Source organism: Lytechinus variegatus, chromosome 4, assembly GCF_018143015.1.
Source record: "Lytechinus variegatus isolate NC3 chromosome 4, Lvar_3.0, whole genome shotgun sequence".
NCBI lineage: Eukaryota > Metazoa > Echinodermata > Echinoidea > Temnopleuroida > Toxopneustidae > Lytechinus > Lytechinus variegatus.
Window position 1 is genome coordinate 47,061,283 of NC_054743.1, and position 131,083 is coordinate 47,192,365.

General features: G+C 37.3%; 4 protein-coding genes across 8 annotated transcripts; 3 read left to right on the forward strand and 1 right to left on the reverse strand.

The window, feature by feature from the left end:
- Positions 1–3,800: 3,800 nt before the first annotated feature.
- Positions 3,801–67,019, forward strand: LOC121414190 (activating signal cointegrator 1 complex subunit 3-like). Its single transcript, XM_041607266.1, has 41 exons — positions 3,801–3,951; positions 5,457–5,564; positions 6,529–7,118; positions 8,089–8,200; positions 8,874–9,078; positions 9,668–9,821; positions 10,476–10,601; positions 11,624–11,824; positions 12,862–13,002; positions 15,825–15,989; positions 29,875–30,123; positions 31,792–31,926; positions 32,339–32,530; positions 33,172–33,396; positions 34,308–34,427; positions 35,245–35,496; positions 35,798–35,974; positions 39,055–39,280; positions 40,207–40,460; positions 42,034–42,202; positions 42,383–42,474; positions 43,943–44,071; positions 44,586–44,671; positions 47,251–47,417; positions 48,306–48,451; positions 49,616–49,736; positions 50,571–50,713; positions 51,106–51,243; positions 51,782–51,902; positions 52,464–52,596; positions 53,182–53,307; positions 54,914–55,025; positions 57,287–57,421; positions 57,887–57,942; positions 58,840–59,008; positions 59,407–59,558; positions 61,832–61,943; positions 63,175–63,286; positions 63,966–64,057; positions 64,794–64,956; positions 65,920–67,019. The coding sequence occupies exons 1-41, from the start codon at positions 3,816–3,818 to the stop codon at positions 66,108–66,110; spliced, it is 6,633 nt and encodes a 2,210-aa protein (XP_041463200.1). The 5' UTR covers positions 3,801–3,815; the 3' UTR covers positions 66,111–67,019.
- On the forward strand, positions 16,981–25,374 carry LOC121414191. Its single transcript, XM_041607267.1, has 10 exons — positions 16,981–17,680; positions 20,102–20,269; positions 20,704–20,791; positions 21,067–21,331; positions 21,556–22,132; positions 22,427–22,613; positions 23,109–23,366; positions 23,757–23,928; positions 24,492–24,640; positions 25,019–25,374. Exons 1-10 carry the CDS (start codon positions 17,348–17,350, stop codon positions 25,171–25,173), a joined length of 2,352 nt encoding a protein of 783 aa, XP_041463201.1. The 5' UTR covers positions 16,981–17,347; the 3' UTR covers positions 25,174–25,374.
- Positions 67,020–71,282: 4,263 nt separating the features above from the next.
- Positions 71,283–78,913, reverse strand: LOC121414192 (kinetochore protein mis18-like). The gene is made up of 5 exons (XM_041607268.1): positions 78,674–78,913; positions 74,910–74,976; positions 74,311–74,433; positions 73,020–73,122; positions 71,283–71,805 (listed from the first exon to the last, which is right to left on the reverse strand). The coding sequence occupies exons 1-5, from the start codon at positions 78,822–78,824 to the stop codon at positions 71,461–71,463; spliced, it is 789 nt and encodes a 262-aa protein (XP_041463202.1). The 5' UTR covers positions 78,825–78,913; the 3' UTR covers positions 71,283–71,460.
- Positions 78,914–79,226: 313 nt separating this feature from the next.
- LOC121414193 (SET domain-containing protein 4-like) lies at positions 79,227–117,998 on the forward strand. 5 transcript variants are annotated; one of them, XM_041607269.1, is made up of 9 exons: positions 79,227–79,315; positions 87,423–87,527; positions 91,004–91,041; positions 91,641–91,729; positions 92,691–93,126; positions 94,115–94,289; positions 95,388–95,589; positions 96,973–97,093; positions 117,459–117,998. In XM_041607269.1, exons 1-9 carry the CDS (start codon positions 79,267–79,269, stop codon positions 117,579–117,581), a joined length of 1,338 nt encoding a protein of 445 aa, XP_041463203.1. In that variant the 5' UTR covers positions 79,227–79,266; the 3' UTR covers positions 117,582–117,998. The 5 variants fall into 5 exon arrangements, with proteins under 5 accessions (XP_041463203.1, XP_041463204.1, XP_041463207.1 ...); XM_041607270.1 differs by having other exon boundaries at positions 87,426–87,527; XM_041607273.1 differs by lacking the exon at positions 117,459–117,998 and having other exon boundaries at positions 95,388–95,634; positions 96,973–97,059.
- The last annotated feature ends 13,085 nt before the right edge of the window (positions 117,999–131,083 follow it).

Below are 131,083 nucleotides of genomic sequence, written 5' to 3' on the forward strand. Positions count from 1 at the left end.
TGCGCATGCGCTTTAAACCCCATTTTCAATGAGCCTCCCAGACAGAGGCGATGCCACTCGCAGCAAAACCCGCGCGAAAACCGTGCCACCAAAACCAGCGCTCGCGATGCCCCGTATTCGCACATAGCTACATAATGCATCGTACAACTTACATTAATTTTGTGAAAAAGTCACTGAAAACTGTGTTTTAAAAGGGAAAGGTTGAACTTCATGCTGAGCTTGAGCGGTTAAATGACGTCACTCACGTGCACGTCGACTATGATTTAGGAGAACCGCAAAATGGATGTGGCAAGGTTCTCGATTCTGATAGTGGACGTGTGTGAGGACCTGATGCATATGGAACGCTAACAAATGACGTCATCTCGTACCAGTTGACTATGTCGACGTGCATTTCTAAAAGTGCTCAGTGTCTCCGAGGTCAAGGACCGAGTCTGACTGAGAGACTTTTGTTTTGATTTGACTATTGACAAGTCTTGAAAAGGGGGAGGCAGCGTAGCTCAGTCGGTTAGACTTAGAGCGCATGTTTCGGATAAGATCGTAGATTTCAACGTTAGGCCGGGGTTCGAGTCCCGCTCATGCTGAAACGCGTCTAACAAAAATCTGATGCTATTCAGTGCAGATGTGAACATGGTGAATGCAGTTGCTGTTGGAAAACACTCCGTCCATCGGAAAGGGCGCAAATGTTGGTCCCGTGTATAGGAGAGTCACAACCTACTTAAAACCAATACACTGTTCATCAAAGAGTAGGGTGTTCGCCTGGTGTATTGCACCTGCCGGTCCACGCAAAATTCACGTCGAGTCAATCTTGATGTTATTAATAATCACTACAATGATTGTGGGCATTAATGGAAAGACAAGACAAAGAAAAGAATTTTGGTATCCAATTTTAGGGAGTTGGATGCGACTGTACCTTGGTGTGTAATCATGATGTGAAAGCATACAAACGATCCGTTGGTTGCTGAGTACAGTCTGCTCCACTCATGGTTTCAAATCGTCTCGTGTGTGAAGGATTCATATGCACCTGGTGCACGCGAATCTTTCACACCCTTTTTACTAAAATAACTATGACTTTACATCGTAGCTAAGCATTATATTTATTCTATGACACTTACCGAACCATATGGATCGTTTGTTGAATTCTGTTTGCTGTTGTTTTTAATAAAATAAGAGCATTTTTCGTGATCTTCACGTAGATGCCTCTTGATCAGCGTTGATATCAACTTTTGCCTAAAGAGGGCGCGCGATATTATTTCAAAGCCGGCAGGCACTTAAGAACCAAGTTTGAAAGGATACTCGTAAAATTATCACTCTCGCCGATGAATATTCATTAGATCGTGGTCGTGCGTGTTCAATACACACTGAGTGCATGCATGCAGAGAGTTTGTATTGAACACGCACGACCACGATCTAATGAATATTCATCGCGAGAGTGACGTAATTTTACGAGTGTCCTTTCAAACTTGGTTCTTAAGTGCCTACCGTACCTACCTTTGTTTACGGTGTTGCAAGCTAGGCAAGCTAGCTGCATTCTAGGCGATCAGCATTATTTTCTTGCTCGTTCAATCCACTTTCATCATCATCTTGTCAAAAGATGGCGTACTTTACCAATAAGTATATACATGAGATGCAACCTGTTGATTTTTGGTACAATTTCCTATTATGCGCTGACGACTTGAATTGAGAATGTTCGATACGAAAAATTGCTTTTCGATTGTTGTTTGCGTACTTTCCACCGCAGTATTAAGGACGGATCGAAGGGAGTATCCTGGTTGAGACTTGGAGGTAAGCGATAAAAACACTTTTATTAATAATTTCCAATTCATTAAAAAAAAAACTTAAATGATTAAAACAAAATTCCAAAGTGGAGAAATATTGAAATGTTTGGCGTTTTTCATTTCCTCACATTCGTGTGATGAATGAAAACGTCAAAGTCCACTAGTTATGAAACCACATGCGTTGTGCGAGGTTAGTATTACTAACCTCGCATGTTGTGTGAGTGAGTCTGCTCTAGCTTCCATGCATCCACATCATCAAGGTACGGTTGCAGGGATTACCCAGCAATCAATAAAATTTGTCCTCAAACACTTTCTTTCCTTCCTCTTTTTCTTTCTTTCCTTTTTATTTTCTTTTTAAAAAATTTTTTTTTCTTGTCTTAATACACCCATGCTTTCCTTCATTCCTTTTTTTATTCTTTCTTAGTTTAGCGTTTATCTATAGATCTTTGTTTCGTCTGATCCTTTTTTTCTTCTTTTTTTACTTTTGTCTTTCCTGCTTTTTTCCCTTTTCTACACTCTTGATAATTTTCACTATTTCTTTCCTTCATTTTTTCTTTATTATTTTCTTCCTTTTTCTTCTTTCCTTTCTTCCCCTCTATTTTATCCCCTACTTGTCTTATTTTCATTATTTTTTTTCTTTCCTGCATTCATTCATTCATTAATCTATCCATCCATGCATCCACCCATGCATCCATCCATTCATCCAAGCATCTATCCAACCATCCATCCATCTATCCATTCATCCATCCATTCATCCATCCATTCATCCAGCTATTTATTCATTCATTCTTCCATTCATCCATCCATTCATTTGTTCATGCCTTCTTTCATTCATTCAATCAATTCATTTATTCATTATATTTAGTGCATTCCCCAAGTCTTTTCCCTAGCTGTGACAAAAAGATGATTGGTGAAACAAACAAAGGTTTATGATTACTAAGCCTCCTTCTATGGCACTCTGATCAAAAGCAATGGAAATTGCAAAAATGTTCAATAATTTCTTATTGAGTTCATTCATTCATTCAATAAAGATTCATTTGCCCATACGGCCTTTTACTTGCATCCAAGATAAAAACATACGTTTTTCATTCATTCGTTCATTCATTCATTCAGGATTCTTTTATTTCTTTCCTTTATTTTTCTTCTTTGTTCCTTTCCTTCTTTTTTCTTTTCTTTGAATTCTTTCCTTTTTATAATCCCCTCCTAGTCAGGACGTATTATGGTATCACGCTCGGTGTCTGTCCCTCTGTCTGTTAACTTTTCCTTGTAAACGCGATAACTTCAGTTTAACTTAACCTAGGCTCATATAATTTTGTGTGTATGATACAAGCATGGTAGCCCAGGAAGCCTCTTGATTTTGAGGTCAAAAGGTCAAAGGTCAAGGTCACACTGACATGTTTTCATCTTACCCTTCTGCAGTCCTTGTAAACACGATAACTTCAGTTTTAACTTTATAACCGGGAGGTCATATGGTTTGATGTGTATGATACTAGACATAACAAAGATCAGCAATTCTATTGATGTTCAGGCCAGAAGGTCAATGGTGAAGTCGCCACCTTCCACTTTTCTTGCTCGACCAATACCCCAATTTTCTGCGTTACAGGTTGGCGTATTATGTGTTCGCCTTTGCGACTTTCTTGTTTTTATAACTTGTTACTGCTAAAAAATGGTTTCCAAAGTTAGAGTTGATAATCTGTAGGCCTTCAAATTAGAACAGCTCCCCAGCTCTCTGGCTTATGCAACTTTTCTGGAAAGTTTACACTGCATCTTTATGCAGGAATCCAGCTATGAAGATGCTATGCGCCTTGTCACGGCAGCGTTCCTGCATGATTCCCACATTGTATTGTCTATTGTTAATCACAAGGGTTGGTGATAAAGAAGGCCACCTGTAGGATTCCTGCTGAAAGACGCAGCTTCGATTCTTGACAAGATGCCGCATACGAAATGGGCAATGTTTCTTATATTGCACTTACAGGTACCGGTATTTGACAAAGCATGATGCCATAGACACTCAACCCCCAGCCAAGGTTTCCTGACACGATGAAGTCGCTACCCAGACTGACGAAAGCTGTGAGAGTGTTTGCTTCTGTGACCGCTGGTGATGAAACTCCAGATGGAGGGGAGATCAGTCTTGCACAGAAACGCATTTATCAATCACGGCGGAAAACAAAGCAAGGTATGAGCTGTGATTTTTTTTTAGAAATACACATACATAGAAAGAAATGTATTTAATACAGTTTATGTCAACGAGGATCTCTAAGGCGGCTGAAAAGCCGAATTGCATTACCATTTACAGAAATTTACATAAAAATAGATTCAACATCCAATCAAAAAGCTCAATTTGCACAAATTCTACATCATAAGAAACATCAGAACATGCATATGAATGTTGTTCATCACGTTTTTGACGCATGTATTGAATCATGGTATGCATCCCCATCGTGATAAACCAAAATTGAAAATACCTGCAGCCAAATAACTTTAAGATAAATGAAAGTTACAGTAAACACTGATTTCACGCGAAAGTGTGTGGAACCAAGCTTAATTGTCAAGCTATATCATCAAGGATCTACATTTGGTACAGTTACATAAACAGAACTTTGTGAAATCTTGACATCTACACTGAAAAATGTTCACACTGAAGATCACTAACACAGATAAGCGCACGTGGGACAGTGTATTATTATTGCTTTGACCCGAATCCTGTGCTTATTTGCTAATTTCTCAGCAATTACACAATTTCTTCCAGAATCCTTTGGCACATATTTTTTATTTATACTTACAGACACTTTGGTGGTCATTTCATTGGATTCTGTACGAACTCATTTTGAAATCGTTACCACAACTGGAATTCATCTTTAAAAACGATGATTTCTGATTAACCAAAAAGTAGCATGGAAAGGAGGGAAGAAAAGAAAAGGAAAAAAAAGTAGGTGGTGAAAATAAACGAATACCTTTTGGACAGATTTAAGATAGTTTGAGTCATGTTTCATAAATGTAGCTCAATCCTAGTTTTGTAAGGACCTGAATTTCTATTTATAGTTTTAAGTAAACATCAGTTGTAAAGTAAAGTGCATTATTATTGTGTGATGTTGTTGAGAATTGCTTTTAATTTTTATCATCTTTTTTTTACTTCATCAATACCAGACCGAGGCCAATAACCTAAAGGTGAGCGATAATCGCTAAAAACGAAATGGCCTATCAAGACCAATGTTGCATGCGCATTTTGCTTAGTAGATTAACTAGGAACCAATCAGAATCATTCTTTCATATACATGCCATCCTACCAATTGTCCAGATTTTCAACTTTCAAAATAGACGAAAATCTTGACGTCCAGATTTCTGAAATTTCGTGTAAAAAAAAAAATTGTGGGGGAAAAATGATCAAAATGCACAAGCCCACTTTCACTACAATACAGTATGTGTCAAAAGATCTGGCAACCATCATTACAGAAAGTTTGGAAATTGTGTTTCCTTGGCACCTATAAAGTTGCTAAAATCTAGGATCTTTAGGGGGCAAGCGGGTTCTGCACTTTGATCCCACCAGTGGCCCAGGCAGCTCCCTGCATCGCTTGCCATTGGTTGTCCAGATTTTGCATTCCAAATGTTGGCAGGCTTGATTTGATTTTTGATTTATTTAAATTAAATCTTCTTTAAAATTTTGTATGATTATGTTTACAGGTTTGACTTGGATAGAGTTTGGTGAAGCGATTATAAGTCATACCTCGGCAAGCAGAAGTGAGGTCACAGGAACATTGCGAAATATCATCCATCTTGCAAGGAGTGTTGGTAATATGATTTAAAAAAAAATTAATTCATGTTCAAGCAAAAAAGTACTCTTATTAGTATGGGGGGGGGAGAACAAATTGCCCCAAGTTCCCTTGTAATTTTCCCCCTTATGTTGTATTAGATACAGAATGAATTATCAGAAAAAAAATAACTTCAAGTGTTTGTTGTAAATTGAGAAGTTGCTCAGTAATTTGGTAAAATTGCATGCACCATGTCATTCAACCTCAAATTCTTCATTCTGCGAAATCATTATTCTGTTCTCAAACTTACCAGATTTCAGTGATTTTCCATTCTCTCAAAATGATGTAACCTCTTTCCACCATCCAAATGAAATTTGCCTCTAAATTGTTTATTTGTGAATGGATAATTCATAGTCGTATTGAAACATGATGGCAGGCTGAGGTGTTCTCAATACTGAGTATTTCTTGCCTTAATAGCTGTGACTCTGAAATTATCAACTTAAACTCAGTATTAATACAGTTTTCTCAAAAGCATGGAGCAATATTTCTAAACCTTACACAAACATGAATTGACAGTTGAGGATTGTGATCCTTCACAGCCACTAGTTTTCTTTTATAGCAAAATTTTACTAGAAAATAAATCTCTCTGAAATGTTTATTGATTTTTGTGCAAACTTCACCATAAAAGTATAACCAGTTGTGTGTCCAGACAATCAATTTTAGAAAGTCATTTGGAAAAATTTACAAGCGAAGTTTCATCAATTTTTAGTACAAAATGTTAGGAAATATTATAGAGAATATAATAGAAGATGATTATAAAAACTATTGAATTCATATTTTTAGTGTAATCGAAAGACAAAAAAGAAGGCTTCAAAAATATATCAAGTGTCCGGATACCCGACCCCCCATCTTATCGAGCAACAAATTTTCCCTCAGAAGCTTAGCGGCAATTTGTTATAAATCTTGTGTCTTTTTATTCTTTATCCCTGATTTTTCTTTGCCAGCTGGAGCTGATGCGAGTCCTGAGGAAGTGTCGGCGACGGCAGTGTGCTTCTGTGAAGTTCTCCATGAGTCAGAGTCGCTAGGCCAGCTGGAAATTCAGGCAGTGCGCTCCAAAATAGGACCATGCCAGCGAGATATCTTGGTGAAGATCCAACGTGAGGTCCAAACCCTGGTTTCCCATGTACCAGGAGATGTTCTCAGCTCTCTGTTCAACCCCGTCTCGTCTGACACGGACGAAAAGGCCAAGGAGTTTGGTCACAGCTATGCGTTCTCGTTTGACGAGAGAGCCATAGACACAGATAACTTCTTGAGCACCGAACCCGAGACCAGTCCCGCATCCCCTGCCCTGAACCTCCAGTTCAACCTGAACAATGCTGCCGTGTCCCGTGCGGCAAGTGAACCCACTCCCAAGGATGGGGGTGCGACCAAAGCTACGCAGCCTAATGCCCAGATGGAGTGGCTTGAGAAGGAGGTAAAGAAGTCTGTAGGAAGCGGAGGTCATAACGCCATGGGTCTGACTGTGGATGCGTTGTGTAGCAAGCTCCTTGTGGAATTGACCTCTGGGAAATCTAACGATGAACTCCAGACAGATGTGAGTGCAAACAGCATTTGCTCCCAATCACAAATAAAGTTACCATAATTCTCTTTGGAAGAATCTTTATTGCATTCTCAACCAATTTAATTCAAATTGTATCAGGCTTAGTAATACAAATAATCCACTCTATTATTTTTTTATTTATGTGTATTTCCTTGTTTTTTTAAGGCCTTCATATTTCCTTTTTTTTCTGATTGCATTTGATTATGTGCAGTATAATTCTACTTATTTCAGTTGTCAAATTAGACATAGTAGCATCTTTGTGAATTATAGCTGACAACACATTTGCATAATTCATATATCAAATCATATTTTTAAAAAGCAATTCACACTCCATCATGCAAGTACAGATTTCTGCGTACCATTGGAACCATATGTACGGCAATCATATTTCTTTTTCAGAGATGCATGGGATTCCTAAAAATGAAAAATGCTTCAGCTAGAGCTTATGTGACAAATATCTTGGCGGGCATTCGAACTGGCGTATCACATATACAAGTGCGATGGTGAAAACCCATTTCAGAGAAAATCAACTTTTAAGTTTACTATAATTTTCACACTTAGTTCTCCAGCCTTACAACATATTTATTGCTAGAAAAATGCATGATTGGAAAGACCAAGACAATTGCTTGACGTTGGTATCCTTATTTTTACACAAAACAGCTCCATGCTTGTGATTTTGGTTTGAGTGGTTTAGATTTCCCCTGTACAAAAATGCCATGGGATACAACAACCCTGACCGCGATCTCAATGTGCATGGTCAGTCAAAATGTTGTATTGCTTTTCATGTGAAAAGCCAATACAGTGCAGATGGCCGATACGCCGGTTTGGCTGACTGGGCGCATTGAAATCGCGGTCAGTCAAAACGTATCTCTCTGCTACAGTACACGTTTCCAATGGGAATTACACATTTTCATAAAAATTTATATGGCAACCCTGTGAAAATGTCTTTTTTCTTCCCTTTCAGTTGTTCGACCTGTTGGGGTTTGATTGTTTTGAGCTGATTCAGCAACTTCTTGCCAAACGGACAGACATCGTAGCAGCAGCCACGCAGGCTAGCATGGCCAGGATAGCTGCAGGTACGGGTTGTATTTATATCATTGCAGAACCAAAGAACCATTCTAAGCAATGAATGAATGAAGAATGTATGCATGAAAAGACATTCATGTTTTTATCTTGGATGCGAATAAAAGGCTATGTAAGCCAATGAATGAATGAATGAATGATACAAAAGAAAATAATGATGAATGAATAGATGAATGAATGAACTCAATAAGAAATTAAACATTTTTTCAATTTCTACTGCTTTTGAATAGAGTGCCGTAGAAGGGGGCTTAGTAATCATAAACCTTTGTTTGTTTCACCAATCATCTTTCTGTTACAAGGACAATACTTGGGGAATGCTCTAATAAAATGGATGAATTAGTGAATTGATTGAATTAATGAAAGAATGAATAAATAATTGAATGGAGTAATGATTGATTGATTGAATGAAAGAATGTATGAATGAATGAATGAATGGATGGATGGATGGATGAATAATTGAATGAATGAATGAAAGAAAGAAAAAAAATGAATGATTGGATAGATAGATAGATGAATGGATGGATGAATGAACCAATGAATGAATGAATAAATGAATGAAAGAAAGAATGAATGAATGACAGAATGAATAAAAAGATCAATTGAAGAGTGGATAAAGGAATGCATTGGATAATAAATGAAAGAGACACCCTTCTGCTTTTTGCACAGAGAGTCGCAAAGAGAGGCTTAGCAATCAGAAACCTTCATACGCCACACAGGTCACCGTCCAGTCAGAGAGGGAGAAAGAACTGGAGAAGGCTCTCAGAAAAGAAGAGAAGAAACTTCTTAAGAAAGAGGCCAAAGCTTCTGCAGGAGGGGAAGAAGGAGCAGGGAACGAGCAAATCTTGGATCCCCAGTACCTGAAGGCTCAGAGGTTCTTCATTTCTTTCTTAAAATGTTAACACCTGTTGATAACCGATTTCTGTATTTCCCATACACCTTGTACAGGGAACATCCTGCAATTAAGCTCGGTTACTGCATATAGTCTATTTAACTTGATACGTGTACTTGATTTTATTACTGTTTAAGGACACACACATTCTTGTAATAAATCAGTTGGAATAAGGAAAGATGAATTAGTGGGGATTTACTGAAACTACATGTAAACATAGGCTTTATTATTAGATTGATTATTAGAGGAGTTGTAGCTCATTAGATAAAGTCCCTGGACATGAACCACAAGGTTTAGGGTTCAAACTCCACCAAGTTCCTCTTATCCTTTGGAAAGGTGGTCATCAACATTTTTGTTTCCACCTAGTTGTATCAAATATATACCCAGTAGGAATGAATTCATAAGAGGCTCAAGCACCTGATAGAGGTAGTAGTAATAGTAAAAGTATGCAGCATTACAAATAAAAACATTGTATTAAGTGCTATATAAATGTTGCCTATTATTATTGTTTATTGTTATTATTTATCATCATAATAATCATTATCATCATCAAAATTGATTTCATTTTTAGAGAGAAAGCCTTGAAGAATGCCAAACGTACACCCCTCTTCACCTCCACGTTGGGCTTAGAACGGACGACCGGAGCTCCCAAAGAAATCTTCCCGAACGTCTACGACTCTCTTGCTACGGCTCAGATGTCCTCTTCGTTCATTGCAGGAGCTAAGGTAATAAAAAAATATTCACCATTCAGTGGTGCTTCATAATCCTGTTTCTAAATGTGCAGTTCATGTGTCTTTACAAAGAATTCAGTATGACGTGCTGGAACGTGAGCTTAAGGTAGCTTAGTAGGACAAATTTCCCTATTCACCATACTTGCATCTACAGGGTCTTACCAACTTTACTACATGCAGCAGGAGATTCCAAAGGCTTTCCAGATGGAATTGAATGACACACCTATGAAATTAGATGATATTTTCCTCATGGTATATCATCTATCCTGATATTTTAGCAAAGTAAGATTTTGAAATGACTCTGACAATGAATCTGCCTGGAAATTATATATTACTCATACTTCTTTTTTTACCCCAATCCAATTCACCAGTTAGAGGGAATCACTAGCTGTTTGTATGATTGAATAAAACATATTATGGAATAGTTTACCGATTCACCTTCTATCATTTTCTTCTGTTGAATTGTTTAAAAGACTTTGGAAAACATACTTATTTTTGTTTTAGTGTAATTGTAATATTGGAGAGCAATTTGTATTAAGCACATAGAGCAATTTTATTATTATTATTTATTGTTTTCTCATGGAATTCCTTATTGGCTGCAACTTCATTCCTACATGCAATTGCATTAATGCTTTATTGCTCTAACAGATGATGTTGCCGATCGGCTTCCAGAAGTCCGCCACCAAGCTCTATGAGGAAGTGATCATACCCCCAGCAGACCGAGCCCCTGTCAGTGTGGGCAAGAATCTTGTACCAATATCCCAACTTGATGAAGTAAGTTGATGATGACGAGGATGATGATTGAGTATGATTATGATGATTATGATGATTGCAAATTTTGTCTCAAAAGATGTGCATGACTTGAGAGTAAGAAGTTAGTGAGCAGCACAGTCAAAATATTTTGTGCAGTGCGATGGTAGCATAAATGTTAAAGGGGGGGGGGGGGGTGTTGATTCAATCCTCAACAGCCCCCCCCCTGCATTTAGGGATAATATTGATATGGTGGGTACAATTCAAAGGATGAGGACGTTGAATCACATTCACTCCGATTGAGCATTATAAGCAGTCATTGCATATCCAAGGGCACAAGGTGCTAGGATTATTTTGAATATGTGATTTGTAATTCTATCTAAACACAGATTGGGGGGGGGTAGCATTTATAGGCCACTGCACACCATACGACCTGGCTACCACGCTGTCTGCGACTCATGCATGTGCTTTTTGCCATAACAAATGAGAAAATGCGCTTACTACTGCGTATGTGCGTTGTTTATCACTTACGCGTTGTACAACTCTGCTGTCTGATTGGCTGGAAGTTGGATCGAGCTTGCGATCCAGTCATAAGGATTCGACATGTCAAATCCTTCCGATTTTCCTTGCGACTTGTCTTTGACTGGTCTGCAACTATCAAGCTGACAAGATCTGTGACGTCACATCTCCCCCACTCAGTCGCAGACCAGTCGGGTCGTAAGGTGTGCGGTGGCCTTAAGGGACTGACTGAAAAGCTTGAATCACATTAATATTTCCGATTATTCTTTTAATCGTATTTGCTAATTTCTTCAATTGTAGATTGAGCGGGCAGCATTCAAGCTGAGGAAGAGCTTGAATCATATTAATATTTCCTGAATAATTGTATCCACTATTTTTGTTTTCAATTATAGATTGGGTTGGTAGTATTCAAGGGGATGAAGAGCTTAAATGGTATTCAATCTGTCATCTTTGAGATGGCGTACAACACTATGGAATGATATATCTGGAATACCTGTAATTGTATTTGCTTATTTCTTCCACTATAGATTGGGCGAGTGGCATTCAAAGGGATGAAGAGCTTGAATCGTATCCAGTCGGTCGTCTTTGAGACGGCGTACAACACCAACGAGAACCTGTTGATCTGTGCCCCTACGGGAGCGGGAAAGACTAACATTGCCATGCTGACCATCCTCCAAGAGGTCAGGAAACACATTCAACAAGGGGTCATCAAAAAAGATGAATTCAAGGTAAATCATTCATCTCGATATGAGATCATCCCATTATGGTGAGCCAAATAGATGACTTAAAGGTACATGTAAATTATTCATGATAGGTTCATGGTTAAATGATATAAAGATGAATGCAAGGTTATTGATTCCTCTAAATTAAAAATAATCATATATGTTCATTCCAGAAATAAATGATCATTTTCATTTTCACAAATTTCTTTATTTTTGGAAACATAAATTCTTACAAAATAAATCTGACATTTTTACAGAGGAAGATGTAAGTCCCTTGAAAAAACGTTTGTTGCGGAATATGCTCATACACATATATCCAGTACAAAAAATAACGGACAATAAATGAATGGAAAATAATGAATAAAAGATGAATATAAGGTTAAAAATTCTTAAAGAAAAGTGATCGCATAGTAATGATGGTACGAAAATTTATTAACTTAAAATAATGGATGTCAGCTTTGTGGTGTTAGAGCGGACACTTAGGCCAGAACAATGTGATTTTAGTGTATTTTGCTGCTTGGAGAATTTCTGTGCTGGTCAGTAAATTCGATGATGATAGTAAAGCCAATCTTTTTTCTTCTATTTTAAGGTCAATATTTTAACCCTAAAAGGGACAGGGGGGTTATGATGGCCCCCCCTCGACGCTTCGTGCAATATCCCGAAATGCAAAAACGATAGCGCCGCCAAATTTGATGACTTTTTTCTTATAAGTCTTGCGCAACATTTGAGACCAAATTCGCGACATCCATTCTTATTCAATATGATTATGTTTTGGTCCGTGATATTCTCAAGCATATTTGCCTACAATGAAAATCCGTCTTCCGCAAATGAATTTATGTGCAATGATGTATATTTCTGACTAATTGTCAAAATGTCTCTGTTATATTTATGTTAACATGTGTAATGCAGAAGAAAAATAAATCAAAACTAATCAAATATTACAAAAAAAATCATGGTTTATATTGCATAGTGTACATGTACATAAATGTACTAAACTCTGTAATTTGACTCTGATAAATTGTTATTCTTCTTTTATCCGTTAGATTGTTTATGTAGCTCCCATGAAGGCCCTGGCGGCTGAGATGGTGAGGAACTTTGGCACACGCCTGGCCCCGCTCGGTCTGTCTGTGAAAGAGCTCACTGGAGACATGCAGCTCACCAAGAATGAAATCATGAAAACACAGGTAATGTTGACAGAAGCAATCAGGAAGCAGTTCATTATTATTATTATTTTATTTGGCATTCAAAAGACAAAGAATACAAACAGATCAAAGACAAGATCAATCAAACTTGTACATGATAGAGAAAAAAAGACCTGGATGAGAGTTGGAGAGGCTGCCTGGGTATGGAAAAGGCTAACTTAATAGCCATAACCCACAGGTCTTCCTCCCCAAACCTCCCAACCCCATCCAGGTCATAACAGTAATGGTGAAAATAAAAATAAGATATTTAGAATTGGCAAAATACAATGGTCATTCATGTGACTTTGTCACCTCAAGTCAACCCCCACAATGCCTCCCCAATCACATCATTATGTATCTACAAGCATGAGAATGATAAGCATCAAACATTAAAGCAATCGTAAATTTAAATTGTAAATAATATTGCATCTACCATAAATAATGGGATATAGGACAATAAGAATTGATAAAACCATATAAGAGAGATCAAATGACATGATGTTGAGGATGAAATAGGCCGGATTAAATTTAGTGTATAAATTATGAATAAACTTGCTCTTTAGTTGAAATTGGTCAATGAGGAAAATAATAAATTAAACATTATAGAAAGAAATATTATAAATCAGACATCTAATTATTCAAAAAAACACACAAAGAATTTCACGACGAAGGAGGTTCAGAACTTTTGAGATGTTTCCAGATACAATTTCATCTTTGATATGTGAGGGCATACTTTCCCATATAATTGGAAATCTATGTATTGCAGTTTGATGCAAACGTTCGGTTCTGGCTTTCATGTGGTGGAATAGGATTGTGTGTTCACTCTGGCGTGATCGGACAGTTATATTGTCATTGACTGCCTCACATAATACAATGTTATACAGGTTTTTGATTACAAATGACATCATTAAATACTTCCTTCTGGATTCGAGAGTAAACCAAGAAAGGGTCTGTAAGCGCTGTGTGTAAGACATTTCCTGTTGCCTTTGTTTCAAGATTACTCGCGTTGCCCTTCGCTGAACTCTTTCCAGGGCTTCAATATGTTTCCTAGTGAAAACGTACCATGACGGGACCCCGTATTCTAAGATTGGCAACACAAGTGATTTGTAGAGACAGAATAATGCCTGTTGTGACACGCCATTACCTAATCTCGATATAAGACCTAGCATTCTATTTGCCCTTTTAATAACATTATCAACCTGGTCATCCCAGGTCACACTAGAATTAAGGGTGACCCCGAGGTACTTGACAGAATGTACTTGTTCTATCATTGTTTCGTCAATTGTGTACTCTGTTTGCCCGACATTTTTCTTACGAGGTGCAATCCTGAGAACTTTAGTTTTTGCAGCATTAAGTTGCATTTTGTTTGATTCACACCAGTTAATTACACATGAAATGTCAGATTGGAGTAATTGTTTATCGGACTCATTTCGTATTATTCGGTATAAGAGCGTGTCGTCCGCAAAGAGCACACATTGAGATTTTACTACATGAGTAATATCATTAACGAACAGATTGAATAATCTTGGCCCTAATACACTTCCCTGTGGTATTCCTGAAGTAACTTTTGACCAGCGTGATCGTGAGCCCCGGAACTGAACGGTTTGCTCTCTCCCACAAACAAAAGATTTAATCCATTTCCACGTATCGCCCTGGATATTGTAGTTTTTTGATAATTTATTTAGTAGAAGACCATGCGGCATTCGGTCAAACGCCTTGCTAAAATCAAAGAAAATGGCATCGATTAAAGGGGTGGGCAGTACATCCAGGGACGTTAGAGCAGAAACAAACCAATAGCCATAAAGGGATGGTCTGGGCTGAAAATATTTATATCTAAATAAATAGTGTAAAATTCACAGAGCAAAATGCTGAAAATTTCATCAAAATCGGATAAAAGATTATGAAGTTATTAAATTTTTAGTTTATCAATACTTTGTGAAAGCAGTTATATGCACATCGTCATGAATATTCATTAGGTTGGCTGGTGATGTTACAACCCCACTTTCCCTTTTCTTATGTTATTACATGAATTCATAAATGTTTCCTTTTTTCATACTTGTGTAAATGATGTGTCTCCATTATGATGACATAAGTTGCGGCAATAAATAACTAATGAACTTAATCAGTTGTCAATTCAATTGTTTTATTTCTTGGTAGAAAATTTTTGAATAACCTAATTTCATAATACAAAATACAAAAGAACAAGTGGGGATATGACATCATCAGCCCACCTAATGAATATTCATAAAGACATGTTTCAAGGCAATAATGCAAATCTTTAAAATTCAATAACTCTGTTATGTGTTATCCGATTTTGATGAAATTTTCATCATTTTGCTCTGTGAATTTTACTCTATTTATTGGTATAAACATTATTTCCAGGCTGGACCATCCCTTAAATAGAACTACCTCAAGTTTAAACTACTCATATATGACCAGCATAATACAACATTCTTAGCTGTGTAGTTTTGTAATGCATGTATAGGCCTACTTGAATGATAACACTAATTCACCACTCAATACATTCATACTACACTTATAATGTTAACCAAGTAGCAAAGCAAGTACTTCCTTCCCAAAATCATTTTGGTTTTCTCTTTATCTGGGTTATACATTTTTTTAAACTTAAATCTGCATTTACTGTAATAATTTATTCATACTATTGTAGAAAGGGTTACATCTTTTTGTATTTTGATTGATTTTTTGGAAAATAAATGAAATGAAAATAAATGAAACAATGAAATGGAATGAATGAAATGAATGAATGAAAATAATTTAAATAACTGAAATGAAATGAAATAAAGTAATGAAATATCTTTGTGTAGATGTTGGTGACAACTCCAGAGAAGTGGGACGTGGTCACGCGAAAGAGCACCGGCGATGTGGCCCTCACACAGCTGGTCAAGCTCCTCATCATCGACGAGGTCCATCTTCTCCACGATGACCGAGGGGCGGTCATTGAAAGCCTTGTTGCCCGCACCTTAAGACAGGTTAGTGTCCCGGGCGCCTGTGTCATATAGAGTTCCATCTAATTGTAACTTTGCCCATGTGGCATCTACCTCGGTAACAGGGCTCAGCAACCAATCACATCAAGGTTTGATGGTAGCTACATTCTTGTCAAAAGTTACCATACAAGTATGTAATTTTATTTCTTTGTGAAACAAGCCCCTGGCTTGGCAACCTATTCGCAGAATCAATAAGTAATTGGATACTGAGAACATGTTTTCTTGAGTCGCTAAATGAAGAGAGAGAAACCCATTGTGGCTAGAAAATACTGATGAACCAGTGGATACTGATATTTTCATTTTTTTTTTGGGGGGGGAGGTTAAAAACCTATTCTGAGTTTCCATTGACAAATCATGGGGGAATCAAGGCTAATCTCATAACAGAGAAGGGATTCAAGTCTTTCACTCGGCTGCATGCCTGGGGTTGTTATGTAGTAGATGCCGGCAAGTCTGGGAGCTCCATAGGAGAGCAATAGTTAGTAGACGAACCAACCAGGGGGCAGTTTCATAAAGCTGTTCGTAAGATAAGAGCGACTTTAAGAACGACTGTTGAACCTTTCTTACGCGCTTAACCATCGCCAAAGTATATACCATTTACCACAAGAAAGGATCACCAGTCGTTCTTAAAGTCGCTCTTAACTTACGAACAGCTTTATGAAACACCCACCAGAAGTAAACCGCGTGTTTTCACGTTGAAACATGTCACTTCACAGAGGTTATTTATTTTAGCAATTAACACCGGGAAGAGACCTGCTAGGATTGTATGAATTGGGATTGTTGGAAACTGGAACTGCTATGATCCTAAGTGAATAACCATCACGAGTTCGATCGAATTCGTGCTGTCCGAACTTTTATCGCATTAGTCCGACGGGTGCTCATGATGGACAGATTATATTATGCAAGTCAAATGGCCTTTTGCGAATTTCGTATTGATTCAATTTCCCTCATGATTTGTCAGTGGCTGGGACCTTTAAAGGTTCTGAGTCATGCAACTATACTTTGCTCTTATTAGTTTTCAATTGTTTTTCTAAGAATTTTAACAATATTAATTTGATTTATTTATCTCGGATTAATAAGATATTACTGGTTTTAGAAGTTAATTTCTTAGTTTCTCACGCTCATAAGCCCCGCCTCCAGAAAAAGATCGAAAACTCTTGAGCTCGCGAGTCACGTGACCATACGTCATCAAGGGAATCCGGCAGCTAAGCAAACGCAATTGATCGCCCACGTAAAAAGTTTTCGTCTATTGTGTTTACGTATTGTAGCGCTGTATTGTTGAGAAAGTTTACCGAGTTCTTTTTGGAAAAGTTTTGTACATTTGTGATATTTGCGATAATATCAAGATGCCGGCGAGATGCATCGTCGGAGGCTGCAGCAACACTACGAAGGATGGTGCCAGCTTACATTTGTTTCCCAAAGATGCAAATTTACGCAGAATATGGGTCTCGAAAGTGAAGTTGACCCGAGCAAATTGGAGCGGCCCCAGTGACTGGAGCGTGGTGTGCAGTAGCCACTTCGAAGATGCAGATTTTGATGACGGGTTGCATGCTGCTTTTGGCATGAAGAGGACCCGGCGGCTGAAGCCTGACGCTGTGCCTAAAATAAGGAGCGGGACATCGATGCAAGTAAAGAGGAGTGGATCTCGGACAGCGGCGGACAAACGAAAGAAAATGAGGGTGAGCATAATACATTTTGTTATCTTTGCTATTGTTGTGGTCAGTCAGTTAAACATTCAAGTTCAACGACGAAAAGTGTGAGGATCACGTCAATTTCCTTATTTTATTTCTTTTTATTTTGAAGAAGGTGTTTATCACTTTATGATGGTGGGCCCCAACCCAAGACAGTCTGCGAATTAAACAATTTGAGTTAAGAGTTAACATGAATTTCCTTTTATTTTACAAAATCTTTCAGTTAATAATGTTCCTTATATTATTATTAGTATTTTAGTAATGGTAAATGGTAATACTAAATTTCTCATTAAAAAAGGAAAGATAATTATAGGATTTTTTTGAAAAAGCTTCGGGCTGTCATTTTCAGATTGAAAAAAAAATGATAGGGCCTACCCCATGTCTGCGCACTCGATCTTTTCACACGATTCGAGGATTTTGATGAGGCTACATTTTTATGCTGTCACATGTAATGCCCTACATTCATTATTTTTCCACCATTTTGAGTCATATTTTTTTTTCAATACCTGTCAATGTATTGCATGTGTAGAGCTTGTGCCCGTTGCGTATCTTCTTTTACTAGAATTGCGTAGTTATGCATGTGCGCAGACTTGGGGGAACAAACCATAGGATATGCCTTCAAAATAAAAAACAATGAAAAAGGAAATTAAAGTGATCCTCAAACTTTCCTCAAGAGTCCAGGCTCCATATTCATGACATTGGCAACAGGTCTACAAAGTCTACAAATGTTTAAAAGTTTTCTTGTTTGTGCCATTGTGGTTCATTTTTTAAGTAAGGAAATATACAAACCTTTTTTTTGGGTATGATGGCTCTAGTGGTAAAGCTCCCGCCGTATGAACGGGGGTCTTGGGTTCGATCCCCGACCGAGTCGTAAAAAGTGGGACCTCCTGCCTTACTAAAATACTAGTTTCTAGGCACTCTACATTTAGATTTGGAGAAGGATAATAATTACAATTACATTCAGGTATTAATTATTATGTTATGCTGGGCCTGGTGGTAGACCAGTTTCCTAACTGAAGTGGCTACCCTGGTAATTAAAACAGAGTATTTTTACCTTATTTTTAAAAAGCCAAAAAAAAAAAAAATTATGTTCTAGATCCAGATTCCAGGCCTATTGTCATATTTTATATTAATTCAATTCAGTGTTTGTTTTACACAAAGTCATGAGAAGGGTAAACAAATCTGCATGAAAGGAACCTTCTCAATAACATGGTATTATATGTTTTATGTTTTTATGTTTGTACAAAGTTGTTCATGCAATAATTTACAGAGTTAAAATATTCACAATTATGATTGTATAAATAGTTTATGCCATGGAGCTATAACATGTAGATCTATAAAATTTTAGATGAAAAAAAAATTGATAGAAAAATAATCTTTTAATAGTGTACAGAAATAATGAAAATGGTATGAACTATTGGGCTCTATAAGAAGTGATTTAGATATATAATAAGGCATGAAAATTATGATAGCAAATACAACATAACTGAATGGATTTAATAATTACAATACAGGGATTAATGTATACAATGTGCAGAATAAAATTAAATGAAGTTAAGTGGTTGAATGAGATATAAATACAATGAAACATCTCAATTGTCATTATGGTTGCAGTTTGCAGATCTATACAGTAGAATGAATGAATTGACAATGATATTTAAAAAAAAACTAATTTGTTATTGTACATGTATTTTTTATTTTTTCGTGGTATTACATTTTTATACTTGATGAGTCAGAAAGTCTGCCTAAAGATGCTATGATGCAATTTTTGTACTCTGCGAAATAAGTTTTAAAATGTCCCCAAAATATAATAGATCATTTTGTCTTTTGACATGACTTAATTTGCATATTATTATACATAGCCCTCAGAGTAATAAAATGTTAGAACGTTAGAGGTTCCATGTCCCACCAATAATTAATTTCTCACTTTTTCTATTTTTTATGATTTTTAATAATTGTAATACTTAATGCTTATTTTACCAATTCAGCAAATTAGATGCCCCAAATTAGAATAAATATGCATACATCTAATTTCTCGTATTGAAAATTTAAAATGTAATATTTGGACTTTCTTATCCCACCAATGATTACTCCATACAATGCATGGATGAAATTGTGTGGGTGACTTTGTAACAGTTTGTACTCACTGCCGTACATCATACATTATAAGTAGGTAGTGAAATCTAACCGAGGTCTGAATGAAAAATACATCTGAAGGAAGATGATTTCTAATTTCATTCAATTCAATCATGGTTTATTTCGTATTAAAAAAATACATGTTACACAGCCCAAAGGCTAAAATTAGCATGTTTATACGTTATTAATTCCTTAAGTTTATTATTTTAGAAGTAAGAACACATGGCTATTGTGTATATTTTCTCTCATTTTTTATTCAAATTATTCTCACAGATGCTGGATGAATTGCTGTCAACATCTGTTGAGGCTAGGGATGCTGAGGAACAAGGGTCAGCAGTGGAGCCCACATCAATGGAAAGTCAATCAGACACTGATGAGCCAGGATGCAGCCAATGGACAGATGAACATTCATCTGAGTCTGAAGAATCCTTTGATGAACAGGTATGAATTTGTTTTCAAATTGTGCACCCCCTCCCCATAAAAAAACATGAAAGCAAACAAACATAAAGGTATGTTTAATTTAGCAGCAAATAAAGGATAGTATTGAGTAAATTATCAATGGCAATGAATTCAGTAGAATGTAAGATACATGTAAATTATTTTGACATTTTTTTCTTTCCAAAGAAAACAATGCATGTGATTCAAACAAGACATATGGTTCATGAAAAACTCATAATACTTGTCTCTTCAAGTCTTAACATACCTGGCTGTGACTGAAATTACAGTTTATCCAAACATTGATTCAGGTGTAGTTTTGATTAGTATTTGTGCTGGAAACCATACTTTATTTATGTATATATTTTTTTGCATGTCACTGACCAGTGTGTAAATGTATTCAGCATATCTTGGCTACTGTATTGATATCCAATTAACAGCCGTTCAAAGATCCAGCAATGGAATTTCAGCAGCATGGCCTTACAACCTCTGTTGGGATACAGGTCTCTGTAGCAACAAGAGTAAAACGTAAGTTTATTTTTCATTTGTTTATCTATATTGTCAATTTTCCTTTTGAGGCTGGTGCTGGTAAGTTGTGGAAAGTTTTTGTAAACATATGCTCTAGATAATAGATTTATTTGAAGGTGTAAATGTTGCAAATCCACTTAAAGAATAAGTCCTACGCAGTATATTCCGGGCCATAGATAACTTAAACCCTGGATTGCAGATATGTTGTGTTCCCCTATGTCTGAAAATTTGTTTCACAACCAAAGTAAAAGTAAAATATAAATGTACATTTTCAGGGTCACAAAGGGTTGTACTTCTGCAGAACACAGGCTCACAGATACCACCCGATATTCCAGCCTTTATTTCAAGAGGGACCTCTTTTGACAAAGGGGATATACCAGAAGAGAAAGTTGATTCAAAGGAAGTGGAGGAAGAAAGGATATCATCACCAGAAAGTGACGCTGCAGAACCCTCCTCACCTGGATACAAGCCACCATCATCTTCATCTTCATCATCAGATGAGCGTGTAATTGCCAAGCCACAAAAAAGACGGAGAAAACGGTTCGTTCTTTTATTATCCTGTTCAAAATCAATACTAGTGCTGTAAATTCTTTTGAGAAAAACCTCAGACACATATTATAGTAATTCAATAAATAATGCATTTTAGATAACTTTTCTTTTATGTTACAGCGACAGCAGGCTGATGAAATTCTTACATCGTCTTTAAGGATTTTATTTTTGTATTTCTAAACAATTTCATTTGTTGTCTTTTATTTCAAATACAGGAAAAGGCGACCAAGCAAAAAGGCCCCATGGGAAGCCCCAGCCAAAGGTATTCCTCCACACAAGGAAAAAAAATACATTGTTTTTGAGTCCAAGCTTTTGGAGCTGTTGCAGTTTTGTCCATCCTGCAAGTCTTCAAATGTGTCCCTTGTAAAGAGAGAAGTTGGAAGCCTCCTTTCTGTGACAAGGGAGTGCCTATCTTGTGACCAGAAGTCGACAACATGGGAGAGCCAGCCATGGATAGGCCCCTATCCTGCTGGCAACCTCCAGCTGTCAGCAGCAATATTGTTTGCTGGCGGGAGCCCCAGTGAGTCGCTGCGAGTGCTGAAACATTTCAACGTAGCAACGCACTCACGCAGGACTTTCTTTAGACACCAGAAGAAGGTTCTGCATCCAGCTATCACCAACCAATGGCAGAAGCAACAGAACCATCTGCTCACTGAACTGTGTGAACGGGGTCTGCCACTCACCATTGGGGGCGATGGAAGAGCGGATAGCCCAGGACATTCCGCAAAGTTTGGGGTATACACTGCTCTGGAATTGAATATCAACAAGATTGTCGATTTTCAGCTGGTTCAGGTGGGTCTGATTTGCTGTCCTTAGTTCATGTTCCCATGATACATATGACCACAAGTGCCTAGTTTTATTTCATGAAATAGAAAGTAAATAAAAATAATCTGCATTTTTCCAAGACAGGTTAAGTTGAAGCATAATTCCTCTTGTCTTGGTTACTTTTTGTATTCATGTCTGTCAGTTTAAATTGATTAAATTTAAAGGCTATTTAGATGTTCAAGCCCCTAACTGGTATTTCATGTTATCACTCCTGTGTGTTATGCAATGTTAATTCATACTTTGTTTTTTGTTTTTTCATAGAGTAATGAGGTGAAGGGTTCATACCATATGGAGTTGGAAGGTTTCAAGAGAGTTGTCAACTTTCTTGATGACAAGGGACTAGTAATCAGGAAGGTGGTAACGGACCGACATAGACAACTTGCCAAATACATCAGAATCACACTTCCACACATTATTCATGTGTATGATGTCTGGCATGTATCCAAAGGTGAGTAATTATCATGCATTTGTGTCATTCAAAATATATTTAAAATTAAATATTAATTTGACTTGTTTATTATTAAATATTTAGTGCTTGAACTCCTGGTCCTAAGCAAAAGCAACTATACACTCTTGGAAAGCTGCAAATACTCAGAAAACAATGGGAGTTTTATCTAATTTAACTGCTTGCCAAGCGAGTTTTTTGCTTTACAGGCACTCAAATTAGCAAGCTTCAAAAAACAGCAGTATCTCACTTGTCAAAGGCCTGAATTCTGTGATGTCATTTCATGTGAAGCAAGTAGTGATTTAGTCCAGAAATTAATGCTTCTATTTCACATTCCATATCCTTGTTTCTCTTTTGCATCATGCTTGCATTTGGTTTTTTGTATAAATAAAATGTGAGGCAGTTATCTATGACAAAAATTTCGCATGATGTCATCAATTCAGGTATTTTTGTTGTTTTTGTTTTTAGTTTTGGTATATTTTTTATTACCTATATTAGGTGTTGGAAAGAAGGTGCATGCCTTGGCAAAGCAAAAGGATTGTGAAGAACTTGTGCAATGGGAACCAAGCATCACCAACCATATGTATTGGGTGGCTGCAACTTGTGAAGAGGATGAAGACGATCTAAGGGTGGCCAAGTGGAAGTCTCTTATGAACCACATCCAAGGGATCCATGAAGGTCATTCTGAAGTCTTTCCCAAGTGTCTTCATGGTGACTTGGAAGCTCAAGGTCGCAAGAAAAAATGGCTCACACCAGGTAAATTCAGGAATAAGATTCATTTGTTTAATGTTAGATCTGTATCATATGAAACAAGAAAAATCAAACCTTATGAATATTGTATTTTTCCTTCCTGAACTTAGTATGCAATTCAGCATTATGTGTGCAGCAAGCCTACCAATACCATTCATTATAATTTTTTGCCATTATTCTCATAAAGTGTGTTGATTCTATTTTATTGCATTTTTCCATTTTGAAAACTAATTATGACGTCATCTGCTCTTTAGGCATGATACACTGGTTACCCAAGGCAACAATTGTTTAATTAAAGTGCACTGAGAGTCCTTTCAGGTCTGAAATGTGCTATATAAGAACTGCATTATTATTATTGTTATTAATGATTCGGTTCCTTTTTTATCAATTTTTCAGGCACAAAAGTCTGTGAAAAACTAACAGGTATCGTGCAAAGCACCATGTTGTTGAACGATGTGAAAAAGCTGTCTGGAGACCAACAGACATCCTCCCTGGAGTCATATCACAGTCTGGTGAACCGGTATGCGCCTAAGCTGAAGTCTTATTCGTATGAAGGAATGACTAGCAGGTAACTGCACTATATATTCTTTGAGAAGAGTTACATTGGAGCATGTTTCTTTATTTAGCATACACAAAAAATAATTCCAAGCAAAAGTAGATATATATAGGACTCTTATTAAAAAAGGTAGATCAAATGTTTGGATTAAACCCATATGGAATGATGCAAAGGGTTTTATAATCCCCCCCCCCCTCCCTCCCCCAAAAAAGTCTGACAGATAGTAAGAGGCCACAATTCATTTTATAGAATTGAAATTCAAGCATGAGTTTGAATAAACTTAACTTTGGTATTTCGTGACTATTCCATGTAGTTTGGAAATCTAATTAAAGAGCAGACATTTCTATTTTTAAAATTCAGATAGCCCTGATAAGTGACTTTTTGGTATCCTTTTTTTGAACTGTTTTTCTTTTGCAAGGATGAAATATCTTAGTTAAACCAGGTGAAAAATATAAAGCAATTGCATGCTGCATTGTGTTTATGCTGCAATAAGTCTTTGATAATTCTCTGTTTCTGGGACGCACTGTATTAGACATGATTTTACTCCATGCATTTATTTTCTGGTTATCATTCAGGCTCAGACTTGCCGCTATGGACTTCAATGAAAATGGAAACCGACAGCAGGCAAAAACGTTGAAAGGGGACAAGCGGTACATGGTCAGCAAACCAAAGTACAAGCCAGGGAAGGCATCAGTGAAAGCTGTTAAGGAAGCAAAAACATTCAGTGAGTTTATTTTGTTCTGTGTGTTATCGACTATAGTTTCATCATCATATCAGTAACATATTGTGAAAAAGGATGATTCCATGGCAATGATTCATTACTAGAGTAACATCAGTTAAATCATACTTTTCTCATGTGTTGTGTTGATCACAATAACTGTTCTGAACAATATAATCTATTGGGCTTTAGATTACTCGAGAAGAAAATTAGGGAGCATTTTTTTTCCTTGATGCCCATTGGTGGTACATTTTATAGCATACTATCATGGCATAAGAAAAACACTGGTAAAAACTATACCATCCAACATATTTGAATATCCATTAGCTGGTGTAGCTGACCTGTACATGTTGAACCTCACTTTTTGACCATTTTGTATCTCAGAATTTGTTGATGATCTGATGGATGAGGTCGGACGATTGTGCACAGGATCATCTCAACTGCCAGAGAGGAAGGATGCCCCGCCATCTTTATGCAGTGAATATACCTTTCCTTCCAAGGAGGAACTTGTTCAGGATCACCGAAGTCGTTTTAATTAAAATAAGTGAACTGTAAATCCTATCATGCTAATATCGTATACAGCTTCATGATAAATTGGAACTAATGAAAGATTGAACACATAAGTTCATTTAAGAGAAAATTTAGTTACTCTTTTGAACCAGAAACGATCAAATTCCTTATGATTAAACATGCCATTTTTCATCTGATGAACTGTATGTATACTTTTTTTTAGCAAATTTGATATGTACAAATAACAATGTGAAGGCAAATCAGATGACTGAGCAATTTGGTACCTTTGCTTCAAAATTATTAAACAAAAAGAATCATATCTATTATGGATTTATATTTGTTTGAGTTTTGTTCAACAGTAAAGTCTTCCACATAATTGTGAGTGATCAGTAACATAATTTTAAGGAAATACTTTTGGAAAAGATTTGTTCAACAGTAACACATGCACAATTCTTTGCAAGGAGTTTTGTCAGAAACATTATTCATTTATAACGGTGGTCAGTTATTATCATGAGTTGTGGTTCAAAATCTCTCATGCTGGCCGGTTACGACCACTAGCTCCAACAACTATTCCAAAAAAAAGCTTTCATGGTCTATACAATTTCGGAATATTAGTTACTGCAATAATTGTATAAAATGTTAAAGATTTAAGAGCATTATCAGAATGTTTTCTCTACTGTGTTATTTGCATGTAATAAGTAGATATTTCTTTGCATAAATGTGATTGTATTTATAAATGTAGATGAAGTAGTTGAAGTACATTTGATGTGCATGTCAAAGTATTTCACGTTTTAGCCAGCTGCAATTGATGACTCGGGTATGTGTCATGTAGCTCAAAAAAATCTTGCATGACCTGAAGCAATGGCTACTAAAATCAGAAAACATTTTTTTTAAAGCATTTGTACAAGCAACTGTGAAAGAAGTTATATATCATGTATTACATAGATATTTCTTTGGATAAATGTGATTGTGTTTATAAATGTAGGTGAAGTGGTCAAAATACATTTGAAATGCATTTCAAAGTGTTCCATGTTTTAAACAGCTGAATTTGATGATTCAGGTAGCTTCCAAAATTTTCCCTGATGTAACATCTACTAAAATTTGATATCTTTTTTTTTCAAGCATTTGTACATGCAATTCTGTAAACTACCTCCATGTTTATACTTATCTTAACCCATTCAGGACAGGAATTATTTAACAACTAAAGTGATCACATTTTGTTCCTTAAATGGGCAACAGCAATATTTTTTATTTTAAAGCTATATGCTTCTAATTGAATGTGATGTCTTTGAAACCAACATACATGGTTTGGAACTTTGATATTTTTTAACACCAATTTCGATGAAACACACTGGTCTTCAATTCTTCCAATGTGTTGCCAATTTAAGGAGTTTAAAGGTTATCTTCATAAAATTCCTGGCAGTATGGTCACTCAACAACGAGTACAATGTATGCATATTTTTTTTTCTCTCTCTTACTAATATACCTGGTGTATTTTTTATAGCTCTGAAACAAAAATTATTTACGTTAACCACATAAGGTTGATTGTCCTGAACAAGTTAAGCCATAACATGTCTATTGTCCAACTTATATTTGTTCATATTTATGTCTCTTGCACTCATATTTGCTTTTAAATCAATGCTTCTCTGAGAATATAATAGTTTGCAGAATTTTTTAACCAAAAAAAAGCATTCTGTCTCTTGTCTTTCTACAGCTACTGCATAGTTTATGGTTATACAGTCCACTACCATTATATGTGCACTGGAAGGACGCTCTTGTTGCAATGCTCCAAATGTCTAAACTGTGCATTCACATATTTTTTATGCAACTATAAAGTGTAAAATCGATGCCGCATTTATTTAGAGGTAATTGATTTGCCCTGGAAAATCTTATAATGGGAGTGGACTATTTTATCTTTAGACTAAATATTGATGGCAACCATAAAGGATTTTTATATGTAGGTTTAAAAAGGAGATCTCCGAGACTGTACAGTACATTGCAAGTTGGCAATTTGGAAAGTAAATTATAACAAGTGACAGGGACAACTTTCCAATGGGCTGTATACTCAGTTATCAGGGAATTGTGTATTACCCATAAGTAGGGGCCCTGCCGGTCGTACTTGAAATATCAGCATCTTTTATGTTCCTGAGCTTCTTCAAAACCTCTGTAAATATCCGATGGATAAGTAGCTCGGATGTGAGTCACCGCACAGGAAGGTAGGGGGACGCGCACAGATCTGCCTAGAAATCCCCAACACCATCTTGCGAGCTGCCGATAGCCAACGTGCCTGCGTTTCCTACAAAACAATAAATAGAAATAAAAAATAAGTAAATCACATACAGAACATCACATGATTTCTAAATCTACATCATTAAATTTTCCCCAAAATCCCAGACTACCAATGGCGGCGGAGGTAAAAAAAAAAATCTAGAGGGGAACACCAACATTTTTTGACAAGCAACCCCCCCCCCTTCCAAAAAAAAAATGTTATCAACCAAAATTTCAGAGGGGGAACAAGGAAACCTTTTGACAAAAAAAAAGGTGATCGACAAAAAATTTAGGGGGGATTGTCCCCCACCTCAAACTTGGGGTGGGGACCCCCCCCCCGCCTATGCTGACTACTACATGTGCATATATGTTAGGTGATTCATAAGTAAGGAGGGGGTTGTACATGTATTCAACACCTCCGAGTCAAAAAAAGAATAAAATTGAAGACTGCTAAATAACCATTCAAAAAATATATATATACCGTAGCTCATTACAACACTCAACACTGACCTTATGATACATATTTTCATAATTTTAAATGATATAAAACATGATACCATTCAGGACAATTGAGTTGATAAAAATCATTTTTTAATAATTTTCTTATTCAAATATTTGATTGCAGAAAATAAGTGCAATTGTTCATGAAAAAACACTCACTCATTCTCAGTTGCATCATGCCGTGCCCTGTCACCATATTGCTGCCGATACCCCAAGTATGCAGTGTCTAAAACCCACGGATTTAGACAAACCCCTTCAAATCCAGGGTGCTCTGTGATGCAGTTCAGTTCTGCAGCAGTGTACCGCTCCATCATCGCCACTACCTGAGCCACTTCTTTGCAGCAGTAAGACTCGACCACTCGAGGCATTGCTTGGCATCCTCCGCTGCATGAACACCTGCATGAACAACAGAAATTTGAAAAATGAATGAAAACATTTTTAGACTGAAAGTTACCAAGTGTTAGTCAAGTAAAATGATTCCTAGTTTCTCATTTAAATTTTTCAAAAATGAGAAGAGATTATTAATATTCGGTACACCAAAATGCTACTGGGTCAATATCAACACATTTTTCATAAATTCATTTTCACATGAGCCACATGAGCATCGGGCAGCAGCCACAGCACAGATCCGTTCACCAGCCTCGTTTCGGCTTAGCAACGTAACTGAGCTGTGTTTCCAGCCGGAAGCGTCGGGTAGCAGCGGCTGCAGCGCACGCAACTGCTCTGTCACTTCCAATCCGACCCTCTCAGCTGAGACATCTTTATCATGTTTATCAGACACTCAGGGTACTAGTTACGGAGTATTATGTATGAGATAAACTTACCAATTGTTGTTTCCAAGTCTACCCTCAATGTCATTTTCTTGGATGGCACCAACATTCCGAATTTCTTCCCCTGGTTGAAACTCTGGCTCGAATTGGTACGGCAAAATACCCACTGCTTGCATGCCAGCAGCCTGAGCAGGAATATCAGGACCGGCCTCTTCTTGATTTTCTCTGGCAAATTCTTCTTCTCGCTCACTCTCTGAATTCGACCATGGAGAATCTTGATCAGATGACAAGTGGGCAGGATCATATTCACTCTCTGATCCTGAAAGATCACTCATGATTGTGCTTGCGAGAACTTGTGAGAATTCAATGAATGGATAACAATGTATACGCGTGCGTGCTATAGAGGAGCGATCCCACTGCTTGATATTCCCTTGATGACGTCACACAACGATTACGTAATCGGTAGACTTTCGAACAATTTTAGTGGGCGTTCCCTAACCGTGATCTTTTTCCTGATTTGTGTCGAATTGAGACAAAATTACGGGAAACAATTGCCAGATTCGTATTCATCATGAAAAATTGAGTAAAACACACCATAATAAAAAAAATTGAGGTGACAGTGTCATAAAACCTTTAATACATGTGCTGTATCTAGCACGGATCCAACTATCCTCCTGGCCGGTGACAGATCTATTTTCACTGCTGCCCCACGTCTGTGGAATGAACTGTCGATGTGGATTAGGTCATCAGCTTCCCACCATGTTTTTCAGAAATTCCTGAGAGGTCCACATATTTAAGGCTCTGTCACATTGTTCCGTGCAAGCCTTGGGGGGCAATTACCTGTCACTCGCCCACAACAAAGTTTTGATCATGTTCAAAACATTTCTACGCACAAAACAGACAAGCGTGCGCTCCAGCGGGCAACTGCGTGAGAGATACATGGTATCGTCAATGCTGGCGACATGCGGATGGCCTGCAGGTAGTAGCAAGCATAGTCACCTGCAAGTCATATGCAGGGCTTGCACAGAATGATGTAAAAGGGCCTAACAATTGAATGCACCCGTATATTTTCATTGAATTTAGATTACTTTCTCGAATTCAAATCCTGAATTGAATTTTTCTTTCAAAACCGAAATCATAGATTTTTATGGAAGCATACTCTTAAAGTTCACCTTCCGCCCCTCCCGACAGGTCGAGTCCTCCCAGAGCATGATACGGATCGTGGGTCTCTCCGCCACTCTCCCCAACTATGTGGACGTGGCTCGCTTCCTGAACGTCAACCCCTACATCGGACTGTTCTTCTTCGACACCCGATTCAGGCCAGTTCCCCTGGGCCAGACCTTCATCGGGATCAAGACGCCGAACATCATGCAGCAGAGGAGGGACATGGACTTTGTCTGCTATGAGAAGGTCAGGGAGCTTGTGGACCGAGGCCACCAGGTGAGGCTTTCATGAAGTGTGTTGGTTGTAGTTTTCTCCAATATGATTGATTTCAACCTATCAAATACATGTACATTGTTTTAGTAGTGTGTATCAATGGTTAGATAGATCAAGCATTAAAGATAAATTCCAGTTTTGGTAATGATCTCAAAATGACTTTTTACAGAATCTAATATAATGACCACCCAAGTGTCTGTTTGTATGAATAAAAAATATGTGCCAAAGGATTCTGGGAGAAATTGTGTAATTGCTGAGAAATAAGCAAAATAAGCGCGGATTCGGTCACTTCCGTCGGGTCTTTATTCAAGCAATGATAATACACTGTCCCACGTGTGCCTATCTGTGTTGGTGATCTTCAGTGTGAACGTTTTTCAGCGTAGATTTCAAGATTTCACAAAGTTCAGTTTATGTAACTGTACCAGATCTAGATCCTCGATGATATTCTGACAATTAAGCCTGGTTTTACAGACTTTCTCATGAAATCATTGTTTACTGCAACTACTGGCATTCTCTTTAAGCCTGGTTTTACAGACTTTCTCATGAAATCATTGTTTACTGCAACTACTGGCATTTCTCTTTAAATTCTTGGAGCTGATGGATAGAAGCCATTAGGGCTTCGTTTCATTAAAAAAAGTTGCTATTGTAACAACTCTTGCAGGAATGTCAACTTTCATTCTAAAAGCCAATAAGGAAGCAGAATTTTCACTGTTGTCGTGGTAGTCGACATTTCAGCAAGAGCTTCTATAATATCAAATTTTTATGAAAAGGGGCCCAGGCTTTTCACAAATTGTTTCAGTTGTAGTTTTCACCGATATAATTGATTTCAACTTAACAAATGAATAGATTTCAGTAGCCTATTTTGTTTAGATCAAGCACTAAAGCCAGGGACTTAGTGGACATAGGAAAGGTGAGGCTTTCACGAAGTGTTGGGGTTGTTATATCCACTGATTATTTTACTTTCAGCCAATCAAATACATGGATTTCAGTAACTTATAATGGTAAGACAGATTTAAACGCCAATTCAAAAAGGTAGTAGACAGCAGTCAGGCGAGGGTTTCACAGTGTGCTTCGGTTGTAATATTCACTGATACTGCTTCCAACCAATCAAATTCGATAATTTCAGTAGCTTGTAACAGTGAATACCTGGGGCATGCTGCCTAAAGACTAGTATGAGAGTCAGGGAGCTGGTGGCATCATATAGTGGGTTTGTCAAAGTCTTTCGGTTGTAGTAACATTCCGATCACCAATCATATGTTTGTATTTCAGTTGCTTGTAATCAATGGTTACATAGATGAAGCGCTAATTCAGGTTGCTAGTAGACAAAGGTGGTCAGGAGAGGGCTCATGAAAGTGTTTATTCACTTGGTAATATATATGTACAATGTATATCTCGACTTGATATTTCGATTGCTATGAATTAATTGTATGGACCTATTTTGTAATAATAATTGCCCTATTCATTATCATGGTCAGAGTTACGTTATGCTGTGTTCAGAGGAAAGACATCCTGCCAGGGTTGAGAACAGCAAATCCTGTATGGATGAATCTCTTATTGCAGGGAATTAACGCCCGGGGAAGGATTTGAACCCATGGCCCTGTGATCAAGAGATGCAAGTCAGAAACCACCGCACCACCATAATTCATATTCTTGTTTCATTATTTCCCGCAGGTGATGGTGTTTGTGCATGCGAGGAATGCTACGGTCCAGACTGCTATGTACCTGCGTGAGACGGCTAAGGGTAATGGAGAGATCGGCATGTTCCAAGGTCAGCAATCACCAGAATATGGATCTGCTCTCAAACAGGTATGAATAAACAAAACCTTTTATTGTGAGAATTAAATTTGTTGATTTTCAATAAAATTAATCAAAAATATGTTTGAATGATTATTGTATCATTATTACGTGTACCTTGTAAATGCATTATAATTTGACCTTGATGCAATGAACCATCTACCTACCTACCTACCTACCTACCCACCCACCCACCCATTTTACTGGCTGGGATACCCTCCACAAGGAAGGGAGAATGTGCATACCTTATTCCCTGAGATCATCATCATTGTTATTACATTTATGAATATTATCGTGACTATGGTTATTATTATGGTCCTGATAATTATACAATTATCATTACTGCTGGTATCACTACATGTATTCATCCTTTTCTCTTTTTTCCTTCTTATTAGTGTGGTTCTTGTCATGTTTATCTCTTTAGGTGATGAAGTCACGGAATAAACAGCTGCGTGAGCTGTTCCCCGACGGTTTCTCCATCCATCACGCAGGAATGCTGAGACAGGATAGGAATCTGGTGGAGAGGTATTTTGCTGCCGGTCATCTGAAGGTCTTGGTTTGTACCGCCACCCTGGCCTGGGGTGTCAATCTTCCTGCGCACGCTGTGGTTATCAAGGTACGTATCTCTCTTTAATATGGCACTGTAACACCGTTCCTTACAAGCGTCGTGGCAACTCACCAGCAACAAAGTTCTGAGCATGTTCAGAACTTTTCTGCCGAACCAGAAGTGCATGTGCCCCTGTATAGATCTTGCTTTTTTTTATTCATCCTTAAAACTTCAATTTTTGACAGTGTGAAGAGGAATTACTCTATCGAATCAAGGAAAATTGTCAGATCTGACAACTTGTCCGAAAAAAATGTTAATGAAATGTGCCCCTGAAGCCTTTGGTCCTCTGATTGGTTTTTTTACCTGATTGCTATTAAATAAAGCACAAATGTCTGTGAGCAAGCAACAAGGGGACCGACGGCTTAAGGTCCTCTCCGAGGGACCTGGTAATGAGGATTAATGCCTTACCAAATGGCACTAGCGCACCAAGTGGGAATACAAATCCCCTGCTCTACCGACTGAGCTATCGCGCCTCCTCTAGTTGCTTACTTACAAGCATTCATACTTTCTGAATCAGGTAAAAATAAAAGTCACCATACCATATCCAAGGTTTGATAAGAAAATGGTTGCAAGTACTCATTTTAAGAAACTTGATTTAAATAAGCATTTCACTCGTAATTTTTGCAGTACAACTTGCATTCTCTTTCCAGGGCACTCAGCTTTACGACGCAAACAAAGGAGCATTCAAGGACCTCGGGATACTGGATGTCCTTCAGATCTTTGGACGTGCAGGGCGCCCTCAGTATGATAGCTTTGGAGAAGGTTTCATCATCACGACACATGAGAAACTCAATCACTACTTGAGCCTGATCACCAGACAGAACGCCATTGAGAGTCAGTTCATCAGCAGTTTAGCAGATAATCTCAATGCAGAGGTCAGTTGTAAACCTTTTAGGTTCCTATTCTGAAGTCCTTTTTAACCATAACCAGACCGAGGTTGGTTTGAAGTTTTTTTGGGGGATTTTATTGTTATGAATTTGTTAGGTATTTCTTTGTTTTTTCACCAAATTTATAGCAGAATCTTTTTGAAGCATAATTATGCTAAAATCAATTAATTTCAGCTGATGAAAGTAAAAATAATCATAATCTTTAGGAATTAGGTGAGAAACTTCAATTTACGTTGACTTTATACACAAAACCACATTTTTTAGCAATTTTGGGTCTGACATGCACCTATGTAATGTCACAAATTTCGAATTGCGTACACGGGCATCCTGAATTTGGTCTTAAAAGATGCGCACAACTTCAAAGTGAAAAGTCGCCAAGAGGCGAGGGCGAAAAATTTCGCGTAGCGGAAATGTTGCGGAAAGTGATGGGGGGGGGTGGCTTTAGGGTTACTAATAGTCCATGACCTAACTCGCCCTAGTAATGTGAAGCCCAAAATGTGAGAATTTGTTTGCATCATACGTTTCTTAAGTTTACTCTGAGTTGTCTTTCCTCATTCATTGATGGTGTTAAAATCAACTGTCTTTTTTTATCTTTCCAAGACAGTAACTTATGAGTAATCAATTTGAGTGCGAAATGATCAGGTAAATCAAACCTTTACTGTTAGTGATTTGTGTCACAATCGGCCTTCCATATTTAAACCGCAGCTTTCCACCAGAGTTGAAATTAACCTCAAGACCAGAATATGGGCTTAAGAATTCTGCGCAAGGAGAAGATGAATTGGAAGAAAAAAAAGAGAATTAATGTAGCTTGAGTGAGTTTGACATCATCAGAGTCAACAAGCTTGTTCAGTATGTAGAAGACCATAATCCCTCTTTTTTCTATTTCTATTCCAATCTAGATTGCTCTTGGAACAGTGAGCAATGTGGACGAGGCTGTACGTTGGCTGAGCTACACTTACCTGTACGTGAGAATGCACCTCAACCCAATGGCCTATGGCCTCATGTACAAAGACACACAGGTGAGATAAAGATTGCAGAATGTTTGCACTGCTGACTGTTCTGGGATTTATCATGATTTTTTTTTGTGGGGGCAGGTTGGAGACATTTAAGGAAAAATTCCAGTAGTTGCACTAAACACTGATTTCATGAGAAAGTCTGTAAAAAAGGCTTTATAATTGTCAGTATATCACCGAGGATCTAGATCTGGTAGTTACATTAACTGAACTTTGTGAAATCTTGAAATCTACGCTGAAAAATGTTCACACCGAAGATCCCCAACACAGTATAAGCGGACGTGGGACAATGTATAATTATTGCTTAGAGCGTCGGGCCAGACGCTCTACCCGAATCCTGTGCTTATTTGCTTATTTCTCAGCAATTACACAATTTCTTCCAGGATCCTTTGGCACATGCGTTTTATTCATACAAACAGACACTTTGGTGGTCATTTCATTTGATTCTGTAGGAACTCATTTTTATATCGTTACCAAAACTAGCATTTACCTTTCAGAAAAAATTTAATACCAAATATCGTATGGCCCTCTGTACAGAGACACACACACGAGTGAGATCAAGGTCGGGGAATACTTGCACTTTTTTGTGGGGCGAGTGGAAGTTGCTGATATTTAAGTAAATATTTATTTGTTTATTCTGTTTAGTACATTCATATATTTGAATATGCTTGTTGTTATGTTCATTTTTGAAAATGGAAATAAATAAGTAGAAACTTGAACCCAAGGATCTTTAAAAACTTTGTTTCTATGGTAAAAAAAGGTGTCAATTAAATGCGACCTTGCAACATTGACATGTATGTTCCACTGTGATTTTGATTTTCAGAGTGACCCAGGCCTTGCCAAGTTTCGTAATGACCTGATCATCACAGCAGCCCGTAGTCTGGACAAGGCCAAGATGATCCGGTTTGTGGAGCATACCGGCGACCTCCATTCGACAGACCTCGGACGGGTCGCAAGCCACTTCTACATCAAGCATGCCACCATCGAGAAGTTCAACGAGATGATGAAATCGGTCATGAGCGAGGCCGAGGTCTTCTCCATGGTCTCGCAGGCGCAAGAGTTTGAGCAAATCAAGGTATAGTTTGGCAGAACCTTTCTTTCATTTTGCATTTTATCTATTGAAATGGCAGAATTTCTATCAAGGTGTATTAATGAAATCTTGTAAATATTTCACCGTAAGATCATCCTGAGTTGCCTACTGAAGGTGGAGTAGAGAAACTTACATGTTAAAAAAAATTTGATGTTTCCTGTGTGATCCAAACCACAGGTTTGTGAGGATGAGGCCGTTTCAAGAACATCCTGATATCCCTGCTCCAGGTCGAGAAGAGAATTTTCTTGTGCGGTTAATGATATATCTTGTTTGATCCCAACCTTAGGTTCGTGAGGATGAGATGAGAGAACTCCAGGACCACCTTGAAGACGATTGTGAGATGCCCGCTGCCGGTGGGGTAGAGAACGCTCATGGTAAGGTCAATATCCTCCTCCAAACCTTCATCTCTAGAGGCAACGTGGATAGCTTCTCCCTCGTCTCGGATTCAGCATACGTTGCTCAGGTGAGTGTACCGGGTGTTATGACATTTGCTTTGGCTACAATTGCTCCGAAAGCAATTGCTATGGCGATATTTATCTCCGGAGACAATTATCTGGGCATTATTTTCTCTAGAGTTAGGGTTGCAATGGGGTTTTATGTTAGGTTAAGGATAGGGTATCGTGTTAAATCCAGCAATTGCTGCCAGAACAATCGTTTACAAGTACAGTTCCGTCAAGTACCGTTATTTTTTGGAATATAAACCGCGGCCGTGTATTAACCGCACCCCCAAAATCAGGAGGCTCTAAAAAAAAAAAAAAATTGGCAAACCGAGTTTGGTATTATTTGGATGTATGAATTAAACTGACAATTATTTGACAGACCAAAAGATATATTACTAATTTTCATATTTTAAAAAATGGTTACTCCATTCTTTAACTTTATTTTTCAAAGAATATGAATTATTTCTTTGTAGAATAAAGAAAAAAAAGACCATGAAATGGCAGTATTGTATATCAAACTTATAGTCTAAAAATGGAAAAAGAAAACATAAATGTTGAGATAAAGTGAGGGAGAAAAAAAAATGAAGAATAGAGGACATTTTTTATTGCTAATTTTCAAACCGATTACGATCGATTATGATTATATGCCTATTGTAAAGCATTTTCAATGCACTTTTTAGGTGTAAAAAATAAGTTTTCATTACAAAAAAACAGGGGTTTTTTTAAGGAAAAGGTGACCATAAAATGGCATTTTTTAATATCAAAATTATGGTATAAAAAGGGAATGTTTTTTTTTTAATATTGAGAGAAAACTAGAGAAATAAAGAATAAAGGACATTATTTATTGCTTTTTTAATAACCGATTACGATTGATTATGATAACATGTCTATTGAAGAGCATTTCCCGTGCAAGTTTTGTTGAAAAAAAAGTTTTCATCACAAAACAATCAGTTTTTTTTGGGAAAACATTTTTAAATTGATAGTAGTTAAATAAATCATATAAACTAATTTTTACAAAGAAGATTTTTCAAAGAAAACTTTGCAAAATATACTCCCTATTTTTAGTAACCAACAAATAATTATACATTAAATATTCTATATTATTGTTGGTTCAAATGTACATCATATCACCAACAAAACGTAGTCAATTTTCCGACGAAAATTTGTTGTTTCTGTGTATAAACCGCACCCAATATTTCAAGATTTTAAAGTGGGAAAAAAGGCGCGGTTATACACCGGAAAATATGGTAGTTGTATTATTATATATAGTACAGTCAGACCGCAGGTCCCTATGCTAATGAGCAAAAAGGCCAGATTCATCCAAATCATCTCATGGCTGAATCCTCCTCCTTGCAAAATCTCGTGATTCGTGAGATTTTCTTTCTCTAAGAATTTACCTGTTTTAACCTAAAGTTAAATGAAATATTATTGCACCATCAGATAGAGTAAAAGTTACTCTTTCATATTGGTCATTTATTTTGTATACAATATTTTGTTAAATAAGTACATTTCTGGCCTGAAAATGTGCCTCAAAACTGAATTTTCTTCCTCTGTTTTCTTTTGCAAATTGTGCAAAACTTTTTATTTTGAGCCTCAATTATATCTATATCACCATAAAGCTGAACTTCTGTACTTTCTCACAATGCCACTCTTGATATGCGGCACCTTTTAATCGGGTCAAGATCACACTTTTCCCACCAAGGTACAAGACGAGATTTCTGAAATTTTGTACTTGCATGAAATCCAGAGTCCTGATTGGCTGGATAAGGTTCACAGAACAACAGACGCGGGGTATTTGAGGAGATTACCACATGGGAAGTGTGACCTTCCCACAAACCCAGGCACTGGAACCGTTGGAATTTGCCACTGGGTGGTCTCTTTGACCAATCAGAGTGCAGTATTCTTGTTTTCAAACTGCTTTATGTACTTGGCAAATGAAAAGTGTGATCTTGACCCGATTAAACCAATTCTTATTTTGAAACCTATATCATTTCAAAGCATACATATTCAGCTTTATCATGATATAAAAATCATTCAGGCTCAAACATAAATAAAGTGTGAAAATAGCAGCTTTTGTCAGGTGAAAATATTTTGTAGCATATTTTAGATCAAAATGTTAACATATATTACAAAATCTTTGAATAAATCCAAGCACATGACCTGAAAGAATGATTCTTCTTCTTTACAATGGTACCAAATTCATGAAATTCGATGCACAATTAGAGCAGCAATGACCGAATGAAAAGAGGTGTTTTGGTTCGCATCAAGCTCATTAAATATGCAAAACATCTCAAGTCATGAATATCACTTGGATGAAAGAAGCCACTTTCTTGGGACCTGCAGTCTGACTGAGTAGCTGGCGGTTGGGCATGTTCAAGACATTACATGGTGTGGGCCTTGTTGCATAAAAGTTACAATTGCCATCCAATGGTCACTAGCCTAAAATCCTAGATTCTGATTGGCTGCTAAGCATTGTTACCATGGTTGTTACAATTGGATGGCAAAGGTACTTTATTAGTAACTTTTATGCAACATGGCCCTGTGCTGTCAGTTCATGGCATTCTTTTTCTATTGGCATTTTACTTACAGCATCATTCACATCATGTCTACATGTATGATATGTTTGGTCATATGCTATTCAAACCAATCATTGAGAGGAATTAATTCATGTAGTATATAATACACGCTAAACCTTATTCATGATATACATGTAATGCCACATGGTTGAGAAACAATTTTATTGTATTCAAGCACAGTGACTCATCGTCTTGCCTAATAGTAAGCTGATAAATGTGTATTGTACGCTTCAAGTCTAAGTAGAGTGGCCAAAGTTATGTGAAAATCTCATGACATCATTATGTTGTCACAACTCACAAGATATGTCATAATTTCATTTCAATATCTCAAGTCACATTTGATGGTGTAATGAGTTTGTTCACCAAAACTATTGACATTTTTTTTTTGCTTACTGATGAAGAATAATTTGATTGTTAAGCAGTTTCTTTGTCTTCTTGCAACGCACAAGTCGCCTCACTCTGAAACATGCATGTACTTATGAAGTTTCATATAAGAATGTGCACAAACTTCTGCTTGCCCCTTCTAGAATGCGGCACGTATCATCCGAGCCCTGTTTGAGATCACCCTCCGAACCGGTTGGCCCCTGATGGCTGCAAACCTTCTGATGCTGTCCAAGTCCATAGATAGACGTCTCTGGGCTTGGGAGAACCCTCTTAGACAGTTCTCGGTCCTATCCTATGAGATACTACGCAAGCTGGAAGCCAAGAAGCTCTCCGTTGATAAGCTCAGGGAGATGGACTCAAAGGAAATAGGTAAGATCAAGTCGCAAAACTTGCCAGGTTTAAAGATTTTTGAGAGAATCTATTTGAAAGGTGTCTTCTTGTTTGGGGACATGACCTTTGATATCTTGTGAGATACTACGCAAGCTGGAAGCCAGGATGCTCTCTTGCGATAAGCTCAGGGAGATGGACTCGAAAGAAATAGGTAAGATCAATCCTAAAACTTGTCATGTTTAAAGAGTTTTAAGAGGATCAATTTGAAAGGTGTCTTCTTAATGGTGTCTTCTGGCTTGGGGACATGACCTTTGATTTCACATGAGATCTTTTTCAAGCTGGAAAACAAGAAGCTCTGTTGATAAGCCCAGGAAGATGGATGCAACAAAATTGATAAGAACAGGCCACAAACTCGTCAGGCCGAGAGAGACTTTTTGTTGAAATGTGTCTCTTGGCTTGGGGACGTGATTTTTTTATTGCTCTTATGGTTTCTTATGAGAATGACAGGAAAGTTTTATGTTGATAGGCTCATATGATGGACTCAAAGGAAAGGTATCTCCTGGTTTGGGGACATGACATTTAATTTCTTACGAGATACTTTGGAGGTAATAATTTTGTTGTTGGCAATCATCTTTTGAGGTAATAATTATGTTGTTGGCAATCCTATTTTGGGGTAATAATTTTGTTGGTGATATTGGATTGCCAATTTTAAGAGTGCAAGGATTAGCTTCAGACATAAATTTTTTTTATTGAATGCACAACATAAAGAAACTCTCATGTATAGTTCACTCTATCTAGTTGTCTCCTGCCACCTACTATATGTCTGATTATGAGTAATCAGACTGTTGAAGAGAAACTGCAAATTAAAGTTTCTCTTTTTTGAAGAAACTGCATGCATGTGAATGAGGTTGGAAAAGTAAATGTACTACTACGATTGCTTATTCCTGAATTTTATTTTTTTTTAGGTTTGATGGTCCACCATGTCAGCATGGGTCCCAAGATCAAGGGGTGTGCCCACCAGCTGCCGGCCATCAAACTCGACGCCTCCATCCAGCCAATCACTCGCACCGTGCTACGGGTGCGTCTGACCATCACGCCGGACTTCACCTGGAACGATCGCGTCCACGGCACCGGGTCCGAATCTTGGTGGATTTGGGTGGAGGACCCAGAGAACAACCACATCTACCATTCGGAGTACTTTCTCCTGCAGAAGAAACAGGTAATTTGGAAGATCTTTTTTTGCCTTTGTTGCTCTCTACCCAGGAGATTCTTTGGCAGCCTCTATACTGAATGCCAACAATTACGTATGGAATAGGATTAAAAAAGAAAAGATCTATAAAAAGAAAAATTAAAAGAAAATCATTTTCTAGTGCAGTTCCTTCTTTAAAGCCATTAACCCTATCTAGGCCGGGGGGGGGGGCCTCGGAGGCCCCCCCTCAACGAATCGCGCGATATTTTCGCCGTGCGAAATTTTTTTACCACGCCGCTCGCTGACTTTTTACTTTCAAGTCTTGCGCAACTTTTGAGACCAATTTTGCGTCACCCGGGTACGTGGTTCTGAAATTACGCAACATTATGTAAGTGCATGTCAGACCGAAAATTGCTCAAAAACGTGATTTTGTGTACAAAGTCAATGCAAATTGTGTTTTCAACCAAAATTCATAAATGTATGATTATTTTTAGTTTTGCTAGTCTAAATGTATTCATTTTATGCTTTTTATGATCACAGAAGAGTCCCCAACAAATTTCATTGAAAAAACAATGAAAAACAAAAGGTCAAAAAAACAAAGAAATACATAAGAAATTGCAAAAAACAATATAATACATAAGAAAATGATTTGATATCACAATTTTTTTCATGTACACTTGCTAAGGACACCACAAAGAGTTTCTATACCAAAAATTAGTACATTTGGAGCTCTATTTAGGGAGTTAGAGGAAAAAGTATGATTTCGCATACTAATTACGCATAAATTAGCATAATCACTTAATAGCGATTCACATGAAATAAATTACTATACAATCTTGTAGATTATGTCCCAGGCAACCCGCGTGCCAATTTTCGGCGCGATCGCGCGGTCGACGGCCGAGATCTTAGGGGGGGCCTGGGAGGCCCCCCCCCCGGCCATAGGAACTCCCAAAATACCCCGGCCTAGATAGGGTTAAATGTCAGCCAATCATTGCACATTCTAAATTGGCAATGTGATGGAAAAAATAAGATCAGTGTAAAGAAATCCAAATAAGGCAACTTTTCATACGTTTTGTAATTATTTTATCAACAAGTTTTGGGAGAAAGTGTTTTCAATCTTCCAGTCTCCTGCAACAGTTACTACCACTACATTTATGTTTTACTGTAGGCCTATATCCTCTAACTATCTTAGTGTAAAAGAGACATGTTTGAATTGATAAACATTTTTTGTGGATGTATTTTGCTACTTTGTACAAAAGATTACTAGGAAAAAAATATGCACATGTAGGATACTGTACACCTGAGGGCTCTCTCAGGTGCGCAAACCCTTTAGCTTCTCTGACAGAGCTTGAAAAAACACAAGGAAATGCTTTAACATACAGGCAAGGTGTTCACTTTATGCATTATGCTTTTTAGCAATAACTTAATCGTCAAGCAAACGCGAGCAGGCCGTTAGCAGTTGCTTGAGCTTACTAGCAAAAGCAGTTGTTTGCTCATTTTTATGCATACAGAATCTTGCAAATGTCAAGCAAAGCCTCGCAAAAGCAATTGCTACTTTTTATGTATCTGAACTATAATTGTCTTTTATATTTCTCGGTAATAGGTTGTAAGTGGAGAGGACCAATCTCTGGTGTTCACAATCCCAATCTTTGAGCCATTACCGTCCCAGTACTACGTCAAGGCTGTATCGGATCGATGGCTCGGATCGGAGACCATCTGTCCAATCTCATTCCAGCATCTTATCCTACCCGAAAGACATCCACCGCACACGGGTGAGTTCACGATGGGAGGGAGCATGGTTTGGCACAAGGGGACTGACAAGTTGACCCTAAAGTTGTAAATTTCTGGATCGGTGCCTACTTTGAGGCAAAGATCCAACAAGGTAGATGTTTGCAATGTTGACTGTACCGTTGTCTCATCTTTTGTGTTGTTGTATATTTTGTTTTGCGTAGAATTGTTGGACCTTGTACCCCTCCCAAAGACGGCCCTCAAGAATGCACAGTATCAGATGCTACAGAAATTTGACTACTTCAATCCTATCCAGGTAGGATGTCAAAATATTTGAACATGATGATATTGATGGTGGTGGTTGTGATGATGATGATGATGATGAGGAGGAGGAGGACGACAATGATGTTGATGCTAATGGTTACTTTGATATAGGTGATTATGATGGTGATGATGATCATCATATATTTTGCTCAAATTTCTATGAGATATTAACATACTTGCCAACCATTCCAATTTTGGCGGAATCATCCCGATTTTTCATTGCCAATTCCGCATTACGAATATCAACTCCATAATTCTGATTTTCATTAATTTTTACATTGATAATAATGAAAAAACGGCTGGAGCGAAGGTTAGACCAATCTGAAGCTTGCGGACACCTGGATATCGCGATATCCCAAATAGCATTATTTTTCCACTAACTGAACACACTCTTGTACGTAGTTTTTCACTTTGCCTATCTCACATGGCGCGCATATTGCAGAAGCACTTGCAAACACAGCTAGAGCGACAACACATGCAAATACAATGCATGCTGCGACGTCGCGAGCGCGAGTATACCTCGCTGCTAACCCAGGGAGCTTCGGCCTGTGCCGGGTTACCGACGGGCCGGAGCTAGCTCCGTAGGTTACCGCGCTGCAAGTGCATACATGTGCAAACGTAAGATCCAGCTCAATGATCGTCTGATTAATGGCCAAAGGATATAGTTTTCCGTGAAATTTTGAAGCCAAAATTACAAATTTAGTGTGTGGAAACTGGACACCATTGCCAATGTGTCGTTTGGATTGTGAATGTGAGTTGTGACTGTGATTCCGATCGTTATACAGACAGTGCATGAGTGCAGTGGGCAGTGACTGAGTACTGGTACCTAGCCCAGTCGCGGCCCGCCCGCTTCGCGGGTCGGAGCTCCCTGGGTTAGTGAGTACCGTACCGGTGCATTTGCAATTGCATAAGTTCATGTGTAAGTTACATATGCATTTAGACTGTTAGTCTGTTTTCGTGAAATAAAGCCAAAATTATTTAGAAATACAAGGAGTATTCTGAGAAATATCCAGTTATTATTGTAATGGAAATACATGTTTTTGAAGTAAAAAAATATGGTACAATTTCATGAAATGAATCCTGTTGATTTTCCTGTTTCATATATCATTACTTTGGGACAAAATTAAGAAAGGCACTTCAAAAGTGAAGGAAACCCCCCATTTCATGTTCTAAAATTCCAAAAATTTCTAACCGTGGCAGGGGGGTACCCCCACACCCTTCCCGTGCAAAATGTCACACGCTCGTTACTCTGCGTGAAAAATTGATTCCTCTTTTTTTCCTTCTAAAGTTGGCAAGTATGTATTAGGCAAACACACCATGAGGAATATAGGAACAAGATCAACAAAATTTTGTGGAAACTTAATGAATTCAATGTTCAATCTCAAGTTCAAGTTGTATGTCGGCAGACATGGGAACCCCTTCATACATCTAGTACATTCTTTCCTTTTGTGTATCACCAGACGCAAATCTTCCATACCCTGTACCACACGGACCATAACGTGTTGCTGGGTGCCCCCACTGGCTCCGGGAAGACTGTAGCAGCTGAGATAGCCATGTTCAGAGTATTCAACGAGCAACCAAAGACAAAGGTATCATTGGATGGTCTTGGCGTAGGAAGTACATGAGGCTGACGGGAGATTTTGCCCTCTTTCCAGCCCAAATGGCCACTAAAGTTTCCCCAGAATGCATGCTTTGTGGCGACAATTTTTTCTAGTGTTGCCCCAAGATCTGTCACTAACAATAGTCAAGAGTTTGAAAATCTTATCCTCACTATGGCGGAATTGTGATATTAACTTTACTGCATAATTGCTCGCCCCTGAAATGGAAATAAATAGGCCCCCTCCCCCAGATTCTGCAATCGCCCCAGTACATTTGAAAAAAGAGATAAGCCCCTAAAGAATGCAAATTATTTCCTACCCTGATGCATCTGTTTTTTTTCCTTTTTTTTAAACACTTCCATTGTTCTATCTTGTAGAGCATTTCACAAATTAGTAATTTTATCTGAAAACTGTTATAAGCTACCGAAATCATTGCACCTGATTGGATGATAGCAAATTTGTCATTGAATTTCACTGAGTATTTGCACTGTGAAATATTCCCCAGGTTGTATACATAGCACCCCTGAAGGCTTTGGTACGAGAGAGAATCCAGGACTGGAAAGTCAGACTGGAAGAGAAGCTTGGAAAAAGGTAGGTTCAACAATCTTGACTGTTCATCTGTGTTAGTAGAGGTAGTAGCACTAATAATTCAGGTCTTAAAGGGGAAGTTCACCCTGACAAAAAGTTTATTGTAAAAATAGCAGAAAAAATAATAAAAAATATTGCCGAAGGTTTGAGAAAAATTCATCAAACAATTAAAAAGTTATTAGAATTTCAATTATTTGATTTGTGACGTCATATGCGAGCAGCATTCCTACATAGCGAATGGTAAAAAATCAATGAAATGTCATTTTCTCAGAAAATTGAAAATGGTTTTCACTGTAACTTTTGTATATCAATAGACAAATCATTTCATACCCGATCATGAAACGAAAACAAAATTAAGTCATCAGGAACCATACAAAATTTGAAATTCATACATTTTATATTACATAACACATGGGGCAGCTGCTCGTTTATGACGTCACAAATCCAAAATTTTGAACTCTAATAACTTTCTTACTCTTTAACAAATTTTCCTCAAACCTTCACCAATATTTTTTACTATTTTTTCTGCTATTTTCACAACAAAGTTTTCTTCAGGGTGAACTTCCCCTTTAACATCTGGTTTAGTAGATACATTGTAGATAGACAGATAGATAGATAAATGATAGGGGAAGGCGGGGTAAGATGAGCATAGGGGCAAGTTGAGCCACCACCCCCAGGCAAATAATGAACGAGTCAGACATTGTGGTGGTGTCATGTATTGATGACCCATCGCATAACTCTTAACCCCACAATTTGGTTTTCAACTTTGAAACAAAAAGTACTTTTTTAGAGGGAAAAATACAAATTTCAGCCAAAAAAAGTAAAAAAAGGGTGTGAAGTAGATAAGTGCTTTTTACCCACACACAGCTTTAAAGATACTATAGAAATAAGAACAATATTGTTAGTCCAGGTATGGATTTTCATTCTTGTAATAGTCTTTTACATGATGAATGCATAAGAAATGTGTGGATGTGAAAATATCGCAATAAGTTTGGACTGGGGTAATTGAAGCCAAATCAACATGGGGCAAGTTGAGCCATGATAATTCTTCTGGTGATGTATAATAAAAAAATAAAAAACGTAAAAAGCCATTGATATGCAGGCAGAAAGGAGCAAATTCACATGATAGTTCTTTTACTTTTAGAAGATGCTAGTATTTATAGGGAATTAGCAAGTGAAAAATTGACATCCTGGTTATTCCCGCATACATTTTGTACATAGTTTTTGTGGCTCAACTTACCCCAGACGGTGGCACAACTTACCCCACAGATGGGGCAAGTTGAGCCATTTGACATCGTTTTTTTTTCAAAGGTCACAATGACATTCAGCATGGGGGTAGAAAGTTATATATAGGTGAAAAATATTTCCCAAGAATCAAATTTAAAGGTAAGGTACTTATTTCTACAATATTACTAGTCATATCAATTCTAATGTGCAAAATGCAAAAAGTGTCACAACTTACCCCGCATTCCCCTATTTATTAAAATTCTCCACATATTGCAGTTAACAAACTGAATTGCATGTGAATTACAAAGCTAAAAATACAAGTATACATTTCATTGAATACATTTTACATTACATTGTTCAAGTGTGCAAGTAGATAAAATACAGTATGCTGTATACTATTGATCTATGATACAATTTAAACTATTAAAATTACATTCATGCATAACTGTATATCATCAGGATCAAGAAAGATTTTTGGAAAGGAGAAGGCAAGGAAAGAGTACAAGGTTGGAGGAGTTAGTTAGAAAAAAGAAGAAGAAAAACCATTAGGAAGGGTAAGATTGATCCTGACAAGAACATGTAACAAATACGTAAAAAGAAAGGGCAAGTTGTTTGTACCCAACTAGGGGGGGGGGGGATCACCTCACATTTACATTGATTGATTGCATATATTCTTTTTCAATCCAAAATTCCACAAAAGTTAACAACGTAAATAAAACACAAAAATATCGATATATCGAAATGAAAAAAAGGTACCCACTGGAAAGCAGAGCTTGTTAGTATGGGTTCCCTGCAATAAATAGTTAATGAAATTTTGTCTTTGGTCAATGAAATTCAAATCGTAAATTACGATGAAAAAGAATACAGGTGGGGTCAAGCTTTTTATGCCCACATGTACATCCTCCCAACAGTGCATCCTCCCTCAACCCATCCCTCCTCTCCACCCCATGCTTGTACCACACCGGCGTCGGTCGCCCCCTTCCCCTCCGACCAGCCACCTCAAACTTAAACGCCCTTCTCAAAAGAAGATAAATTGTAAGTAACTCCAACAAGCAGACATCATTATGACAACACCTTGGAAAGGAGTCACAAGTAGGTGTATACGTCTAAGAAGTACATTTACATGTATTAGTAGTTGTTATTTTGGTCTTCGTCATACTGGTGGAAGAACTTCAGGTAGAAGAAGAACTTAGTGCAGTGGTGTAACAGTATACAAATAGTGAATAGGCATGAGTGCGATGGTGCGAGGTTTCGCATAAGGTGAAATAAAGATGCTTTATTCAATGTAATGATAGTGATGTAACAGAAGAAGTAGTCAATATTTGCATCGGAGTTTCAATTTCCGTCTTGGACAGGGTGGTGGAGCTTACGGGTGATGTGACGCCAGACGTCAATGCCATCGCCAGGGCAGACGTGATCGTGACGACCCCTGAGAAGTGGGATGGAGTGAGCCGTAGCTGGCAGAATAGGAACTACGTCAAGGCTGTCTCGCTGCTAGTCATTGATGAGATACATCTGCTTGGTAAGGAGTCGTGTGACTATGGATAATTGAAATCATATTGATTATTGAAGTAATGTCATAGCATTGGGGTTTTATGTAGTGCCCATATCTGTCAGATATGGGCCTTGTTTCATGAAGACTTGTTATAGTGACACATGCAGAATTTCTATAATAGATTCACTATCCACCAATCAGACAGAAGGATTTCAGTGGCTTTTAACTGTTGTAAGTTTATATTGTAACAAGTTTTATGAAACAGATGGCAGATCCAGGTAGGGACACATCTTGCCCTTGCCCCCCTCCCCCCTTTTGAGAGGCAAAGCAATTATTTTGTTGGGAATATGTCATGCATAGGCCTACTCAAATGAAGAACTTTTTTTGTTTGTTTGTCAAATTTCTCGTGGAACAAAACTCTCTCCTTCCTTTTGAAAAATAAAAGTTAAAGATAATTGCCAATAAGGCACATTTTTATTTCAAGGAAAAAATTGATTTAAAATAAAATGTATTAATTCCTACTATTTCAACATGCTTTTGGTCATGTGTAAACACACCTACATGTATTATGTTTGAAAGCGCACATTTGGATAATTTTTCCTGTTTTGTTTACCAAGGGCCTTTTTACAGGAGAATCTTGAATCATCGTGATGATGATTGCCGTTCGTCTTTAGAATCATTGTACCATTCACACGTTCGCTCGAAAACTGATTTGAATTCGAATTCTAGAGCAAAGGTGGTTTTGTGTCCATGGTGACTTGTCCGTGAAACCCAATCAAAGAACTGCATCGCATTATTTTTTACTGGAATCATCATCTAAATTACGATTTTGGGACCGTGTGAAACGGCGGCAAGTCTCATTGATATCACTTAGTTGATTTCTTTTAGTCTTTGCTTGGTGAATATTTAAAACAGGTGATGAGAGAGGGCCAGTTCTTGAAGTCATCGTTTCCAGGACAAACTTCATCTCGCACCATACCGAGCGGAAGGTGCGAGTGATAGGCCTGTCCACCGCCCTGGCTAATGCCAGAGACCTGGCCGATTGGTTGGGCATCAAGGAGGTAAGGGAACATCAATGTCACCTATGGGGAATGGGGGATGGGGGGGAGGTGTTTCAGAAAGATGATGGAGGTGAAGGTGATGATGATTATGATGATGATGATAATGATGGTGGTGGTGGTAGTGGTAATGACAATGATGGATGCTGACAACAATGACATTGATGGTGATGATGATGATGAGGAGACTGATGATGATGGTGTTGGTGTTGGTGATGATAAAGATGATCACTGATGATGATGGTTATGATGGTGATGATGATGATGATGGCGCTGATGATGATTATGATGATGATAATGATAATAATGGTGGTGGTGGTAGTGGTAATGACAATGATGGATGCTGACAACAATGACATTGATGGTGATGATGATGATGAGGAGACTGATGATGATGGTGTTGGTGTTGGTGATGATAAAGATGATCACTGATGATGATGGTTATGATGGTGATGATGATGATGATGGCGCTGATGATGATTATGGTGATGATGATGATGATGACGATGGTGTTGATGATACATGTAACATGTGTGAAATATACAACACACGAAATAATGAAAGCAATGCGATGCGCAGCATAGAGCACAATGACACCCAATGTCGTCATAATGAACTACAGGTAACTCGCATGTCAACAACAAAATTGAACCTATTCTTAATGAATGCCATAATGTGATAAGTGATATGACTTGTTTTATCAAATTTCTCTCACTTGTTTTTTTTGTGGAGGGGGAGGGATGAGATAGATCATAATTATATTGGAAGGCTGTATTTCATGGAATACCAGAAACATTTCTCTCCTTTGGGCCAATATTGCACTCATCTGCGTTTGATTACTACCGATGGGCAGGAAGATTGACTCCCCAGGCTGGGGTGCTAGTTGCTATCAAAACCTGCAGGAATATTTCTGATATTCCATTCTAAGCCATCCAATATACATGTAATACATATTATGGGAATTTCCCTGGCTCGACAGTTTCCAGAGGCTAAGCAGGCTTGGCCGAAGACCCCAAAGATATCTCTGTCACAGGTATTTCCCAAATTTCACAAAGTCTGTGGTCACCAATGATTATCCACTCCCCATGAAAGGTAACATCCTTCTGATTTTAAATTTTGCCTTTGTATTTTGTGATATGTGCTCTTTGATATCTACTTTAATGACAGGTGGGGCTTTTCAACTTCCGTCCGTCTGTACGACCCGTTCCTCTTGAAGTACATATCAGCGGCTTTCCAGGAAAGCACTACTGCCCGCGCATGGCCACCATGAACAAACCAACATTCCAAGGTGAATATAGAAAGCCACTCCCATTCTAACACTCCTTATTAACATTACCTTCTGCTAAAATGGCATGTTTTATAGCTATACATTGCTGGGGTACAAGAGGGCGCTGATGGACATACCTACACCCTGCACGCTGCACCAGCTGCCCATTGACGCCACTGTTACACAACGCCTATGCAGATGCCATGTTCTCAATGCCCGAACTCTGACGATTCTCAGTTTTCGCATCCTTTGGTAGCTGTTTTAAAGACCCTGGCATGTTGGCTCTGCCTAACTCTTTGTGATGTGACGTCAGCAGGTGTATCAGTGGGTCAGCACCGATGTAGCCAAAAGCAATGCAGCGGCTGTTTACTGTGCAGGTGCTACACAACTGGCTGATGCTTGACACCTGCATGCAAATTACATTGATCTTCCTAGTGAAGATGTTGGTGAATACAACAAGAAATACAATTGTCCAATAGCAGAGTCCTCTTCAAATCCTGGGAATATATACCCGTAAGGATGCACCAAACTCTGAAGTGTAATTTCCTCCCTTAGGATCATGGTCATAAGGATAGTCTTCATACCTGTACATATACCCTTTTATCAAAAAGTGACTTTGGGCTCAAAGAACAGTGCATCATACGTCGGATCGAAAATTCCTTTTTTCCTGAATATTTTGTTACAGAGGACTAATGAATACTATTTTCATGTTGCTCAAAACATTGTATAATTAACACAGATTCGATTAGAATCCTTGTGGATCTTCAGATCCATGGCAAGTTGTGGATCCATGGGGTCTATGACATGGATCTTAGATCATCTTATCTAATTCAATTCCTTTCATTTATCCCACAGCCATTAAAGTGCATTCCCCGACCAAACCGGCTCTGATCTTTGTGTCTTCTCGGAGACAGACCAGGCTGACTGCTCTAGATCTGATATCCTATCTAGCCGGAGACGACAATCCCAAGCAATGGATGCACATGGAAGAACGACAGGTAAAACATTGGGAAAGTGTTGTTATGAGTCCCCAGTTTCCCATAAAACATAAAATGGGGAAAAATCACCTATTTTAGGGAGAAAACCGAATTAATGGAATTCTATGGAATAACTCTATTTTTGTTGTCAGAAACCTGAAATATGAAAGTCAACATCAAATCTTACCTGGCAGTCAACACTTACAGTAGGCCCAGTCACATGTTTGGGATTGTGATGTCAAACATCATGATGTATCAAATAACACTTTTTTGTGACATTAGGCCACACTGCGATATTACCGGCTGCTACAGGTTCTCTGGTTTTAGCACTAACGATATTTTTGTGCTGCTGGTACCGATCTGTGGTAACCAGACGTACAGAATCAATTTTGCTTCATTTTTCTTCTTTCCAGATGGATCACATTATAGAGTCAGTGAAGGATAGTAATCTACGCTTGACGTTGTCATTTGGAATTGGAATGCATCACGCTGGTTTACATGAGAGGGATAGGAAGACAGTGGAGGAACTCTTCTGTAACCAGAGGATACAGGTGAGGAGCTGAGCAACGATGATGACGAGGATGATGATTATGATGATTATGGTATGGACGATGGTGATGATGGTGGTGATGGTGGTGATTGTGATGATGATGATGATGATTATGATGATTATGGTAATGACGATGGTGATGATGGTGATGATGATGATGACTCTTTCGGGGCTATGGACCCCTACGAAAAACAGCATTTGCTGATCGGTGTTCCATTCCACAAGTGGTGAATAATAAAAACGATAGCGGTGGTGATGATGATGATGGTGGTAGTGGTGTTGATGGTGATTGTGATGATAGTGCATGAATAATATAAAACATGAAAACATGAGGTGAGAATATCAGGCAGTGTTGGTGGTGGAGGTGTTTGTGGTGCTCATTGTGGTGGTGGTCATGCGAATGATAATGGCCATGATGATGGTGGTGATGATTATGATGATGATGTGTTGCAGTCATGTAACAAGAAAACGTGTACCATAAGACACTTGAAATACAAGACAAAGTGTGATTTTGATATTCTCTCTAAAACATCCTGCAGGTGTTGATAGCAACTAGCACCCTTGCCTGGGGAGTCAATTTCCCTGCCCATCTGGTGGTGATCAAAGGCACCGAGTACTTTGATGGCAAGACAAAGAGATATGCTGACTTTCCTATCACAGGTATGTAGCATTTTCAATACGACATGGTCTTTCGTGCACTATTTTACTTCATATTTTATGATCCAAAGGTGAGATTGTTTTACCAAGGCATTTAAAGGGTTCCTGTAGTATACATTTGCAGTTCACAAAGTCCACTGTATTTGAGCTTGCATTGTTATAGACATCTGACACGATGTTGGATTTTATGTGCAAGATGAACAGAGTTGTATTGTTGGTGATTGTATTTGCGATAATCATGGTGACTCATATGCCCAAATACAAAAAGGTGGTTTTGAGAACCACCTTCTGTGGTCCAAAAGTTGCGCGAGACTTCCTTGAGCAAGAGGTAAATGGGTTAGTGGTAGGAAGAAATTCCTTGCATGCTTGAGCGTCTAGGCAGTCCAGATGGAGCGGGGATAATGAACAGTTTTCGGAACTGAAGTGGGTACCCTCAGTAAATGGATATCACTGCCAGTATTGTTATTATTTTTATTATTATAAGTAGAAAATAAGCGAGCAGCACAGTCTTTATGGTTAACCTGACCTCTAAGATTATAATCTTCAATTTCTTGTCCTCTGTAGATGTTCTTCAGATGATGGGACGAGCAGGGCGCCCTCAGTATGACGACAAAGGAACAGCAGTCATCTTGGTGCACGACATCAAGAAGCACTTCTACAAGAAGTTTCTTTACGAGCCTTTCCCCGTGGAGTCCAAGTAAGTGTAATGCTTTACTTTAACCGCCCACACTCTCCAGACTGAACGGGAAGGGAAGATACATAGAATATGCTGAAAAAGTGTTCTAATCTCATTTGGAGGTGGAAGTGTGGTGTAGTGGTCCCTGTATAAAGTTTAGGGAATCTGTCCAAATTCATTTTTAGACCTACACCACTACTGGCATATATCCTTAGTTCAATTTAAGGGTCTGTTTCATAAAGGACTTGAAACTCTTGTAACTTTGAAATAATGGCAACTACCATGGTAGCAGGGCTCAGCAGCCAATCATAATCAAGGTTAACATGGCAGTTGCCATAATGACAAAGTTACAAGAGTAGCAAGTCCCTTATGAAACGGGCCCCAGGGGCCTGTTGCATATAACTTTTTACCTGAGAAAACTCAGGTTGTTTTTACCGGAGTTAGTGCCCCGTGGTAAAGTCAATGGCAGAAATCAGACTAACCTTAGTTTTCAGTATTTACCAGAGTTTTCTCAGGTAAAAAGTTTTATGCAACAGGCCCCAGGTCTTTGATACGTGTGCAGGAGTGACGTTTTTTGTAAGTCGTGTTTTTGTATTTTTCTACCAGTCTGTTGGAGGTACTGCCTGAGCATCTGAATGCAGAGATCGTAGCTGGAACGGTGACCTCCAAACAGGATGCAATGGACTACATCACGTGGACTTACTTCTTCAGGAGACTCGTCATGAACCCAAGGTATCCTAACAATCACAGTAGGAAGTATATGAGGGCGACTGGCAAATTCACTTCCACGACAGCCATAATCGCCCATACCATTCCCCCAAAATGCATGCTTTGTGGTGACCATTCATTCTGGAGTAGCCCAAAGGTCTGTCGCAAACAGTGTACAAGATTATTGAGAGAATCAGTATTCTAACTAGGGCACATTAGTGATATTTGCATAAATTGTTGCTCCAAAAAATAGCCCTTGAAATGAATGAAATAGCCCCCAAAATGTTGCAGTCGTCCCCCCATGAAGAAAAAGATTGCCCCTAAAAATGAAAATTTGGTTTTGTGCAATACGGGATTCCCTTCCATGTAGGCCTGTTTATTACCCTGTTTTCGGTGTATATGTAAAACCTCTCCTGTCTCATTCTAAATTGTGCACTGGGATTTTTTTAATTGGTTGGTATTTGCAAATCTCTCCTTTATGAGTTGTTGTGTCAAGTGTTGTTTGTTTTATTGATGTTTTTGGTTGTGGTTGTGACTTTTTTATTGTGATTTTTGTAGTAGCATCATTCATTATTATTGCTCTCAGTTTTATTAATAGTTTTTTATTATGATCATTATTATTATAATCATCATTGCTTTCATTATCTTTATCAAACTTCATCATTGTCATCATCATCAAGTTTCAAGTTTATTTATTTTCCACAATCTTAAAAAAAATACAAGTACACTAGTAAAGAAACATAAAGAAACATTCAGAAATACATTTAAGCTACTGTGGAGCGTTGTGTCCCAGTGGATTAGTCTTCAGACTTTGAAACAGAGGTTCGTGGGTTTGAATCCCAGCCACAGCGTAATTTCCTTCCGCAAGAAATTTATCCACATTGTGCTGCCCTCGACCCAGGTACCTGGCAGGAATTTATTCCTTGAAATACCACTGCTCTGTGCAAGGCTGCGGGGCTAAAGCCAGGGTATCCAATTAAAGAGAAATTCCAGTAGTTGCAGTTAACACTGATTTCATGAGAGAGTCTGTAAAACAAGGCTTAATTGTCAGTATATCATCGAGGATCTAGATCTGGTACAGTTACATAAACTGAACTTTGTGAAATCTTGAAATGTACGCTGAAAAATGTTTAGACTGAAGATCCCCAACACAGATAAGCGCACGTGGGACAGTGTATAATTATTGCTTCGAATGTCGGGCCCGACGCTCTACCCGAATCCTGTGCTTATTTGCTGATTTCTCAGCAATAACAACAATTTCTTCCAGAATCCTTTGGCACATACGTTTTATTTATACAAACAGACACTTTGGTGGTCATTTCATTGGATTCTGTACGAACTCATTTTGATATCGTCCAAAACTAGCATTTACCTTTAAGCACATAGGGACGCATTTGGCAGTGATATGCGCTATATACCGGGTAAGAATGATATTATTAGTATTATTATTATTACTAAGATACATTGTTAATATCATCATTATCATCATCATTAACATCTTCAACATCTGCATAAATCATCAATCACCATCATTTTTACCATCGTCTTAGTCTTCTTTTTCTTCATCATTGTCATTACAATAATCATCTAACAAATTTGATGTTTTTCTTGTTTATTTTGGTTGCCATAGTTACTATGAACTGGAGGATACTTCTCATGAAGGCATCAATAAGTTCTTATCTGGGCTTGTGGAGAAATCTCTCTTGGATCTTGCTTACTCCTACTGTATAGAGATTGGGGATGTGAGTGATATGTACATGTACTGTCCGTTACAGGAATAAATGAATGTATATTGATAACAATCAATGATGGGCGCATCGTGGTCTAGTGGTTCTGGCTCTTGCCTCTCAAACAGAGGGTCGTGGGTTCGAATCCTAGCCATGGCGTGTTTTCCTTCAGCAAGAAATTTATCCACACTGTGCTGCACTCGACCCGGGTGAGGTGAATGGGTACCCGGCAGGATTATTTCCTTGAATGCACTGAGTGATGGTAGCTCGAGCTAAACTGGGGTAATAATACATAGCAGCGCTTTTTATCCTCAGGCAAAAAGCGCTTTATAAATCCAACTATTATTATTATTGTTAATTAGTCTTGCTTTCATAGCACTTTACACTAATTTACTTACTAAGTGCTCTAGACTAATGCAGCAGAATTAATTTGGCTTTATCATATCAGCTCTTACATACCCAGGGGGTGTTTCACAAAGATTTAAGTGTGAATTACAGTCCGACGTCTCTTATCCAGCCTCCCATTATCTGGATCTCTCTATTATCTGGACACACAATTGCTGAGATTTTTATTTTCAATTCAATCCAATCCAATCTAGTATGTAAGGAAATAAGATTGCAATCAAAACTCAATCCTATGCGCAAACTCACTTTGATTACATATATTTTCCAATATAGTCTACCTAAAACAACATTATTTTTCATGAAAATATCTCACCCAAATCACCGAAAGAACTTAGGCAGGATAATTTTCCAGTAAATCGGGGCGCAGTGCAAATATTTCATCACATTCTCATTAGATAATGCTAGGCCTCAATACGGACATGTCATGTTTGAGCCTACAGTCGGTATACATGTAACAATGGCTGACATTTCGAAGCTGCAATACCCGCCGCGATAATCTAATTGTTAAACTTAGTTTCTTGGAGTAAGTCATTCTCTTTCGAGGTATGCTTGATATACATGTATACCTCAATTATTTAAGCAGGTCAATTATCCAAAAGTTTTGGCCATCGTTCAATTTCATTTCCGTAAAAATACTGCCTATATTTTGCACTGACACTGCAGTGAATACTTTCTGTACGCCCACTACAATAGATAAAACGTATAGCTAGCCCGGTTGCGGGGATCGTGGTAGCAGCTGCATGTATTTAATATTGGGTCTCCCAGATCCGTATAAATCCTTTATCCGGATTGGTGCTGGTCCCAACATGTCCGGATAAGAAGGGTCGGATTGTAAATCGCACTTAAAAGCCAACGTGCATCTGAAATGCAACGTGTAATATAATGATCAATATGCAGTAGTGCATGTCCTCTTTGCATGATTTGACCGATGCGGTTATGCCTTTTGTACCGCACGCAACTAGACATTTAAGTGTGACTCTAAGTCATACTTAAATTTTTGTGAAACACCCCCCAGGTACATGTACATGTAGCCATTTGTTCTTGATTGGGTGCAGTACAGTATGGGCTAATCTCTTGGTAAAGAAAACTGATGCCTTGATTCCATGGCACTTTGCCTACGAGACTGGAGTCAGATCCACCACGCCATGGCCATGTTGCTAATGAAAATGCAATTCAAGAAGCACTCCTGTCCACTCTGCAGAGCACTCAAGACATTAATTGTATTATTACTGTACTTTGGTCTGTTAGCAATAATTGTTTAGTAATTCTAGTCCAGTGGCCAAGGCGGCTTGAGTCCACTTGGGGGTGTGTTGATACACATACCGATTGCAGGACTGAAGCCACGTTCAAACCACATTTCAAAGGTGGATACAGTTCGAGCTGGTGTTTTACAATGTCCAGATCAGATGTAAGAAAAGTAATAAGTATTTTCATTTTTTGTTTATAACGGTTTATTACAACATTATAGCAGCTGAAAAGCCGAATTGCATAGCCCTTAACATTTAAAGAAAAAAGATTGGACATAAAAATACATTCAACATCATAGGAAACAACATCATAAGAAACAGCAAAGCACATAGAAATGTTGTTTATCTTGTTGGAGATGCAGATATCAAATTATGACATGCATCTCCATCAGGATAAACCAAAATTGAAAATGCATGTGGCCCCAAACCACAATAACAATCATGAGTTCTGACTTACCAGAAAGTAGCAGGAAAGGAAAAGAGACTAGGAGAAAGAGGAAAAAAGAGAGGTAGTATGGTGTTATTAAACCAATGTCTATAATTTTCATTTATTTCTCTGGCTCTGTCTTTCTGTCTGTCTGTCTTTCTCTCTCTATCTCTTTTCTCTCTTTCTTTCTCCTCCAGGACAACCGTTCTCTCGAGCCCCAGACATTAGGCAGGATTTCATCCTATTACTACCTCCACCATAGGACTGTCCGTATGTTCCAAGACAGCCTGGGATCAGAGTGTTCCCTTCCGGACCTTCTCACCATCCTATCAGTAAGTATTTGTAGTTGATTTACATACATGGAATCTTTAGGATTAGTTAAGTTGGGGTTATAAAATGTTGTTTCACCATTAATCATCACTTGCGATGAGGAAGCTTCTGTATTTCGCTAATCACTTCAGCTCGTTATGTCATCTTTCTGTGAAAATATGGAAACTTTCCAAATGTTTTGCGGAAGCGACAGAGCACCGGGTATGGAAATTGGGCTAGTTGGTCCTCATAGAATTCTACGTACTCAAGGGGAAAATTGTACTCAACGATGTGCTCAGCGATGACTGGGGATTAATTAGAAGATTTGTTGATCATTCGATAGATGAGAGGAAATAAAGGAAAGGAAGGAATAAGACAGAACAATTTTTGAACTGAAGAGTTTAATGTAAAAAAGAAGGTGTTTTAAAAATTCCTATACATACTGCATAGGAAACATGTTCTCTATTTTGCCCTATTTTTAATTGTAGGATGCCCATGAGTATGAAGATCTTCCTGTGAGGCACAATGAAGATTCGCTCAACAGGTAATATATCATTGCTTCATTATTGCCTTTTATTTGTATAGTCTAAATTTGTTTTTCCCCTTAATCACATACCTACATGTATATTGAATATAAACATGACGTGATTGTACTTTTACCTTACCTTCTCAGAAAAGAATGGGATGTATCAGTAGATCTATATGAGATCACAGGAAAACTGGAATAGGATTCGTAATAACTGAGTGTCATGGTTGAGTACACTACGGTGGACTAATCCAGAGCTGCCAAGTAGTACGGATTTTCCGTATTTAGTACTGAAAAATGAGAAGAATACTGATGGTTTCATGCAAAATACCGATTTCTAAAGTTTCCATTTTCTGCGTTGTCTTATGGTATTTCATTGAAAATACTGATGTCATCATCAAAATACTGATTTTCAGCTTTGAAAATAGTGAAATGTTCTTTTTCAGGTTGGCAGCTCTGCTAATCTCTTAAAGGGGGAGTGAACTGTGTGTGGTCTCTGATTGTGTGCTATAAATACATAGTCTTAAAATATACGTTTTCAGATATCTACTAATACTACAGAGAATAAATTGACCTATAATTGTATTTGTATAGAGAAACTAAAATGTTTTTGAGAGGAAAAGTAATTGTTTTGCTACTTGGTAACACTTTTGTGGTATAAATGTGTTGAGTAGTTAGCATGTTATCATTCAAGTGGGTCTATATTACTAGACTACACTAGCATTATGGGTCAGGAAACTGGCCAGGTATGAGTAGTTGAGGACTCAAGATGGCGCTGTTGGTTTGTTTCTGCTTTAAGATTTATGCAAAGGAATGCCATCACAATAAGGTCCAAATTTGCACTTACATGTATTTATTATGAGATACACGTATTAACAAATATTTCTCTTGTTTCTTTCTCCCTTTGATGTACAGCAATCTGGCAGAAGGGCTTCCCTTGGAGGTCAACCGGCATTCCTTTGACAGTCCTCACACAAAGACACACCTTCTGCTCCAGGCCCACATGTCGAGAGCTCAGCTGCCTTGCAGTGATTACTTCACTGATACCAAGTCTGTCCTGGACCAAGCCATTCGGGTGCTTCAGGTACAGTATCAGGGTGGATTGTCCAGCATGAAGATGGTGATGATGTGATGCTGATTGTGGTAGTAGTGGCTTCATTGCTCTCATTCAGTTATTCTCTGATACCAAGTCAGTCTTGGACATAGCTATTAGGGTGTTTTAGGTAGGGATCAAGAGGGATGGCCCCGGAGTGATGGGGTTGATGATTCTGGAGCTGATGATCTTGCTGATACTGTTAGCATTGGTGTTAGTTGTGGCGATGCTTCTATGTCTTTATTTGTTTGTGCATTAACAAATGTTATATAAATGAGCTGAAGTAATGGTAACAAGACAACCCCTCCCCGAAGACAACTGGGTAGGCGTATAAAAACGTTGATTGTTTATGATTGTTTATAGAATTGCCCTGTTGCTTTCTTCATTAGGCGATGATTGATGTGGTGTCCTTCAACGGTTGGTTGGTGACGGCCCTTCAGACCATGCATCTTGTGCAGTGTATCATCCAGGCAAGGTGGTTTGATGATTCCCCTCTTCTCACCTTACCTCATATAGAACAGTCACATCTACAACTCTTCAGGTAAAGTGAACATTCCAGGAAGGGGAGAGGGAAGTGTGTGATACATTTAGGTTGTCAAAAATGCCCAAAGTCAGTTAAAGGGGATGCATTTTTTCAAATTTGAGTTGTTCTATTTGATGTACATGTAGTTGACAATAACAATTATGAATTTGGAAGTTTTTGTGGACCATGAAAATCAGTTTGATTTACAAGAAAAACTTGTAATAATTATAATGATAATATTCCGCATTGATAGCGCTTAACACATCTGAACGACGTCTCTTACATGTAGTGCTTTACAGATATATTATTACCCCGGTCATCGGATCCTTGCATGCCTGCATACAATGTATGCACCTTCTCCACTCCCTGCCTAGGGAACATTCCAACAAGAGTTCCAAGACTCAATTGTAAGAAGTGCATAACATATATTTTGCCCAGTGAAGGGAGTTAAAAAAATTGAAGTGTGGCTTAAAGGTTGTTTGTATACAAGTGCCAGTGCATCTGGGCCCTCTGGTAATGTGTTATACATGTATACCACAAGCACCTAAGAATTTAAGTCCCTAGGGCCCTGCTACATATAAAAGCCTTGCAATTGATCATGAATACAAGTGAGTGCACGCAATTGTCATTGTAATCAGTAGGAAAATTGTGTGAAAAAATTGAGTGAATGATCAATCAATCAGCTTTGATGACAGGGCTCAATTTCAATGGCAGGTTTGCTTTCAACTAATTACATCAAATGATTTCAGGAGCTTAAAACTGTTACAAGTTTCATGAAATTGCCCAAAAGATTATGATCGCAAAGGGTCCCCGACAAAGTTCATCTTAAAAAACAATGAAAAATATAAAAATACATTGGAATTCGAAAAACAATAAAATACATAAGAAATTAATTATATATTTGCAATTTTGTTGTAGATATTTGTTAGAAATGTAATAATCAGAGCTGCCAAGTTGTATTTTGCATTTTCAGTATTCTTATCCCCCAAAATCAGTATTTTGACCAAAAAATCCGTATTTTTACCATGAGATAAATATGCATGCATAATGGCAAAGTTCGATCACTTCTTACATTATTTTGCGCCCCACACCGTCGCACACGAGACCGAAAGCTTCAGTCTAGATTTTGGTTGTTCCGCTGAACTGCGTTGGCTGACTCACCAATACATAGACTGAAGAATTTGGAGGCCCGTACGTACAGACAACGTATTAGCAGTAACGTTAGATCTATCATTCGACGGAAACCTGTTTTTTTGCACATAAAATCATAAAATGTCACATTATGAAAAAGAAATTGCATCCATATTTACGGGAAAATGTATGAAATTCAGAAATATCGTACCTTAGACCGCAGTTACGGCTAATTCGTTTCAAATTATGATCGAAACATCGTCATCTTCGATCCTTCCGTCGGTCAACGTAAGTTGCCATCTTGGATGACGTCATCCTTACAGACGTATTTACCAGTCGCAAAATATCGCGATTTGAGCCGCTGCTTTGCGCTTGTAAACTACGTGCGTGCGCTCGGAACTTGTCACCCGCAATGATTCGCCAGGATTTTGAAAATTCTAATCGGGAAGCCTTGATGAAAGCATAACTCATTGAACGTAGAGGGCAGCAACACACGGAATACCTTTTCTTCTCTAATTTGTTTTTTCCCGTATTTTATCATGAAAAAGCGTACTGCCGTATTTTAAATTGATTTCCGTATGAAATACGGAAAAATCGTACTACTTGGCAGCTCTGAATAATTGATACTCCCACCAAAAATTAGCATTTTAGTAGCTATATAAATTGAGTTAAAGACAAAAAATACACCAAAGAAAACAAATTTCGGGCAAATTTCATACGCTTATTTGCATAATTAATTAATAGAAAATATAAACAATTAAGTTTTTGAAAATTTTACTACACAGTCTTGTAGTTTACATCCGGCTATGTGCGCGTGCAAATTTTTGCGGCTATCGTGTAATCAGCGGCCAAGATCTGGGGGGACCCCCTGTATAACTGGTCCGAAATAGGGTTAATAAGCAATGGGATTTTTTGCAAAATTTGATATTATAGTTTTGTAGATAATGCCATGGGTAACGTGCTTGTCAATTATCGTCGCAATCGACGGCCGAGATCATAAGGGGGGCTGAATCAGCACCCTACCCCCCACCCCGTCTTCTTCCGCGTTGAAATAACCCAGTCTATTTACAGTTAAGCAATTATTTATCTTGTGGTGGTTGATTTATTTAATGTTGAATATCTGCTAAGTAATCCCTCTCATTTATTTCTACATTGCACAGGACGAGGGCAGGTTTGATTGAAGGCCTTCCGGAGTTGATGGATACCTGTTCCAACAAACAGTCCCTCAGGTCAATGCTTAAGAACAAGTTCAATGATCGTCAGATTGATGAGGTATGAATGGATAGCTCTTTTCAATAAGCCTTTTATTCAAGTTGATCAGTATCCACGTGTAGAAAAGCAACCAAAGATGATTTGTGTAGAGTCCATGTCATTCTACAACTGTATGATGTTTTTCATATATTGAAATATATTGAGGAGTTGATTTGATTATATTCATTGATCTCTGTTTTACAGTTGTACCTACATGTAATATAATGAGCATAAAATAAAGTAAAAGAAAAATGCATTTATATTACAAGACATACATGTAATATAAATTATACATTTGATAAAGACAATTCACAAATAAAATTAACCCAGATGTTTGTTTATTTTGGGTGAAATGGAGGGGCTTCTGATTTCAGTTATTGAATTTAATTTTAAATGAGCATTTTAATAAATTCATGATTTCAATTTGGCTCATTTTATTTTTTATGTATTAAAGGTGGTTATCTCGACAAACCTTGATAGGTTTTTATGACCTCCTAATTCCAATATTATATCTCTTTATTCTCATTTGTATCTGTTCAATATTTGTTTTACATGTACCTTACATTTTCTTGCCTTATTATTGCACATTGTATTTGTTATTACTGTATTCTATACTCTGTATTGATTTTTATTGGAATTGAATAAAACATTGAATTGAATTGAATTCATTAAAGGGGAATGAAACCTTTAGAAAAGGTAGGCTTGTGTCGAAACAGAAAAATCAAAGAATAAGAACAAAGAAAGTTTGAGAAAAATCGGGCAAATGAAGAAAGTTATGAGCATTTGAATATTGCAATCACTAATGCTATGGAGATCCTCCCATTGGCAATGCGACAAGGATGTGTGATGTCACATGTGAACAACTTTCCCTTTGATGGACTATAAAATACCCTCAAAATGTCTCTTTCTGCTTTTTCTTGTGGTGATACAAACTCTTTATCCATTACGTATTCTTTAAAAATCTGTATTACATGCCCTCCTATAGAAAGTACACATGATCTACAGATAGATGAGATAAAAGGGGCAATTTAAGTGAAATATTTTCTCAAACTCCCGTTGATCTGTTCCTATGATTTTTCTGTTTTCACACAAGCTATCTTGTTAAATATCTTTCATTCTCCTTTAACAGATTAATCTAAGCCACAGGAATTACTTATCAGGAGACTTTTAGATCACACTTTTGTGCTCTTGTCAACTGTTTAAATGCTGAATAGGATAATTGTTTTCATTTCCTTTGAATTTTGATACCCAGATATGGACAACAGTTCAGAAGCTTCCTGTGATAGAGGTTGGTCTATCAATGAATGGATGGTGGGTTGATGGGGGCCAACAGGAAAGCAAACACCTACCAACGACGTATATACGTAAGTCGATTACCTAACTATCCAGGAGGGTGTTTCATAAATCTGTTCGGAAGTTACAAGTGACTTTATGAACCACTGCTGATCCGTTCTTGAGGTAAATATGTTCATCAAATTTTATGTTGAAAATTCTTGACTGGCTGATTAAACCTCGTATCTCGAAATCAAAATATTTTGATGACGGCTCAGAATAAGCTAGAATTTCGAGTTGTACCATGGTTTGTAGCAACCTTCTTTTGCCTCGAAAGAGTTCTTGACAGGTATCAGCAGACTGTTCTCAGACATTATGGACTGCCACCATTGCTATATTTTTAAAATACAGCCTTATCTAAACCTCAATTTTTTATTTTATGTTGAGATAAGAGGCTTCATTAGCCCAGCCACGATTAGTATGGATTTACTTCCTAAGAATGGGTCACCAGTCGTTTGTAAAGTCACTTGCATCATAACAAAGAACTTGATGAAACGCCCACTTGGCTTCTTGTTGTAATACTAGATTGTGTTAGACTGTACCCCCTCCTATCTCTCCAATTATAATAAGTTTGGTGGCACAGACTGAGATACTAGAAATATTTCGCGAGTTTGGGCCAATATTGCACAAGTCTTAGATGAGGACATGACCATTTTCAAGGTTATATGAAGCTGTAAGCTAGTTTTTTTTTTCTTATCGATGTTTGTTCAGATGGTCGGGCAAGAGATAGTGACTTCATACAGTGCCATGCTGATCAGCAGTACGTTCTGCAGGTGGAACTCAGGAGACTCAATAGAGGAAAGGTAAATCTTTTGTTCCTTTGCCCCTTCCATCTCTCCAGATGGGCATGTTGTGATTTATTGGTTCTGGCTCTTCTATCCATTATACAAAAGAGCAGTTTCTTTTCATTGGGGTGATGTGATTGTGTTGAAGGTAAATGTTGGTGACACGTTTGCTCCTAGCTTTAATATGCCTAAGATGTAAGGTTAGCGTCAGGGTTGCAATAGGTTTTTATGTTAGGTTTAGAGTTTGGTTTAGGGTATGGTGTTGAATCCTTGGTTGAAGTTTTAGAGTCATTCTATTTAGTGTGTGGAATTTCGAGTGGATCCAAAGTCATGGACTCATGATGTTCATGGTGGCTCGGTGGCAGAGCGTTAGCCTCATGAACGAGAGGTCATGGGTTCGATCCTCGGCCGAGTCATACCAAGGGCTTATAAAAATGGGACCTTTTGCTTTCTTGCTAGGCGCTCAGCATTTAGATTGGCGAAGGGTAATAATATCATATGTTGTGCAGGGTCTGTGGTAGAGCAGTTTCCTAGCTTAAGTGGCTACCCTGGATTAATAAAACATTATCATGGTGGTGATGATGATGATTATTTACTAAAACTTACGGTATGTACCATTTCCTGCAATCCTCTGAAAACCCTCCTAAATTTTAAATCTCACATTATGCATTGACAGCCTGTTGTATCCTCTTGATCTGGAAAAGGCGCTAATGAGACCCAATTTTGATTATCGTTATTATTCCTAACCATTCAGGAGAGCAAAGCCCATTCCCCACGGTTCCCCAAGCCCAAGGATGAGGGTTGGTGGTTGGTCTTGGGAGACGTTGATAACAAGGATCTACTAGCCATGAAGAGGTTAGGGTTTGTCCGAGGACGATCGGTGGTTCAACTCTCCTTCTACACACCAGAGAGATTAGGTAACGGTTCTGGGTTCTGTTTATAGATAAAGAGCTGTGTTTGATCCGATCAATCTCCACTATATGGAAATCCATCAATGCCATATTTTTTTACAGGAAATTTGCACAGTGTCCTTTGTAAACAAAGAGAAGCACGCTGAATTTCAAGAAACGATGAATGTCTGAATATCTTATAGATCTAGAAAGTATTTTGCTTAAACATGCATATGAGATATTGATGTTGCTGGCTTTCCATGGATGTGGTTGATTGGATCAGTCACAATTCTTTGTTAGACTGGGCTGAATTTCATATAATCCGAACTTTGTGTTCTTTGGTGACTTGTTCAAGAATTAAATAAAACAGTACTATTATGAATAAAGTGAAAATCTTAGAAAACTGTAAGTATCAACTTCATATATGAACTGCTGTTTGCAGATAAAGCTTGGCGCACACAGGAATAGCAGGTAGGTTTGATGGGCAGATTTTCAACCGATGCTCTCTCTTGTTCCACAGAATGTGTTAGGTTTTCATGATTTTCCTGTATTGTATTTTTTTGTGCCTGAAAAAATGTGTTTTCTGTTAAAATGTGTGTTTTTACCAAGTTTAAAAAACTGTAGGTACATTGTAAGAGGCAATGTGGCCTTCCTTTTTGCAAGGACAAATTTGTCTTGGTGGAGTATTCCTTTGAAGAGGTCAAACAATGTAAATCAAAGATAATGGCATCAAAAACAAAATTCTTAATAATTAAAGTTGCCTTTGATATTTTCTATTTTCTTCTATTATTCTGTCTTCTTCTGTTGCTTATCAACATCCTCATTCTGTTTTTACTTAAGTGGCTTAATTTAATTTGTTTGTCTGATGTGTATCGAGTGAAAGAAGTGTGGAAAATTGTTTACAGTGATACCCAAGTGAGACCTGCTAATGGCTGAAATGGCTACCCTAGATAGATATAGAAGCATTCTATTTTCTGCTCTGCTTTACAGGTCGCGTCATCTACAGCTTATACTTGATGAGCGATTGCTATATCGGAATAGATCAGCAGTACAGTGTATGTCTAGATGTGATAGAAGCCAACATTGAGACGCAACTCAACACCGAGATCAACCCTGATGAGCTGGACTCAGACCTGGAGCTAGAACTGGAAGAACTTGATGGACTAGACTTGGATCAGTGATCCCTATTTTGTTGTTTTGGTCTTGTTCCCATCATGTCAACACAGAGATCAATCCCGATGAGCTGGACTTGGACTTTAAGTCAGAGCTGGAAGTGGAACTTAATGTTAATATCTGGATCACTGATCTTGTATTTTGTGGCCCTGGTCTTGTTCATGTCACGCAACTCAACACTAAGATATACCCTGAGGAGCTGGACTCGAACATAGAGGTAGAAGCAGAAATGAATGGTCCAGATCTGGACTAGTGATCTCTATCTTGTGGTATTAATCCTGGTCTTGTTGCAGGGTTCATCTGCCATCCATGCATGTACCTCATTACCAAGCATCTGCTTCATCGGTAAAGACCGCCAAACCAGGGTATGTTCGGACACAATAAAGGCCAACAAGACGCAACTGAACACAGAGCTCAACCCTGACGAACTGGACTCGACTTGAACCTAAAACCAGAACTGCTTCAGGACTTAAATACAGACCAAGATGTTGAACTTGAAGATCTTGATCAGTGATGGCCTACCCCTGGTCTTGGTCATTCTCAATCATTCTTTTATTGTTTATGTGCCTTTTTCTAGAAATGAACAAAGATTATTGTAATAATCATGTATTCCTGATCAGCTCATCTGGGATGATAAAGAATTAACTACATTACTGCATAATTAGCTGACAGTGTGTATGGAACAGTCTCTGTGGGTAGGTGTTAGTTATAATTGAGAAATAATGTACCAATTTTTGTTCTCAGGTTTTTGTAAATAAAATGGCAATGTATACATTAGGGAGTTTAGGGAAAAGTTATGGGATTAGGGAAAATTATACAACAGGAAATCTATCGTCAAAAGCCCCTCATGAAATATCAGTCTTTGTGAAAAATCATTGAATCAAAAGAGCAGTTTTTCCTGGATCTGGACAAACAACATATTTGCAGTTCTTTTGTCAGCTCAATATCTCACAACAATCGGCTGTCCCAGTTCACCAATTTTTGACAAAGACCTCTCAGCTGTTCATTGTGGTCTAATATGCATTTTCCTTGGATTTTCTATGTTGTGGAATCCATCTCCTCACAATCGCAAAAAGTCGCTACTATCAAGTCCACCTCAGAAAAATGTTGATTTGAATCAATAGAGAAAAATCAGACAAGCACAATGCTGAAAATTTCATCAAAATCGGATGTAAAATAAGAAAGTTATGACATAGTTATATGAACAAGCCAGTTACATCCAAATGAGAGAGTGGATGATGTCATCCACTCACTATTTCTTCTGTTTTTTTATTGTTTGAATTATACAATATTTCAATTTTTACAAATTTGACGATTAGGACCTCCTTGCCTGAACCACAAAATGTTAAAGTAATGGAATTCCACGTGTTCAGGGAGGAATGAAACTTCATTTCACATGACAATGACAAGAAAATAAAAATACTTCATATTTCATATAATAAAATACAAAAGAAATAGTGAGTGTCATCAGTTCCTCATTTGCATACCGACTGAAATGTGCATATAACTGTTTTGTAAAATGAGGAGAAACCTTCAAATGCCATAACTTTCTAATTGTACATCCGATTTTGATGAATTTTTCAGTGTTATGCTTGTTGAATTTTTCTCTTTTTATTCAAATCAAGTTTTTGTTGGGGTGGACTTGTCCTTTAACAAGCAAAACAAAGAGAAAAAATAAAGTATGCAGAGATTCTTTGTATAGTGAGTATAAAAATGTTACCTTCTCTTTATTACTTTACGGATACACAAATTTTATGAAAGTCATCTTCATTTGTTTTACATGCAATCAGGAGCGTATCTCTGGTATTCAATTGCTTTTTTGGCTCCATGTAAGTATCTTGCTTGATCTAAGCCAGTCGCCTACCAGGCTTAAGTCTGGCTTGTGTGCTATTTACAAACGTGATACACACAGTCAAATGAATACACACATTTACGTTGCGCATTTTTTTGGTCACACTTTTTGACGTCACAAAAAGTATTTTGTTTAAATTTTGGCTTGATAAAGTAAAATACTCAGAGATGCGATCTACATAGGAATTAGTTCATTTTGCGTAGCCATATAATATACAGAGTAAAAAACTTACAAAATCAATACTTTCAAACTTTCAATTTGAATACCAGCCTAGAACTCTGAGTAATAAAAAAACTCGAAAATTTAGAAACATACACAGAGCTTCTCATGAGTAAAATTTGACCTTGTTTTATTTGACAAATAATATTTAACATCAATGGTATATTATTTTTTTTCTTTATATTTACATCCATACGCTTGTCTTTTATGTTACACTGAATGTTCTTTAGACATCTCAAATTAATAATTACTGTACAGGAAATATATACATATGTGAAAGATCTAAAAGATATTTACTGTACGTAGCAAAATTATGAAGCATAAAGTACGGTATGCTTGATGTGAGATTAATATATAGTATATTTATTTTGTCGTATTTCACTTTGCCATGACTCTCCTTTGAGGAAGTTTATGAAGAATTGTTTTCCTGAAAGAACAAAAAAAAATTGATGTATTTTATTCTGAAAGCCTCTCCACACTAAACTGGGCTGGGTCATGTCCGTGGGTGCCACAGATATTCATCTGATCCAAAGTCATACTTAACCCTATCTAGGCCGGGGGGGGGGGGGGGCCTCGGAGGCCCCCCTCAACAAATCACGCGATATTTTCGCTGTGCGAAATTTTTTGACCGCGCCGCTCGCTGACTTTTTACTTTCAAGTCTTGCGCAACTTTTGAGACCAATTTTGCGTCACCCGGGTATGTGGTTCCGAAATTACGCAACATTATGTAAGTGCATGTCAGACCAAAAATTGCTCAAAAACGTGATTTCATGTACAAAGTCAATGCAAATTGTGTTTTCAACCAAAATTCATAAATGTATGATTATTTTTAGTTTTGCTAGTCTAAATGTATTCATTTTATGCTTTTTATGATCACAGAAGAGTCCCCAACAAATTTCATTGAAAAAAACAATGAAAAACAAAAGGTCAAAAAACAAAGAAATACATAATTGCAAAAAACAATATAATACATAAGAAAATGATTTGATATCACAATTTTTTTCATGTACACTTGCTAAGGACACCACAAAGAGTTTCTATACCAAAAATTAGTATATTTGGAGCTTTATTTAGGGAGTTAGAGGAAAAAGTATGATTTCGCCTACTAATTATGCATAAATTAGCATAATCACTTAATAACAATTCGCATGAAATAAATTACTATACGATCTTGTAGATTATGTCCCAGACGACCCGCGTGCCAATTTTCGGTGCGATCGCGCGGTCGACGGCCGAGATCTTAGGGGGGGGCCTTCCAGGCCCCCCCCCCCGGCCATAGGAACTCCCAAAATACCCCTTTAAATAAGCGTTGTCAATAATATCTTGACATGTTCACACTCTACTGCATATTGCTCAAGGAGACTGTCGTTATTGTGTTCACATTGGCACTCACTTCATATTATTATGACTTTTGGTCATATTCAGTGTGTAGAGAACTTCAACAAAAATTTATGTACCTGTTGGCAGTGCCAAATTGATATCATGTTTTTGAAACATGACAACAAACATGCACATGTATGATTAAATTATATATACGTGTATGATGAAATGATATTTTTTGCTTCAAGCTTTTTCTCTTTAAGGTGGATAATGCCAGTGTTTCCTAATAGGAAATAAAACAAGTATCAGAATAAAGAAGTATTTTGTTCAAAAAACAAAACTATCCAAGTGAGGTTTGCAGTTTTTCTTTTGTCAGAAATTCACTTCCACTGGATGAATTACAATATAAACATTTCTGAGTTAACATAAAGTTTAGCCATTTATCTTTGGGCTGATATTTAAGAAAGGCCATACAATACACAATTATCCAATGCAATCAGCCATAGAAATTAGCCTGTCAATGAATTGCTATGCTGTATGTTGAAGGGCACAGGTCTGCAAAATTGCTTCAATCAGGCAATTGTTTGATTTAAGAATGACCATCATGTGCAAACTGGATTTATTGACCCACAACGCATTGGCAGCAAAATTTTGAGCACGGTCAACTTGCAAGTAGAAAAAAAATAAAGACACGCAAGGCTTGGATGGAACAATGTGACAGTGCCTTTAAAATGTACTGATTGCCTAAAAAACATGATGATCTTACAGTCAGTTATTATGCTCAGTAGGGGAAGGCGGGGTAAGTTGTGACAGTTTTTGCTTTTTGCATGTTAGAATTGATGTGATTAATAATCTTGTCGAAATAAGTACCTTGCCTTAAAATTTAATTCTTGTGAAATATTTTCCACCTACATATAACTTTCTATCCAAACACTGAAAGTCATCGTGACCTTTGAAAAAAACGATGTCAAATGGCTCAACTTGCCCCATATATGGGGTAAGTTTGAGCCACCTTCTGGGGTAAGTTGAGCCACAAAAACTATGTACAAAATGTATGAGGGGAGAACCAGCATGTCAATTTTTTGTTTAAAGTCTTTTCACTTGCTAATTCTCTATAAATACTAGCATCCTTTAAAAGGAAAAGAGCAGTCATGTAAATTTGCTTTCAGCTAGCATTTCAATCGATTTTTACGGTTTGTTTGTTTTTTAAGATACATTACCATAGGAATTACCATGGCTCAACTTGCCCCATGCTGTTTGGCTCAACTTACCCCAGTGCAAACTTTGTGCGATAATTTTGTATCCACACATTTATTATGCATCCATCATTTAAAAGACTATGACAAGAATGAAGATCCATACCTGGACTAATAATGTTGTTATCATGTCTTTATTATATTCAAAGATGTGTGTGTTTATAAAGCACTTATCTATTTCACACTCTTTTTTACTTTTTTGGCTGAAATTCATATTTTTCCCTCTAAAAAACTACTTCATGACACCACCACAATGTCTGACTCATTCATTATTGGCCTGGGGCTGGTGGCTCAACTTGCCCCTATGCTCAACTTACCCCGCCTTCCCCTACTATTTGCAACCAGGGTAAAATGCGGGGTCTTGGGAACTAACATTATACATGGGGCCCGTTGCATAAAACTTTTTACCTGAGAAAACTCAGGTTGTTTTTACCGGAGGTTTTGCCCTGTGGTAAAGTCAATGGCAGAAATCAGACTAACCTTAGTTTCCAGTTTTTACCAGAGTTTTCTCGGGTAAAAGGTTTTAGGCAACGGGCCCCAGGCAGTGTGAAAAATGGTCTACGGAACTACATGTACAGAACAACCCAAAGAGTTGAAAAGGGGGATCATGGGAACTGCGCAGTAATGAGGGCACTCGTACCATTCATTGGTAATGCTGTATCCTAGCAGTCTCAAAAAGTTTGTAAAAGACATTCATCCTGCACACAGCATTCAATCATTCCCAGATTTCTTCAATCTCTTTGTGCCTCTCTCCCTTATCTTCCGCCTTTCTCGTACATCCTCACTTCTGTACGAGTCACCGCTTTGCTCCTGGGACTTTGTCTTCGGAAGAGTTTCCATCGATCTGTCTCTACCATCATTCACCGACGATAAAACGTGCAATCTCTCATGGTTGCTGGTGATTACTCCAGTCTGGTTCTGTTGATTCTGCATGGGTTTTGAACCGAGGGCCTGCGGGAGGCCTTGGTGTGGTCCGGCTGGTTGGGTGTTCTCGATCTCGAGGGATTGCTCAATATTTGCTATCCTCTGGTGCATGGTGCACATCAATACCTGGAGCTGGGAAAATGTAAAAAAAAATCAAATGGGATTATTTTATACCTGTACATTGTACACTCTTCACACGGCTACTGGTATTGGCAGTGAGGAAGTTGTATGTGACAACATCCCCCACCCCACCAGACCTGAAAGAATACAAGGTCCATATAAATTGAAGGGCAAGTCCACCCCACCCCAGCAGACCTGAAAGAATACCACAAGGTCCATATAAATTGAAGAGCAAGTCCACCCCCTCCCCAGACCTGAAAGAATACAAGGTCCACACAAATTGAATGGCAAGTCCACCCATCCCCCCAGCAGACCTGAAAGAATACCACAAGGTCCATATTAATTGAAAGGCAAGTCCCTCCTCTCCATCAAATAGTTGATTTGAAAAGGGACGCGAGAGGGAGTTGATTTGAATAAAAAGAAAAAAAAATCAAACCAGCTTTTTAATAATGGTGAAAATTTCATCAAAGTCAAATATAACATATGGACGTTTAGAATAATTTCACAAAAGCATACCCCAGTCAGCATGCAAAGGAGGAAACCAATGACATCACCCACTCACTATTTCCATTGTATTTTATTGTATGAAGTATGAGATATTTTTTTTTCTTCTCTGAAAATGTGGAATGGCCATTTTGTATTAAACCTATTCAGATTCGATTGAAGAGTTTTCCTCATTGTCAAATCTGCAAAAATTGAAATATTTAACAGTAGTGAGTGAATGACATCATCAACTCTCTCATTTGCATATCCCTCTGATGCACAGATAACTGTTTTGGGGGAAAAATAAATGATGTTACATGAAAAAATGAAAATGCATATTTTAGTGTTCAAAATAGACATGAAATGAAATACTCCGAAAATGACCGTGGGCCCGGCAGCCGCTGTGCAGCTCCAGATCGACGAGGCCTTATCCCTTTTATTTTTGAATGCCTAAACAGGGTGGCAGCAACTCCCATCTTTAAACGTCTTATGTTCTAACGCGACCGGGGTTTGAACCCCCGACCTCACAATTGTGTGACGGACGCTCTACCAACTGAACCAGCACACTGGTTACATGTCATGATTTTCTTATTTTACATCCAACTTTGATGAAATTTTTAGCATTAATTGGTTTTTCTCTTTTTATTCAAACAAACTTATTTTCCTTTTTTGGGGGAAGGGGGGGGGGGGTGGGGTGGACTTGACAATCCCAACTTTTTTTTACTTTTTTGCAGTGCCCTTACCTTCAGTACTGTGTCTTTCAATGTCCTTAGATCGGTGATATTTGGAACAGAACGAGAAGGGTCATCTTCTAAGAGGCTTGTAGTGGAAGATCCTATTTGGTAACTGCAAAAATAAACAGACGTATGCTCGTTTTAACATCCGGCTATACATGTAGCAACAAGAACATGCAATTGTTCATGCCAGGTTGCAAACAGATCAAGTAAAAATGAACGAAAGAAGAATTACAAAGTTCTGGCACATAAACTTTTGCAGAACTTGTCAATGAACAATTGCAGTAATCTTATAATACATGTTAGTCTAAATGATCAAATTCCAATAAACTTGTAGAATGAAAACTAATTGACAGGATTAATGTAATTAAAATAGGTTAATCATGCATGCATATCAAAGAAGAATTATTGAAATAGCTGCCAAATATAATTCTGGGAGTGCATTTTTACATTGATTAACAATGAATCATGATAGTATTTGCTTTCCAATCAAACAAAATAGATACAAAGTAACATGTTTAATGGGCCCAGTATTCCTCTCTTGCTCTTGAATTTTCAGTCTCTGAATAAAAACTACACCAATTAAATCATAAAATATGTACACTTGTACCATGCACTACATGTACATGTATGTGTGTAGAAATAATCCCAATAACGGCTTGTCAAAAACCAAATTGGAGTGTCTGTGCAATGCGTTGGCAGAGTGATGGTCCATATTTACCACCATGAGTGATGGCTATATGATTTTTTTCTTTTCCTTCCTATTTCTATATTCTATGTGGAAGAGCCGTGGTGTAGTGGTTCTGACTCTCGCCTTGTAAACAGAGGGTCGTGTGTTTGAATCCCACCGCGGTCTCTAGCGTCCTTTGGCAAGGCGTTAATCCACACTTTGCCATTCTCGACCCAGGTGCTAAATGGGTACCCGGTAGGATGCGAAAGATATTGTATGTTTGATTTTGCCAGCGCCATAATGTGGCTACGATGAATGCAAGGAATGCTCCCTAGGAAGTGGAAATTGTGCACTTCTCGTGCTTGATTGAAATGAATCCAATAACCGGGGTAATATTATGCTGTAACGCGCTTTGGGCCATTCTGGGAAAAGCGCTTTATAAAAATTGGCTATTATTATTTACGGGGACTACCGCTAGGTTCAACAAGTTTGTATTTCAGTCTCCAATTTCACCGTCAGATTACATCTTGATTGTTTCATGTTATAGACTTTACGATTGAAATAAATTGAACTGAACTATTATTTACAATAAAATAGTGATGCGCGAACAGATGTGAACTTGTAACTTACATTAAAAGTTTGCTGGCATCTAAGGTGTAGTAATCCCTAAGGTCATCCAGGAGTCTTGGAGTTGTTTTGTAAACCTTCCCCACTACATTATGGCATGCCTTACATTCCACAGGACTGTATGTACTGAAAAAAAAAAAAAGGAAGTAAAAGTACAGTAGGTATTTGTATCTCACAGGTCAGATTCAAATTCAAATTAATTTTATCAGTCCATAAAGGGAGTTAGGTTTCATTATATTACTTTGCTAAGAAGAACTATGCGATGTAGGCAAGAAAACTTGGGAATAACTAATCCTCAGAAGACGATGGAAATGGATTGGATATATTCTTAGAATGGATGGCCAGAATATCACCGGTGTAGCTCTCCAATTGGACACCAGAAGGGAGAAGAAAAAGGGGGGGGGGGGACGGCCCGAAACTGAAACTTTATTCTATCTACCCCTTTCGGAGTATGAGAATATACATAGTTATACTGTACAAACATCATACATTCATACATAGTATACGACCACGTGGCGCAAAAACAGTAGAGGGAGAACTAAAAAACCTTAACACACATGGAGAACCGAGGGTAGACATATCTTATGATCACAGATTCTCACCTTCCTTGGTCCACACCGTGAGTTGATGTTATTCGTCTTGTTGAGAGCCCAACAGAAGAGTTTACTCCTGAGCAAACAAAACAGAAGATAATTAAAAAATGATGTGCTACTGTAGCTCTGTATTTGGTTGTGTCAAATTTAGATTGCAAGTCACTGTAGGACTAGGTATATCATCTACACACACTAGTTATTCTAACAACTAAGGGCACCCCAAAATAAAACTTCATTTCCGACATATACCCTAATTTTTTTTTAAATAATAAAGCTTAAAAAAAACAAGAAATTTTTTATGATAAAATGGGATATTACCGATGTTTATGAGGCCATCTTTCCTTCTTTGTCGGTACATGTAGCTACAATGCAATGTAAGCTACGAGGCGCATATAGAGGCTGGCAGACATTTTCTACGCTTTATTATAGATCTTAAAACTTTATTTACTAGCATGTACATGTTGGAAATGAAGTTCGATTTGGGGGTGCCCTTAATTGTGAGAATAACTACGGTGTGTGTAGAGCAAGGCGTTATTGAATGACTTTTACTCTATAAAGTCTCTTGGCTAGTTCGGACCAAGTGCAGACACAATGGGAATATATATTGTAGATCTAGACCCTGAAGATTTTAAAGAAATTTCAGAAGCAACTCTCTTCTGAGCTTCCTTTGTATTGATCCATTCACTAAAAGCAAGGCAGTATGTTCATTTCGTTTTCTTTCATTCATTCTAATAGGCCTGCAATGTAACAACTATGTTAAGCGCAGTACTGTACTTTTATTCTATGATCGACATGGACTATCTATACAGTGCGTATAAAAAAACGGGACAGATTTGAAGTCTATAAAATTTTTGTTTCAAATCATAATAATAATGTCTATATTTTGGTGTTAATAGGTGCTCTAAGGTCTTATCTTTCAAATACTATTAAAAAAATTAGTTTCATTCATGCTTCATGCTTGCGCCAAAATAGCTTAAAATTATAAACAAGATGATCGGACTTCTTGCTAATTAGAAGACTTCCTCTTAACCTTTTCATTATCTTTGCCATAATTTTCAAATCATGCGGTCAAAATTCATTTTCAGATCTGTTTATTTCCTTGAATTGTTCTGTTGTTTCTTTTTAATATGCTCTCTGTCAGCTTTGAATAGTCCTTCTTCAAGCTAAAACAATTTTGTTTCAACCGAAGTATGGGAGTGTGGATTTTTTTTCAAATCCTTTCATTATGTGCTATAAAGGTTATGGTGCCTTTTGAACAGTGCCACACAGATGGGCGGGGGGCTTGGGATGCCCCCTCCACCTTAATTAAAAAAAAATCATGACTAAGAAAAAAAGTGGAAAGGAAATAAAAGGAAAGATAGAAAGGAAAATATGATATTTTCTGAATTTCATATCAAAATCTATCACAAAATTTGACATCGTAATAAAAAGGTGGGAATATTTGCGCGCTCACTTCGCTCGCTCACAACTTTTTAATACATTTTACCCGATATTCCATATCTAGCTCCTTCAAAATTGACTCAATACACCATTGTCATTGACAGACATGAATCCCTTCCTGTGTTTCCTGTCAAGCAATTAAACTTGTTCAAGGAATCAATGACCCCTTAAAAAATATATTAATGTCTTTTAAAGGTACATAACATAATCTGTTTCACATATTAAAAGGATTTTAATAATCACAAGTTTTCCCAATTAATAATGCAAATCTTCTTGCTTGGGTTGACAAAAAAATCTTCTTTTCTCAGTTACTTATGAAGGAAAATTAAAAGTTAAGAGAAGTTTAAATGAAAAAAAAAAGAATTCATGTAAATAAATAAATTTGTAAATAAAATTTGACAGCATAATTCGAAAATTGTGGCAGATAATGAAAATTTCAAGAGGAAGTCTCCTGATTAGCAAGAAGTCTGATCATCATATTATGCAATGCTGGCCGAGCCTCTTTTTGACCCCCCAACAAAAACGTCCCGTGTTCGCTCATGCATGAACAAAATTTATTTTTTAAATTCCATTTCAAAGATAAGACCTTAAAGCACCTATTTACACCAAAATATGGACATCATAATTTGAAACAAAAATTTTATAGACTTTTCAAATCTGTCCCGTTTTTTTTTTATACGCACTGTAGTTTTCAGGCACTAACACTTAATATGCAACTTGATGTTGTCTCGAGCTCCTCTTTTTCTTTGCCTCTCGTTATCTCTTTCTCATTCATCTTCTTGTAGTGCTGGCTGTTGCCTCTAGCTATATCCTATATTGTGCTTTGTCCCAGCGCGGCGTCCCGACAAACCCTTCCCGGGACGCCTATTTGTCCCTATTTCAGAATATTGAACAAAATATAGTCAATTCATTCAAAAGTGAAGAATTTTCATCAAATAACCAACAGATGACGAAGCAGAAACAGCAATAAAATCGATAACTAGATCTTGTTGTGTCAGCTTTCGTTATGAGTCTTGTTGTGACCAGTGTGAACTAGGATTGGGATGGGAGAGATGCCTGTGTGTGATGCCGCATTGTTTCATCTAATTCTTAAGTTTGACAATGTTTCACTTTAAAATTTTATTCATTTCTAAAATATTTAAGTTTATTTAAATTAAAAAAAAATTATTTAAAACCCCAAATATCATTAAGATATTTGTTAGATGATTGTATTTATTTTGCTTGAAGTTTGAACTTTTTTCCTAATTTTGTTCTTTCTTTCATTTTTCTCTTTTCTTCCTTCTTTCTTCATCCTTCCTGCTTGACCTATTTTGTTCCATTTATCTTTATTCCCTATCTTTCTTTCCTGATCCTTTCTCTTTCTCTCTGTTCTGTGTTCATTTTTCTTTCTAAATTCCTTCTTCCTTTTTTATTTCCTTCATTCTTTCTTTCCTTCCTACTCGCTTCCTCTCCTTTTCTTTTCGTTCTTTCTCTCCTTCCATTATGTTTTTTTCATTCTCTCCTCCCTTTAATCTTTTGTCCCTCTCTTTCATCCTTTCCTTATTTTCCCTTATTCTTCCTTTCCCTCCCTAATTCCTGTTTTTCGTTTTCTGAAGGAAACATTTTTCTTTCTTCCTCCTTTTTCTTACTTCTTTTTCCTTTCCTTTATCTTTTCTTTCACAAATTTGTGCTACTTCCCTTTCTTTCTTGATATTCATTTCAAAGAATGATGGAAACCTTTCTTCTACATCATACATGAAGCTCTTTTTATTCTTTCTCTCATCCAACTTATTTTATTCCAACTTTCTTTCATTTAATACATTTCATTATCCCAGAGCTAGAGCTTCCTTTTTTTCTTTCTTTCTCCTCAATTCATATCTTTTCTTTCCTCTTTTCTTTCTCTCCTTCATTCTTTTGTTCATCCTCCATTTAGTTTCAATTCTTTATAATTTTTTTTACAAGTCTGGGTAGCCGGCCTTCTTCTCACTGCCTGGCTCTGACTGAGCTCTGTCAGCATTTCATGGCTTCATGCAACGTGCTTTGCCTTTGTCGATGTTCCATATTTCAATTTCCTGGTTCACCGGAATTCTGCTCACAGGCATTCGTGCTTTTTTAGCAGTCAGGTAAAAAACCTCGGTAACAGAGACCAAAGCTTACTATTGCCATAGACTAGCGGTATAGCCTAAACTACTACGAAATATCAACACGCACAATATAGTGAGTGCAGTGGGACTACAGCTACACGACGTCCAGCACTAGCGATCGAGCTCTAGCTCTTCAAACGCCCGGGGAGCTTCGGTGGTAAACCTTATACCGGACACGTGTCTGTGCATGCGGAGCGACGGACCACTCACGATTTACGGTGATAGATTTCAAATCATCATTTGCTGTAAGGAAAGCCAGTGAATCACTCAAAATTGATCTACAGCCCTGACACTGGAACACAACAGGCAATTCTTCGCTGCAATTCTCTCCGTCGTTTTCAGAATCTTTGAAACCATCCATTTTCTTTCCTGGGTGGTGAGAATTTTGCCGTGGCAAGAAGCAGAGGACAGGCCGGAATTTGCACTACTTACCGTATACCGGGGGCGGGGCGGCGCGGCTGCCCGCCCGGCCGGCCCGGCGCCCACCGGCACGCACCGGCCCCGCATCGGACCCCTACTAGCTAAGCTAAGCTGACTGTAGACAGCTGGCAGCCGTCTGTTTCGAGGAGTTTTTTAACATTTTTTAAAAATTTCTCTGTATTTGGTGAGTGAAGCCAACGGAGTTCAGCTGAACAACCAACAAAACAGAGAAGGAAGCTTTTGGTCTAAGCTGACACTGTGAGTGTGACAGACACACCGATGTAGCCTTAGATGTAGGCCTACAACATGATGTAGCCTTAGATTACTAGGACTAGGAGCCTAGATCATTTTAGAAATTGTGATCATGGTGATTGTGTCATGAGATGAGGCATTTTCGAAAACGAAGGAAAAACAGAAAGCCGCGATATACAAGTAAGTAAATTCGGATTATTATATCTTTTTTGTGGTCATTTGATAGACCAAAATATGCTGAAGCTGAAAAAGTGAAACCAATGACTAACTTCATTTTTCAATTCAATCAAGCTGGCCCACATCTTTTCTTTCTTTTCATCAGGGGCAGCGGAACATATTTTCGCTTTGGGGCAGAGCCAGGTCCCAGAAAAGCAATAATAATGTCAAAATGTGCATTTTGGGGTAAACGTATATATTTTTCTATGAGTTTACCATCTGCGTGAAGTAGTTGCATATATATGATTGTGGTAACTAAGTAGAGCAAAGGCCTTTTTGAAGTGATTTCTGATGAATGATTTGCCCTGGGGACCCCGACACGTCTTCAGACAGTGTCGGGTGTTCGGGCTGCCGCAGTAAATGAATGATGAAATATATATGCCAAGTTCAAAGACCAGCTAGGCCCCTATGCGTGAGATTTTCTGTGAATCTGAGTGAGATCACAGACATTGTGTACAATGTCGATGGGCACAACGAACAATTGTGTACAACGGATAGCGGAGCGTGAACGTAGCGGTCGTGTACAGTTTTGCTTATTACATGACGTCATCCAGCCCCTGCCGAGAACCAATTTATGAATGAAAATATAGTAAGCATGCGCAGTGCAAGCCTTTTATTTCCCCACACAGAATTCCACCAAAACAAGTGTGCAATTCTCTATCACCTCGTACCAAAATCGACCTAGAATTTCACTTTCCCGTATTTTATATGAATTATGAAAGGTATTCTCGGAGGATCTATTTTCTCACCGATACTGCACAGGTAAGCAAATTTCGATTACTTCTTGCTTTTCCGTCAAAATCTTACGAATTAGCATCTAACATCGGAAGGTACCAAGCTTCTCCTATGAGATCAGTGCAGGATCCTCGCCAACCCCAGGTGATAGGGCAGCAGGTAGCTCCAGAGCTGGATCTGGCAAGTCGAAAAGACTTCCCGGAGATCAGCAAGTAAATGCATATCCTAGTAGCCTCAAGTGTATATATTCTAATGTAGATACGTTCCTAAATAAAAGGCATGAGTTACAATACAAGTTCTTATTTCTAGTTATCATCCCCATGTTATTGGTTTGACAGAAGTTAAACCAAAGAATTCTCGTTACAATCTATCTTTAGCTGAAATTCAGCTAGATGGTTATGAAGTTTTCCACAACCTACAAGAAGACGGTCGTGGAGTATGTTTGTATATATCTTGTTCTTTGAAACCCGAGTTATTTACAGGTTTGTCTGTGTATGGATTTCAGCAGGCCGTGTTTGCTCAGATTCCTTTCTCTGGAAGCACCAAACTTCTAGTCGGTTTAGTTTATCGCAGCCCAAATAGTAATGATCTTGAGAATGAACAACTCTGTTCTACTTTACGTGGGATTGGTTCAGGTGGTTTTAAAGATGTTTTGATTTTTGGTGATTTTAATTATCCCGAGATTGATTGGAAGTCTGAAACATGTATTCCTGGTGTAGAACACCCAGCCTTTAAATTTCTTGAAAGCACGAGGGATGCTTTCCTTGTACAGCATCAACAAGAACCAACTAGACACAGACAAGGCCAGCGCTCTAACATCTTAGACTTGGTTTTTACTTGCAGTGAGGATGACATTTCTGAAATTAATACGACTGCAGGCATAGGGAAAAGTGATCATTGCACTCTCATTTTTGATATGAAGATTAACGGATTTATCTCTTCCATTAGAGACAGCAAGTACCTGTTTAACAAGGCAGACTTTGCAACTATGAGTGATAAGCTACATGATGTACATTGGGAAGCTGAGTTTGCAGATAAGTCTGTTGAGGAATCTTGGCTCTTTTTCAAGCAGAAGTTACATGATGCTGTCGATAGATATACCCCAAAGATTGACTCAAAGAGGCATCAACAAAAGAAACCTTGGATGGATGCAAAGACCCTTGGCCTTGTGCAGGAGAAGCACAGACAGTATAGGAAACTGCGTGATATGCTAAAGGATGTTAATCGTACAAGATACAGTGGAAGGGATATCGATGAACAACGCCAATGTTACGCCCGTTCAAGTAATCAGGCCAGATGGGCATGTAGAAAAGCTGTTCATAATTTTGAGGGACGTATTGCATCTGGATCTAAACAATGCCCTAAAGCTTTTTGGTCCTATGTAAAATCCAAGACCACTGTCCGGGAGTCAGTTGCCAACATTGTCAAACCTGATGGGAGTACCACTACTTCAAACAAGGAAAAGGCTGAAGTTTTGCAGGATGTTTTCACATCAGTTTTTACTCAGGAGAATATGAATGACATGCCAGCTCCCCCTGTGGGTGTTTTTATTGCTCCGTTTGATGACATAGAGATATCTTCCAATGATGTATTCAATCTTCTGTGTAAACTGCAACCAAGTAAAGCTCCTGGGCCTGACCAAATCCATCCACGTGTACTCAAGGAATTAGCTGGTGTACTTTGCTTTCCTATTTCCATTCTGTTTCAGAAAAGTGTAGGACAAGGAGTTTTGCTTGAAGATTGGAAGAGTGCTAATGTGACCCCTGTATTCAAGAAGGGAAGCAAATCAGAAGGTAGGAACTACAGGCCTGTAAGTCTGACATGTGTTATTTGTAAGTTACTTGAAAGCTTGATAAGGACACAACTTATTCGTCATCTCCAGGAGAATGAGCTGCTCTCTGTTCATCAGCATGGTTTTATTGCTGGACGTTCCTGTACTACACAGTTTTTAGAAGTTTTGGATGAGTGGACCCGCATTTTGGATGATGGCGGTAGTATAGATGTAGTGTTCATGGATTTTATGAAAGCCTTTGACACTGTCCCCCATCACCGACTTCTTAGTAAACTACAAGCTCTTGGAGTCAAAGGGAAAATGCATGCATGGATTAGTGATTTCCTGCTTGGTAGACGTCAAAGGGTCGTTGTCAGTGGTCAACATTCCCACTGGTCAGAAGTTTGCAGTGGAATACCCCAGGGCAGTGTTCTCGGCCCCATTTTGTTTTTAATGTATGTTAATGATCTCCCAGATATAGTGCAGACTTCAGCCAAACTGTTTGCTGACGATACTAAGTTGTATGTTCGTTCTGATGTTCCAGGGGCCACCGGTAAATTGCAGGATGATTTGACTGAGCTTGAGGCCTGGCTGAGAAGTGGCAGCTACGTTTTCACCCAGATAAATGTACTGTGTTGAAGATTGGAAGAAGTAGTTCTGACTCTGAGTATCATATGACCAAAGGTTCACTATCGGTTGTTCTACGTGAATGTGAGAGTGAGAGAGATTTAGGAGTTCAGGTAGACTCACGTCTTTCTTTCAAGGAGCACATTTCTAAAGTGGTGTGAAAGTCTAATAGACTGCTTGGTATTATTAGAAGAACTTTTGTACATTTGGATAAGACCTCTATTAAGCTTTTGTTTAAGGGTATTATTCGCCCTATCTTAGAGTATGGCCAGGCTGCGTGGTCACCGTATAAGCTGGGTGAGCAGAGGCGGTTAGAAAGTGTCCAACGTAGAGCTACTAAATTGATCCCAGGTATTAAGCACCTATCATACTCTGAACGTCTTCGCCTCCTGAAATTGCCATCACTCAGTCATCGACGTAAAAGAGGTGACATGATTGATGTGTACAAATATCTGCATGGTTACTATGATTCAAGTTCTGAACTTTTCTATCTGAGACAAGGTGGTAAAACGCGAGGTCATTCCTTAAAGCTAGAGAAAAGATATTCGCGTCTTGATGTGCGTAAGTTTTTCTTTGCTAACCGAGTGATAGATGTGTGGAACAGTCTCCCAGAAGATGTAGTTACTGCTTGTTCAGTGATTGCTTTTAAGAATAGACTGGATAAGCATTGGGAGAAGATTGCCTATGACTTTGAGTAATTTTCGTTTCTTGTGTGTTTCCATGGGATTTTTCACTGTCTATGATACCCCTGCCACCCCTCCATGCCAACATAAGTAGCGCATCTAATTTTGTCTGAAGGAGAGCAACAATAGACATTTCTACTTTGATCGATGAACAGGCTTCGTCCTACAACATCGTTGGAGTAAACTAAACTAAACTAAACTATATGCCATCGTGTTCGTTGGAATTTGTAGAGTCTATCGCAACGTGCACAAAGTCAATTGGCTTCCGGGTTTCGGAGCGTCGCCTGAATATGCATGAAATTGCAGAGTTTCGATAATTTTCGATCGATACCGGAGCGATCCGATCACGAACCAAAACTATTTACGGCGTACACAACGTGACCGGATATCGTTATCGCTATCGATACTTCCGCACGCAGTCCGAAGGAATTATTTTTGGGACCACGTGGTCATGACGTGATCTGCGCGATTGACCAATCAGCGGTCTTCGAATCGCTGTGCGGAGACGATCTATCCGTTGTACACAGTCTATGGACAATTGTTCGTTGTGATGGGGATAGGCTGTGATAGTGGCATGAGACAGAGATTTGAGGGGATGAACAAGAGTCCAAAATGCTTGAGTCTCACGCATAATGCGTGAGACTTGGTAGCTCTGTATATTCATGTTCTATTTTTTCTGCGAGCGAGCGAGTGATCTGAGCGGTTTGGAAAATTGTCAAATCTGAAGTTTTGAAACTTGCTCTTTTGCTGCTATACACTGTTAAAAGGGCATCCTTGTCGCTTTGCGAGATTGATGTTGCCATGCAGCGAGAATCGCAAGCTCAAACTTTTGTAATAACTGAAATAAGACATGAAAACTGAACATCAAAGCATTTTTTTAACATGAAAAAGTTACGTAGCCTATCCTAAAGAAATTGACTTGAGCGTGAAGTGTGAGCTGAAATTTTACATGTACAGGCCACTGAGGCCAGAAAAGGGACCTGATAGGGATTGTATTTAGTCACTGATTATAAAGGGGAAGTTTGAACATCCTGACAAAAAGTGTGTTTTCAAAATAGCAGAACATATAATCAAAATATATTTGTGAAGTTTTGAGGATTAAGATCCATCAAAGAATAAAAAGCTATTAGAATTTTAATTATTTGATTTTTGACGTCATATGCGAGCAGATTTCCTATATATCGTTTGGTAAAAATATCAATGTAATGTAATTTTCTAAAAAAATTGAAAATTTTTGAAAAAAGAAAAAAAATGAAAATGTTTATTGTACCTTCAGTATATCATCACAATTCAGTTAACATTTGCTCCTAAAGAGAAGATGAAGAATAAGTCATCTCAAACCACAACATATGCATTAGCTGCTAGTCAAAATAAAAAAAAATGAATAAATTCTTGTAAGTTTCGTAATCTTCAAGTAATTTCCTCAAACATTCTCTTTCATCTGATATTACTTAGATTATTTCTCATTCACGCATGAGTGAGCAAAGACAATTTGAAGAAAGGATATCAAAAACTCATTTGGCGGGGGGTATCTGGGTTTCAAAAAGAAAACCACATTTCTGAAAAGTTCAATATCTGCTCCTTAATTTGGTACCTCAATTACAGAAAATGGTCAAGAAATAAAAAAGTTCTGATCATTTGAAATAAGGCTTGTATTTCCATAATTTCATGAGATAAACGTGTTTTCAGAGGTTTCCCACAGAAGCTTTCGCATGGTGAACAAAAGATTTAACGCATGGCTGATCGTCAACAAAACGGAGTGTCGAGTGAGTTTGAAAGCCAGCCTGGAGAATCTCTTCATTTTATGAAATTATTGAAATTCAAGCCTTATTTCAAATGACCAGAACTTTGTTATTTCTTAACCATTTTCTGTAATTTACGTATCAAATTAAAGAGGAGATATTGAACTTTTCAAATATGTGGTTTTCTTTTTAAAACCCAGATACCCCCGCCAAATGAGTTTTTGATATCCTTTCTTCAAATTGTCTTTGCTCACTCATGCGTGAATGAGAAATAATCTAAGTAATATCAGATGAAAGAGGAGATTCTAAGCTTTAAATTGGTAGGTCATTTGTCTAGTTTATTTATGATTAAGTAATGATAAATGATCGCTAAATCTCGGTTTCGTTTTTTCTGGGACGCACTGTATATCCCGTCAATCAAATAATGTGAGTGCAAAACTTGAGCCATAAATTTGTTATGTTCCAACCCAAAAATTGAAAAGCAAAATTGAAAAGCATTTTTGTAACCAAGGACAGAATGAGTACCATACTAACAATGGGCCATAAGGCCTAATTGATGCGAGTGCGAAAAAAGTCAAAATTTGGTGATTTTTGTCTCACCTGCGAAGCAGAGTGAGACTATAGGCGCCGCTTTTCCGACGGTGGCGGCGTCAACATCAAATCTTAACCTGAGGTTAAGTTTTTGAAATGACGTCATAACTTAGAAAGTATATGGACCTAGTTAATAAAACTTGGCCATAAGGTTAATCAAGTATTACTGAACATCCTATCAGAGTTTCATGTCACATGACCAAGGTCAAAGGTCATTTAGGGTCAATGAACTTAGACCATGTTGGAGGGATCAACATCGAAATCTTAACCTATGAGGTTAAGTTTTTGAAATGTCATCATAACTTAGAAAATATATGGACCTAGTTCATGAAACTTGGACATAAGGTTAATCAAGTATCACTGAACATCCTGCATGAGTTTCACGTCACATGTCCATTGTCCAAGGTCAAAGGTTATTTAGGGTCAATGAACTTTGGCCGAATTGCGGATATCTGTTGAATTCCCATCATAACTTTGAAAGTTTATGGATCTGATTCATGAAACTTGGACATAATAGTAATCAAGCATCACTGAACATTTTGTGCAAGTTTCAGGTCTCATGATTAAGGTCAAAGGTCATTTAGGGTCAATGAACTTTGGCCGAATTGGGGGTATCTGTTGAATTACCATCATAACTTTGAAAGTTTATTGGTCTAGTTCATTAAACTTGGATATTATAGTAATCAAGTATCTCTGAACATCCTGTGCGCATTTCAGGTCACATGACCAAGGTCAAAGGTCAATGAACTTTGGCCGAACTGGGTGTATCTGTTGAATTACCATCATAACTTTGAAAGTTTATGGATCTGATTCATGAAACTTGTACATAAGAGTAATCAAGTATCACTGAACATCCTGTGCGAGTTTCAGGTCACATGATCAAGGTCACAGGTCATGTAAGGTCAATGAACTTTGGCCATGTTGGGGTTTTTTGTTGAATAACCATCATATCTCTGTAAGTTTATTGGTCTAGTTCATAAAAAGTGGACATAAGAGTAACCATGTATGTACCACTGAACATCTTGTGCGAGTTAGAGTAGTATTCAAAGTCAGCACTGCTGCTATATTGAACCGCGTGGTGCAGGTGAGACGGCCAGAGGCATTCCACTTGTTTAATCTAAAAATACATACTTCAAAAAGGTATTTCATCTTGAAAATGGCACTTTCCATTAGGGAAAAAGGAAGGGTATTTTCCTATAAGGAAATTTGCCCCCCTTCCCCCCCCCCCCCCCCCCCCGGTTCCGCCGCCCCTGCTTCAAATTATATTTCACTAAGTTGTACATATTCTAAAGATCATCACTTAAGAAAATAGCAAACTCACCCATCAGTAATCACTGCTAATTAAACACGAAAATCCTGTCATGTTTTCTGACCTCTTGATTTTGACGCCCCATGTACATATAGAAGGGTTCCTAAAGCTATGTATAATATTCTGTGCCTCAGTTTCTAAAATATATTATTACACTATAGGAAAATATGAAATCAAACTTTCTGGTTTTCTGTGCATGTAGTGATTTTTTGCAGCCTCTCGAGAAAAATTGAATAGGAACCATTTGTCACTGTGCAGTTACAGTTCCACACACACAATGCGCATTTTGCTTTTGAGAGCGTAGCTTTACCAGGGACCCACGTAGCTTCAGGACCCCTAACCATGTATTGTAGATCTTGGCCTACTTTTTGTATGTAGATGAAATACTGCAGGATTAATGGACAAGATGAGATTAGAGAAGACAAAGTTGAACATTGTTTGTAGTTTATCCTTTTAATGAATTAATCCTTATTTGTTTTCATTTCTTTGTTCTCTCCCTTTTCCATTTCTCTCCACCACAAACACCTTCATTATCATCACTGCCATCGCGCACCACAACGGCGCGGCTACACCCCTATCAACGTTATCGCTGGTATCGTTGCATCCTGTGTAGCAGTACCGGTGGACCATGAAGATCAATACATCTTACTGATGAAGTGGATGAAAGAACATGGATTTAGCTGCAAGCGTTGCTGTCTCAAGCCTGCCTTCTTTCCAGGTTAGTAAATGGACCCTTATTCGGAACTTAAAGGGGAAGTTCACCCTGAAGAAAACTTTGTTGTAAAAATAGCAGAAAAAATAGTAAGAAATATTGGTGAAGGTTTGAGGAAAATCTGTTAAAGAGTAAGAAAGTTATTAGAGTTCAAAATTTGGGATTTGTGACGTCATAAACGAGCAGCTGCCCCATGTGTTTCAAATTTTGTATGGCTCCTGATGACTTAATTTTGTTTTCTTTTCATGATCGAATGTGAAATGATTTGTCTATTGATATACAAAAGTTACAGTGAAAACCATTTTCAATTTTCTGAGAAAATGACATTTCATTGATTTTTTACCATTCGCTATGTAGGAATGCTGCTCGCATATGACGTCACAAATCAAATAATTGAAATTCTAATAACTTTTTAAATATTTGATGAATTTTTCTCAAACCTTCGGCAATATTTTTATTATTTTTTCTGCTATTTTACGATAAACTTTTTGTCAGGGTGAACTTCCCTTTAAGTCGAAGTTCAGCTCAACAGTAAAGTCCTTTTTAGGCCCCCCCCCCATTTGAGAAGCAAAACTAAACTTTGTAATGTAAAAATGCCATTTTGTTGCTTGTCAAATTTTTTGGGGTAGGACATATATTCTCAATTTGCTGTTGAAACTCTTTTTTTTTTTGGCTTGTCAAAATTTGCCCCCCCCCCCCCTTTTTGTAAAGGGCAAGTCCAAGAATTGGCGCATGTTACGTATGGGACATTTCAGAGGCTTTAATGACCTGGAAATAGTGTTAATTGACTTTGTTGAGATTGAATACCCTCATGATGGTAGAAATCTAGGAGAAGAATAATCATGCAAAAAATGGTGACATATGACCTTGACCTTTTGAGAGAAAAGATGGGCCGTTACGTATGGCACGCAGAAAAAAGACAATTTTTCAAACATTTTTTTAAAGTTGAGAATTCTCTGAAAGTATTTCATTTGACAACTTGTAACTTAGTGTGATAGAAGTCACAATACTCTAGTATATATATCTAAGGCAAGTTTCATGTCATATTAAAAGCCAAATCCCTCTAATTAAACAATATAATGACATGTTACATATGGGACAGTTACGTATGGGACATAGAAAATGTACACAATTTTTCCCTTAATTCAAAAAATTGAAATAATTTAAAATATGAAAATAACAGAAGAGTTTCTGTTTTTGTCTCACCTGCGAAGCAAAGTGAGACTATAGGCGCCGCTTTTCCGACGGCGGCGGCGACGGCGGCGGCGGCGTCAACATCAAATCTTAACCTGAGGTTAAGTTTTTGAAATGACATCATAACTTAGAAAGTATATGGACCTAGTTCATGAAACTTGGCCATAAGGTTAATCAAGTATTACTGAACATCCTATTAGAGTTTCATGTCACATGACCAAGGTCAAAGGTCATTTAGGGTCAATGAACTTAGACCATGTTGGAGGAATCAACATCGAAATCTTAACCTGTGGTTAAGTTTTTGAAATGTCATCATAACTTAGAAAATATATGGACCTAGTTCATGAAACTTGGACATAAGGTTAATCAAGTATCACTGAACATCCTGCATGAGTTTCACGTCACATGACCAAGGTCAAAGGTCATTTAGGGTCAATGAACTTTGGCCGAACTGGGGATATCTGTTGAATTCCCATCATAACTTTGAAAGTTTATGGATCTGATTCATGAAACTTGGACATAATAGTCATCAAGCATCACTGAAAATTTTGTGCAAGTTTCAGGTCTCATGATTAAGGTCAAAGGTCATTTAGGGTCAATGAACTTTGGCCGAATCAGGGGTATCTGTTGAATTACCATCATAACTTTGATAGTTTATTGGTCTAGTTCATTAAACTTGGACATTAGAGTAATCAAGTATCACTGAACATCCTGTGCACGTTTCAGGTCACATGACCAAGGTCAAAGGTCAATGAACTTTGGCCGAATTGGGTGTATCTGTTGAATTACCATCATAACTTTGAAAGTTTATGGATCTGATTCATGAAACTTGTACATAAGAGTAATCAAGTATCACTGAATATCCTGTTTGAGTTTCAGGTCACATGATCAAGGTCAAAGGTCATGTAAGGTCAATGAACTTTGGCCATGTTGGGGTTTTTTGTGAATCTCTGTAAGTTTATTGGTCTAGTTCATAAAAAGTGGATATAAGAGTAACCATGTATCACTGAACATCTTGTGCGAGTTAGAGTAGTATTCAAAGTCAGCACTGCTGCTATATTGAACCGCGTGATGCAGGTGAGACGGCCAGAGGCATTCCACTTGTTTTAAATTTTGTATTGATACATATTTGGTATGACTGAAAAGGAAATTAGACATTTCAACATTTTTTTCTTGTTTTTCATGGTTTCATGATTTTCTTATGTATTCCTATTGTTTTCTATATTTTTCATATTTTTCCATTTTCACAATTTTTTTGCTTCAGTTGTTTTCATTAATGAGTATTGAATAACAAATCAGTCTTTGAAAACTAAAGAAAAAGTAAATAACAACTTTTCAGAGCACTCTTGAAATTTGTTTTTCTCCATTCACTTTGTACACAAATCTCCCCATTGACATTGTGTGTAAATGTATTATGTCCCATACGTAACAATGTTTTAATTAGCTTTTTAAAAAGTAAACTCTATTTTTGAAACTTTTTGGGGTATAACACTTTATAAATTAGAACTTCCCAGAGATGCAACAATGCAAGTATTGTATTATGAAAAATAACTTAAAAATACATCCTCAAAATGTTACGTATTGGACATTCCATCCTTGGACAAGATTAAACTCATGTAGGTTTGTATTGTGGACTTTGGTGTTTGAACAATTTTTATGTTTTGATGAAATTTAGAATTTAAAAAAGGGGTGGATCGTTGCTGATTTGACCCAATCTGCATTGTTTCTTCAAGTATTAATTTGCTAACATTGTTTGTGTCTCTCTCTTATTACGATGAAGGTTAATTTACATGTATATACATGTAGAAGTACTGTAATTACATATATGTTTAAATTTATTGCTATTTTGTGTTATTCCATGTAGGCAACAGCCAATGTGGAGAACCTCTCGACAGAATTTTCAATTCTTTTCGATGACTCCCAAGCATTGGCTGGTGCTCAATTTTACATTTCTTTTGTAATGTTTCTATAATTGCTGTCATACTTTCTTGCCTGTAAATGAAATAAATAAATAAATAGATCGTTGGACATTATTTCCAGGTGCCAATTTCATTTGGAATGTACAGTTATGATTTGGAAACCTTGATTTTAATTGGTTACATGTATATACATGTACCTAGCCAGGCTGTCGCCACAGTAGTTACTATAACAAGGAAGTTATCACAATCACTCTAGGTTAAAGATGTTTATCAAAATATGTTTTGTTGGTAGGTCCACCATCATCATTTAAGTACCATTAATAACAAAATAATCAAGATGAAAACAGTTATTATTCATTTGTGATACAGATACTGGACGAGGACTAATGGCAAGAAAGAATTTTAGGGTGAGACAGAGAGCATTATTTCCACCTTTGAAGCCAAAGGTTTTAATTCTAAAGATTAAAAAAAAAAAATTTTTTAATGAAAGATCAGAAACAAAATAAATGTTGTGTGGTCAAAGCTGCATTGTGAATTCTTGATATGGGTCAAAATTTACAATTGAAAAGGCTAGGTTTATGTTTGACAAAGCATTTCTGAGGGATTGATTGAAATTAAAACGAAGATTTCAGGGTAAAATCATCCCATATGTACCCGTAGGCACTCTGGTTGGTGCTTCATAAAGCTGTTCGTATAAAAGTTAAGACCAACTTTAGGAACGACTGGTGAACCTTTCATATGCGATAATCACTGATGAACATTTCATGCTGACATTATTACAAGAAAGGATCACCAGTCATTCCTATTAAAGTAAAGTCACTCAAGATTGTGAACAGCTTTATGAAATAGCCCCCTGATGGGTTATCACATCATTTGCAAAATACTCTGATATCTTCAGTTCTATACTTTGAAAATGTTTTCAGTTACGTTTGAATACATCATCTTTTTGAAATGTCAAAATATATGCAGGAGAATTATTCATGCTCATTGTGTGCTTATTCTGCAGCCCGGTGATCTGATAGTTGAGATTCCACGGCGTCTGCTTGTGACCCCGAAAGATGTCTTGAACACGGAATTAGGACCACTTATAAAGAGGTATGAATATGATTCTGCTGTGCCTGGTGAGTTGGTATGCCGCAGTCGTTCCATGTTCAAGGAGAAGTTATATTGTAATACAAATTGATGGGTTGAGAATGAATTGTAGCCTATTGTTAAGGTTTTGTGACTTGGCTGTATTCCTCGTCAAGTAATGCCTGAGACGAGACTAAAGATTGACAGAAGTAGCAAGACCTGGGTGAAATGCTCATTTGAGAATCTGGCAAAAGTGTGAAGGTATTTATTATTCATGAATGGGTAAGTTTGGTTCTCTGGTATGGGGTTCTTTGATGTGAATGATAGGCTTACTGCTTTGCCGCTCCCTCTCAGGTGGCAATCGCAAGTCAGAAACAATGGTTGATATAAGAAATCCCAGTCAGTTTTCCTATGCACTGTTGCTGAACATGCATTTACGATTAATCTTGTATATTCAGTCTGTAAGCATTTGATAAGAACACCATAACGACATATAACCTTGCCTTAAGGCCAGCGTTGTTTTGTCTTTGATTCTAAAGGATGATTCTGAAAATAAATTACACATGTATTGCAAATCTTGGTTTCCCTACATGTACATGTAGGGAAATTCCATAAAATGATCAACCTTTTTCTATGTCCGACTCCCATTTAAAAAAAAAGTTTTTCTTGACTTCATAAACTGACCAAGTCATGGTCCTTTGAGAATATTACAGACTCTCAAAAAAACAAATCAGAGACAGAAAATTTCATGGAGGTCCCACATATAGGGGTCGGACATACATATTTTATGGAATTGCCCTTTAGGTAATCCTCAATAGCCAATTCATCCACTATTCCCATAAGGATGAAAAGAAAATTAAGTGAGGTATATGTAGGCTTATGCACCATATTACTTAAGAAAGCTACTTTGAGCAGTTCTTGCTCTTTCTACTAACAGAATAATTTTGTAGATTTTATGGCTATTTCATTCTTGGCCCAACTCCAGACAACTGCAGAAACCAACCCCCTACCAAGCAGTCTGTGCATTCCTGATCATGGAAAGGACAAATGGCAAATCTTCTTTCTGGTACCCTTACATCAATGTCCTCCCAAAGGACTTCACCACACCAGCCTTCTGCTTCGCCACTCAAGCCCAATTTGATCTGCTGCCCTCTCAGGCACGGATAAGTGCCACCAAACAGCTACAGGATATCCGATGTGCTTTTGAGAGTGCTTCATGCTTGTTTGAAGACATCGAAAGGACCTTTCCCTGGTACAGGGGCGTCTTCGACTTTGGGTCCTTCCTGTGGGCGTGGTTCGTGATCAACTCTAGGTCGGTCTATATGGAGCCCAGCGGCTGCGAGACATTTGATCCAAAATCAAAAGATGACTTTGCTCTAGCTCCTTTCCTCGACCTTCTCAACCATTCTCCAGGTGCCGAGGTATGTTCAAATGATTTGTTGCTTTGATTTATAGACCCGTCAGGGTCATGTCCACCACATTGGTGTATCTGGAGGTTGGGGCAAGTGTTCAATTGTCTAAGATGCCGGTTTCTGAGGTGCAAAAAAGGAAAAGTGAGGGGAAAAGAAAAAAATAGGAGAAATTTATTACTATAAATATTATCTGATAAGACGACTTCAGAAGTCAAAGCTATATGTTCATGTATATGTAGGGGGTACACTTTTAGTGGTTGTTGGATACTTATTGCCTTGATACTTCACTGGTCGACCTTAGCTTGGGGATTTCCCAACTGCAGAAGAAAAGAATATGAAATAATTCAATATACAAAGGTATCAACTGGTATTCTTCCCTGTGATTTAATATCTGTGTGTTTTTCCATGATATTGCTGCAACCTGGCCTTGATCAGATAGTGTTAAAAGGTACTGGGCGAGTAGACTCTTCATAAAACTTGATGTTCAGTAATATTAGATTACACACCAACCACCAATAGCAAGATTCAAATCTTGTGATTTTTTTTGGTCTTGTTTTTGCTTATCCCATATGGCAAGCCCTATATAGTTTTACCACTTTCTGCTGTCGCAGATCACAACTGGGGACATTTTAAGGGATGACTTGATGAAATAAAGTCACTTTCGTATTATCCAAAGTTTGAATGTAAAGTACTGTAACCAAATGATAAAAGAGCTTGATTCCAAGAGGCTAAAACCACTTTTGACTAATTTATTTTTTTAATGAATTGGATCAAACAGAATGTCATGTGATAAAATCTTACTTTGGTTGGCCATGTGATTCATACTTGGTAGTGAAAACATGGTGTGGTGGCTGCAATTTCTGTTCAGTCAGAGTGAGATCGCCCAACTCCTTTCACCCTAATACGCCTGGGAGGTATCATTGTCATTATCACCATAAATCATCATTATATTTTCATTATTATTTTTTTTACCTATCTTTATTTCATCTACTGCCAGGTCAGTGCAGGCTTTGATTCAGCGTCTAATACGTATCAGATCAAGACACTAGACAGCTACCGTACCTATGACCAAGTCTTCATTCACTATGGCCCCCATGACAACGTGAACCTACTCTTAGAGTACGGCTTCGTGATCCCCTCCAACCCGCATGATGTAGTTTGCTTTGAGCTAGGTGAGTCTTTGATATGTATTAGGCAACAAATTTTTTTATCCTTTTGGGGGGAGAGGGGAGGGGCTACTTTTCACATCTTACTGCCTACATCTGTTACTTTGAATAAGCTTTGACATTGCGATGAATGGAAATTTCTAGAGCTCCTCTGGGTAGTTTCAGGACTTTTGAGCATTCGGGGGATAAGTTGCCTCCAGCCCCCATGAATTGTTCCCCAGGCATGCATCAAGTCTTCCTTTATTTATGCGATGATCAGTTAGTGCTGAGCGATATTTTTATTTCAATAAAATCATGCAATATTTTGAAAAATGTTAGGATAAGATTTTATTAAACTCTATCGACCCCCGATCGGAGTATGAGAGTCTCAACAAGAACATAATACAATAATGGATTTGCATATAAAAATGCACATATTTACAATAATTAAAAGCATGTAAAAATGAATATATTTACAATAATGTATATGTGTATAAAAATGAACATAATTGGATTGTAAAACTACAATTTGCAAAAGGCTAATAGAACAACAACAAACAGGTTTTATGATTATGTTGATATATTGCGGTAACACTATGGCCCAAATTCACAAAGGTGGTTTTTAAAACCCATGGTTGAGTCCACGGTTTATGCAGATTTCCTGTATGAATTAGGCTTATTTTACCGCGTATATTAAAATTGTCCAATGGTGATGAGCGCTTTGTCACGGTGTACCGAATTGATGCCTGTTGCTGTGGTTATCCACGCTATTTTATTCATGAGTCCCTTGTTTTGAATTAATGAGTCCACTCTTTAAACAGTGGACTCGTGCATGAAATAGCGTATCTAACCATGGTAACAGGCGTCAATTTGGCGCACTGTGACAAAAGCGCGCATCAGCATTGGACATTTTTTTATACATGCGCCCGATACGCGCTAAATTAAGCGTAATTTATACAGGAAATCTGCATAAACCATGGATTTAACCGTGGGTTTTCAAAACCGCCTTTGTGAATTCGGGCCAATATGACCCAAATATTGTTGATTATGAAAAGTTATTTTTAATGTTTCATCATTTCAAACGTAATCAAGTCTCTCTTGACATATTTATTTATATTTATGAAGGTACTGCTGTAGATGCAGTGAAATCTCAACACCAGGGTCCTCTTACCTGCAGAAGAACTCGAGAGGTCACTGATTTGTGGGAGGTCAAATCTCGCACTTTGAAGGCTGCCAATCTAGATCTTGACCTGTCGTGCAGCATGTCGGGTCCCTCCTGGAATCTTCAGACAGCACTGAGAGTTCTCTGTATGGAGTACAGCGAAATGTAAGTCAGCGAGAGTGGAAACAATGGTACTTATTTTGAGCCAAGGTGATTTTTGTTTCAGGAAAATTTGTTCAGAAATGCATAACATATCTGTGGAATGAACATTGGAAACAGAAATCATCATCATTATCATGATCATCCACATAATCTTCAACTTCATCTTAAGTTTTATGTCATCATTAACTCCATCATTATTAAAATCATTACCATCATCACTGTCATCCCCATAATCATCATCATCACCATCATCATCGTTATCATCTTCACCATCGTCATTATCATCCCTGTAATCATTATCATCACCATGATCATCACTATTAGCATTATCATCAGTATCATCAACATCATCACTATCATCATCATCACTATCATTATCACTATAATCATCACTATCATCATCACTATCATCATCATTATCATCATCATCATCATCACTGTAATCAACATCATCACTCTCATCACTATCATCACCATCATCATCACTGTCACTGTTACTATCATCATCATCATTATCATCATCACTATCATCATCATCATCATTATTATCATCACCATCATGCTCATAATAATCATCCTTATAATCATTATCATCACTATCATCCCTATAATCAATATTATCATCTCCAACACAGTCCGGGCTTAAGCCAGGGTAATGATAATAGTGCGCCTCAGAATAGATTATTTCTAGATGGATAGTGCTATACAAATGCCTATTATTATGATCATCATCACTATCATCATAATCACCATTGTCATTCATCATCATCTTCATCACCATCATTAGCCTATCTGATATGCGCCGGGCTATAGTGGGCAAGTTACTGGTCGCGCGAAGCAGACTGACGGGTGATGGCGAAGCCCGAGTGCCTATCATCACTGGTAAAGCCTTCAATAAGCATACATGGTTATCATATGCGTGACATACTTTTTATTATGCATCATTCATAAGATAACCCTTATATGGCGATCAACTGTATTGTTTAACCAATCAAATATCATTGCAGTCTACATCATGTTCAAGCCTCGTCGCTTATTGGTCTGTGTTCACGGACAGTTATGAATATTTATGTTAAAGCTAAGTTGGGGGTTCATAGAATTTCTACGAACGGAACAAGGTAAATAACCAGTGATGATAGGCGCTCGGGCTGTGCCCTCGCCCTTCAGTAGTTTGCCCACTACCCTGATGCATATCAGATAGGCTACACCATCATCAATACTATCGACATCTTCTGCACACGATATGAGTGCCCTGTAATTGGCATTATTGTACTTAGTGTTATAATTATCTCCCTGACATCTTTTCAATATTGAGAGAGTTTTTAAGTCAATTGTTCAACATCTTAAATGGATTGCTCTTTTCTTCATCGTTTTTTGTTTGCTTAGAGTGAACTGGAAGAGAGTTATAGCAGAGAACAATATCCCACCATCAACCAAGAACTTAATCAGAGGAGCCTTAGATAAGTTAACCACTGATGAACAAGAGAGGGTGCTGTCTATGCTTCAGGTAAATTTATCCATGGTATCACAGGCCTAATTCATTTCCCATAGACTCGTGTGTTAAAGTGGCTCTTAAAAAAAATTCATAAAAAATAAGACGGAAATTCGAGGGTTGAATGTTTACTACCAGTGGATAGGATAAATATCTGACATTCCATACAAGTATCTGACCAGAAAAGGGTACCTCGGCCGGCTCATTTTAAAATTAAATCAGCATTTACGAAGACTACACCTGACGGGACCAAATTCATCACTTGAGAGAGTAAAATGACCCTAATTCTTCCGCCAGTGAAAATATAGTTCCATAGTGGTGAAATATCTTTCCAATTTGGAAAAAGTAATATCAAATATCAGCAAAATCAAATTTAAAGATTGAGCAATGGGTTGGCTCGAATGAATATCTTTGGCCTGCCAGTTGTGATTAGGCCTGTGCAACCCCATGTGGGTTTTTTTTGCTTTGTTTTGAATGAACTTGTCCATGCTCATCATGGTCAAATTGTGTTTGTAAAAGCCACTATTGGACAGGGCTAGGCTCAATTACATTCCAAATACATTCCTAAATACATTTTAGAGATGATCCAGCTACTTAATTAACATAATTAAAACTAGATTTTAATTCGTCATGCGGTCGAATTAAATGGTCTGTCGTAGAAAGATAAATACTAGTAGATAAACATACATTATTATTTAAACAAATGAGTAGATATAAGATTGACAGATAAATAGACAGTCAGATAGACAAACATATTTAGAGAGATACACACAGGAAATATAGATAAATAGATAGATGGAGAGATAAATGATAAGTGGATAGATTAATAGAAGAAAGGTAGAAAAATTATATTTTGATATATAAATAGACAGATATATGTATATATATATATATATATATATATATATATATATATATATATATATATATATATATAGACATATAAATACATATTAGATAGGTAGACAGATAGACATTAGATAGATAGATAATGATTGATAACAAAAAGTACAATGATGATGAGGATGATAATAATGATTGATGACAAATAAGATGATGATAACGGTGATTATGATATTTTATATACACAGATGGACAGACAGAAAATATATCGATATATTTATTGATAGATAAACAGATAGAATAACATATTAACAGATTTAATAGATGGATGGATAGATAGATAGATATTAGGTAGACAGAAAAATAAACAGACCTAATTAAACAGATCAATAGACATTAGATTGAAAGATAAAAAGATATACATACAGATCGACATACATATTTACATAAATAGATGGATAGTCAATTAGATAGATAGATAGATGGATTGGATGATATATATAGGTGGATAGATTGATAGAAATAGATAAACATACATAATAATTTAAACATACATGTATATATTATTATTATTATCATTTATATAATGCCCTTTTCCCAGAATGGCCCAAAGCGCTTTATACAACAAGAAAAAAAATTGTTACAACTATAAAATGAACCTTACAATCCTTAAAAATCTGGATTGGAAAAAAGAAAGGTTTTAAGTCCCTTTTTAAATGAAGCAACAGATTGTGATTATCTAAGAGTAATAGGTAAGCAATTCCAATATTTAGAAGCGGTTTTGGTAAGTCATATCTCCAGCCAGTTTCTTAGTGATATTATATGTGAGACGGAGTGGGTAACTGGAGGCTCGTACATTCCTGCGAGGGATGTATAGGGTCAAACAATCACGCAGATATAAAGGTGCCTGCTGAATAAGAGACTTAAAAACTAACAAAAGTAACTTAAAAGCTATACAATGTCGTATGGAGAGCCAGTGTAACGATTCAAGGAGTGGTTTAGAGAAGTGAAATCTTGTTACTTGATAGATTATTCGAGCTGCCCAATTTTGAAGCCTTTGAATGTGATCTATTTGAGTAATGGGGATGTTAGAGAGAAGACCATTGCAGTAATCTAAACAGGACAGAACTAGTTAACGAATTGCATTGTTACAGGCCGATTGAGTAATACATGTATATCTTCTAATTCGAGAAATATTCCTTAAATGAAAAGTTACAGTAGTGCATATTTGAGAAACACGGTCCACCATTGACATTTCTTTATCAAAAATTACACCATGATTTTTAACAGTAACTGAAGGGCTTATGGATATATCGCCAAGTAGTAACTTTAGATCTGGCAGATTGCGTAGGCTGTGTGGAGATGCTGCTATGAAGAATTCTGTTTTTGAGTCATTTAATTTGTTAACTGTCATCCAGTTTCTAATATCTGAATTACAGTTCTGAAGTCGAAACATAGCAACAACTAAATCTCCTAGGATTTTCAGATTGAATGAAATGTACAATTGGGTGTCATCGGCATACAGATGGTAGCTGATACAATGATGTGTAATAATGTTACCAACTGGTAGGGTGTATAGAATACCCAATAGGGCCTACTACCGAACCTTGAGGAAGACCAAAGTCAAGGTTAGCGGGTTAAGATAGTTCACCAGTAATGTTAACTCTGAAAGACCATCCTGTGAGGTACAACTCGAACCATGACAGAGTTGTAGATCTCACACCTGTTCTGCTGTAAAGACAAGATAAAATAATTTTGTGATCGATCGTGTCGAAAGCAGCAGATAAATCTAAAAGTGTGATCAAAACAACTCTGTTACAGTCAAGGGATATATATATATATATATATATGTGAAAGATAAATGGATCGATAGACAGATAGAAAGACATATTAACACATATAGATATACGATATATAGAGAAACAGACAGATAGATATACGGTATAAAGAGAAACAGATAGATATATAGATGTAATAGATAGATAGAGACAGATAGATGGATAGTCTGAAAGATAGATGGATTGGATGATAAATAAAATATAGGTGGATAGATTGATAGAAGATAGATAGATAAACATACATAATAACGGGTCGCCTGCTTGTAAGTGTGTATGCATCCCTAAGGAACGGGCAGGACCATAGATAGATAGATAGATAGATAGATAGAGACAGATAGATGGATAGTCTGAAAGATAGATGGATTGGATGATAAATAAAATGTAGGTGGATAGATTGATAGATAATAGATAGATAAACGTACATAATAACGGGTCGCCTGCTTGTAAGTGTGTATGCATCCCTAAGGAACGGGCATATGTGCACGCAGCTAGCCCGGCGGCATGGGCGCCGGGCGCACTCACACAGAGGCGATGGTCAGACAGTGCTCTGCGGGCTGCTTTTCACTAAAAATACAGATCATTGTAGCAGATCAATGCAGCTGGTACGGCGTAACAAAATATATGCAAAGCTTTGGAAAGGATTTCTTTCTTTCTTAATAATGCTATGCTTTGAAGCGGCTTTCTTTGTTCTATTTCTCAATAGGATAAAAATCCTATGCCTTGGAATTAAATTAGATGTTATTTGATTGCCATGGCAATGCCTTAAAATGTCATTGTTAAACACTGTAAAATTAGGGGAAATTAAAGATAAATCAGATTCTACAATATTCTTTCTTTATCATTTTTTTTTCTTTTCTGGAGAAAAAGAAGCCATTGCCATGGCAATAGACCAATTGGAACTACATGTATCTCAGTGATCTTGAATATTTCTAAATTTCATAATGTGATTGATTGGAGGCTTGAAAATTTTTTTTTTGGCCATCTATACCATGTTAATTTACCATTTACATGAGAATGTATGTTAGTTTCGAGAAATGAATCTGTTGCCATGGCAACGGCCTAAAATGGCTTTTACAAATTTACCTCCCATTTTTAAAATAAATCTTACAGCATATACTATTAAAGGACAAGTCCACCCCAACAAAACTTGATTTGAATAAAAAATGAAAAATTCAAGCATAACGCTGAAAATTTCATCAAAATCGGTTGTAAAATAAGAAAGTTATGACATTTTAAAGTTTCGCTTCATTTCACAAAACAGTTATATGCACATCTCGGCCGGTATGCAAATGAGGGAACTGATGACATCACTCACTATTTCTTTTGTTTATTATATGAAATATGAAATATTTTGATTTTCTCATCATTGTCATGTGAAATGAAACTTCATTCCTCCCTGAACACATGGAATTCCTTTATTTTAACATTTTGTGCTTCAGGCAAGGTGGTCCTAATCATCGAATTTATAAAAATCGAAATATTGTATAATTCAAACAATAAAAAACAAAAGAAATTGTGAGTGAGTGACATCATCAACTCTCTCATTTGGATGTAACTGGCTCATTCATGAATATAACTATTTTGCTAAAAATAAGCGAAACTTTGAAATGTCATAACTTTCTTATTTTACATCTGATTTTGATTCAAATGAACATTTTTCTGAGGTGGACTTGACCTTTATACTTGTGAAAGTTTCATTTCTTTTAATATGCACAACTGTATTTTGAGCTTTTCCACTCTAACAGAATGAAAATTTGAGTGTAAAAATGGGGGTCCTCTTCGTAGCACATACCCACCATGCATTATCATACTGAGTGCACCCCCCTCCCTTTTGAAATACTAGAGGCATGAATTCTGGATGATTCTTTCCCTGAAATAATCACAGACAGCAGGTCCGTATGCTAATGAGCAAAAACGCCAGATTCATCCAAATCATCTTGTGGCTGAATTCTCCTTGCAAAATCTTGTGATTCGTGAGGTTTTCTTTCTCTAAGAATTTACCTGTTTTAACCTCAAGTTAAATAATAATAAAAATATGTCCATTTATATAGCGCAGTTACTATGTGCATAAACTCAACTGCGCTTTGATACTTGGTATCATATTATTACCCCGGCTGTAGCTGAGCCGCCATATTAATAATAAATGAAATATTGTTGCACCATCAGATAGAGTAAATTCTTTCATATTGGTCATTTATTTTGTATACAATATTTTGATAAATAAGTAAATTTCTGGCCTGAAAATATGCCTCAAAACTGAATTTTCTTACTCTGTTTTCTTTTGCTAATTGTGCAAAACTTTTTATTTTGAGCCTCAATGATATATCACCATAAAGCTGAACGTCTGTACTTTCTCACAATGCCACTCTTGATATGCGGCACCTTTCAATCGGGTCAAGATCACTCTTTTTCAACCAAGATACAAGACAAGATTTCTGAAATTTTGTACTTGCAAGAAATCCAGAGTTCTGATTGGCTGGAATGCTGGATAAGGTTCACAGAACAACAGGCATGGGGTATTTGAGGAGATTACCACATGGGAAGTGTGACCTCCCATGAACCCAGGCACTGGAACCGTTGGAATTTGCCAGTGTGTGGTCTCTTTGACCAATCAGAGTGCAGTATTCTTGTTTTCAAGCTGCTTTATGTACTTGGTCAACAAAAAGTGTGATCTTAACCCGATTAAACCAATCCTTATTTTGTATACCACTTTAAAGCATACATATTCAGCTTTATCATGATCTAAAATTATTTGGGGTCAAACAAAAATAAAGTGTGAAAATAGCTCTTTTGTCAGGTGAAAATAATTATTTTTTAGCATATTTTAAATGAAAAATTTAACATATATTACAAAATCTTTGAATAAATTCAAACACATGACCTGAAAGAATGATTCTTCTTCTTTACAATGATCTACCAAACTCATGAAATTCGATGCACAATTAGAGCAGCAATGACCAAATGAAACTAGGTGTTTTGGTTCCAATCAAGCTCATTAAATATGCAAAACATCTTAAGTCATGAATACCACTTTCTTGGTCATGCCGTCTGACTGTAATTAGAAGCTTTTTTTGGAGAGAAGTACATGTAAGGCTTCCTCTTTATAATGATGTTCACAAATCCATCATTAATTTGGGTGTGCACGCTTGGGGGATGCCCTCCCACAGAGCTCTGTTTTTTCATCTATTTTAATATTGCTTTGTGTATAATATAATAATATTCCACATTTATATAGCGCTTAATACATCGGAACGACGTCTCTAAGCGCTTTACAGACATATTATTACCCCGGTCATCGGATCCTTGCATGCCCGCATACAATGTATGCACCTTCTCCACTCCCTGGGGAGCATTCCAACAAGAGTTCCAAGACTCAATTGCTAGGCATACTACATATAGGCTTTCACATCCTACCGGGTACCCATTTAACACCTGGGTGGAGAGTGGCAAAGTGTGGATTAACGCCTTGCCAAAGGACGCTAGGCCATGGTGGGATTCGAACACACGACCCTCTGATTACAAGGCGAGAGTCAGAACCGCTACACCACGACGCTTCCACCTACACCACGACGCTTCCACCTACACCACGATGCTTCCACCTACACCACGATGCTTCCACCAGAGAATCCTAATCAAGATCAGTTGCTTCCTGTATGTATGTGATTTTGTATGTCTTCAGGAAGCTACTGCTGTGGAATAGACTCCCTGAAGACATAAAAACTGTATTTCTATTCACTCCTTCAATAGTGTTCTTAAAACTTTCACTTGATAGTTTCTTTATGGACCTCGAGCTCTCTACAGAGCGGATCTGGCAATTTATATGTCACATGTATCATTCACTATTATTAGTCTCAGGATTCCATATTTGGTGCTCTCTAGACATAGCATATCATGATGTAGTCATTTCTTGCTCAAAAAGCAGTTCTCTGCATGGAAAATTAGAGTAATACAATACTTGAAGAACGTGAAGATCGTTGGATTACCCTCTATTGATATCCTCGTGTTTTACATTTCCACAGGAGAAAGAAGATGGTCCCTATCATTGTAATCTTACATTGATCTCTTTTTTTCACCTGGATATTCCTTCTCTCAGAACATCAATGTATACCGGTATCTTCATATTCCTACTTACTGTTTATGGAAGGGGCTGTAATTCACAATGTCAGGACCCATGTCACTGTGAGCAGCAGGGTGTGTATTTTAGAATGACATGTACTGACCATTATCTAGAAAATGTTCCAAAGGATCTCCCATGTAATGTTGGTATACTTAACTTGCGCAGGAACTTCATCACCACGCTAAACAGAGAGTCATTCCCATGCCAACACAGGTTGAGGAAACTTCTTCTGTCCAATAACCATCTACACTACATCGAGAAGCAAGTCTTTGATGATGCAGGAGAACTTCTACTCATAGAACTTCACTCTAACTTCCTTCAGAGCATTCCATACCTTGGTTCGTTACCCATCATTCTACATATATCTCTCATGCGGAACTCTCTGACAGACTGGGATCATCAAACACTTCAGAATACAACACACCTTGCAGAACTTGAACTGGCATACAATAAACTCACAAATCCACCCAAAATTCCATTCAAATTATCAATTTTGAATTTGGAGGGAAATGCTATCAACGACCTTCACACAATGATGTTGGCGTATCCAAATGCAATATCACATCTGAACATTAACTACAACAATATTGAATATTTGGATAGACTGCAAACGATGAAAAGCCTGAAGATACTTATGCTTGAATTCAACTACATAAGAGGCATCAGTGACAATGTATTCTTCAGTGTCCCTTTGCTAGAAACAATCAAACTCAAGCACAATAACATTGTAGATGTCTCTTCCTTCTGTAATATGATGTACATCAGGCATATACTTTTGGAAGAAAACAATATAAGAATTGTGAAAAGTCCTGCCTTTACTAACATTCCGAACATAGATACAATCAATTTAAAGGGCAATGAAATTATTCAATTATCATACTCTTTCTTCAGTACACCACAAAGTCTTATTCTTCAAAAAAACAGCCTGACAAGATTTGAATTATTTAAAGGAGGGAATTATACAAAGTTAAGAATTCTTGATGTTGATATGAATGACCTGCAAAATATTTCAATCTCATCCTATCCTAACCTGTATTTTCTATTTGCTGCATTCAATAGAATAAAAGATGTTGAATTTGGCATTGATAGTCATCACCATTTACAATACATTAATTTGAAGTCTAATCGAATTAAGAACATGAACAAGTTTGGAAGTTTGCCAAACCTGAAGTGGCTGGAACTGTCTTCAAACTCTATCACATTTTTGGATGACAAAAACCTGATTTGCCTTCCTCAACTTTGTGAGCTCAGGCTCGATAACAACAGAATATCAATATTATCAAACCTTCCAGCTTGTCCTGAACTTACAAATCTCCAATTATCAGAAAACATAATTCACACTATAGAAAACTCAACATTTGCCTCTTCACCAAGACTAGCAATATTGAACCTGGCCAAAAATAAAATTTCTGATCTTAGATTCCTTCATTCCATTTATTCACTTGAGGAGCTGAATATGAGTCATAACAGACTCAGAACTATCAATTCCCCAGACTTCTTGACTCTAACCCATCTTAGGACCTTAGACTTGTCATTTAATTTATTCATGGAGATTAATGCACCCAACCTGCAATCCCTTCAAAGCCTTGATATCAGTCACAACCTTTTACATCATTTAAACTTGAAGCACCTCTTTGGTGACAGAACACTCGTTAACATCAATGCAGAGGGCAACAGAATCACTGATATTGTTTCTACTTCAGCCCTTCATATAAACGTTAATAATAATGCCTTTGGAGCTTCAAATTCAAGTGAGCTGTCAGGAACCAATATATTTGCATGTAACAACAACTTGACTGATTTCACAAACATCAAAATTTCTCCCAATTTGGTGGGACTATACCTGAATAAGAATCATATTGTCTCCATACCCAACTTCACTTTCATATCAGCATCCTCACTAATATTTCTTGAATTGAATGATAATGACATAGCTGATATATATCCTACAGCATTCTATGGTTTAAGACAAGTTGTGGCATTAAAGCTGGAAAGGAATCGCATAACACATCTTCGTCCTGGTCTTTTCTCAAACATTCTGAATTTAAAGTTTATATACTTGGGTGAAAATCCTTTGACACACATATCGCATCAGCTGTTTCCAGCAAGTCTGGATATAGAGGGCATATCTTTTCCTTCTATACCATTTTCAAACACATCCTTGAGCATATTTCAAGACATTCCAAATTTACACTACTTGAAACTTAATGAAAATGAGGCTTTTCGGGCGCACTTTGTGAGAAACACAAGTAATCGTGAAGGAACCATTTTGGAATTCTCAGATCTATGGTTTTTAAATCTCTCTTCTATCAACCTTGGGGACCACTGTCAAAACGTGCTAATAAACACTGTAAACGCACTTGATTTGTCCAACAATGCGATTACTACCATCCCAAAATACTGTCTGCCAAGAAGTAACAAGGCATACAGTCTCCATCTGTCTCAAAACAATCTAAAAAGCATCTTAAATGATTCATTTGACAAGCATCATCAATTTTGGTTTCTAGATTTAAGTTACAACCATATACTGTTCTTTGAATTTGGGTCATTACGGTATCAGACATACTTGACTGATCTTCGCCTTCAAGGCAACCAACTTTCAAAGCTTGACCTCGGCGTACTGACCTACCCTTTGAAACGCATCCAAATTGAATTGGATAAAAATCCTTGGACATGTAATTGTGACCTCATCAAATCCATTTCGGCTCTGAAACACACACTCACCCCCATAACGTGTAAGAAACCTTTAGCTTATGCCAACTATTCAGTGGCCGATCTTGCTGCCAAGAACAACTTCACCTGCCGACCACTGCTGTGCTCTCGGCCTTACCAAACTCTTCTTTCATTCCTTGGTGACAAAATGGTTGAGCTACCTTGCCCAATAATAACATCAAATGACATTTACTGGTTAGTCACATTTCAAGGAGAACAACTAAACACTGTAAGAGACACCCTACCTGAAGCAATTTCTATCCTCCCACATAATGCACTTCTTATCAGTAACGTTACTAAGGATGTGATTGGTCTTTACACCTGTTGGAGTAGGAATGAAGGTGGGCAAACAAAATTCACAATAGATTTAGTTGTAGAGGAAATGGAAGAGAAGTGTGTCGAAGATAGTTCTAATACAACATTAGCCAAAGAATGGAAAGATACACTCCAATGCGGTATTTACAATAGTTCAAATTCAGGTATGCCGACTTCTAATGTTATCAGTAATTCATGTAATGTATTGTTTATATCGATGTTGGCATTCATTTTACTGTTAGTAACAAAATACTGATTTTAAACACCTGAAAACCTTTGTCGGAGGCAATATGTAACTTTTTTGAATAAATATGCAATTATTATTGGAGAGAAAATTTATGAATTGTTTGAAATGAAATTTTGATTACGGACCTGTTATTTGAATCTTTTTGGAGACAATACAGCAATTTTTAGGAATCATTTTAATACTTCATGCTTGTATTGGAATGAAATTTTGAAATGAAATGAAATATTGATGACACACATGTATCTAATTTTATTCTTTTTGACGGCAAAACAGTATAGATTTTAGGGTTTAATATGCTAATACTTCATGCTCTAATTATTGGATTGATTTTTTTTTACTTGAATGAAATGCTGATAGCACACATGCATTTTAAACCTTTTTTGATGAAAGAAATTGATATGTTAATTATACTACATGCGGATTATTGGAATGAAATTTTAATTTCTTAGTGAAGAAATATTGATTATACACATCTAAAAAAAAGTTTTGGAGGCAATACAGTATTTTTTTTTGGAATAAGTATGCATTCATTATTGGAGTGAATAATTTTGATTTTTTTAAATAAAATATTTATTACACGCATGTAATTTAAATCTTTCATTCATGCTTGAATTTGAAATGAAATATTGAATTCTAAACTGCTTGTAATGAAATATTGATTAAACAGATCTAATTTAATTCTTTTTGACAGCAAAACAGCATAGCCTTTAGGAGTTAATATGCTAATACTTCATGCTATTATTATTGGAAGGAAATTTTTAGACTCTAGTGAAATGTTGATACACACAATGTATTTTAAACATCGTTGGAGGCAGTACAGTAACTTTTTTAAATTAATGTTAACACTTCAGGCTTTATTTATAGCTTTAGTCTTCAAATTCTAATTTCAAATTCAAATTTATTTTATTCTTGATAATAATAAAAACATCATCAAATTGTACATTTGTATAAAGAACTATCATTACAAGAAATGGAGGGCAACAAAAAGTTTACACTTGAAAATAAGAAGCCTCCAAAGAATACTGTAATAAATGTACATGTATGTACACATCAGATGAAGAGGGGGGGGGGGGGGTGAAATATGCTCATTCACAGACACACTCACCGAGAAACATCGTCATCATCACACAACAAAGCACACCCGAACATCCATCATCTTGGTTCATTCATTAACAAAAATAATACATGTATAAATGAAGTGAGTTTGAATTCAAATTAGGAGTAGCTACTAAAAATGATCTTCTTGAGTTTGCATTTAAACGAAGAAACAGTTGAACATGAAAAAAGGCATACATTGAGATAATTCCAAATTCGTGGTCTGGTAAATTTAAAAGAATTCAAAATTAGGATTAAAGCTGTTTTAGGGTAATGAAAGCAATTAGCAGAGCGAGTATTGTATCGGTGAAAGTCATTGTTATATTGAAAAAGATTGATGATATTGATAGGAGCATATCTGTATATATCTAACGTGCATAAGTGTAGCAATCTTGAATTTTTCAATATCGTAGACTGTCATTGTTTTTAATTGGTGCAAATACGTAGTGCTTTTTCATGGAGTTTATGGATACAATCCAGTTTAGTTATTCTAACACTGTCCCATGTTATGTTGCAATTTGAATTTGTGATAAGGGGTATCAACTTTCACTGTATATAGTTCTCATTAATGTGTTAATGGTTTTATATGTTTAATGTGGCATTTTTTATGTTTATTGACTTGAAGTTGTGAACAAAACAAATTTCCAGTATGGATATTTTAAAGACCAACTTGAAATAAAGACAAACTTGTATTTAACAAACATAGTGCAATTTGAAGTTTGTATACATGTAGCTAAATCCCTTTGACTATAAAAGAAATTTGTTATTCTACAGGCATTGTACTGGGATAACTGGTTTTCAGAAAGCATTCCAAAAAAAAAACATACAAAATGTGGCAGCACAATTAATTTCACAGGTTTCCCTAGATCATCAATCCTTCACAACCACTCTTAAATTTGATACTACACTGGCTTCCTTTGAATGTTCAAATTAGTCTATTTTTGTTTGTCAATAAACCACTGAAACAAGTGGAATGCCTCTGGCAGTCTCACCTGCATTACATGATTTAATAAACCAGCAGTGCTGACCTTGAAAGAGACTATTAAATAATTATTCATAAAAGAAAACACTCATATGATAATAAAATACTATGTCCATTTACCCAACATGACATTTGACCATGATCATGTGACCTCAGACATGTGCAAAACAACTTGATTACTGTATGTATATGTTTCATGACCTACATGACTGTGTAGATCCATAAACTTTTTAAGTTATGATGCCAATTCAACAAATACCCCCAAAATTATCAGTTTGTTGACCCTAAATGACCTTTGACCTTGATCATGTGACCTGAAACTCGCACAGGATGTGTAGTGATACTTGATTACTCTTTAATGTCCAGGTTTCATTAATCAGATCCATAAAATTTCAAAGTTATGATGATGATTCCACAACTACCCCCAACATGGTCAAAGTTTGTTGAGCCAAAGTGACCTTCGACCTTTGCCATGTGATGTGAAACTTAGCAGGATGTTCATTGATACACTCTTACCCTTATCTCCAAGTTTCATGAACTAGGTCCATACACTTTTGAAGTTATGACGACATTTCAAAAACTTCACCTTGGTTAAAGGTATTGTTTAACTTTGTGAGCAGCTGATTTAAGAAATCTTTAACCAAGATGAAACATGTATATAAGTGCGTGTATTAGAACTGATAAACCCTGAAAACCATTATTGAGAATGAAAAGCTGAAACTACAAGGCAAACCCCGATTTTGTAAATAGGCGTCTTATAGACGCATAAATACTACACATAAGTGTATGGGATGAAAATAAGATAGTGTTTCCGTTCACTTTATATTTCAATTTTTGAAGTACGAAATGATTATTTTTTAATGCAATTTTTTCTGGGCTTCATTTTTGTCTCACCTGTATAGCAGAGTGATACTATAGGCGCCGCTTTTCCGGCGGCGGCGGCAATATCAAATCTTAACCTGAGGTTAAGTTTTTGAAACGACATAACTTAAAAGGATATGGGCCTAGTTCATGAAACTTGGCCATAAGGTTAATCAAGTATTACTGAAGATCCTAGTAGAGTTTCATGTCACTTAACCAAGGTCAAAGGTCATTTAGGGTCAATGAACTTAGACCAAAGTTCATTGACCATAAATGACCTTTGACCTTGGTCATGTGACGTGAAACTCATGCAGGATGTTTGGTGATACTTGATTAACCTTATGTCCAAGTTTAATGAACTAGGTCATATATTTTCTAAGTTATGACATTTCAAAAACTTAACCTCAGGTTAAGATTTTGATGTTGATTCCCCCAACATGGTCTAAGTCCATTGACCCTAAATGACCTTTGACCTTGGTCATGTGAACTGAAACTTGCACAGGATGTTCAGTGATACTTAATTACTATTATGTCCAAGATTCATGAATCAGATCCAAAAACTTTAAAGTTTTGATTGTAATTCAACAGATACCCCCAAATCGGCCAAAGTTCATTGACCCTAAATGACCTTTGACCTTGGTCATGTGACGTGAAACTCATGCAGGATGTTCAGTAATACTTGATTAACCTTATGGCCAAGTTTCATGAACTAGGTCCATATACTTTCTAAGTTATGATGTCATTTCAAAAACCTCGGGTTAAGATTTGATGTTGATGCCGCCGTTGCCATCAGAAAAGCGGCGCCTATAGTCTCACTCTGCGATGCAGGTGAGACAAAAATTATTTGAACGTTACAAAGCTACTTAGAAGAAATTGCAACAGGTCCAAAATTTCAACAACCAAGAGCAAGAGTAGGCCCTATTTTACATTACCTGGTTGCCCCCCCCCCCCCCGGGCAAATATCTCCCCATGGTATCCATCGGTACATGTATCTCCGTGGATGGGGACACGCCCCCCTCCTCCGCCACCTCCTGTCGACCCCATAGCACGCCCACCATTTGCCTCTATGCGCCCACTTCCTACCAGGGAGGTTGTATTGTATACAGGTATTGCCTACCTAGAGTTTGAATGTAACATTTCTTCTCCCTGACGGAGTTATATTTTTCTGAAGGGATTTTATTTTGCCCAAAGCGCGCAGCGCTGAGGGAAAATGTTTTCCCGAGAGGAAAATATAGCTTCGGAGGGGAGTTGAAATGTTATTTATTAAAACGATAGACCAGGCAATATCTGTAATATCATATAGTCTGTGGATTCGCCATCAGAAATTGCATTCATCATCTGGCTCAAACCCGAAATTCTTGCTACAGCTCTGATCCATCTACATCATAGTAGATTTTTTTTGGGAAAATACATCAAGAGCGTTCATGCAATCAACGTTTGACACTAGCGCGTACATCAAATAGACTACCTGATTACGCAACTTGTAAGCAGCGAGTGACGTCGCCAAAAACGACACAGTTATATTCACTGAGGTGACGTCAAAACCTGGAATATACCGAATGCGATCCTCGCAGCTCTGATCACGTGATGGCGTATTGACCTATCACTGATTCAAATATACATAAATACTACCACCACCACTGTTTCCTGAAGCTGGGCCACCATTTGCTGAAACTAGTCCATTATATCTTCAGGAAAATATAAATCAATATTGTAGAAAACAAAGTGAAAAAAAAATGCATTTTTTAAATTTCATTTCGATTGAACAACATGGGAATTTAAATGCATGATCCAGTATCATTGTCAACAATATTAAAGTCAAGGTTAAAGGGGAAGTTCACCTTGAAAAAAACTTTGTTGTAAAAATAGCTGAAAAAATACTAAAACATATTGGTGAAGGTTTGAGGAAAATCCGTTAAAGATTAAGAAAGTTATTACAGTTCAAAGTTTTGGAGTTGTGACGTCATAAACGAGCAGCTGCCCCATTTGTTATGTAATATAAAATGCATGAATTTCAAATTTTGTATGGTTCCTGATGACTTAAATTTGTTTTCTATTCATGATCGGGTGTGATATACAAAAGGTACAGTGAAAACCGTTATCAGTTCTCTGAGAAAATGACATTTCATTGATTTTTAACCATTCACTATGTAGGAATGCTGCTCGCATATGACGTCACAAATCAAATCATTGAAATTCTAATAACTTTTTAAGTATTTGATGAATTTTCTCAAACCTTCGGCAATATTTTTTATTATTTTTCTGCTATTTTTACGATAAACTTTTTGTCAGGGTGAATTTCCCCTTTAAGACAACCTGGATTGTCAACAGAGTAAAATTTCAAGCCCCTGCAAGACCAGGAATACATTATACGGCTATACTTTGATAATGGCCAGCGACCTTTGGCCATGTGACCAAAATAACTAATCAGATCCTGAGACTAGTTTGAAACTGATCTATCTGTTCTTCCAGAGAGATATTTCAGGTATAAATTATTTTCTGTGACTGCTGAACTTTGACCTAATGATCGCATAAGCATAATTCCTCTAAATTGGCTAATTTTAAGACTAGCACATCAATGATGTGTAGCTCATCCGGCATCTTGCAATGGAATTTAACACAATTTCAATTTCAGCCCAGTTGACTCTGTAGTGAATTATAGTGGTGACATAAATTGAGGGTATAGAATTGAAATTGATGAAGAAATGACAAAGAAGCATTTTTGTGATCTATGAATAAATTTCATATAAAATAGTATTACTATTTTCTAAACTGTGTGTAGAAGTCTTGGTGAACCTCAATTAGTTTCAGCTTCAGGGGTATTAGGACTTCCTAGCCATTTTTTTCCTCCTGTACTAAAGAAAAGAATTATGCAAAGGCCAAAAATCATCACTAATACTCATGGTAACAGAATTACATGGACTACAGCCAAATGTATACACGTCAGGAATTTTACAAAAACTGAGGACTGCATGTGATCAGATCTGCGTATTTAGTCAAAAATTTGTGTAGATGATAGTCTATGATATTCTAAAGTCTTTGAATACTCAAAAGAAACATAGTTTCACATACAATTGGCATCTTAAAACAGTTAAACTGAATACTTTCTATTTGCTGGTTCAATAAATGTACTTAAAATGAGAGACAATGCTGAAACCACATGAAAATAGTGTTTACATTTACATATTGAAAGAATGTTGTGGACAACAAAGCAATACATTGGTTCTTAATTATTGCACCAATTAATCTAATTCTCTTTAAACTAAGGTAAGGATTCATTTGCTGTATATATGTGGCTCACTGAGGACTGCAATTTCAGCAGATCTGAGTATAAAGTCAATATCAGACTTCTTCCTGACAGATGCATTTCCCAAATGTGACTCTAACAAACTGCGGTGATTTGATGATCATATGTCATATTCATGACCTGAGTTGGTTTTCTTAGGCCATGATTTTTTTTATTCTATCTCTATTAAAGATTTTCATTCAATGTGGAAATTTATTCAAGATTAATTTTTATCTTCTGTATCTAAAGATATGTGACAAAGCAGTGCCTAGGATGTAGACATGTTCATCACGTATCCAACCATTGCATCACAGATGATGTGCCAGCACCAATATTCCTCACAAGAAAAAAATGAACTTCAAGGCTATTCGCTCTCTCCATTTTCAATTTCAGCAATATTTCTAGGTCAATTCACTCAAAACTTTGAAAATAAAAATGAAGGAAAATTATAAATTATTTAATCATGAGTGTACTACTCTAACATTATTCTTGTAGATTAAAGAAATATTTCGAATAATTTTATTGATTGTCTATGAAATGAAATGAGGTGGGAAATGATGTGATATTGACTTCTAAAATAAAGTATTGCTCATTTTGTTCAATTAAATCTCTGTGAGCACAGAATTTGATTTGATACAATCTCATTCATTTGCCAAAACTCATGGCAGAAAGGCTTTTCATTGAACGAATGAGATGAGTGCTATAAAAAAAACGGCGTTTCTCATTGGAAATTGCGTCATAAATAGGTACGTGTCACAGAGATAAAACAAAGACAAAATTTAATAGAGATATTTTATTTTATCTAAGACAAGTGTATCTCAGAATACTACCACTGTCTCTTTGCATTTCTTTCACAGCAGAATGCTGTACATTTCTACTCATTTCCAATTGAGTTTATCTTCTGTTATGTTACTGTTCTCAACATTAACACCATCGTCTCCTTAGAGGAATGTTCATTCTGTTTATCATCCTCACTTGAAGGGTCATTGTTGTTACTCACCTTATCCCTGAAGCAGTGATTATTGGATGATGTTGACTTTGCATGTTTCTGAACATCCATCGCATAGGGGTGGAGAACTGTATTGGTTTGGTGCTAATAAAGACATCTTGAATATCTTTGTCAAAATCCACCATACTTTCAGAAATGTCATCTGTATCAAGATTTAGTATGATGTTTTTGGCATGTGACTCTTGCAGCATCTGCAAATTATGGATCTCTCTTTAACCTTTTCCACTCATTACTTTTTACTGCTCGCTACTCTTTTTGCCAATCAGTGCCAGAGTCTGGTCCCTCATCATGGCTTGTTGCAAAGAATTTCCAATCTTCCATTGCAAGGAGAGTTACACAGAAGATATCGCTTAAATTATTAGGCAGTACCATCTGAAAAATATAACAACTTCTTTGAAGCATAGAACTACTCCCAGCATATCCCATAATTTGTTACTGAAAATTTCACTACACACCGTTGAGGGGGAGTTGATCAGAGGCGATTACAAAAAAATGAATGCCATTCTTTTCCAAGGCACACACAGTTAACATGGTCACTTTGTAATTGTGCATCCAGTATTTTGGATCTCATTATAACTGGTTCTTGGCAATGACATTTTTTGCACAATCAATCTGGATGACAATTTTGTTTAGATCATCCTGCATAATCATTCTACTCCCCCCAAGAAGTAATTGCCCATTAATCCTTTGTAAGGCATACATCATATGCTCCATCAATATACTTTATTAATGCCAATATACATTATTTTCTGAATATTATACTGAATGGGAGCTTGTTGTCAAGTAATTCTATAATCTCATCCTGATTTGGAGTGTAATTAGAAGGCTTTTTATCATTATGTTAACTATGATCTAAGCTAAGAACGGGCTAACGCACACACCTTCAAAGATGTGATAATGGTAATTCCGTTACCAAGTAATTTCGTTACCACAGTTACAGCGGAATTAGAAATGATATTTCAAAAAAATGTTGCTAACTCTTTAGTAAGTCACATGAAATCAGAGAACTAAGAATTATGTAAAATTCAATTAAGTATTTGGGTCATTCCATCTGGATTCACCCAGTGGTTGCACCCGACCGTCTCAGAATTCGTTGTAAATTAGTACACCTAAAATTCACCATGGCCCATGCACAAAACAAAACAAAATTAGACAAATCGGTTCGTCGGTTCTTGCGCTACGGCCCGCCCTTTTCTCCTTGTTTTGACAAAAAATACTGTTAGTAGAGTGTTTACTTTTATCATCAAATTGTTATATGCTTATTTAAGGCTCCCAAAATATATATGATATATATTGCTGAACATCAAAATGCCTAAACAGATACCTATTCATGAGCATAAATGTTTCATCTGTGAACTGATGAGCTTAATTTCTTATCATGTGTTTGCATACTGTGACTTAAGATTGGAAGAGATCATGTAACTGGTGAACACTTACTAACGTGAATATCAGTATGTGGGACTAGAGTGAAATTTCATGGTATCTTTGGAAGAGTTTTAAAAGGTGAAGAAATAAAATATCATCATTGGTTTTAACATATTTTGTCAATATCATACAAATAATTAACATACACGAAAATCAAGTCAAAAAATTATTTGTCCGGGGGTCAAATTCAAGGTCAAAGTAAAGGTCAAGGGTCACGACCTTATAAATCGCTCCCACACATTATTTGATACATGTGTTGGAATCCTCTCAGAATTTCCTAATAAATGGTACCAGTTTTGTGAAAATTGGTCAACACGTTACGACGCAATGGCCATTGAAAGTTGAAGGTCACGCCCATTTTTGTCAAAACAAGGAGAAAAGGGCGGGCCGTAGCGCGAGAACCGACGGACCGATTTGACTAATTTTTTGTTTTGTGCGTGGGCCATGGTGAATTTTATGTGTACCAATTTACAACGAATTCTGAGAAGGTCGGGTGCAAAATTGCACTTTCATTGGGTGAATTGGCATGGAATGACTCATTTAGTTCATAGGGAAAATAATTTCAGTTGTATGGTAATGGAATTACATCCGTTTTGTAGTAGATTGAAAAATTTTCTCTAAAAAATTTAAAAATACCCATGATAAAGACAGTTGCTATTGGTAATTATTACACCTTCCCACAACATGAGATGATTTTGAACCAAAAGAGTAAAACATTTTTTAGTTATCAAATTTATCCAAATTATTGTAAATTATCACCCGTATCAGACATCTGAGCAGGTCATTTACAAAACCGTATTGCCCTACATTTTCTGAATATCGGGAAGGGTAGGTATATTGTTTGTATTTTCCTCGGTCTCAGTGCGCGTATTTACTTTGCATGCAGAGACGAAGCAAAATATACCTTTGTATTTTCCCTGGTCTCACATCCGGGCATTTGTGGATGCGGATAAAGCCCGGGTATAAAGAGATACGCTTCATAAGGATCCGCCCACCAACAATATACGTCATAATAAAGACAACGCTGAATCCGAGCGCTTGCAAGTACGTCATAATGGTTAAGTGCAGAGCCTAGACCGATATTAACATGACACAATAGAACTCTATTTTTAAAAGAAATATCCCCATTATCATGATTTTTGCTCTAGATATCTGATTTGGATGATAATAAAAATATTGACTGGCTCTTCTTTCGGGGAACATCAAATATATTGCCCTTAAATGACCCATATTGCCCTCGTCTAAAGACTCGGGCCAATATGATTCATTTGCTGGCAATATATTTGATGTTCCCCTCAAGGCCAGTCAATATCATATAAATATAAATACGTCTCTAATTGAAAATGGTCATCAAATTCAAAAGATCATTCAGCAAGAACCGTAAAACATATTTGAAAAAGTTTTCAATTCTTTAAAATATAAGGTTTTGTGTAATGAAGAGATTCACATTCAGATGCATATTATCAATTTTGAAATATACTGTTTTTACCCTTTCCCATGTGGAATTGCCCTATTGCATTGGTGTGAATCTATTCATTGATATGCAAAGCTGATGAAAATGATTTTGCATTAACTAAACACTTCTGATAAAGAATAATATGTTACGTAAACAAGACAATCACCACCATATTGTGTTTCTTGCTTTTTCAGATACTTGATCGTGCAGACTTGGGAGAGAAGATGGGTGATTATATCCAGAATGTTAGAATACTGTGGAGCGAAAGACTGAACATCCTTCGGGCCACTCGGGCAGAGTTGGATCCCAACGGTTGATGGAGAATGAGAAGATGACAGAAGTATTCCAGGACAAGAGAGTCCATTAGACATGAATCTTCAAGACCGATCGGGCAGAGTTTTGAGAAGGAGAAGACAGGTGTATTCTGGTATGAGGCAGTCCATCGGAGACCTATATTTTCAGGACTTCTCATGCTGAGTTAGATCCCAACTGTTGATTGGGAATGAGGAGAAGACAGTTATATTCTAGGACAAGTCGGTCCATGAGACACGAATCTGCAGGTCCGATCGGGCAGAGTTTGGAGAATGACAAGACATGTCTTGGGTCCTGGGTGGTATAGGAATGATTAGACAAGACTCAGTTGTAGTCGGATCATTTATTTGCCGGCCAGATCAAAATGCCATTACAATGGCAATAAAAACTGAAACGGAACAGAGACAAAACCCTGCAAAGACGGTCCTTTCATTAAGTACTCTGTACTACAAGGCAGTCATATCTGTAATATGCATACTATTGTATCAATGCTTATTATGTTATTGTACATGTAGTCATATTAAAGATAAATACCAGTTGTGAAAAAATGAAATTACCACAAAGTGTTTGTGTGTATGAAAAAAAAATGTGCCAAATAGCCCTGGACAAAAATGCCTAATTGATGAGAAATGAGCAAAATAAGTACGGAATTCCTTCAAATGTCGGGTATTTTTTGAAACAATATTAATACACTGTCCCACAAATGCTTTTCTGTGTTAGTGATCATCCGAATCGATTTTGAGCTAAGATATCATGATTATACAAAGATAAGTTTACATTAATGTACCAGATATATACACAACAAAAAAAGTAAGTCCCCCCTAAATCAAATTGTTGTAACTTTTGAACCGAATTAGTTTGAGATATGATATTTCATAGGTGGTTTTCTGCACTCATTAAGCAACTCGTGGGGAAAAATGAGAGCGATCGGTTGAGTCATGCATGAGTAATTAAAGATTGAATAAAAATGACCATATTTTAAAAAAGTCACAAGAGTCGTTTTTTAGTTTGTTCAAATACAAAGTTGTTTTCAGGTGAATTTTATGGTGTTATGCTGTTTTACTATCCATCATTCAACCACTTAAGACCAGATTTTGGTACCGTATGTTCATGGTTGAGTGAGCACAACGTATTGCAGGGGCTGCGGAAGCGAGGGGGGGTGGGCTTCAGTCCCAACTTTTTTCCAAAAACGTACAAAATGTAAAAATGACCATAGGATTTGAATTTTTTTGCATGATCACCCCCCTCACTTTTGGCGTAGTAACCCCCCCCCTCACTTTGAAAACTGTTCCGCGGCCCCTGAATTGTGACGTATCATCATAGGGGTTTATGGTAGTATCCTCTACATCTTGTAAGATCATGTTAAAATTTCGAAATGTTGGTGGCTCCCCCGAATATAGGCCCCTCCCCATTTTAAAATTCTGGATCCACCACTGATTTGTCCATACATTCAACTGATCCTGAGAAATTACTAGGAAAAGAATACATTTATGCAGTATAAAGAGTATTCATTCCTAAGTTTCTCATTGTGCTCGCTCAACCATGAAAATGTTTAAAGTTCGGAAAATTTGTAGTGATAGAAATGATGAATGATGAAACAACAGCAATGAAAGTCACATTTGAAACAGAATTTCCCCCCAATAATCACTTTATTACCCTTTAAAATGAGTCTGTGACATTGAAAATACAAATTTTCCCACTTTGAACCGTGCTCACTCATCCAGAAATAAACAAATCGATTTCATTTTTGCACAGAATTTTGCCCATAGGTTGATAAACATTACTGCCCAACGACATTGCTAAAGACAGCCTTGAAAAAAAGTTCCACCATATTGAATAAGGGGTTACTTATTCGTAAACATATGCACCCATAATGTACACAAGTCTATGAGAGAGGAAGTCAAAGTTTTGAAATGAGGGTTTGTTTCATGGACGGTTTTTGTTACTTCTGCCAACAGTTATTTCATGAAACTTTGCACATGGCTTCAGAGTAACACTATCCAAAAGGTGCGCACACAAAAAACCATTTGATACGGCGCAGAGTGGGGCCAAGGCCTTGAACTTTCTTCTCATTTGCATAATTTTCGAGTATTGTGTGCTCACTGATACATTATTGCCATAGATGTCTCCTCTTTAATACAATACAAAACTGCCACAAGTGTAAAGAGTAATGATGGTAGAAGTAATAGTAATAATAGTAATGATAATAATGATAATAATAACAGCAACTATAATGATTACAATAATAATAATGGTATCGACATCATGGTCAATGTAGAGTCGTGGATTTTTTATATGTGAATTATGCTTCAAGTAATAAATAAAATAAAATGACCTGATAATTTTACTCATTTAACAGTTTTAGAATGATGGTAATGATAATTACACCGAATATGCCTTCTTGTTGTTCTTATTTCAGCAATGTTCTCGTTATATTCTTTTACCGGTAATCGTCTTATGTATAAGAACGAATGTATTTCGTGCATGCCAGTATTTTGTATTAATTTTGTCTCTCCTTGATTATGTATATTTGTAATTTGTATGTTTGCATGTAAACAAAATGAATTTCCATTAAGTTGGAAATAAAACATTATATATATTATATATATATTATTAACCATCGGGATTTTAACAAAAATCAAATCAAATGAACTATGCAAGGAGGTTTGTGACAGATATCCAAAGCTACTAATTGCATTTTTTCCAAAAACCTAAAAAAGAGCTATTCACATTCCACATGTTCATTCAAACGTGAATGTTTAATTAAACGCTTATGAATCATTGAAGCATGTTAATTGGTCATGAACACAACGAAAAAAGTTGAGAAAATATCATTTTCAGTTACCAAAATGAAATATTACTTGTCTATGATATTTGAAAATCGCATTTTGTGTTTTCAATAAATGTTCATTGAACCGTGAAACGATGAATACTGTTGAAGAAAGTCTTCCCCAAAATAACTGTTATCATATTCTATCATTTCTATTGATAGAAACGTGTAAAATATCCAATTATAGCAAATTTGGACTTGTGTTTATTCAACCGTGAAATTTAGCCAAAAAAGTTGTGTGTCGTCCTTTAGAAAGTACCTTTTATTAGCCTTCTGACTATTTTTCCTGATGAGAATGTGGAATAAGATCCAATAAAATGGAATCAAAGTCATTGTATTTGGCTTGTGACTTGAAAAGTGACATTTTTGCCTTCTGACGGTGCTCACTGAAGCATGACGTAAAATATGGCCATAACATTTACTCAGAGGGTAGCTTATAATATTACCTAGACGCTCATGTAAAAATATATAAAAAAACTCGCAGTGGTTTGGAAATTATTGATGTTTGTTTAAGGGGGGACTTACTTTTTTTGTTGTGTATAGATAAGATGTATGATAATATTAAATTGACAATTTAACCTTGATTTAATTGACTCATGGAATAATTGTCTACTGCAACTACTATCTCTTTCCGTAAAGTATTTTGATGCATATGAAATTGACAATTCCTCTAGATTCAATATATAAATGATATTAAAATCCTCAGCTATAACACTATAAGTTATTCATTCACACCCTCATCTGTTGCATTGCATCAGATAAAATTGTTAACAAATTATTAGACAGGAAGAAGGATCCAATATATCCTAACACAGATAATGATCATAATCTAGCGAATCGTTTTTGTAATTATTTTGTAGGTAAAATAAGAGGTATTCAAGAAGAATTAGCCACTCTTAGTTTTAACACAAGTACTGATGCCTTTTCAAATATTGTTCCTATCACTGCCACTGGTATGTCTGAATTTGCTCCTGCCACAATTATTGAAATTAGGAAAATTATCATGAATTCCCCTGTATCTTCATGTGGTTTAGATCTTATACCCACTTGTCTAATTAAAGAATTTGTCAGTGACTTTGCTCTTTACATCACTGACATAGTTAATATGTCCTTGAAGTGTGGATCATTTCCTGAATGTTTGCAGCATGCCATTATCAAACCCCTACTGAAAAAACACTCACTTGACAGACAAGATTTGAAGAATTATGGACCAGTAGCAAATCTGAAATACCTTGGCAAACTGATCGAAAGAGTTGTTTCAAATCGACTACAAACTTAAATGAAGAATGAAAATTTGCATAATCCTTTCCAGTCAGCATACAGGGAGATGCATAGTGTGGAAAGTGCTTTGTTACGGGTAACCAATGATATACTTACTGGTATGGATAATGGAAACGTTACAGGTTTGGTATTGCTAGATCTCAGCAGTGCCTTTGATACTGTTAATCATCGCATTTTGTCTTATAGATTGAAAGAAATAGGTCTAAGTGGTATAGTTTTAAGGTGGTTTGAGTCTTATCTTTGTCATAGATCACAAGAAGTTTGTATACATGATGCTCACTCTGCCTCAGTAAGTATGGATTTTTCGGTCCCGCAGGGATCTGTTCTCGGTCCGCAACTTTTTAATATTTACACACTACCCATTCAATATATTGTACAGAGACATGGTGTCAGTTATCATATGTATGCGGATGACCTACAACTTTATTTCACTTGCAGACCAGTTCAAACGGAAATAGATGAAAATGTAGAAAAACTGGAAAACTGTATAGCTGATATAAGGAACTGGATGATTGAGAGTCACTTAAAACTAAATGATGCAAAGACAGAATTCATTTTATTTGGTAACAGAATACAGCTTAGTAAAGTTCATATATCTCATGTCCAAGTTGGCTCTGCCCGTGTAACTTCTGTACATCAGGCTAAGAATCTTGGAGTATTATTTGATTCTGCCATGTCATTTGAGTCTCACGTTTCGAATTGTGTGAAACTAGCTAATTGTAATCTTCGAAATATCCGTACAATTAGAAAATATCTCTCACCTCAATCCACCCAACAGTTAGTACATGCTTTCGTTACCTCACATCTTGACAATTGCAATTCTTTACTCTTTCGTTTACCCGCCAACCAAGTTAACAGGCTGCAAAAAGTCCAAAATACTGCTGCTCGCCTTGTGACCAAATCAAGAAGATCCTCACGTATCACTCCTATCCTAAAATCCCTCCACTGGCTCCCTGTTCAACAGCGTGTAATCTACAAAATTCTCCTCTTAACCTATCGTGCACAAAATAATCTAGCTCCTGATTACATTTCATCGCTTCTGTTAACCCATTCCTCAGGTCGTTCTGGTTTGCATTCTTCAAATAATGTAAGGCTCAAAGAAATACAAACTAAACGAAGTTGGGGGGATAGAGCATTTTCATCTGCTGCACCTTTTTTGTGGAACAGGTTACCGCTGTCTATTCAGACAGCTAATACTCTTTCTACATTTAAGGCAGCACTTAAAACTCACCTGATGCTTAATGCATACTGCTAAATCATACCAGCAGTTTACAGTCTAGTTCTTTATTCTTATGTTTAGTTTGTTAATTTTTCTTTTGTTATTTGTATGCGCCTTGAGCATCTCTTAGAGATGGATATGTTGCGCTTTATAAATATTATTATTATTATTATTATTATAATGAACAAACTGTATATCGCAAGAACATCATCACCTCGAATGTGACATACAAACCCTCTGAATTGCTTCTCAATAGCTACTTTCTTGTTATCCTCTGATAACACTCGTCATCTTGCAAGGCAAGAGCAAAATAAATTTGGAATTAGAAATCTAACTCCAAGCCTGAAATAAGCCCTAAAAATAATGTTGAACAAAATGCATACGTTTGAGAGTGCTTACAATAATATTGCATATTACCTATAATTTCTCACTACTATCATACATAAACTGCCATTTTGAACATTTTATTACAATAAAGATACTTGATATTTTATAGAAATGTTATGTATTATGTATTTAACTTCCTGTTATCCTTTCAGTCATTCGCCTTCACTTGTTTACAAACTCCCCAATTCAGAGTGAAGTTATGTACAGATTGTTTTGGTCAAACGTCGAAGGTTGACCGACACATGTTGGCTGTAGAGAGTCTTGACCAGACCAATATAAAAGGGGTTCACTTCTGAACCCAAATCAGAATAGAGATTACAGAATAGAGATTGGAGTTTGGATTACAATTACAGCATGCAGATAATTAGAGATCAAGTTATAGAGCTCCAGTACATTATATGTTAGATCAGTTTGCAAAGTTTATATCATATTCATCTTCAGAGTATAGTCACCATCAGACTTACTCATGTATTATTTGTCGTCATCATCAACTTATTCATAATCTTCAATAAATGTATATATAAACTGTACATCCTGCATTGCATTGTCTTCATTTACGACTGGTTGAAAGTAAAGTGCAATATAGATCCCAACAACAACATAACAGAAACTTCAATGTTCTGAAGCAAAATATCTCTCATTAAAACTATCAAGTGAGTGCTCACCCGGATTTTGCATCTCTTAAATGTTAAAGTGACTTTCCATTGACAAATCGGCTTGGTGTAAGAATGGCAGAGGTAAAAATGGCAGAGGTAATAATGGAAGAGGTAAAAATGGCAAAGGTAATAATGGCAGAGGTAATAACGGCAGAGGTAAAATGGCAGGGGTTATAATGTTATATCTTTTCTGCTAGGATCGAAAGCTTAGGCCCCTTTTGACTCTTATATCTTTTCTGTAAAATTGTAGAAAATTTTTGGAAAATCCTCCTGTTATTATAATTCATAAAATTATTGTGTTTTTTCTGTAAAACCTGTTTTTTATTTTTTCTTCCGTAGAATCTTCTGTTTTTTCTAATAGTGGACCTTGGCCACTCTTACCTCCGCCATTATCACACCTTCCATTTTTACCTCTTGTTGTTTATGCCTCTCCTCTTTTTACCTCTGCCGTTTCTACCTCTGCCATTTTTACCTTTGTTCCATAGGCTCATTGCTAAGGAGTGCAATATCATCAGCAAAGGCTATGACCCCAACATATAGGTTGCCGACTGAGCAGTGAATATGACACTCCCTCAGATGCTTGATAAGGTCATTGATGTAGAGATTGTACAGCATGGGAAAAGCACCCGCCTGCCTAACTCCTTGAAGCACAGGAAATGAGGGACTAGCTTCATGCTTTCAGAATACCTTGCTTGAGCAGCTGTTGTAAAATTCAGCAATGATATGATGGTATGAAGTAGCACTGGAGATGGATAGATCGCTGCTAACTTTACAAAGAGAATATCTTGCCAGACCCTGTTGAATGCTTTCTGGGTATCCAACATAGCTATGTACAGAGGTTGACTCAGAGATACGATTCGATGACAAGGTTGAGCGCTTTTCCAGTAAGAGTATGGAACTTTTCTCAGAACCAAATTGCAACAAGTCTGGAATTTGGAGTTCAGTGAGTGTTGAGCAAGTTTGGGCTTCACCAACAACTCCAACAGCTTCCCTAAAAATGGAGTCAAAGTGATGCCCTATAACCCTATCTAGGCCGGGGGGCCTCGGAGCCCCCCCCCCCCCTCAACGAATCGCGTGATATTTTCGTTGCGCGAAATTTTCTGACCGCGCCGCTCGCTGGCTTTTTACTTTCAAGTCTTGCGCAACTTTTGAGACCAATTTTGCGTCACCCGGGTACGTGGTTCCGAAATTACGCAACATTATGTAAGTGCATGTCAGACCGAAAATTGCTCAAAAACGTGATTTCATGTACAAAGTCAATGCAAATTGTGTTTTCAACCAAAATTCATAAATGTATGATTATTTTTAGTTTTTCTTGTCTAAATGTATTCATTTTATGCTTTTTATGATCACAGAAGAGTCCCCAACAAATTTCATTGAAAAAACAATGAAAAACAAAAGGTAAAAAAACAAAGAAATACATAAGAAATTGCAAAAAACAATATAATACATAAGAAAATGATTCGATATCACAATCTTTTTCATGTAAACTTGCTAAGGACACCACAAAGAGTTTCTATACCAAAAATTAGAACATTTGGAGCTTTATTTAGGGAGTTAAAGGGAAAGTATGATTTCGCATACTAATTACGCATAAATTAGCATAATCACTTAATAGCGATTCGCATGAAATAAATTACTATACAATCTTGTAGATTATGCTCCAGGCAACCCGCGTGCCAATTTTCGGCGCGATCGCGCGGTCGACGGCCGAGATCTTGGGGGGGGGGGGGGCCTTGGAGGCCCCCCCCCCCCGGCCATAGGAACTCCCAAAATACCCCGGCCTAGATAGGGTTAATTTCTCGAGTCTGCTGGATTCTTGTTCCCATCTTTGAAGAGAGGGATAACAAGACCATCTTTGAGGCTGAGAGGAATATTCTTCAGATGTACCATCCACTTCATCACGATGAGGATGAGGATCCCAGTAGTGCAACCAATGTACACCAGGTGTTCGGGTGAGATGTCCGGACCACTAGCTTTGCCAAGCGATGACCAAGGAAGGTTCCTTTTAATTGATGTTCTAGCCCTTGTGATGGGACAAGGGAGTCCATATTCTCAGGATGATTTGGATTCAGAGCCTGTGCAGAACTGAAGTCAGAGGGGGTGGCAAGATCCTGGAAATGCCGGGTCCAGCCCTGGATGATATCGGACCCAGAGTAGGTGAGACCTTCCAGATCGAGTGGGTGCACATCAGAGCTAGGCCCTTGTTCTTTCAATAGTGCATAACAAAGTCTGTCTTTATGTTTATCAGCTCCCTCAATTATCAACAGGAGACCATTCCTGAAAGCAATTCTTGCCTGTCTAAGCTTAGCACGGAAAGCTTGTTTTTCAAGTTGGCAGATAACACACCACCTGGACTGTTCTTCTCCAGACATTTTCCAGTCTTTCCACATGTTGATATGCCTTTGAAATCTCTCCTCCACTTCAGGATTCCACTCAGTCTTCCCTTTCCCTCTACCATTCCCTTTTTTGTGAGCTCCATGATTTAGAGGTGTAGTTCCCTGATTGAGACGTCGATCGTACGGGTAGGACCTATGGATTGGACTGTCAACAGACTCAGAGATGCTGTGAGGTAGTATACCTTCTCCATCACTGTCCGAAGTACGTTGCAGCTGATGCACGGCCATGCCGAAAAGGGGAATTCTGTAAAGGGTCTCTTGTCCTTGACTGATCTTGAATCCCTACACCTGCAATATTATGTCCTTCCTGCTTGTAAGTTACACCTCTATAGGCTTCAGCAGGCAGGGAAGGCAATGGCTCACTGCGATAATGGGACATTCAAGTGCTGATCAGTGTAAGGATAGTGGTTGTGTATAAAATCATCAATTCTCCCTGTCAATGACTTCTCAGCAGAATCGGTGGTGTAGCTATCCTGAAGAGGTAGACTATTCCTACCTAATTGCCGGTGTGTACGCACTTCCTCCCCTGTGCGAGGTACATGTTACTTGCCAAAGTGCTGCTTAGGTGACATCTCTAAATTGCGTAAAGCATGGCGATCAGTTGAATCCTGCCCTCCTTACTATCGACATCAAATGTATCAACAGGAGAGGCACACTGGCGAGACAGAGGTTTCATTGACCCTGCTTTGACCACCGGCTTCTACCAGAGTGATGTTGCTTCTGAGGGAACCTAGGTAGGCATTGTAGACATGGAGCCATTTGATGTTGCATTGTGGCTCAACGATGCATTAGGCAGACGGGTGTTGCTTCCATCCCCAGGGATCCCAGAAACCACATCAGTATCAACAGCTAAACTTTCAAATCTGTTGCTAGTTGAATGTTATATAGGCCAGTCCTGTCTCGATGTGTGTTGTCTGCAGCTTGGAAAGGAGGCGATGGGTCTTTGCTGTTGCTCCCAAAATGTACGGCATGAACTTTTCCAGGGGCAGTTTGCAGATGGCCACCCTGGTGTTGACCCATAGGTCTAGGAGAAAGGTTGACCTGTTGACCATGATGCCTCGAGATTGGTGATCAAGGTTGTCAGCGATGGTGGTTTCTCTCATGATTATTGTTATCCTTACTCTTCTGACGCTTGGCATTATTTATGAAGAATCTGCTCCTGTATCTGTGTATAGTCTTGGAGGATGTGATGTATCAAGACCAGATGGGCTAAGTGATGACGAGCTTTCCAATGATGCAGAATCACCCCGAGATATATCTTGGAGACCATGGTATTTGCAGACTGCTGACAAAAATTCAACTTGCAGTTGGAGAGATCGAAACTCGGCTTTCTTTTTGATCAGCTCACTTTTAAGGAAACTACACACTAAGAAATAAAAGTTCAGAATTGAACCCCGAAAGGTTGATGCAAAATCAGCACCCTATGGGTTCAAAAATTGAACCCCTGATTTGGGGTTCAAAAATTGAATCCTGCGGTTTGGGTTCATGTGCACCCTGCGGGTTAAAAACTGCACCCCTAGGGGTTCAGTTTGAAATTTAGGGTTCAGTTTGAAATTTGGTTACACTTCGTAATTCCGAAGCTTCGTAATTCCGAAGGTTCTTTATTCCGAAGGTTCGTAATTCCGAAACACGTAAATTGCCTATACCTCGATGTTCGTTAATCCGAAAACGAAAAAGGGTTCGTTAATCCGAACATTTGTGGCGTAATTCCGACGATTCGTTATTCCGAAGGTTCGATAATCCGAAAACGAAATAAGGTTCGTTGTTCCGAAGGTTCGTTAATCCGAAAACGAAATAAGGTTCGTTGTTCCGAAGGTTCGTTAATCCGAAAACGAAATAAGGTTCGTTGTTCCGAAGGTTCGTTAATCCGAAAACGAAAAAAGGTTCGTTTTTCCGAAGGTTCGTTAATCCGAAAACGAAATAAGGTTCGTTTTTCCGAAGGTTCGTTAATCCGAAAACGAAATAAGGTTCGTTAATCCGAAAACAAAATAAGGTTCGTTAATCCGAAAACGAAATAAGGTTCGTTAATCCGAAAACAAAATAAGGTTCGTTAATCCGAAAACGAAATAAGGTTCGTTAATCCGAAAACAAAATAAGGTTCGTTAATCCGAAAACAAAATAAGGTTCGTTAATCCGAAAAATGAAAACCGGGAAAGCAGAGGCAGAGGCAAGGGAGGGGGGCGGGGGACACTGTTGCCGTTCAATAATGAGGATGGAAGGCAAGGGCGGCCGAACGAACGAAATGGGCACTTTGGTGATATTTTCACCTTAAGATTATCATCTGCTTGAAGTCATTGTGTGTTTGATAGTGATTAAGAAGAGAAAAACTTTTTTGAAGTGACTTCTTATTATGGCAAAATGTATATTTAGGCTTTATTTTTCGGGAGAGAGTATAATGAGCGAGCGGCTTGGTAAAACAAATTCAAAGGTGAAGTTGTATAACGTTTTTTGTGGTCAATTATTCTTAAAATGGCATTATTGCGAGGTGTTGCGAGCGTAAATCACAAGCTAAACCTTAGGTTATTTCAATAAAAAATGAAAATTAGTTTTTAAAAATAAGAGCAGATTTCTGCTGTCATTAAAAAAGATGTGCATCTAACTAAAGAATTAACACGAGCGCAAAACGCGAGCTTAAACATACTGACCAGAAAAGGAACCTGTTAAAGAAAGCATTTAGTGACCTCTTTAGGATGAATATTTCACCAATCGAATGAGAGTGCGAAGCGCAAGCTGAAATTTTTCAATATTCCAGCCTGAAAACTTAACTTAACTTGTATACTTTAAAAAGAATATTTTATTTCGAAAAATCATGAAAAACGGCATATTTATTTTTGAAAAAGGAACTTTCCCATTTTGGAAAATATTAATTCCCCTGTTTTTTATTCCATTTTTGATGCCCCCTGCCTCCCTCCCGGTGGATCCAACTTTCGTCAAATAGAGGGGGGGGGGGGGGCAATTTTTTTTAAGCCATATTTTCCTTGATCGGCAGTTTAAAGTTGATTTTTATTTGTTTCTTTGAAAGGGTAGTCCTAACAGTCAATAATTAGCTTTATCCTTATAAAATAAAGTATATGTAGTAACATGATAAACCCTTTTTAAATAATGCGAGCGCGAGCTATATATTTTTGTTAATATGATGGGCAATATGTTTGTGATCTTCAAAGCGAGATGCCTATGTAACTAAAATTAGACAATAACTGCTAGCAAGAAGCGCGAAGAGAATTTTTAAATATAAAAGCTCTGACCTGATCTAAAGGGGACATTTTAAGAACTTTTTGCATTTAGCCATGAAGACGATGCGTGTTTTAGCCAATGGCGGCGGAACGTATTTTTTTTGGGGGGGGGCAAAGCAAAAAAAAGGGGGCCAATAGGGGCAATTTGGTGCAAACGGATATTTTCACCATTAGATTATCATCTGTGTAAAGAGGTTGTGTGTTTTGTAGTAACTAAATTGAGCACAATCTTTTAAGTGATCACTAAAGTTATATTTACGTTTCATTTCTGCGAGCGTAGAGAGCAAGCGGTTTGGGGGAAAAAGTCAAATCTGAAGATGTAAAATTCACCTTTTTGGTCAATACTGTTAAAAGGGCATCCTTGTGAGATGTTGCGAGCGAATCACGTGCTCAAACTTTTGGAAATTTCATGTAGGCCTAGAATGATAATATTGATATAGATATCATTTACCCAGGGAAGCCACTTCAGTTCTGAAAACTATTCTCCCAGCTAATATTTTTTTTTTACAAGAATGCTTAGAATGTCCAGTTTTCAGGTTGGAAAATCGGAAAAATTTGGCTCACGTTTCTCGCTCGCATCAAGTATTGTTTATTGAGGAACTCATTCTATTCCTGGTTACAAAAAAGAAGTATGAAATGTCCAGTTTTCAGGTTGGAATATCACAAATTTTAAGCTTGCGGTTCGCGCTCTCATTATTTAGTTCGTGAGATATATATTCTATTCATGAGTCACTAAATGCAGTCCTTAAAAGATTACTTTCTGTAATCTTTTAAGGTCAGTATATAAACAAATTACAGCTCGCCCTCGCATTAATTCTTTAGAAAGATACACATCTTTCTCACGATTACAAAAAATGCTCCGAATGCTCACTTCACGTCTTGTTACATGAAATGTCTACTAGTTTCAGCTTGCGATTCGCGCTTTCAACATTTCACAAGGATCATTATTAGTATTATTTTTATTTTTATTACCAGCAGAAGCTGTTATTTAAAATGACATCCCCTCCAATACAAATCCTATTATCTAGAGGTTGCTCGCACGCTTCCAACACACTTGATCCCCTGCATCTTTAATTAAACCATTTGCTTGTAGGCAGCAATTGCTCAGATAAAATCGAAATTAGCCTATGCTTGATCAGGGCGCCATTCTTAATGAAATACATGCTTTGGCCCCAACACACGCATGTATCATCGATCGTTATTACTATCATTGCATAATATCGTGTAATCTTGTAATGACAACATCGTTTTTGTTACCAAAATGAATTATTTTCATTTTCGGAAATACGAACCTTATTTAATTTTCGGATTAACGAACCTTATTTCGTTTTCGGATTAACGAACCTTATTTCGTTTTCGGATTAACGAACCTTATTTCGTTTTCGGATTAACGAACCTTATTTCGTTTTCGGATTAACGAACCTTCGGAATTACGAACCTTATTTTGTTTTCGGATTAACGAACCTTCGGAATTACGAACCTTATTTTGTTTTCGGATTAAC

Bases quoted from the DNA above. Each gene is read 5' to 3' on its own strand.
- LOC121414190 (XM_041607266.1), top strand. From the start codon at position 3,816: ATGAAGTCGCTACCCAGACTGACGAAAGCTGTGAGAGTGTTTGCTTCT. The intron at 44,072-44,585 runs GTATCATTGGAT...AATATTCCCCAG, and splicing joins ACGAGCAACCAAAGACAAAG to GTTGTATACATAGCACCCCT. The intron at 59,009-59,406 runs GTACAGTATCAG...TTTCTTCATTAG, and splicing joins AAGCCATTCGGGTGCTTCAG to GCGATGATTGATGTGGTGTC.
- LOC121414193 (XM_041607269.1), top strand. From the start codon at position 79,267: ATGAGGCATTTTCGAAAACGAAGGAAAAACAGAAAGCCGCGATATACA. The intron at 94,290-95,387 runs GTGAGTCTTTGA...ATATTTATGAAG, and splicing joins TGTAGTTTGCTTTGAGCTAG to GTACTGCTGTAGATGCAGTG. The intron at 95,590-96,972 runs GTAAGTCAGCGA...TTGTTTGCTTAG, and splicing joins TGTATGGAGTACAGCGAAAT to AGTGAACTGGAAGAGAGTTA.
- LOC121414192 (XM_041607268.1), bottom strand. From the start codon at position 78,824: ATGGATGGTTTCAAAGATTCTGAAAACGACGGAGAGAATTGCAGCGAA. The intron at 74,434-74,909 runs GTGAGAATCTGT...TTTTTTTTTCAG, and splicing joins CACGGTGTGGACCAAGGAAG to TACATACAGTCCTGTGGAAT. The intron at 71,806-73,019 runs GTAAGGGCACTG...ACATTTTCCCAG, and splicing joins TGAAAGACACAGTACTGAAG to CTCCAGGTATTGATGTGCAC.
- LOC121414191 (XM_041607267.1), top strand. From the start codon at position 17,348: ATGCCGGCGAGATGCATCGTCGGAGGCTGCAGCAACACTACGAAGGAT. The intron at 21,332-21,555 runs GTTCGTTCTTTT...TTTCAAATACAG, and splicing joins CAAAAAAGACGGAGAAAACG to GAAAAGGCGACCAAGCAAAA. The intron at 23,929-24,491 runs GTAACTGCACTA...GTTATCATTCAG, and splicing joins TATGAAGGAATGACTAGCAG to GCTCAGACTTGCCGCTATGG.